Source organism: Lampetra fluviatilis, chromosome 57 (genome assembly GCF_964198595.1).
Source record: "Lampetra fluviatilis chromosome 57, kcLamFluv1.1, whole genome shotgun sequence".
NCBI classification, from domain to species: domain Eukaryota; kingdom Metazoa; phylum Chordata; class Hyperoartia; order Petromyzontiformes; family Petromyzontidae; genus Lampetra; species Lampetra fluviatilis.
In genome coordinates, this window is record NC_136331.1 from 1,790,759 (window position 1) to 1,934,937 (window position 144,179).

General features: G+C 56.2%; 3 protein-coding genes across 4 annotated transcripts in view; 2 read left to right on the forward strand and 1 right to left on the reverse strand.

Annotated features, from left to right (window-relative positions):
- Window positions 1-904: 904 nt before the first annotated feature.
- On the forward strand, window positions 905-77,669 carry XPO4 (exportin 4). Its single transcript, XM_078880309.1, has 23 exons — window positions 905-985; window positions 13,289-13,394; window positions 16,195-16,336; window positions 21,043-21,187; window positions 23,862-23,978; window positions 34,264-34,416; window positions 35,378-35,491; window positions 45,478-45,635; window positions 46,094-46,268; window positions 47,004-47,180; window positions 48,982-49,124; window positions 50,271-50,431; window positions 50,999-51,176; window positions 52,424-52,583; window positions 52,905-53,074; window positions 59,241-59,415; window positions 67,170-67,616; window positions 67,876-68,056; window positions 69,325-69,443; window positions 70,986-71,116; window positions 72,202-72,319; window positions 76,082-76,174; window positions 77,129-77,669. The coding sequence occupies exons 1-23, from the start codon at window positions 923-925 to the stop codon at window positions 77,324-77,326; spliced, it is 3,624 nt and encodes a 1,207-aa protein (XP_078736435.1). The 5' UTR covers window positions 905-922; the 3' UTR covers window positions 77,327-77,669.
- An 11,359-nt stretch (window positions 77,670-89,028) lies between these two features.
- Window positions 89,029-95,509, reverse strand: LOC144950250 (uncharacterized). Of its 2 annotated transcripts, none has more exons than XM_078880310.1 (2): window positions 93,701-95,509; window positions 89,029-89,246 (listed from the first exon to the last, which is right to left on the reverse strand). In XM_078880310.1, the coding sequence occupies exons 1-2, from the start codon at window positions 95,351-95,353 to the stop codon at window positions 89,235-89,237; spliced, it is 1,665 nt and encodes a 554-aa protein (XP_078736436.1). In that variant the 5' UTR covers window positions 95,354-95,509; the 3' UTR covers window positions 89,029-89,234. The 2 variants fall into 2 exon arrangements, with proteins under 2 accessions (XP_078736436.1, XP_078736437.1); XM_078880311.1 differs by having other exon boundaries at window positions 94,082-95,507.
- A 12,776-nt stretch (window positions 95,510-108,285) lies between these two features.
- Window positions 108,286-144,179, forward strand: part of LOC144950343 (uncharacterized) — a 43,701-nt gene continuing 7,807 nt past the window's right edge. The window contains exons 1-5 of the mRNA XM_078880461.1: window positions 108,286-108,437; window positions 125,731-125,935; window positions 139,158-139,536; window positions 140,690-140,834; window positions 141,991-142,130. Of these exons, the coding sequence (XP_078736587.1) occupies window positions 125,762-125,935; window positions 139,158-139,536; window positions 140,690-140,834; window positions 141,991-142,130 (838 nt within the window). The 5' untranslated portion in view covers window positions 108,286-108,437; window positions 125,731-125,761. The remainder of the gene's footprint in view (window positions 108,438-125,730; window positions 125,936-139,157; window positions 139,537-140,689; window positions 140,835-141,990; window positions 142,131-144,179) is intronic.

The following is a 144,179-nucleotide window of genomic DNA, read 5'->3' on the forward strand; positions in this document are numbered from 1 at the left end:
CCCTCTACCCCCCCCCACCCGAATCCCCCATCCGCCCCTCCCCCTCTACCCCCCCCCACCCGAATCCCCCATCCGCCCCGCCCCCTCCAACCCGCCCCGCCCCCTCTAACCCCCCCCACCTGAATCCCCCATCCGCCCCGCCCCCTCTAAGCCCCACCACCCGAATCTCCCATCCGCCCCGCCCCCTCCAACCCGCCCCGCCCCCTCTAACCCCCCCCACCTGAATCCCCCATCCGCCCCGTCCCCTCTAAGCCCCCCCACCCTCCCCCTCTACCCCCCCACCCGAATCTCCCATCCGCCCCGCCCCCTCTAACCCCCCCACCCTCCCCCTCTACCCCCCCCACCCGAATCTCCCATCCGCCCCGCCCCCTCTAACCCCCCCACCCTCCCCCTCTACCCCCCCCACCCGAATCTCCCATCCGCCCCGCCCCCTCCAACCCGCCCCGCCCCCTCTAACCCCCCCCACCTGAATCCCCCATCCGCCCCGCCCCCTCTAAGCCCCACCACCCGAATCTCCCATCCGCCCCGCCCCCTCCAACCCGCCCCGCCCCCTCTAACCCCCCCCACCTGAATCCCCCATCCGCCCCGTCCCCTCTAAGCCCCCCCCACCCTCCCCCTCTACCCCCCCACCCGAATCTCCCATCCGCCCCGCCCCCTCTAACCCCCCCACCCTCCCCCTCTACCCCCCCCACCCGAATCTCCCATCCGCCCCGCCCCCTCTAACCCCCCCACCCTCCCCCTCTACCCCCCCCACCCGAATCTCCCATCCGCCCCGCCCCCTCCAACCCGCCCCGCCCCCTCTAACCCCCCCACCTGAATCCCCCATCCGCCCCGTCCCCTCTAAGCCCCCCCACCCGAATCTCCCATCCGCCCCGCCCCCTCTACCCCCCCCACCCTCCCCCCGGCAACCAGGCGGCCCAAGATGGCGGCGCCCAGCGCGCATGAGACCATCGGGCAACTGGAGTGTGCGGCCAAGGCGCTGATGGTGAGAAACTCCCGGGCCGCGGTGGGGAGGAGGCCCCGTCGCCTCGTCGCCTCCCCACCTCCTCCACGGCCACGGCTCTCCGCCTCGTCGCCTCGCTCCTGCGGCGAGGCCCGCGAGCCGATGGCGGAGAGCGAGAGAGCGAGCGCCGTGCGGGACGCGCCGTGCGGGGGGAACGCGCGGAGAGGCGGGCGCCTCGCGGGGTCTCGTGCGGTGTTTACCTCGCACTCACCCACGTGGTGTTCACCTCACAGTCACCCACGTAGTGTTCACCTGACAGTCACCCACGTGGTGTTCACCTCACAGTCACCCACGTAGTGTTCACCTGACAGTCACCCACGTGGTGTTCACCTCACACTCACCCACGTGGTGTTCACCTCACAGTCACCCACGTGGTGTTCACCTCACAGTCACCCACGTGGTGTTCACCTCACACTCACCCACGTGGTGTTCACCTCACAGGCTCCGTGTGGTGTTGACCTCACGGCGTACGCGGCGTCCTGCCCTCCTACCTACCCGGGGGACACCGTGAACTACCGGGGGGCTCCTGCCCCCGCTGCTGGCTACCCGCTGCCGGCTCCCGCTCGCTCCTGGGTAGTTGCTGCCGGCTCCCGCTCGCTCCTGGGTAGTTGCTGCCGGCTCCCGCTGCTGCTGTTCCTCCCGCTCGCTGCTCGCTGGGGGTGGCTCCTGGTGGCTCCTGGTGGCTCCGAGTTGCCGCGAGGTTCCTCCGGGCGGCTGCTGGTTTCTCTCGAGTCGATTCTGGTTTTCTCCTCGTAACTCACCACGAGTCACTTCCGATGGGTCCGAGTATAGCCCCCTGTAAAGTCACGTGGGAGGGAACGTCTTATTTATTGTTTTATATTTTTATTATTTTATTATTTTCCTTCTACGTGACTTTACCGAAATAATCAAGAATATGAATCCCTGCAGTCACGAAAGCTTTAAATCAAAATGTATAGCCCCCTGGTTCCTCTACCGTCCCCACTCTAGTTGCTGCTGGTGGCTCCTGGTCACTGCCAGTTGCTTCTGCCCCCCCCACCCCCCGCGAGTTGCTTCTGAAAGTCGATGGTTGCTCCTGCTGGTCCCGTGTGACTTCTGGGGACTCGTGGTTGATTCTGGTCGCTCTGAGCCCCTCCTCTTGCACGCCGATAGTCCCCGAGTCGCATCCACGTGGTTGATGGTTGCCCCGAGTGGGGCTCGCCGTTGCTGTTGTTTGCTCCGAGTCACTGTCGATGCGAGTGGAGGCGGCGGTGCTGGACCACGAATGGTTGCTCCGGGAAGTTGCTCATCCCGCTGGTGGCTTGCTCCCGAGTCACTCTCGACGACTCCGCGAAATCACCTTCACTGCTTGCTGTGTGGCTGGTTCCCAGTTGCTACTGGTTGCCCCTAGTGGCTGGCGGTTTCGGTCGATCCTGGTCATTCGGGGTTGCTTTGAATGTCCCCCTCGCATCGTTTCTCCCGTCCGTGTGAATCCCCAGCGTCGGTTGGGTACGGTGCCTCCCCGTTGCCCCACCTGGTGGTCCACTCCATGGTTCCTCGTGGGTCTCGCTGACGCTTCCCTCCGTGTGTTTCGCATACCTGTCAACCCCTTATCAGTGCCTGCCTTATCACAGATCAAGTCAGACCTCATTGGTCACCCCGTGCCACTTATAAATCTCAACGTTCATCATTCAAAGTCTCATCACAAGGAGAGAAACACAGACACATTTTTCCCGTATTGAAACGGGGTAAACCGTATTGGTTTAACAGGTATGCTGCTATACACTACATTACGATACACTACACTACGATATACTACACTATACACTACACTACGATACACTACACTACTACGTACCTTTACTCTTGTTTTTTTCGGTAAAGTCACGTAGGTAAAGAAAATAAAGAGCAAATAAAAACTTTATTTTTATTTTGTGTCCTTCCACCGCCAAGCGACAATGTTGTTTTCCCGTTGACCCCCGTGTTAGCCCCCTTGCCTTCTTGGCTGTGCGCTAGAGGTCGCAACCAGGTACCCGATACCCGTACCCTACCCGATACCCGGCTACCCGTACCTGGCCGGGTACGGGTACCCGTTTGCGACCCTGGTGCGGCCGGGTACGGGTAGGCCGTGAGTCACTGGTGAGTAACTGTTTGTCACTCATTTCCAAACGTCTTGTCTCTTCTCACAATTCAAGTTCCTAGAATCAACCCACCCGCGCCTGCAACATGGCTTCATCCCAGAGGTTGCAATCAGGTACCCGATACCCGTACCCGGCCGGGTACGGGGGTAGGGTACGGGTACGGCCGGGTACAAGTACGGGTACCCGTTTGTGACCCTGGTTGTGCGCGGTAGCGGGCCCACTGGGGTGGCTTCTTCGCTCACCGCTGCTGGCTCTTGGGGTTTTGTTGCTCACGGCGGTTGCTTGCGGTTGTTGGTGACGTCAGTTGCCCGTAAGGCTTTGGCCTGCGAACCAAATCGCTGTGGATGCGGAGGTGCTGAAGCGCACGTTAGCCGGCGTATCACAGCGGGGCACGTTACCTGTGTGGGTCATCTACTACAGAGACTTTTGCTGAACACGGCGTGAAGCTGAATACACGGTGGCTAGGAGATGTCAACTACCTCGCCATGTATACAGGAGGTCGTGGGTTTGATCCCGACCCTGACGCCTGCTGTTGTATATTTGAAGTTTGTGTGTCTCTCTCTCTCATCATCATCATCACGGTGGCTAGGAGATGTCAACTACCTCGCCATGTATACAGGAGGTCGTGGGTTTGATCCCGACCCTGACGCCTGCTGCTGTATATTTGAAGTTTGCGTGTCTCTCTCATCATCATCTTCATCACGGTGGCAAGGAGATGTCAACTGCCTCGCCATGTATGCAGGAGGTCGTGGGTTCGATCCCGACCCTGACGCCTGTTGTTGTAGAGTTGGAGTTTGCATCTCTCTTATCACGGTGGCTAGGAGATGTTAACTACCTTGCCTGGTATACAGGAGGTCATGGGTTCGATCCCGACCCTGACGCCTGTTGCTGTATAGTTGGAGTTTGCATCTCTCTTATCATCACGGTGGCTAGGAGATGTCAACTACCTCGCCTGGTATGCAGGAGGTCGTAGGTTCGATCCCGACCCCGATGTCTGCTGCTGTATAGTTGGAGTTTGCATCTCTCTCTCTTATCACGGTGGCTAGGAGATGTTAACTACCTCGCCAGGTATGCAGGAGGTCGTAGGTTCGATCCCGACCCCGACGCCTGCTGCTGTACATTTGGAGGTCGCATCTCTGTCTCTCCCCGTGGTCGTGTGGAATTTTCTCCGGGTCTTCCGCGTGATAAGCCACTTCGTTGAGCTATCATTTGTGACCAGGTCGCTTCTAAAAAAGAGCTGTATAACTCGGTGGGCCTTTTATCTCATAAAATAAAAATAGTTAATAGTGTTTTAGTTTATAGTTTTAAGTAGTTTTTTACCTGGCATGCAGTCACCCACGTCAATCCCGTCAGACCTCAGAAGCAAAGCTAGGGTTGAGCCGCCATGTTTGTTTGTATGGATGTTGAACTTCTTTCACCCGTTACATAGCCACCCGTGCTAATTAGAGGTACGGGGGAAGGACAACAGACTAAACACAATAAAAGCAGTTGTAAAGAATGTAGTGTATAGAAGTGTTTACTGTAGTGTATAGAGTAGTGTATAGCAGTGTATAGTCTAGTACATAGTGTAGTGTATAGTGTAGTGTATAAAAGTCTACAGAAGTGTATATTGTAGTGTATAGTGTAGTGTATAGTGTACTGTAGTGTATAGTGTAGTGTAGTCTAGTGCATAGTGTAGTGTATAGTGTAGTGTAGTCTAGTGTAGTCTAGTGTATAGTCTAGTGTGTAGTGTATAGTGTAGTTTATAGTGTAGTGTAGTATAGTGTATAGTGTAGTGCATAGTGTAGTGTATAGTGCAGTGCATATAGCATCTGAGAGAGTGCAATACGGTGACTGCCTTTGTTCGATGGCCAGCAAAAAGCTGCCGCTGCGAGGATAACGACCGGGAATTGGCGTCAAGTTGTTTCATGCTCCTTGACGCGATCAGCGAAGTATTGTGGTTCTTTTGCGGCAAGCCCTTTATGTGTAATGAGCGCTACCTTGTGACGAATTCGTTCGGCAACCGGAAGCCAATGCAGCTCTGCGAGCAGCGGACGGACGCGGTCGGAACTTGCAGTCAGAGGTCGCAAACGGGTTATGATTCCTTACCCGTACCCGGCCGCACCAGGGTCGCAAACGGCGACCCGTATCCGGCCGTACCCGTACCCGGCCGTACCCGTACCCTACCCGTACCCGGCCGGGTATCGGGTAGGGTTCGGGTACGGGTACCCGATTGCGACCTCTGGGATGAAGCCATGTTGCAGGCGCGGGTGGGTTGATTCTAGGAACTTGAATTGTGAGAAGAGACAAGACGTTGGGAAATGAGTGACATACAGTTACTCACCAGTGACTCACGGCCTACCTGTACCCGGCCGCACCAGTGTCGCAAACGGGTACCCGTACCCGGCCAGGTACGGGTAGCCAGGTATCGGGTAGGGTACGGTTATCGGGTACCCGGTTGCGACCTCTGCTTGCAGTACAACGTCGCGACACCACGCGCTGTGGTGCTTGCAATGGGTGTCCGCCACCATGCACGAACGACAGGCGCCTTGAGCAACATTGAGAGCGCTACAGCAAACAATCCGCCCCCACCCCCCCCCCCCCACGTTCAACAACCCACGCGGGACCGGCGTGGTGAAGTATAGTCGAAATGACCCTCACCGCCTGCACGGCCCTCATCCGGCGGCGGTAGGTTGACACAGGGACCGTACGTCTACGTGTTCGTAGGACTCACCAATGATTTAATCGATTAAAATCTTTTCGCCTGGAACATCACTGGAGATTGAACATCTTGATGGTGTCGAGTGTCTCTTGACACGTACACACACACAGCAGACCGCGCTGGGCGACGTCGCGTAAACACGCATGTTCAGCCTCTGTCTCCCGCATTATGCTTCTACCGTATACAGTGATTAGCAAACCCAGTCAAACAGATGAAGCATAAATACACAATGAATTAAATGGGTTTGCGAGCAACTGCTCCCAGCTACTGGTCTCTCCGGGCGGTTCCTCGTAACTTCTGGTTGCATGATGTCACTGGTGGTGGTTTGTGGTCAGGGATGTCCATAGGGGGGGTTGTGGAGCCTGGGACAAATCGCTCTATAAACTATAAAACTATTAACTATTTTTATTTGACTAGGTAAGGCCCGCTGAGCTATGTAAAGCTTCCTGGCTATCACAAATGATAGCCCAACGAAGTGGCTTATCGTCATGTGGAAGTTTATATCGGCCAAATACTCTCTAAAAGTGTGATGTTGATTTTAAATGTGGAGGGAAAAACCGGAGGACCCGGGGAAAAATCCACACGACCACAGGGAGAGAGACACGCAAACTCCAAATATGCAGCAGGTGTCAGGGTCGGGATCAAACCCATGACTTCCTGTATGCAAGGCAAGGTAGTTAACATCTCCTAGCCACCATGATGATGATGAGAGAAAGAGACACGCAAACTCCAGATATACAACAAGCGTCGGGAATCAAACCTACGACTTCCTGTATACCAGGCGAGGTAGTTAACATCTAGCCACCGTGATGATGATGATGATGAGAGAGAGACATGCAAACTCCAGATATACAACAAGCGTCGGCAATCAAACCCACGACTTCCTGTGTACCAGGCGAGGTAGTTAACATCTCCCAGCCACCTGGGTGCCTACTCCGTGTGGGGCCCCCCGACCCCTTCAAACTGAACCGGCATTATTACATCCGACACCGTGACATCGAATCGCGAGGGCCCCCCAAAGCGCGGGGCCCAGGGGGGGGGGGGGTCTCGCCGATTTTCCATGTACCCCCGAGGGGACATCTCTGTGTGTGACCACCCCCGCTGCTTGCTAGCATCTGGTATAACCTGGGAAATCCTGGATAAACCCTGGGAATTCCTTGCGGCTTCTGGCTGCAGCTTCTTGGTTCCTGGCTCATTCCTGTGGTCTGTGTGAAACCTTTTGGGTTTGCTCCGCCGATCAGGGCCAAGCGACGTCCAGACGAGTTCCACCTGGTACCCTTGGCACTTTGGATTCAGAGTTCGCGTGGCACGGGTGGGGTGGGGGACGTGGAATCAGCCGGTGGATTCAGAGCTCGCGTGGCACAGGCGGGGTGGGGGGACGTGGAAACAGCCGGTGGCAAATGTTTATTGTCCAAATCTTTTTTGTTTGTATGGTCCAAAAGGGCCGAAACGTCAAGCGGTCAGTGACGAACGGCACCCGCTAAGTTGTTGTGAAATGTAAAGAAGTTCACGCGGTTTGTTCAATTGGGTCACGTTGTAAACAAACTTTGGTGGGAGGGAGAGGGAAAGAGGACGATGGCGGTCGGGCATTTCAAAGTGGAGCGGTGCGAGGGACGGAGCGGATTGAGAAGCGTTGTGAGCTGCAGTGTGGTGAGTGGGTGAGTGGGTGGGTGAGTGGGTGAGTGGGTGGGTAAGTGAGTGTGAGCTGCAGTGTGGTGAGTGGGTGAGTGGGTGAGGTGGGTGGGTGGGTAAGTGAGTGTGAGCTGCAGTGTGGTGAGTGGGTGAGTGGGTGAGTGGGTGAGGTGGGTGGGTGGGTAAGTGAGTGTGAGCTGCAGTGTGGTGAGTGGGTGAGTGGGTGAGGTGGGTGGGTGGGTAAGTGAGTGTGAGCTGCAGTGTGGTGAGTGGGTGAGTGGGTGAGTGGGTGAGGTGGGTGGGTGGGTAAGTGAGTGTGAGCTGCAGTGTGGTGAGTGGGTGAGTGGGTGAGTGGGTGAGGTGGGTGGGTGGGTAAGTGAGTGTGAGCTGCAGTGTGGTGAGTGGGTGAGTGGGTGAGGTGGGTGGGTGGGTAAGTGAGTGTGAGCTGCAGTGTGGTGAGTGGGTGAGTGGGTGAGTCGGTGAGGTGGGTGGGTGGGTAAGTGAGTGTGAGCTGCAGTGTGGTGAGTGGGTGAGTGGGTGAGTGGGTGAGTGGGTGAGGTGGGTGGGTAAGTGAGTGTGAGCTGCAGTGTGGTGAGTGGGTGAGTGGGTGAGGTGGGTGGGTGGGTAAGTGAGTGTGAGCTGCAGTGTGGTGAGTGGGTGAGTGGGTGAGGTGGATGGGTGGGTAAGTGAGTGTGAGCTGCAGTGTGGTGAGTGGGTGAGTGGGTGAGGTGGGTGGGTGGGTAAGTGAGTGTGAGCTGCAGTGTGGTGAGTGGGTGAGTGGGTGAGGTGGGTGGGTGGGTAAGTGAGTGTGAGCTGCAGTGTGGTGAGTGAGGTGGGTGAGTGAGGTGGGTGAGTGAGGTGGGTGAGTGAGGTGGGTGAGTGAGGTGGGTGAGTGAGGTGGGTGAGTGAGGTGGGTGAGTGAGGTGGGTGAGTGAGGTGGGTGAGTGAGGTGGGTGAGTGAGGTGGGTGGGTGAGTGAGGTGGGTGAGTTAGTGAGTGCTGTTGTGAGCTGCAGTGTGGTGAGTGAGTGGGTGAGGTGGGTGAGTGAGTGAGGTGGGTGAGTGAGTGGGTGCTGTTGTGACTTGCAGTGTGGTGAGTGGGGGTGAGTGAGGCGGGTCGAGTGAGTGTGAGCTGCAGTGTGGTGAGTGGGTGAGTGGGTGGGTGAGTGGGTGAGTGGGTGGGTAAGTGAGTGTGAGCTGCAGTGTGGTGAGTGGGTGAGTGGGTGAGGTGGGTGGGTGGGTAAGTGAGTGTGAGCTGCAGTGTGGTGAGTGGGTGAGTGGGTGAGGTGGGTGGGTGGGTAAGTGAGTGTGAGCTGCAGTGTGGTGAGTGGGTGAGTGGGTGAGGTGGGTGGGTGGGTAAGTGAGTGTGAGCTGCAGTGTGGTGAGTGGGTGAGTGGGTGAGGTGGGTGGGTGGGTAAGTGAGTGTGAGCTGCAGTGTGGTGAGTGGGTGAGTGGGTGAGTGGGTGAGGTGGGTGGGTGGGTAAGTGAGTGTGAGCTGCAGTGTGGTGAGTGGGTGAGTGGGTGAGGTGGGTGGGTGGGTAAGTGAGTGTGAGCTGCAGTGTGGTGAGTGGGTGAGTGGGTGAGTCGGTGAGGTGGGTGGGTGGGTAAGTGAGTGTGAGCTGCAGTGTGGTGAGTGGGTGAGTGGGTGAGTGGGTGAGTGGGTGGGTAAGTGAGTGTGAGCTGCAGTGTGGTGAGTGGGTGAGTGGGTGAGGTGGGTGGGTGGGTAAGTGAGTGTGAGCTGCAGTGTGGTGAGTGGGTGAGTGGGTGAGGTGGATGGGTGGGTAAGTGAGTGTGAGCTGCAGTGTGGTGAGTGGGTGAGTGGGTGAGGTGGGTGGGTGGGTAAGTGAGTGTGAGCTGCAGTGTGGTGAGTGGGTGAGTGGGTGAGGTGGGTGGGTGGGTAAGTGAGTGTGAGCTGCAGTGTGGTGAGTGAGGTGGGTGAGTGAGGTGGGTGAGTGAGGTGGGTGAGTGAGGTGGGTGAGTGAGGTGGGTGAGTGAGGTGGGTGAGTGAGGTGGGTGAGTGAGGTGGGTGAGTGAGGTGGGTGAGTGAGGTGGGTGAGTGAGGTGGGTGAGTGAGGTGGGTGGGTGAGTGAGGTGGGTGAGTTAGTGAGTGCTGTTGTGAGCTGCAGTGTGGTGAGTGAGTGGGTGAGGTGGGTGAGTGAGTGAGGTGGGTGAGTGAGTGGGTGCTGTTGTGACTTGCAGTGTGGTGAGTGGGGGTGAGTGAGGCGGGTCGAGTGAGTGTGAGCTGCAGTGTGGTGAGTGGGTGGGTGAGGTGAGTGAGTGGGTGCTGCTGTGACCTGCAGTGTGGTGAGTGGGTGAGGTGGGTGAGTGAGGTGGGTGAGTGAGTGGGTGTTGTTGTGAGCTGCAGTGTGGTGAGTGGGTGAGGTGGGTGAGTGAGGTGGGTGAGTGAGGTGGGTGAGTGAGTGGGTGTTGTTGTGAGCTGCAGTGTGGTGAGTGGGTGAGGTGGGTGAGTGAGGTGGGTGAGTGAGTGGGTGTTGTTGTGACCTGCAGTGTGGTGAGTGAGTGAGGTGGGTGAGTGAGGTGAGTGAGTGAGTGGGTGTTGTTGTGAGCTGCAGTGTGGTGAGTGGGTGGGTGGGTGAGGTGGGGACCCCACAAAACCTCTGTTATGGGTCATAGTCGTGGGTGGCACAGTTTGGTGCCGGCTTTCGTAGAGCGTGGCGGTCGTGTCGCTACGGTTCTCTGCGGTGAGTAACGATGTCTTTTAAAAGAACGGCGCTGCTGCTGATACTGCTGCTGCTACTGCTGCTGCTACTACTGCTGCTGCTGCTACTACTGCTGCTACTACTGCTGCTACTACTGCTAATGCTGCTACTACTACTATTCCTACTACTACTGCTGCTACTGCTACTACGACTGCTACTACAATTCCTACTGCTGCTAATACTACTGCTGCTGTTCCTACTGATACTAATGCTGATTTTACTGCTGCTGCTTCTACTGCTGCTACTACTGCTGCTACTGCTGCTGCTACTCCTGCTGCTTCTAATGCTGCTTCTACTGCTGCTACTACTGCTGCTACTGCTGATGCTACTACTATTCCTACTGCTGCTACTACTACTGCTGCTGCTGCTCCTACTGATACGACTGCTGCTTCTACTGCTGCTGCTTCTACTACTGCTGCTGCTGCTACTACTACTGTTGCTGCTACTACTGCTACTACTACTACGCCTCTAAATAAAGTTAACGTTGAGCCGCTCACGCGTTCCGAGATTTGGTGGCGAACGGAGACCGCCCCCCTCCACCGCCCCCCTCCACCGCCCCCCTCCCCAGCCCCCCTCCACCCCCCCTCCACCCCCCCTCCACCCCCCCTCCACCGCCCCCCTCCACCCCCCCCTCCACCGCCCCTCCACCCCCCCTCCACCGCCCCCCTCCACCCCCCCTCCACCGCCCCCCTCCCCCGCCCCCCTCCACCGCCCCCTCCACCGCCCCCCTGCAGCGTGCCAGGGAAAGGGTTAATATGGCCCTGGGGGTCACAGGACATGTGGACCGCCCCGTATAGTCAACGAAAGAGCCGACGCACGCTCATTCCGCGCGCCGTGTCACCGCGTGTTTGGCTTTGACGTCGTCGTCGTCGTCATCGCGCGCCGCGGCCGCTTCAGATCTGGGCTCCGAGATTGGGGCAACCGGGCTTGGCCTGTTTTAATGCCTAAAAACAAACAACAGAAGGGAAGAAAAATAACAAACCGCGCGTTTTCCAAATGCCTGCGAGATGAACTGGAGAGTGGAAATCGTACGCCACCCCTCGTCAGCTTTGTTATCATCACCAGCAGCATCAGCATCATCATCATCACCAGCAGCAGCAGCATCATCATCATCACCAGCAGCATCAGCATCATCATCATCACCAGCATCATCATCTCCAGCACCATCATCATCACTAGCATCATCATCGGCAGCAGCATCATCATCGGCAGCATCATCATCACCAGCATCACCAGCAGCAGCAGCAGCATCATCATCACTAGCATCATCACCAGCAGTAGCATCATCATCGGCATCATCATCAGCATCATCATCACCAGCATCATCAGCAGCAGCATCAGCAGCAGCCGTGGGCTGTCCACGTTCACAGCAAAGTGGCGCAGGAAAAGACAAGCTATCCCAAACTATGGAGACCCTGCAGTGAACCCATAGAGACCCTTAGAGATACACAGAGACTCGTAGAGACCCATAGAGAACATGAATGACAAGCCACAGTGGTGTGGCCACGCATCCCAGACTAAGGACCTCGTAGTGAACCCATGGAGACCCTGGACATCTGTGAAAAAGAGCTTCATGGCTCATCGGATTTCTCCAGGATAAATAATGGTTCTGATTCTGAGATACACAGAGACTCGTAGAGACCCATAGCGATACATTAAAGACAAGCCACAGACAGTCGTGTGATTGTGGCCACGCAGCCCAAACTATGGAGCATGTAGTGAACCCAGAGAGACCCTTAGAGATACACAGAGACTCGTAGAGACCCATAACGATACATTAATGACAAGCCACAGTAGTGGCGATTGTAGCCACGTAACCCAAACGTCGGACCACGTAGTAAACCCACTGGAGGAGGAGTGATACGACACGAACACTTCCTCTCCCTGTCTGAAGCCCTCTCATCGTGGCCAGCAGCAGCAGCCGTCAACTTTTTTGCATCCAGCTACTGAACTTGTGTGTCAAAGAGCTTTATAGCTCATCGGATTCCTCCTGCGATTCACGTAAATATTCGGATCGAGCTATCGCTGTCGGACGCATTAATCGAATGTACGAACGTGCGTTGAACTTCTTTCGCACCGTACGTAGCCAACCGTGCTCACCAGAGGTGCGCGGGGCAAGGACAACAGACTAAACACAACTACCAGTTCGAAATTAATGTTTTCAAAAAAAAAATGCATAGCTCCAGTGACTTTATAATATTGGAAGGGAGAAATTCATAGAGACCCACAGAAATCCAGACACTCATATAGAACCATGGAGACCCATAGAGACCCATAGAGATCCACGGAAATCCAGAGACTCATATAGAACCATGGAGACCCATAGAGACCCATAGAGACCCACAGAAATCCATAGACTCATAGAGACCCATAGAGACCCACGGAAATCCAGAGACTCATATAGAACCATGGAGACCCATTGAGACCCATACTGATGGATATGTTGAACTTCTTTCGCACCGTACGTATTCAACCGTGCTCATCCGAGGTACGGGGGGGGGGGATTGTACAACAAACTAAACTCAACAACAAGCAGTTCTCCACGAGTGTGTTCTCCAGATTTTTAAGTGATGAGCTCCAGTGATTTCCTGACATTGGAAGGGAGAAACGGTGCCAGGCTCCGCGCCAGCGAGCACACGACCCCCGTGCGCCAACACCGACCTTCGTCGGTGCTCGCCAATACCACTTGCCCCGACGGGCTCGAGGCTACATGGGGCATCTTTGTCTGCCTGTGCGCAGGCTCCACCATCGGTGGGCAGCGGGAGTGTCATGGTCACGAACCCGAGGTCACAAACGGGTTTTGATTCCTTACCCGTACCCGTCTGCACCAGGGTCGCAAACGGCTACCCGTACCCGGCCAGGTACGGGTTCCCGTTCCCTACCCGTACCCTACCCGAAATGAGTGACAAACGGTGACTCACCAGTGACTCACGGCCTACCCGTACCCGTACCCGGCCGCACCAGGGTCGCAAACGGCTACCCGTACCCGTACCCGGCCGGGTAGCCGGGTATCGGGTAGGGTACGGGTATCGGGTACCCGGTTGCGACCTCTGTCACGAACCCGGCCACCCGAGTTTGATTCCCCGCTCGCGGTCAAATAACGGACGGCGGCGGCGTTCTCCGTCTTGTCTGCAGGCCCCGCCGTCGCTGGTGACGCACGAGCAGAGGCAGCACGCCGAGCACATCTTCCTGGCCTTCCGCAAATCCAAGTCGCCCTACGCAGTGTGCCGGCACATCCTGGGTGAGCTACCGCTGGCTGCTCACTCGCGCGTGTGAGGAGTGGGTGGGTGGGTGAGTGAGTGGGTGAGTGAGCGAGCGAGTGGTTGTTAGCGCGTGTGACCGCGTGCGCGTCTGCGCGTGTGTGTGTGCGTGCCGACACATCCTGGGTGAGCTACCACTGGCTCACGCACGCACTCGATCACTCACCACGCACTCAATCACTCTCGCACTCACTCATGCACTCACTCATGCACGCGCGCACTCACCACGCACTCACCACGCACTCACCACGCACTCAATCACTCACTCGCCACGCATTCAATCACTCACTCTCGCACTCACTCATGCACTCACTCATGCACGCGCGCACTCACCACGCACTCAATCACTCACTCGTGCAGTCACTCATGCACGCGCGCACTCACGCCTTCACTCGCACACGCACTCACATGCTTGCTCGTGCACTCACTAAAGCACTCGCGTACTAACGCACTCACACATGCACACTCACTCATGCACTCACTCACTCAAGCACTCACTCACGCACTCACTCACGCACTCTCAAGCACTCACGCACTCACTCACGCGCTCACGCACGCACTCACATCGAGCACTCGCTCAATCACTCACTCAATCACTCACGCACTCACTTACGCACTGACTCACCACGCACTCACTCAAGCACTCACTCACGCACTCACTTACCACGCACTCACTCTCTCACTCGCGCACTCACTCACTCATGCACTCACGCACTCACTCACTCGCGCACTTACTCACGCACGCACTCACGCACGCACTTAATCAAGTACTCACGCATGCACTCACGCACGCACTCACGCACGCACTCACGCACTCACTCACTCGCGCACTTACTCAATCAAGTACTCACGCACGCACTCACACACTCAATCACGCACTCACGTACTCAAGCACACACGCACTCACTCAATCACTCACCACGCACTTACTCACGCACTCACTCACGCACTCACACACTCACTCACTCACGCACTCACTCACGCACTCACTCACGCACTCACGCACTCACTCACGCACTCACTCACGCACTCACTGACTCACTCAAGCACGCACTCACTCACGCACGCACACTCACGCATTCACTCACTCACGCATTCACTCACTCGCACACTCACGCACTCACGCATTCACTCACTCACACATTCACTCACGCACTCACTCAATCACTCACCACGCACTTACCCTCGCACTCACGCACTCAAGCACTCACTAACGCACTCACTAACGCACTCACTAACGCACTCACTCATGCACGCACACTCACGCACTCACACTCACGCATTCACTCACTCACTCACTTTAAGCACGCACTCACCCACTCACTCACGCACGCACACTCACACACTCACACTCACGCATTCACTCACTCACGCACTCACTCACACACTCACTCACACACTCACGCACTATTGCACTCATGCACGCACACTCACTCATGCTCTAACTCACGCATTCACTCACTCACGCATTCACTCACACACTCACGCACTCACACACTCACTCACGCACTATCGCACTCATGCTCTCACGCACGCATTCACTCACTCACGCATTCACTCACTCACACACTCACGCACTCACTCGCGCACTCACTCACGCACTCACTCACGCACTATCGCACTCATTCACTCACGCTCTCATGCACTCACTCATGCACTCACTCATGCACTCACCACGCACTCACTCGCGCACTCACTCGCGCACTCACTCGCGCACTCACTCGCGCACTCACTCGCGCACTCACTCACGCACTCACGCACTCACTCATGCACTCACCACACACTCAACACTCACTCACGCACTCGTTGACGGACTCACTCACACGCACGCACACGCGAGTGAGTGTGAGGTGTGGATGAGTGAGCTAACCAGCCAAAGAGGGAGTGCACGCAAATTGTTGAGCGAGGTGAGTGATTGAATATGTGAGTGCTTGTCTGAGCATCTCATCAGGGTAGGGATCGAATCAACGACCTCCTGTATGTCAGGCGAGGGAGTTAGCGTCTCGCCACCAAGATCCCCTGTATAGCTTCTTAACAGACTTTTGGGGTCATTGCCGTTCGCGTGTAGCACCTATGAAGGCCGGCACGGTACACGAGGGGGTGGGTGGCCAGCACCACGCCCAGCCGCCTTTGTCTCCCTAGTGGCGATGATTTTACACTCCTCACCAGGTACTCATTTTAGGCCGAGTCAACCTCGGGGAGACCCAGGACCGGTTTGGATAATCGTCACTGATGTTGATCATAAGCGGGTATCAAACTCGGGTTGCTGGGTTCGTAGCACAGCGGGCTAACCACTGCACTACCGCTCCCCACACGCACACGTAGGTGAGTGAGTGAGTGCGCAAATTGGTGAGCGAGTGAGTAAGCAAATCTGTGAGTGGTTGTCTGAGCGAGAGTGTTGGCGTGTGCTCGTTTGACCGTGTGCATGTCCGCGTGTGTGTGTGCGGGACTGCATGTCCGCGTGTGTGTGCGGGGCTGCATGCCCGCGCGTGCCTGCGATAATGTAGCGGTTAGCGCAGTGCACTACAAACTCAGTGACCCGAGTTCAATTCCCACTCATGGCCAACATCCGTGACGATGAACTAAACCGTTCCTGGGCCTCACTTAGATCGACTTGGCCTCAAAGGAGTACCTGGCGCGGTCTGCGTGCGCGCGTGTGAACGTGCGCGTCTGTGTGTTCGTGCGTGCGCGCGTGTGACCACGTGCGCATCTGTGCGCGTGTGACTGCCTGCGCGTGCATCCGTGTGACGGTGCGCGTCTGCGTGTTGCGTGCGCGAGCAGAGACGAGCCGCGTGGACTACGTCCTCTTCCAAGCCGTCACCACCATCATGGAGGCGGCCATGCGGGAGTGGGTGCTGCTGGATCACAGCACCGTCGAATCGCTGCGCTCCTTCCTGCTCAACTACGTGCTGCAGAGGCCCGGGTGAGCGCCCCCCTCTCTCTTGATTTGAAGCTTTCGTGACTGCCAACCATGGCAATCGGAGGTGTGGGAGAAGCAGGCGGCGTTGTCCTGACCTGATTCGTAGAGGAGGGGGTGCCGGGTCGCGGCCTCGTAGCGATGCGGCCCGAAAGTTTACGAATCGCACCGTCGGCTCGGCAACAAACTTCCCGCGTGCCGATTGGGCGGCAGGGCAGCGGCGGCTCATGGTGACGCTCGGCGCCTCGCGGCAACGAAGCGGACCGAGGTTCGATTGCGCCGGGTGTGTACGTTAATGTCCCTGTGTTCCGCAGGCTGTGTATGTGTAAACACGATCTGTGTGTATGTACACGTGTGTGAAGGCAAAGTCGAGTCCTTTGTTCTTTTGCTTCGGTCGACGACGTGGAGCGGCACTTTCCCGGTGGCAAATCTTGCCGTGTGCGGCGTGTGCGGCGTGTGCGGCGTGTGCGGCGTGTGCGGCGTGTGCGGCGTGTGCGGCGTGTGCGGCGTGTGCGGCGTGTGCGGCGTGTGCGGCGTGTGCGGCGTGTCTTTGCCTTGGGGGAGCGGCGGCGCAGCGGTTGGCGCGCTCGCACTGCGGACCCGGCGAGCCCGAGCTCGATTCCCGCTCACGACCAATAACCGCGGCTCGTATCTGAACCGGTCCTGGGCCTCCCCCGAGGTCGACTCGGCCTTCACAACGAGCGCCTGCCGCGGCGTGTGCTAAACGTCGGCACCGCGGAGACAAAGGCGGCCGGGCGTGGTGCTGGCAATACCGTACGCTCGTCGGTGTGCCGTGCCGTGCCTAGAGCCCTTCCTAAGGGGGAAGACAGCGGGTCGGGGTGACAGTCCCGGGCCCCGCGCTTTGGGGGGCACCCCCCATGCTTCGACGTCACCGTGCCGGATATCGTAGGGTGCCACGGTGGCGAGATGTTTGCCTGGTCGTGGGGATCCCGACCCTGATGAGATGTTAACTACCTCGCCTGGTATACAGGAGGTCGTGGGTTAGACCCCGACCCTGATGAGATGTTAACTACCTCGCCTGGTATACAGGTGGTCGTGGGGATCCCGACCCTGATGAGATGTTAACTACCTCGCCTGGTATACAGGAGGTCGTGGGTTAGACCCCGACCCTGATGAGATGTTAACTACCTCGCCCTGGTATACAGGAGGTCGTGGGTTAGACCCCGACCCTGATGAGATGTTAACTACCTCGCCTGGTATACAGGAGGTCGTGGGTTAGACCCCGACCCTGATGAGATGTTAACTACCTCGCCTGGTATACAGGAGGTCGTGGGTTAGACCCCGACCCTGATGAGATATTAACTACCTCGCCTGGTATACAAGAGGTCGTGGGTTCGATTCCGACCCTGATGAGATGTTAACTACCTCGCCTGGTATACAGGTGGTCATGGGTTCGATTCCGACCCTGATGAGATGTTAACTACCTCGCCTGGTATACAGGTGGTCGTGGGTTCGATCTGACACTGATGAGATGTTAACTACCTCGCCTGGTATACAGGAGGTCGTGGGTTAGACCCCGACCCTGATGAGATGTTAACTACCTCGCCTGGTATACAGGAGGTCGTGGGTTAGACCCCGACCCTGATGAGATGTTAACTACCTCGCCTGGTATACAGGAGGTCGTGGGTTAGACCCCCCGACCCTGATGAGATATTAACTACCTCGCCTGGTATACAAGAGGTCGTGGGTTCGATTCCGACCCTGATGAGATGTTAACTACCTCGCCTGGTATACAGGTGGTCATGGGTTCGATTCTGACCCTGATGAGATATTAACTACCTTGCCTGGTATACAGGTGGTCGTGGGTTCGATCTGACCCTGATGAGATGTTAACTCCCTCGCCTTGTATACAGGAGGTCGTGGGTTCGATCCCGACCCTGATGAGATGTTAACTACCTCGCCTGGTATACAGGAGGTCGTGGGTTTGATCCCAACCCTGACAGCTGTATATTTGGAATTTGCATGTCTCTCCCCGTGATCGCGTGGATTTTTCTCCGGGTTCTCCACTTTTCCTCTCCACATTTAGAATCAACGTCACCATGCGTTTAGAGTATTTAGCTGCTGCTATACATTTCCACGTGATGTTGATGATTGAAATCCCACTTCGTTGGACTATCATTTGTGATGGCCAGGTCGCTTGTGAAAAAGAGCTACAGAGAATTTTACTGGTAGGAACGAAGTGGACCAGCCTACAATAGATTATATCGTCCGTCCGTCCGATGTCCGATTACGTGTAGCAACATCGCCCCCTACTGAAAACACTTGGCATGACCCTACAAAAACCTTTAGACTCTGTGAGGCTTTCCTGGCTAAACAAGTGTAACATTCCCTTATAATTCCCTCAGATAGCTTTTAATTTAAACATTTAAATTAATAAGGCTTTCCTGGCTAAACACGTGTAAGCTTCCCTTATAATTCCCTGAGATAGCTTTTAATTAAAACTTTGAAATTAAATAAAAAACTCACAGCGCCCTAAAGCCTACAGCTAGGCCTAAAGCCTAGAACTAGGCCTCAAAGTCTCCCTTCGTATCGTACCCCCGCGTGTGTGAAAGGGAGTTAATGTTTAACAATGTTACATTCCCTGATATTTTAAAATAGAAACATTTACATTTAAAGCTTTTACATTAATAATTATAACATTTAAATTATACATTAATAATTAAAACATTTAAATTAAAAATTAACTCGCAGCGCCCTAAAGCCTACAGCTAGGCTTAAGCCTAGAACTAGGCCTCAATCTCTCCCTTCGTATCGTCCGATTAGGTGTAGCAACATCGCCCCCTACTGCAAACACTTGGCAGGACCCTACAAAAACCTTTACACTCAGTGGGGCTTTCCTGGCTAAACAAGTGTAATAATACATTATGTTTATATTCTTTGATTATTCGTTCCTACCAGCCCACCCCGCAGGGTCCTGTTATTGTTTTGTTTTATTATTTTATTATTTCCCTTCGTGATTTTACCGAAAGAACCAATAATATGAATCCCTGCAGTTATGAAAGCTTTAAATCAAAAAATAAACAAGAGTTTATCTTCTTGGTTCTTTCAGTAAAGTCACGTAGAAGGGAAATAATAAAATAATAAAAATTAAACATAATAAAATACAATTCTCACGACGTTTCAGCCACAACGCAAGCAGCCGTCCTCAGGTGAAGAACAGGGCTGTCGGGAAGACAGCGTCTGAATGACGCTGTCTTTCCGACAGACCTGTTCTTCGTCTGAATGACGCTGTCTCTCCGACAGACCTGTTCTTCACCTGAGGACGGCTGCTTGCGTTGTGGCCGAAACGTCGTGAGAATTGTATTTTATTATGTTTAATTTTTATTATTTTATTATTTCCCTTCTACGTGACTTTACCGAAAGAACCAAGAAGATGAATCCCTGCAGTCACGAAAGCTTTAAATCGAAACAAAAGTTTATTGTTTTCTTTAGTTTATATTTTTTTATTATTTTTTTCCTGGAATGCGGTCAACTCGAGGCATCTCGTCAGACCCCAGAAGCAAATCTCGGGTTGAACCGACATGTATGAACGTAGGGACGTTGAACTTCTTTCGCACCGTACGTAGCCAACCGTGCTGATCGGAGGTGCGGGGGGAAGGACAACAAACTAAACACAACAACAACAAGCAGTTAAAAAAGATGAGTTTGTCAACTTCGATGATGATTTAAAAGCGGCAGAGCTCCCATTGGCTTAAGAACATCGGACGGAAGAGCGTTCCAGACTGCCGCAGAAGTTTTAGTTTGACGGCGTCGCTGGCGGTGGGGGGGGGGCCCACACTGGTGGCGGTTTGTCCCGGGCCCCGCAGAAGCTACTCGCGAAGCGTCGCCTTGCCCCTGCGGCCTCTTTAAGACCTCATCGTAGGAGCTACTCACGAAGCGTCGCCTTGCCCCTGCGGCCTCTTTAAGACCTCATCGTAGGATCTACTCACGAAATGTCGCCTTGCCCCTGCGGCCTTTTTAAGACCTCATCGTAGGAGCTACTCACGAAGCGTCGCCTTGCCCCTGCGGCCTCTTTAAGACCTCATCGTAGGAGCTACTCGCGAAACGTCGCCTTGCCCCGACGGCCTCTTTAAGACCTCATCGTAGGAGCTACTCGCGAAACGTGGCCTTGCTCCGACGGCCTCTTTAAGACCTCATCGTAGGAGCTTCTCGCGAAACGTGGCCTTGCCCCGACAGCCTCTTTAAGACTTCATCGTAGGAGCTACTCGCGAAACGTCGCCTTGCTCCGACGGCCTCTTTAAGACCTCATTTTAGGAGCTACTCGCGAAACGTGGCCTGGCCCCGGCGGCCTCTTTAAGACTTCATCGTAGAGGTCGCAAACGGGTTTTGATTCCTTACCCGTACCCGGCCGCACCAGGGTCGCAACTGGGTACCCATACCCGGCCGGGTACGGGTACCCGTTCCCTACCCGTACCCGTACCCTACCCGAAATGAGTGACAAACGGTTACTCACCAGTGACTCACGGCCTACCCGTACCCGGCCGCACCAGGGTCACAAACGGGTACCTGTACCCGGCCGGGTACGGGTAGCCGAGTATCGGGTAGGGTACGGGTATCGGGTACCCTGTTGCGACCTTTGCTTCATTGTAGGAGCTACTCGCGAAACGTGGCCTTGCCCCCACAGCCTCTTTAAGACTTGTCGCGGGGTGGGGGGGGCGGGATGTTTGTCGTTGCCCGTGGGCTCCGCGCAGGCTGCAGAAGTTTGTGAGGGAGCAGATCCTGCAGGCGGTGGCGGTGATCATCAAGCGCGGCTCGGCCGACCGGGAGCAGTCGCTCTGCTGCCAGAGCATCCTGGGGGAGGTCAGCCACCTGGTCAGCAGTGGCAACCCCGCCATGGTGAGTCCACCACCACCACCACCATGGTGAGTCCACCACCACCACCACCATGGTGAGTCCACCACCACCACCATGGTGAGTCCACCACCATGGTGAGTCCACCACCACCACCTTGGTGAGTCCACCACCACCACCATGGTGAGTCCACCACCACCACCACCATGGTGAGTCCACCACCACCACCACCATGGTGAGTCCACCACCACCACCACCATGGTGAGTCCACCACCACCACCACCACCATGGTGAGTCCACCACCACCACCTTGGTGAGTCCACCACCACCACCATGGTGAGTCCACCACCACCACCATGGTGAGTCCACCACCACCACCACCATGGTGAGTTCACCACCACCACCATGGTGAGTCCACCACCACCACCATGGTGAGTCCACCACCACCACCATGGTGAGTCCACCACCACCACCACCATGGTGAGTTCACCACCACCACCATGGTGAGTCCACCACCACCACCATGGTGAGTCCACCACCACCACCATGGTGAGTCCACCACCACCACCACCATGGTGAGTCCACCACCACCACCATGGTGAGTCCACCACCACCTTGGTGAGTCCACCACCACCACCATGGTGAGTCCACCACCACCACCATGGTGAGTCCACCAGCACCATCTTGGTGAGTCCACCACCACCTTGGTGAGTCCACCACCACCACCATGGTGAGTCCACCACCACCACCAACATGGTGAGTCCACCACCACCCCCGCCATGGTGAGTCCACCACCACCACCACCATGGTGAGTCCACCACCACCACCATGGTGAGTCCACCACCACCTTGGTGAGTCCACCACCACCACCATGGTGAGTGACTTAACCCAGCAAAGCCTCGCCGAGTCGCAGGCCTCTTTCAGGAGGGGGGGGCGGCCATGTTGTCGTCACTGCGTGTGACACACCCCAAGTGAGTCGTGCCGTGTCATCACCATGGGGGGGGGGGGGGGTCTTGACAGACGACCCGTTACGTTGCCCGTCTGTGGGGTTTAGCTCTGGGCTACGGGGGGAGCGGTGGCACAGCGGTTAGCGCTACGCTGCGCTATAAACCCGACGACCCGGGTTCGATTCCTGCTCACGGCCAACACCCGTGACGATTATCTGAACCGGTTCCGGGCCTCCCCTAGGTCGACTCAGCCTCAAACGAGTGCCCGGTGCGGTGTGTAAACATCGCCACTGGAGAGACAAAGGCGGTCGGGCGTGGTGCTGGCCACCCACCCCCTCGTGTGCTGTTCCGGCCTTCATAGGTGCACGCCAGAGGTCGCAAACGGGTTTTGATTCCTTACCCGCACCCGGCCGCACCAGGGTCGCAAACTGGTACCCGTACCCGGCCATACCCGTACCCTACCCGTACCCGGCCGGGTACGGGTAGGGTACGGGTATCGGGTACCTGATTGCGACCTCTGGGATGAAGCCATGTTGCAGGCGCGGATGGGTTGATTCTAGGAACTTGAATTGTGAGAAGAGACAAGACGTTGGGAAATAATTAACAAACACGGTGATTCACCAGTGACTCACGGCCTACCCGTACCCGGCCGCACCAGGGTCGCAAACGGGTACCCGTACCCGTACCCGGCCGGGTACGGGTAGCCGGGTATCGGGTAGGGTATCGGGTACCCGGTTGCGACCTCTGGTGCACGCCAACAGTCTGTTAAGGCTACACGGGGGATCTTTGTGTTTTTGCGATGGGGAGGAAAGCGGAAAAACCCGGAGGAAGCCCATTCGGAGTGGCGGGAGGACATCACGCAGGAAAGGCCACGCCCGAGTTGGTGGGGGGGGGAGTCGAACCCAGGCGATTCTTGCTGCGCGGCCACACGAGTTGTTCCCGCTGTGCGCCCCTCGCCACGCGAGTTCTAGAATGCTGAAGCTCTCGTTGCAGAGGGCAGCGTGGGCCACTGGGGGGCGACTGTGTGACATGTTTCCGGCCATGACCATGGCACAGTCAAAGTTATTGCTGGAAAATAAAAAAAATACGTAGTTATTTTTCAGAAGCTAGCTGGCCATCACGAACGATAGCTCAGCCAAGCGGCTCATCGTTCTGTGGGAATGTATAGCAGCCAAAATATTTTAAAAAACGCGTGATGTTGAGTTTTTAATGTGGAAGGGAAAAAACCGGAGGGAGGACCCGGAGAAAAATCCACGCGACCACGGGGAGAGAGAGAGACATAAAGTCCAAATATACAGCAGCAAGCATCATGATCGGGATCAAACCCACGACCTCCCGTATACCAGGCGAGGTAGTGAACATCTCCTGGCCACCGTGATGATGATGAGAGAGAGACACGCAAACTCCAAATATACAGCAGCAGGCGTCAGGGTCGGGATCAAACCCACGATGAGATGAAGTGATGAGAGAGAATGTGCTGCTAGAAAGGGATGAGGTAAATTGATGAGATCAGGTGGTGAGATAAAGAGATGAGATAAAGAGATGTGTCATGATCATTTAGTAGCACAGCAACAACAGTGGCGAATATCCAAACCAGTGTTGGGCCTCCCCTAGGTTGACTCGGCCTCAAACGAGCGCATCAGCATTGGGGAGACTAAGGCACTGGCCACACCACCCCTCTCGTCGGCACGCCGTGCCAGCCTTCGTAGGTGTGTCTGCTCGCGACATGCGCTTGACGGGTACGTGGGGGGCGGCACCTCTGTCTCTCGCAGCAAACGCTGGCCTGCTGCATCCTCACGGCGCTGCTGCACGAGTTCGCCAGCTCCAGCAAGACCAGCAGCATCGGCCTCAGCATGGAGCGGCACGCGGCCTGCAAGCGGGCCTTCCAGGTGCGTGCGGCCTTCCTCGTCGTGCCACGTGCCACGTGCCACAGTCGTGCCGCCGCCGCCGTGGTGGTGGCGACATCACAGTGGCACGACCGGGCGCTCGGGCGCCTTAGCTTGCACCGGGATGGATGGTGAAGATTGCTGCTATTTTGGGCTTTTGTACCGAGATAAGCTTGCCGAGGTGCATCTTGTGTTCCTTCCCTTCTAGCCCCGCCCACTTCCCCCCCCCACCCTCCCAGTCCCTGATTGCCACATTTAGATAAGCCCCTCCTCCTCCCCTGAACCAGTATATATATAAGATCTTGTATTTTGGATTTCTTTTCACTTGATACGGTAAATTTAGCTGTGACGGTCCCACCTGAAGACGGAGACTTGTGTTGCCTCCGAAACGTCGTGATTTATTATATTTTAATTTTTTACCTCCGTGACTTTACCGAAAAACCCAAGAGTATGAATCCTTGCAGTCACGAAAGCTTCAAATCTAGAATGGATGGTGAAGTCGGTTAATTGAGGAAGGGAGGGGTGGAGAGGGTGTGGCGTTCACGCGGCTGAAGCGTGAGCGCCGTTTGATGCGTAGGGGTATTGTGGTTCGAGGCCGGCGGCCGTCCTGGTTAATACTGCGGTGACATCATCGTTGTCATCACCGCCACACGCGGCGTCATCACACACAGCGGCCGCCCTGGTTAATACTGCGTGTGACATCATCGTCGTCATCACCGGGACACGCGGCGTCATCACACACAGCGGCCGCCCTGGTTAATACTGCGTGTGACATCATCGTCGTCATCACCGCCACACGCGGCGTCATCACACACAGCGGCCACCCTGGTTAATACTGCGGTGACATCATCGCCGTCATCACCGGGACACGCGGCGTCATCACACACAGCGGCCGTCCTGGTTAGTACTGCGGTGACATCATCGTCGTCATCACCAGCATACGCGACGTCATCACACACAGCGGTCACCCTGGTTAATACTGCGTGTGACATCATCGTCGTCATCACCAGCATACGCGACGTCATCACACACAGCGGTCACCCTGGTTAATACTGCGTGTGACATCATCGTCATCACACACAGCGGTCACCCTGGTTAATACTGCGTGTGACATCATCGTCGTCACACACAGCGGCCGCCCTGGTTAGTACTGCGGTGACATCATCGTCGTCATCACCGCCACACGTGGCGTTATCACACACAGCGGCCGCCCTGGTTAGTACTGCGGTGCGTGTGTGACCCATGACGCACTCCGAGTCATTTGCTTCGCTCGCTGAACGTTATTGAAGACGCCCGGTCGCGTTATTCCCGTGCCGGCATCGCTGTCCGAACCTGCCAAATGTGAATGAACGACTCGCGAAATTGCCCAATTGGGAATAACCAATCGCAGCCTCGCCCTCCCGCGCTGGCCGACTAATAGCCACTTGCAGGCCGGTGCCTCTGTGTGTGTGTGCCCCTTGTGCCGCACAGGGGCAGATTCCCCTGGGGGTTCCCCTTTGAACGTTTCGTGACACTGCGGGTGCGGTGTAGTGCGGTGTTACCTGTTTATTTTGCGATGATGCCAATCATCCTGCCTCCTCCCGAAGGCGGAAACCCCCTCAAGCCACCCCCCCCCTCCCCCCACCAGCACGACGCAGCTGATGCTGACTGTGTCACCAAGCCCCGCCCCTCACTGCCCGTCCAGCGGCACACGCGGGAATAGAAGCACACGGTGCACAGTTCAGATAATCGCCACGGATGGCAGCCATGGCCGAGAATCGAACTTGGGATGGCAGGGTTCATAGCACGCGGTGCATGAACCACCACCGCACGCACAACAACAGCAACAGCTGCTGCCTTCACCACCTCGTGGGCGGCGGCGTCACCACAGCGCTTGTGCCAGGCTAGGTACACTTTGAGGACATCGCGTGAAGTGTCGGAGGCTGCTGCTGGCAGGCACGCGCAGGAACACAATCAAAGACAAAGATCCCCCGTATAGCATGAACTGTTGGGGCAAGTGCTGTTAGCGAGCACCTGTGAAGGCCGGCACGGCACACGAGGGAGTGGGTGGCCAGTACCACGCCCGGCCGCCTTTGTCTCCCCAGTGGCGATGTTAACACTCCGCACCAGGTACTCATTTGAGGTTGAGTCGACCTAGGGGAGGCCCAGGACCGGTTCAGATAATCGTCACTGGTGTTGGCCGTGAGCAGGAATGGTTCATAGCGCAGCGCACTAACCGCTACACTGCTCATGCACACGCGTGCACACACACACACGCGCGTGCACACACACACGCGCGCGTGCACACACACACGCGTGCACACACACACGCGTGCACACACACACGCGTGCACACACGCACACGTGCACACACACACACACGCGTGCACACACACACACACACGCGTGCACACACACACACACACGCGTGCACACACACACACGCGTGCACACACACACACACACGCGTGCACACACACACGCGTGCACACACACACATGCGTGCACACACACACGCTTGCACACACACACGCGTGCACACACACACGCGTGCACACACACACGCGTGCGCACACACACACTCGGCACTTGGCAATTGTGTAACAACAGGTGTCAAAGCTCCCTCCCCTCCCTCCCTCCCTCTCCTCCCTCCCTCCCCTCCCTCCCTCCCCTGTCACTACGACTCCCTACGGCCAAAGTGTCACCGCTCCCACTTGACTCTGGACCCCGGTTCTCTCGTTGAGTACCAGCGCTCGTTCATGCATTGTGCACGGCTACCGCAGCACTACCACAGCACTACCACAGCACTACCACAGCACTACCGCAGCACTACCACAGCACTACCGCAGCACTACCACAGCACTACCACAGCACTACCGCAGCACTACCGCAGCGCTACCGCAGCGCTACCGCAGCACTACCGCAGCACTACCGCAGCACTACCGCAGCGCTACCGCAGCACTACCGCAGCACTACCACAGCACTACCACAGCACTACCGCAGCGCTACCACAGCACTACCGCAGCACTACCGCAGCACTACCGCAGCGCTACCACAGCACTACCGCAGCACTACCGCAGCACTACCACAGCACTACCGCAGCGCTACCACAGCACTACCGCAGCACTACCACAGCACTACCACAGCACTACCGCAGCACTACCGCAGCACTACCGCAGCGCTACCGCAGCGCTACCGCAGCGCTACCACAGCGCTACCACAGCGCTACCACAGCGCTACCACAGCACTACCACAGCACTACCGCAGCACTACCGCAGCACTACCGCAGCGCTACCGCAGCGCTACCGCAGCGCTACCACAGCGCTACCACAGCGCTACCACAGCGCTACCACAGCGCTACCGCAGCACTACCGCAGCACTACCACAGCGCTACCGCAGCGCTACCACAGCACTACCACAGCACTACCACAGCACTACCACAGCGCTACCACAGCACTACCGCAGCACTACCGCAGCGCTACCGCAGCACTACCGCAGCACTACCACAGCACTACCACAGCGCTACCACAGCACTACCACAGCGCTACCACAGCACTACCGCAGCACTACCGCAGCGCTACCACACACTACCGCAGCACTACCACAGCGCTACCGCAGCACTACCACAGCGCTACCGCAGCACTACCACAGCGCTACCGCACGGCTCCCACTGCGGCGGTGTAACAGTCAGCGGCGCACTGCACTTTCCACCCAGCAGTCGCCGGGTTCGACTCCCTGTCTCCCGGCACCGGCGGTTGAAACGCCGCCCGATCGGCGGGGTTTGCGTGCGCGTGGTGGTGGGGTAAGGAGCGGGTGACTGTCGCGTATTCCAAGGCGTCTGCGCCGGCGTGGAAGAGTAGGCCAAGTACTCTCCACCAGGTCTTCCCCTAGAACTACCTCTCGTGCAGGAGGACTTGCGCCAGCGGCGTCGCAGGCGAGCACTTGCGGGGCCGCGCCTTTAGCTTCCAACGCGCACAGCCCTTTAGTCAATCCACTGCTGGAGGAGGGCCTCCCCCACGCCACGTGGGTCATGGGAGGGCGGTGGGGGGGTTGATGGCAGAGCCGATGTATTGATGACCACTGATGTTGGCCGCGTGATCGAACTCTGATCACCACCGCCCCCCACTGCCACCCCCCACCCACTGCCCCCCCCCTCCACCGCCCCCCACCGCCTGCCCGCCCCCCACCCATCCACCGCCCCCCCTTCACCGCCCCCCCTAACACCACCACCACCTCCGCTTACATAAGTGCCCCCCAGCAGCACCCTGACCCCCCCCCCCCCACCGTCTGTCTCCCGTTGTGCCGCCCGCTCGGCTTGAACACTCAGACAATATGAAGAAGATGTGGGGGGGTGGGCGGGTGGTTGGGGGGGGACATGGTGGGTGGTGGTGGGGGGGACATGGTGGGTGGTGGTGGGGGGGGGATATGGTGGGTGGTGGTGGTGGTGGGGGGCCCTCTGCCATCTGTGGCTGAGAGCTGAATTACCGTCACCACCCAAATATAGACGGCGTGCACCATTGTCCTTGAGGGCTCGGGAGAGTTGGGTCGCGGTGCGCGCGCGTGTGTGTGTGTGAACGTGTGTGTGTATGTGTGAACGTGTGTGTACGCGTGTATGTACGCGTATGTGTGTGTACGCGTATGTGTGTGTGCGCGTGTGTACGCGTGTGCGTGTGTGCGCGCGTGTGTGTGAACGTGTGTGTGTGAACGTGTGTGTGCGTACGTGTGCGTGTGTGTGCGTACGTGTGCGTGTACGTGTGTGTGTGCGCGTGTTCGTACGTGTGTGTGTACATATGTGTGAGTTAGGGTGGAGCGGTAGTGTAGCGGTTAGCACGCTGCGCTATGAACCCGGCGACCCGGGTTCGATTCCCACTCACGGCCAACACCAGTGATGATAATCTGAACCGGTCTCTGGGCCTCCCCGAGGTCGACTCAGCCTCAAAGAATACCTGGTGTAGTGTGCAAACATCGCCACTGGGGAGACAAAGGCGGCCGGCCGTGGTGCTGGCCACCCCACCCCCCTCCTGCAGCGTGCTGGCCTTCATAGGTGCTCGCTTAACAGCACTTGCCCCAAAAGTATGCGGGTGATCTTTGTATGGCAGGTGCTCTCTAACAGCACTTGCTCCTTCAGTCCGTTGAGGCTATACGGGTGATCTTGGTCTCTATGTATGGCTGGGGAGCAGTAGTCTAGCGGTTACCGCCTCGCTCTGAACCCGGCCGCCCGAGTTCGATTCCCGCTCACGGTGACGATTATGTGAACCGGTTCCTGGCTCTTCCCGAGGTCGACTGGTGCGGTGTGTCAGCATCAGCACTGGGGGAAACTGCGGGCGGTTATTCAAACGGCGTCTCAGCCCTTTCACCTCCTCCACTCCACCCAGCACCGTACACAAAACACTCAGACAACAACAACAACAACCACCGCCATACGCCACTGAGTGGCGGTGACATCACCACGGCGCCTGTGCACGTTGAGACGACGTGAGTGTGGTCGGCTCCCTGCTGCAGGAGGTCACGGGACAGACCCAGGTGCCATGAGTTGACTAACTCAGATGAGTGGCCGATGCACCACGATATATAAATATACAACTAGCAATACTCACACGCACAAGGACATAGATTCCCCGCATAGCCTTGACAGACATTTGGTGCTGTTAGTGAGTAGTGCCGATGCAGGCCGGCTCGGTACACAACGGAGTGGGTGGCAAGCCCACACCGCACCAGGCACACATTTGATGCTGAGTCGAGCCACCGGAGGTCCGGGACCGGTTCAGATAATTGTCACCGCTGTTGGTGGCCGTGAGCGGGAATCGAACTTGGGTCACGGGGTTGGTAGCGCAGTGCACCATCTGTTACACTCCCGCTCCCCACACTCACACACACACGGTCACTCAAAGATCCCCCGTATAGCCTCAAGAGACTGCTAGGGGCAAGTATACTGCTAGTGAGTAGCACCTACGAAGGACAGCACGGCACACTCTTGAGGGGGCGACTGGTGGCCAACACCACGCCCGGCGATGTTTAACCACCACACCAGGCAGGGGCAAGTGCTGTTAGTAGTGAGTAGCAGCGCCTATGAAGGCACACGCACGTACACACGCACACACGCACGTACACACGCACGTACACACGCACGTACACACACACGCACGTACACACGCACGTACACACGCACGTACACACGCACGCACACACGCACGCACACACGCACGTACACACGCACGTACACACGCACGTACACACGCACGTACACACGCACGTACACACGCACGCGCACACGCACGTACACACGCACGTACACACGCACGTACACACGCACGTACACACGCACGCACACACGCACGTACACACGCACGTGCACACGCACGCACACACGCACGTACACACGCACGTACACACGCACGTACACACGCACGTACACACGTACACACGCACGTACACACGCACGTACACACGCACGTACACACGTACACACGCACGTACACACGCACGTACACACGCACGTACACACGCACGTACACACGCACGTACACACGCACGTACACACGCACGTACACACGCACGTACACACGCACGTACACACGCACGTACACACGCACGTACACACGCACGTACACACGCACGCACACACGCACGTACACACGCACGCACACACGCACGTACACACGCACGCGCACACGCACGTACACACGCACGCACACACGCACGTACACACGCACGTACACACGCACGCACACACGCACGTACACACGCACGTACACACGCACGCACACACGCACGTACACACGCACGCACACACGCACGTACACACGCACGTACACACGCACGTACACACGCACGTACACACGTACACACGCACGTACACACGCACGTACACACGTACACACGCACGCGCACAGACACGCGCGCGGGCAGTGTGGCCCTGGTGCCCATGTCGCGCGCATTGTTAGAAGTCCGCACATGATCACTTGGGCACATTCTGTCGCGTGGCACTTCCCAATATAGCGCCACGCCGATGACAATGGCCGTTTGTGGCTCGGGTGGCCCCAGCCCAGCCCTCGTCGCGTCTCCCTCCCCGCTCCCTGCCGCCCGCGCCCGGCGCTCCTTCACCTCCGGCCCGTGACACTCGCTCGCTCGCGCCCCCGGCACGAGTCTGCGCGCCCGAGGGTGCCAGCGCGTCCGCGAGAATAACTTCCGAGAAGAACTTTGGGGGAGAAGAGGTTGCGCTGGTAGCGCGCGAGCGCGAGCACCTCCGTACGTTGCGCCGAGACCCGCGGCGCGAGACGCAGGAGCGAGCTGCGGCGCTTGCGTGCGTACACGTGTCTACGTACGTGCGCGTGTCTACGTACGCGTGTCTACGTACGCGTGTCTACGTACGCGTACGTGCGCGCCGGGTGCCGCCAGCCGCCCCGGATGGCGCTCATCCCTGCTCCCCCGGTCTCTCAGCTGCTCCGCGTTTTGTCGCTGGTACCGGCCACGCACCTACGGGACACCCAACATCCACCACCATCGCCACCACCGGCGTCATCGTCATCATCTGCGTCGTTATCGTGTGCGAGTTAGGACGTGGGAGCGTGGCACGGTGCTAATGCTCGTACCTCGCAGTAGTAACGGCCCGGGTTCGATTCCCTGGCTCGGGCGCGTCTCGCTGTGCGGTCTGAATGTCGTCTCTCTCTCCCCCTCTTATGCTTGGGCTTCCTCTGGGGCTCGCTGCTTTACCCCTCTCATAGGTAAAATAAATCACTGAGCTGTTGGCTCAAAACATCCCATTGCTGTGAACGTTATCTGCGGATCAGAATCATGAGAATCTTTTATTTACCCCAGAGATATCCGATGAGCTTTGAAGCGCTCTCTGTTTTTCACAGATGTCCAGTTGAGGCTGGGGAAGAAGTTACAATGGGCAGCGTGCCATCGACATTCACAAATCCTGGGCATTCCCAGTATATTCATTTTTAAAAATAATATTAATTGAATTAACTGTCGCTTGTACAATTAGGTATGCGACTCATTCGTTGTTACTTCACGAACACGGTTCCAGTAATTTTTCGATTTAAAGCTTTCGTGACTGCAGGGATTCATCTTCTCGGTTCTTTCGGTAAAGTCACGTAGAAGGGAAATAATAAAATAAAAAAAATAAAACAATAAAATACAATTCTCACGACGCTTCGGCCACAACGCAAGCAGCCGTCCTCAGGTGAAGAACAGGTCTGTCGGAAAGACAGCATCTGAATGTCTTTCCGACAGACCTGTTCTTCACCTGAGGACGGCTGCTTGCGTTGTGGCCGAAATGTCGTGAGAATTGTATTTTATTATGTTTTATTTTTATTATTTTATTATTTCCCTTCTACGTGACTTTACCGAAAGAACCAAGAAGAGGTTCCAGTAATGACGAGGTAAACCTAAATTATGAAAAATAATAATGGGTTTTACCCTTTCTGGCATACTTTGATACTGGAACAGAAAGGTCCCATGTTTAAAAAATATGCCACGGTTGGCTACGTACGCTGCGAAAGAAAAAATAATAATTAAAAGCCACTGCAACTATGTTTAGAACTAATAACTATTATATTACTGGGATCACACACACAGCAGCAGCAGCAGGGACATTGTCTCGCACCCCCACCCACCCATCTACTAGAACAAATAACCTGGCAGGACCCTCGTGAAAGAGTTGTTGTGATCTAGACTTGAAGTTTTCGTGACTGCAGCAATCCATAGTCTTTGGTTCTTTCGGTAAAGTCGCGTAGAAGGGAAATAATAAAATAATATAAATATAAAACAATTAAAATTATCACGACGTTTCGACTGCAACACAAGCTGTGGATTTCACACCTGATGATGATTGCTTGCGTTGCAGTCGAAACGTCGTGAGAATTTTTATTGTTTTATATTTATATAATTTTATTATTTCCCTTCTACGTGACTTTACCAAAAGAACCAAAGATTACACTGGTCAACACACTTTTTCTGGCATAAGGTATCCAACGGTTTTAAGGATATTTTGGGGTGCTGATTCCAAATGTGGCATCAGTTTTTGTCCATCGCATCAGGTTTTTGAGATATCAAATATTGCATTTTCAATAAAAACTGCAGAAGAAAAATATTAAATAAATGTGGATATCTACATAAAATGATATTATAAACACACTCGCAACAACTTGCAATCATAAGTGACAGAGTTAATTTCGGGTAAAATCAATGAAAATGGGGTATGCCGATAGCATAAAAATGAGATGTGATAGAGCAAATCAGATTTGGAATCGGCACCCTGAAATTAGTCTAAAACCGCTGCAAAAGTCCAGGCCAGAAAAAAATGTGTTTTTTTTGTTGACCAGTGTTACGGTTGTTGTGATTTGGGAGAGCGGAGGCGGCGTGGTTTGCGCTACGCTGCGCTACGAGCCCGGCGACCCGAGTTCCATTCCCCAACACCACAGTGACGATTGTCTGAACCGGTCCTGAGCCTCCCCTAGGTCGGCTCGGCCTCAAATGAGTACCTGGTGTAGCGGTGTGTAATGAACATCGCTTCTGGGGCGTGGTGCTGGCCACCCACCCCCTCGTGTGACATGCCGGCCTTCATAGGTGCTCGCTAACAGCACTTGGCCCGACAGTCTGTTAAAGGCTATACGGGGGATCTTTGGAATGTTTTTAGGTGTAGCCATGTGCGGGTGTGTGTGTGTGTGTGCATAAGTGCACACACACTCACTCACTCACACTCACACACACACTCACTCACACTCACACACACTCGCACACTCACACACACACTCACTCACACACACGCTCACACACACGCTCACATACTCGCACACACACTCGCACACTCGCACACACTCACACACACACTCACACACACACTCGCACACAAACACACTCGCACACACTCGCACACACTCACTCACACACACACTCACACACACTCGCACACACACTCACACACTCACACACACTCACACACTTACACACACACTCACACACTCACACACACTCACACTCACACACAAAGGCGGCTGTGGTATAGTCAGTACACTGCGCGTGACCCGAGTTCGATTCCCGCTCACGGCCGACATCGGTGGCGGTCATCTGAACCGGTCCTGGGACCTGCCCGGCGCCGTGTGTGGTAACCATCGCCACTGGGGAGACGAGAGGCGGTGGCGCGCGGTGTCGCTGGCCACCCACCCACCCACCCACCCACCCCCGTCTCGCGCGCCGTGCCCACCTTCCCTGGCGCCGCTCGTTGGAAACGGCGCTTGGCCCAAAGGTCCGTCGCGCTTGACGGTGACACGGGGTGGGGATCTTTGTCTTTGCCCGTGTCCAGGAGTCGGAGCTGCAGCAGGTGTTCGTGCTCACCGTGGAGATGCTGCAGGAGTTCTGCAAGTGTCCCAACCTCACGGCGCACATGTCCTCCGTGTTCCACCGTTTCCTGGCGCTCGCCAACCAGGTGCTCAGCTGGAACTTCCTCCCGCCCAACCATATCCTCGCTCGCCGCTGCGACGCGTGTTCAGCCATTCTCGACCCTAGAGCGTCCCCCGCAGGGGTTCCACTGGGGTTCCACAGGGGTTCCGTAGGGGTTCCACGGGTTTTGAAGGGGTTCTGTAGGGCTTCCACAGGGGTTCCGTAGTGGTTCTGTAGGAGTTATGTAGGGGTTCTGTAGGGGTTCTGTAGGGGTTCTGTAGGGGATCTGTAGGGGTTCTCTAGGGGTTCTCTAGGGGTTCTGTAGGGGTTCTGTAGAGGTTCTGTAAGAGTTATGTAGGGGTTCTGTAGGAGTTCTGTAGGGGTTCTGTAGGGGATCTGTAGGGGATCTGTAGGGGATCTGTAGGGGATCTGTAGGGGTTCTGTAGGGGATCTGTAGGGGTTCTGTAGGGAATCTGTAGGGGATCTGTAGGGGTTCTGTAGGGGATCTGTAAGGGTTCTGTAGGGAATCTGTAGGGGTTCTGTAGGGGATCTGTAGGGGATCTGTAGGGGTTCTGTAGGGGTTCTGTAGGGGATCTGTAGGGGATCTGTAGGGGTTCTGTAGGGGGTTCTGTAGGGGATCTGTAGGGGATCCGTAGGGGATCCGTAGGGGTTCTGTGGGGGTTCCACAGGGGTTCCACAGGGGTTCCAAAGGGGTTCATACTCTGAACCACGCTGGGTCAGCGTCGGGGAGGGGGCCGGGGGTGACTCGGCTGTAACAAAACTGAACAAGGAGTGGGGATAGACAAGTAGCCAACTCGAGGTTGAGAACGACCGCCCTATAGACCCCTCATAGGGAGAGGGGGGGGGGACCCCCTTGGTAACCCCCTTGGTGTACCCCCTTGGTATACCTTCTCGGTGTACCCCCTTGGTGTACCCCCTTGGTGTACCCCCTTGGTGTACCCCCTCGGTGTACCCCCTTGGTGTACCCCCTTGGTGTACCCCCTTGTGGTGGAGTTCCCTTGACTGCCGCGTCAGCACTGGGCCGGCACTACATGGCGCTGTTGGAGGCGTCACAGAACGTGATGCTCAAGCCGACGGCGAGCTGGAGAGACTCGCTGCTCAACGCTCGCGTGCTGGAGCTCTTCTTCCAGGTTCGTGACTCACGCGGTCACTCACTCACTCATTCACTCACACACTCACGCTTACTCACTCACACTCTCACTCACACTCACTCACACACTCACACTCTTACTCATTCACTCACTCACTCACTCTCTCTCTCATACTCTCACTCACTCAATCACACACTCACTCATTCACTCACTCACTCATTCACTCACGCATACTCTCACTCACACTCTTACTCACACACTCACTCACACACACACTCACTCACTCATTCACTCACACACTCACGCTTACTCACTCACACTCTCACTCACACTCACTCACACACACACTCACACACTCATTCACTCACTCACACTCTTACTCACACACTCACACTCACTCACACACTCACTCATTCACTCACTCACTCACACTCACACACTCACACACACACTCACTCACTCACACTCACTCACTCTCTCACTCACACACTCACTCACTCACGCTCTCACACACTCACTCACTCATTCACTCACACACTCACGCTTACTCACTCACACTCTCACTCACACTCACTCACTCACACACACACTCACACACTCATTCACTCACTCACACTCTTACTCACACACTCACACTCACTCACACACTCACTCATTCACTCACTCACTCACACTCACTCACACACACACACACTCACTCACTCACTCACACACTCACTCACTCACTCTCTCACACACTCACTCACTCATTCACTCACTCATTCTCACACTCACTCACTCACACTCACTCACACTCTCACACTCACACACTCACTCACACTCTCACACTCACTCTCACACTCAATCACACTGTCACTCACTCACACCCTCACTCTCACTCACTCGGCCACTCACACTCTCACTACACTCTCACACTCTCACTCACTCACACTTTCACTCACACTCTCTCACTCACATTTTTATTCACTCACTCACACTGACGCTCACTGTCACCAGTTGTGATGAGTATGGGCTACCCCTAGTCAACCTAGGGGTAGCCCAGAATCTGCTAATATATCTGCCACTGTTACTGGTGGTGAGCGGGAATCGAACTCGAGTGGCCGGGTCTGTCGCCACCGCTCCTGTGCCCTCCCTTGTTGCTGGAGGGCGGCTGCCTCCCGACTTGCCCAGTGGCGTCCTTCACGAGTCTCCTCCGCAGAGGCCGATGTGATACCCGCACTGACACCGCACACACGGACACACGGATACCGCACACACGGACACTGCACACACGGACACCCGCACACACAGACGCGCACACAGACGACACACAGACGCGCACGCAGATACAGAAGACGCACACACACAGACACGCACACACAGACACGCACGCACACACACACAGACACGCACGCACACAGACACGCACGCACACAGACACGCACGCACACAGACACGCAGGCACACAGACACGCACGCACACAGACGCACCCACACAGACGCACGCACACAGACGCACGCACACTGACACATGCACACTGACACATGCACACGCACGAACACGAAAGCCCTCATGCAGACACACACACACTGACACCACATGCAGACGTGCGCACACAGACGCACACACACATAGACACCACACACTGACACCGCACGCACACACACACACAGACACGCACACACAGACACGCATACACAGACACGCACGCACACAGACGCATGCACACTGACGCATGCACACCGACACGCACACACACACAGACACCACACACACAGACGCACAGACAGACGACGCACAGACGCGCACGCAGATACAGAAGACGCACACACACAGGCACGCACACACACAGACACGCACACACACAGACACGCACGCACACACACACACACAGACGCACGCACACAGACGCATGCACACAGATGCATGCACACTGACGCATGCACACAGACACCGCACGCAGACGCTCACTCAGACGTGCGCACACAGAAGCGCACACACATGGACGCACGCACACAGACGCGGCACACACAGACGAACACGGCACACGCAGACACGGCACACACACAGACGCACGCACACAGACACGGCACACACAGACGAACACAGACACGGCACACACACAGACACGGCACACACAGACGAACACAGACACGGCGCACACAGACACGGCACACACACAGACGCACGCACACAGACACGGCACACGCAGACGAACACAGACACGGCACACACACAGACGAACACAGACACGGCGCACACAGACACGGCACACACACAGACGAACACACAAACACAGACACGGCTCACACAGACACGGCTCGCACAGACACGGCTCGCGCAGACACGGCTCGCGCAGACACGGCACACGCAGACACGGCACACGCAGACACGGCACACGCAGACACGGCACACGCAGACACGGCACGCGCAGACACGGCACGCGCAGACACGGCTCGCGCAGACACGGCTCGCGCAGACACGGCTCGCGCAGACACGGCACACGCAGACACGGCACACGCAGACACGGCACACGCAGACACGGCACACGCAGACACGGCACACGCAGACACGGCACACGCAGACACGGCACACACAAACGAACACAGACACGGCACACGCAGACACGGCACACGCAGACACGGCACACACAGACACGGCACACGCAGACACGGCTCACGCAGACACGGCTCACGCAGACACGCCACACACAGACGAACACACACACAGACGAACACGCACACAGACACGGCACACACAGACACGGCACACACAGACGAACACACACACAGATGAACACGCACACAGACACGGCGCACACAGACGAACACACACACAGACGAACACGCACACAGACACGCCACACGGCACACACAGACACGGCACACACAGACGAACACACACACAGACGAACACGCACACAGACACGGCTCACACAGACACGGACACACAGACACGGACACACAGACACGGCACACACAGACGGACACAGACGAACACGCACACAGACACGGCACACACAGACGGACACAGACACAGACGAACACAGACACGCGCGCACACAGACACGGCACACACAGACACGGACACGCACACAGACACGGACACACAGACGAACACACGCACACAGACAGACGCAGGCGGCGCTGGTCAGAATGTCTCGGCCGGTGTCTGGTTTCGCATCGAGGGCCTCCGGTGCCGACTCCGTCTCAGGGGGCGCTCATTCCGCCCCCCGCGCCGGGAAACGCGGCTTAGGCCGCTAAGTCGGCGCGTTGTTAAGGGATCAGCGGACATGGCGGTGGAGAGGGGGCGGGGGGGCGAGCCGGTGGAGCTGGTGGTGGTGGCGGGGGTGGTGGTGGGGGTGATGGTGGTGGTGGCGGGGATGGTGGTGGTGGTGGCGGGGGTGATGGTGGTGGCTTGGGTGGTGGCGGGGGTGGTGGTGGCGGGGGTGATGGTGGTGGTGGTGGCAGGGGTGATGGTGGTGGCTGGGGGGGTGGTGGTGGTGGTGGTGGCTTGGGTGGTGGTGGTGGCGGGGGTGGTGGTGGGGGTGATGATGGTGGTGGCGGGGGTGGTGGTGGGGGTGATGGTGGTGGTGGCGGGGGGGATGGTGGTGGTGGCGGGGGTGATTGGTGGTGGTGGGGGTGATGGTGGGGGTGATGGTGGTGGTGGCGGTGGTGATTGGTGGTGGTGGTGGTGAGGGTGTTGGCGGGGATGATGGTGGTGGCTGGGGTGATTGGTGGTGGTGGCTGGAATGGTGGTGGTGGCGGGAGTGGTGGTGGTGGCTGGTGTGATTGCTGGTGGCGCAGAGTTATTTGGTGGTGGTGGTGGTGTCGGCGTGGGTTGTGGTGGTGTCGGTGAGGTGGTGGTGGTGGTGTCGGGGTGGTACAGCGTTTAGCGCGTTGCGCTTCGAACCTGTCGACCGCCACCAGTGACAGGAATCTGAACTTGTCCCAGGCCACCCTTAAGTCGACTTGAGCCTCAAATGAGTCCCCGGTGCGATGTGCAAACATCGCCATTGTGGAGAGCGAGGTGTCTGGACGTGGTGTTGCTGCCCACCCACCCCCTCGTGTGCCACAGTGCCGGTCTTCACCGATGCTATTCGCTAACAGCACTTGCCCCAACAGCCTGTTTTTCCCTTTCTCTCTGCATGGGTTTCCAGCCGGGTTCTTCGGTTTCCTCCTCCTCCTGCTCCTCCCCATAACTGAAGAAAAACCGCACGCAGTGTCACCGGTATTCGAGGGGCAGATAGGGAGAAAGAGCTGGGGAGGGGGGGGGAGATAGTGGGACAGAAAGAGGGGGGAGATAGCGGGAGAGTGGGAGAGACTAGGAGGGCGGGAGAGAGGTGAGAGCGTGGGAGAGAGGGGGGAGAGGCCAGGAGGGTGGGAGATAGAGGAGAGAGAGCGAGTGGCAGAGAGTGGGAGGGAGCGAGAGAGATGGAGGAAGAGCAGGGGAGACGGTGGGGGGGGGAGTTGGAGAGAGGGGAGATGGTGAGGCAGAGCGGGAGATAGTGGCAGGGTGGGAGAGACCTGGAAGGTGGGAGAGAGGCAGAGGGGAGAGCAGGGGGGGTAGTGGGAGAGTGCGGGAGGAGGAGGGGGAGAGGGGCCAGCAGAGCAGGAGACAGAGGAGAGCGAGAGGGAGAGTGGTGGGGGGGGTAGGTTACCTGTGGCCGCGATGGCTGGGGGGGGTCCGTGCTGGGGTCTGACCCTGTGGTGCGCCGGGGGTGGCGGTGCCGTGGGACGGCCACTCCGCCGCTGTGTTTGTGTGTTGGTGTGAGAGGCTTGCTGAGTGAGTGAATCGGCGCGCGTGTCTGCGCGCGTGTATTTTGACACACGCACACAGACGCAAGTATATTATGGCGGGAGACGCGCACACACAGACGCACGCACGCAGCCGCACGCAGACGCACGTACACAGACGCACGCACACAGACGCGGCACGAGTGGTGGCTCGGTGGTTAGCGCTCTGCGCTAACGGGGCGACGACGACCCAGTTTGATTCCCGGCCGCGGGTAATAGTCGGTGTGATTATCCAAAGCGGTCCTGGGCCTCCCTTAGGTCGACTTAGTCTGAAATGAGTACCTGTTGCGGTGTCTGTACTGGGGAGACAAAGGCGGCCAGGCGTGGTGCTGGCCAACCATCCCCTCGTGTGCCGTGCCGGCCTTGATAGGCGCTGCTCGCTAACAGCACTGTCAAGGATAGATGGGGAATATTTGTGTCCGTGTGTGTGTGTGTGTTCGCGAGTGAGTGATGTTAGCGATTGTGTTACCGAGTGAGTGTGTGTGACCCCAAAGTGCACCTAGGCTGGCACGCGGGGGGTGGTGTGGGGTGGTTTGGAATCTCAGTCTTTGTTGTCTTTGTCGCTGAGTGGAATTCCATCGAATGACTCCGTGGGGGGGGAGGGAGGGGAGTGGTTTGCAATCATAACTCCACGGCCGCCGCGGTCGTGCACCCAACACCCCGCACGCGCACGCCACCCCCACGCTCCCCCAAATACCCCGCACGCGCACGCCACCCCCACGCCACCCCCACGCTCGCGCGCGGCGCACTCGGCCACTCGTGCCACGTGCCACGAGCCACGTGCCACGTGCCCCCCGCGATTGAAGGCGTGCCAGCGGCGTCCCAGGAATGACGGCAAGTGGCTACGGCCCGCGGCTTTGAACCCCGGGGTCGCGCCGCTCGGCCCGGGTGTGTTGCGACACACGGAAATTGCCTGTGTGTGTGTGTGTGCGTGAGTGCGTGTGCGCACGTGGGTGCGCGCGTGTCCGTGCGTGTGTGTGTGCATGTGTGTGTGTGCGTGCGCGCACGTGTGCGTGCGTATGTGTGTGCGTGCGTGCGTACGTTTGTGTATTTATCTCTGTGTGTATTTGTCAAAGGTTTTCGTGAGTGGTGCTGGCCTTCATAGGTGGTACTCGCTAACAGCACTTGCCCCAAAAGCCCGTTAAAGCCACATCGGGATCTTAGTCCATCTGTGTGTGTGAGTGAGAGTGCATGTGTGAGTGAGAGTGTGTGTGTGTGAGAGTGAGTGTGTGTGTGTGTGTGTGAGTGCGTGTGTGCGTGAGTGCATTTGTGTGAGTGAGTGAAAGAGTGAGTGTGTGTGAGAGAGAGTGCATGTGTGTTTGAGTTTGAGTGCGTGTGTGTGTGAGTGCGTGTGTGCGTGAGTGAAAGAGTGTGTGTGTGAGTGAGAGTGCATGTGTGTGAGTGCGTGTGTGTGAGTGAGTGAAAGAGTGAGTGTATGAGTGAAAGTGAGTGTGTGAGTGAAAGTGAGTGTGTGAGTGAAAGTGAGTGTGTGAGTGAAAGTGAGTGTGTGAGTGAAAGTGAGTGTGTGAGAGAGAGTGTGTGTGTGCGTGAGTGAGTGAAAGAGTGTGTGTATGAGTGAGAGTGCATGTGTGTTTGAGTGCGTGCGTGTTTGAGTGCGAGTGTGTGTGTGTTTGTTTTGATGACCCAGGTCACTCGCTCTTGCAAAGCACAACGTGCAAAGCCACTTGTCCCCAGTCGCCTGTACAGCCCCAGCAGTCTGAGTGAGCGAGGAGAGCGAGAGAGCGAGCTGGTGAGGACAGAGGGAGCGGGCGAGCGACAGGGCGAGAGAGTGAGTGAGCGACAGGGCGAGAGAGCGAGCAGACGAGAGAGCGAGTGAGCGAGAGAGCAGGCGGGCGACAGGACGAGAGAGCGAGCGGAAGAGAGGGCGAGCGGGCGACAGGGCGGGCGACAGAGCGGGCGAGCAAGCTAGTGGGCGAGTGAGCGCGAGTGCTCGTGAGCGAGTGACAGGCGGCCGCACTTTGAACTCTCCCGCCGCCCTCTCGCAGAGTTTTCCGACAGATTGTGCCTCCCTCACCCCCCCCCCACCTCGTTTGTCGGTGCAAAATGTCTGCAGTCGGCAGCTGTGGCCTGACTGGTGGCATGTGACACGCGGCGCGATGGGGAAGGGTGGCGGCTGGTGGTGGGGGGGGGGCGTGTTCGCGCGCGTGAATATACACGCAGGGACACACGCAGGGACACGCAGGGACACACGCACGGACACACACGCACGGACACACACGCACGGACACACGCACGGACACACTTTTAAACATAGCGCTGATGGCACCTGCCCCGGCAGTTCGCGCGATCTGTTCCTTGCGTGCGCATCGCTCCTGGCTTCGCGCGAGAGGCTCCCACTCTCCCCTTCCTCACCGTTCCCGTGTCTCGACGAGCCGGGGATTGTTATTAGTTTAATCTGTCCTTGTCCTCGCCGTCTCTTGTCCACGCTGACGAAAGGTAAAACTGTGAAGATGTGAGATGTGAGTGATGGGGTCGGTGAGGTGAGTGATGGGTCGGTGAGGTGAGTGATGGGTCGGTGAGGTGAGTGATGGGTCGGGGAGGTGAGTGATGGGTCGGAGAGGTGAGTGATGGAGTCCGTGAGGTGAGTGATGGAGTCCGTGAGGTGAGTGATGGGTCGGTGAGGTGAGTGATGGAGTCCGTGAGGTGAGTGATGGAGTCCGTGAGGTGAGTGATGGAGTCCGTGAGGTGAGTGATGGGTCGGTGAGGTGAGTGATGGGGCGGTGAGGTGAGTGATGGGGCGGTGAGGTGAGTGATGGGGCGGTGAGTGATGGGGCAGTGAGGTGAGTGATGGGGTCGGTGAGGTGAGTGATGGGTCCGTGAGGTGAGTGATGGGGTCGGTGAGGTGAGTGATGGGTCGGTGAGGTGAGTGATGGGGTCGGTGAGGTGAGTGATGGGGTCGGTGAGGTGAGTGATGGGGTCGGTGAGGTGAGTGATGGGGGCGGTGAGGTGAGTGATGGGGGCGGTGAGGTGAGTGATGGTGGGGTGAGTGATGGGGGCGGTGAGGTGAGTGATGGGGTGGGTGAGGTGAGTGATGGGGGCGGTGAGGTGAGTGATGGTGAGGTGAGTGATGGGGTGGGTGAGGTGAGTGATGGGGGCGGTGAGGTGAGTGATGGTGAGGTGAGTGATGGGGTGGGTGAGGTGAGTGATGGGGCGGTGAGGTGAGTGATGGTGAGGTGAGTGATGGGTTCGGTGAGGTGAGTGATGGGTCGGTGAGGTGAGTGATGGTGAGGTGAGTGATGGGGTCGGTGAGGTGAGTGATGGGGGTGGTGAGGTGAGTGATGGGGTGGGTGAGGTGAGTGATGGGGGCGGTGAGGTAAGTGATGGGGTCGGTGAGGTGAGTGATGGTGAGGTGAGTGATGGGGTGGGTGAGGTGAGTGATGGGGCGATGAGGTGAGTGATGGGGGCGGTGAGGTGAGTGATGGGGCGGTGAGGTGAGTGATGGGTCGGTGAGGTGAGTGATGGGTCGGTGAGGTGAGTGATGGGTCGGTGAGGTGAGTGATGGGGTCGGTGAGGTGAGTGATGGGGTCGGTGAGATGAGTGATGGGGTCGGTGAGGTGAGTGATGGGGTCGGTGAGGTGAGTGATGGGGTCGGTGAGGTGAGTGATGGGGCGGTGAGGTGAGTGATGGGGCGGTAAGGTGAGTGATGGGGTCGGTGAGGTGAGTGATGGGGTCGGTGAGGTGAGTGATGGGGTCGGTGAGGTGAGTGATGGGGGCGGTGAGGTGAGTGATGGGGGCGGTGAGGTGAGTGATGGTGGGGTGAGTGATGGGGGCGGTGAGGTGAGTGATGGGGTGGGTGAGGTGAGTGATGGGGGCGGTGAGGTGAGTGATGGTGAGGTGAGTGATGGGGTGGGTGAGGTGAGTGATGGGGGCGGTGAGGTGAGTGATGGTGAGGTGAGTGATGGGGTGGGTGAGGTGAGTGATGGGGCGGTGAGGTGAGTGATGGTGAGGTGAGTGATGGGTTCGGTGAGGTGAGTGATGGGTCGGTGAGGTGAGTGATGGTGAGGTGAGTGATGGGGTCGGTGAGGTGAGTGATGGGGGTGGTGAGGTGAGTGATGGGGTGGGTGAGGTGAGTGATGGGGGCGGTGAGGTAAGTGATGGGGTCGGTGAGGTGAGTGATGGTGAGGTGAGTGATGGGGTGGGTGAGGTGAGTGATGGGGCGGTGAGGTGAGTGATGGGGGCGGTGAGGTGAGTGATGGGGCGGTGAGGTGAGTGATGGGTCGGTGAGGTGAGTGATGGGTCGGTGAGGTGAGTGATGGGTCGGTGAGGTGAGTGATGGGGTCGGTGAGGTGAGTGATGGGGTCGGTGAGATGAGTGATGGGGTCGGTGAGGTGAGTGATGGGGTCGGTGAGGTGAGTGATGGGGTCGGTGAGGTGAGTGATGGGGCGGTGAGGTGAGTGATGGGGCGGTAAGGTGAGTGATGGGGCGGTGAGGTGAGTGATGGGTCGGTGAGGTGAGTGATGGTCGGTGAGGTGAGTGATGGGGGCGGTGAGGTGAGTGATGGGGTCGGTGAGGTGAGTGATGGAGTCGGTGAGGTGAGTGATGGGGGCGGTGAGGTGAGTGATGGGGGCGGTGAGGTGAGTGATGGGTCGGTGAGGTGAGTGATGGGGCGGTGAGGTGAGTGATGGTGAGGTGAGTGATGGGATCGTGAGGTGAGTGATGGGTCCGTGAGGATTCGAGGGATGCTTTTCGGTGATTCCTGTGAATATGAAATTTTGCGGTGATATCTTTTTAATGAATGACCTTAAACTACGTAAACTATTCAATCCATGAACATTATCTTACCACTTTATCTCTCATCGCCTGATCTCTCTCTCGATGCGGCCGTCGTAGCGCAGCGCACTAACCCCTACACATACACCAAAGACAAAGAACCCCCGTATAGCCTCAGCCGACTTTTGGGGCAAGTGATGTTAGCAAGCACCTGTGAAGGCCAGAACGGCACACGAGGGGGTGGGTGGCCAGCACCACGCCCGACCGCCTTTGCCTCCCCAGTGGCGATGTTTTACACACCACACCAGTTTCTCATTTGAGGCCGAGTCGACCTAGGGGAGGCCCATTACCGGTTCGGACAATCGTCACCGAAGTTGGCCACGAGCGGGAATACGAACCCGGCCTCGCCTGGTTTCGTATCACGGCGCGATAACAGCTGCGCCACTGCTCCCCGGCGGCCGCTGCCGACGCTGCGTCGGGCTGATGCGCGGGGACCATCTGTCTGTGCGTCCGCGCAGGTGCACGTGAAGGTGCGGGAGGACTCGGACATGGCGCAGGACTCCCTGCAGTGCCTGGCGCAGCTCGCCTCGCTGCACGGGCCCGTGCTGCCCGAGGCGGACTCCCAGCAGGAGTACCTGACGCACTACATCGAGGGCCTGCTGTCCATCATCGACGGGTGGGTTCGGCGTCGCTGGCGCCCACCGCGTCGGCACGGACTGACGAAACTTCCATTTCTTCAGAGCTGCTTTGTTACATGTTTAAGTTTGTTGTGTGTCCCCCACCCGCCCCCCGCGCCTCCGTTTAGCGCGGTCGGCTACGTGCCGTGCGAAAGGAGTTGGACGCACGTGAGCGTAGCGCCGCCGCTGTGACGTCGGCGCATTCGCCGTTCATCCAATTTCAGCTACGCTGGCGGCGTGTATCATCGCGAGCGACGATGGCCGCGGAGATTGGCTTGGGGCGGCGGCGTTTTGCCTGCGCCGCCGGCGGGACGAGCGGAAGCATCGGCGACCCCGCGGTGAAGACTCGCTCGTCTGCCGCCCTTGGCAGGCGCCGCCGCTTGCCAACGGCACTTTGCCCCGACAGTCTGTCAACGCTCGACGGGGTGGGGGACCTTTGTCTTTGTGCGCGCCGCAGGGTGGAGCTGGAGGACCACGAAGCGATCGGCATCTCCAACGTCGTCTACAACCTGATGAGCGCCTTCCCCCGCTCGGCGCTCACCGCGCTGCCCTCCGCCACCTTCTCCTCCTTCATCAGCTGCCTCACGCTCGTCACCGGCTCCTTCGGACGCTCCGCCGCTCTGGAGGAGGCCGTGAGTCCTCGCACGCTTTCAAAACTGTCGCTCGCGACTCGTCGCTATGATGACAACAAATGCCGACAGACGCGCGTGTATCTAAGGACAATCCAGGGAGGCAGGGGGACTTTAAAGAGCTTCCACAGCTCGTCGGATTTCGTGTTTTTAGAACAGCGTTGCCCTCAGTCTTACGTTGCCCGTAGACAGACAATGCCCATAGACTGTTGCCCATAGACTAGTGTTGCCCGTAGACTGAAGTTGCCCTCAGTCTTATGTTGCCCATAGACTGATGCCCGTAGACTGACGATGCCCGTAGACTAATGTTGCCCCTGGACTGACATTGCCTTCAGTCTTATGTTGCCCGTAGACTGACGATGCCCGTAGAAACGTTTTATTTTAGCTCTTTAGACGTCACGGGAAGACAAGCATGTGAATGTTTTCGCTCTCTCCCTCCCTCTCTCTTTCTCTCCCCCCGTCCCCCCATGCCGTGCGTGCGTACCTGTGCGTGCGTGCGTACCCGCGCGTGCGTACCCGCGCGTGCGTACCCGGGCGTTGCGTACCTGTGCGTGCGTGCGTACCTGTGCGTGCGTGCGTACCTGTGCGTACATGTGCCTGCGTACCTGTGCGTGCGTACCTGCGCGTGCGTACCTGTGCGTACCTGTGCGTGCATGCCTGTGCGTGCGTGCCTGTGCGTACCTGTGCCTGCGTACCCGTGCGTGCGTACCCGTGCGTGCGTACCTGTGCGTGCCGCAGCTGGACAAGGACGACCGCGTGTACACGGAGGCGTACGACCGCCTGCTGGAGTCGTGGCTGAACCTGGTGCAGGACCACCGCCACTTCCCCAAGGGTTTCTTCACGCAGCCGGCCATCCAGATCTTCAACTCCTACATCCAGTGCCACCTGTCGGCGCCGGAGGGCACCAGGAACCTGGTGGGCAAACGCGGCGGGACGTCGGCTCGCGGCCGGGCTCGTGTTGGTTTTTGCCGTCGTGATTTTCTGAGCCGCCCGCCCCCTACGATTAGCGCGGTTGCCTACGCACGGTGCGAAGAAAGTTCAACATCCGTACAAACAAAGATCCCCCCCCGTGTAGCCTTAACAGACTGTCGGGGCAAGTGCTGTTAGCGAGCTCCTGTGAAAGCCGTCAGGGCACACGAGGGGGTGGGTGGGTGGCCAGCACCACGCACGGCCGCCTTTGTTTTCCCAGTGCCGATGTTTACACATCACACCAGGTACTCATTTGAGGCTAAGTCGACCTCGGGGAGAAACAGGACCGGTTCAGACAACCGTCAATGGTTGTCTGAACCATAGACTCAACACTGCCCATAGACTCAACACTGTCCATAGACTCAAAACTGCCCATAGACTCAACACTGTCCATAGACTCAACACTGTCCATAGACTCAACACTGCACATAGACTCAACACTGCACATAGACTCAACACTGCCCATAGACTCAACACTGTCCATAGACTCAACACTGCACATAGACTCAACACTGCACATAGACTCAACACTGTCCATAGACTCAACACTGTCCATAGACTCAACACTGCCCATAGACTCAACACTGTCCATAGACTCAAAACTGCCCATAGACTCAACACTGTCCATAGACTCAACACTGTCCATAGACTCAACACTGCACATAGACTCAACACTGCCCATAGACTCAACACTGCACACAGACTAACATTGCCCATAGACTCAACACTGTCCATAGACTCAACACTGTCCATAGACTCAACACTGCACACAGACTAACATTGCCCATAGACTCAACACTGCACGTAGACTAACATTGCCCATAGACTCAACACTGCACGTAGACTCAACACTGCCCATAGACTCAACACTGCACACAGACTAACATTGCCCATAGACTCAACACTGTCCATAGACTCAACACTGTCCATAGACTCAACACTGCACACAGACTCAACACTGCACATAGACTCAACACTGCACATAGACTCAACACTGCCCATAGACTCAACACTGCACACAGACTAACATTGCCCATAGACTCAACACTGCACGTAGACTAACATTGCCCATAGACTCAACACTGCACGTAGACTAACATTGCCCATAGACTCAACACTGCACATAGACTAACATTGCCCATAGACTCAACACTGCACGTAGACTAACATTGCCCATAGACTCAACACTGCACCATAGACTCAACACTGCACCATAGACTCAACACTGCACCATAGACTCAACACTGCACCATAGACTAACATTGCCCATAGACTCAACACTGCACGTAGACTAACATTGCCCATAGACTCAACACTGCACCATAGACTCAACACTGCACCACAGACTCAACACTGCACCACAGACTCAACACTGCACATAGACCAACACTGCCCATGGAGTCGTTGTTGGTGTTGTTGGGTACTGCGTCGATGGGCCAGGCTGGACCAGGGTTGGGCGATGGCTCGGACTCACCTCCAACCACAGATCCCTTGCCGAGATATTCCTTGACTCGTCGCTCTGACAACAACAACAAATAACGAAAGATAGGGTGACAATCCAGGCAGCCAGGGTGACAATCCAGGCAGCCGGGGTGACAATCCAGGCAGCCAGGGTGACAATCCAGGCAGCCGGGGTGACAGTCCAGGCAGCCAGGGTGACAATCCAGATTCGCCATGCAGGCCTCCAGGGTGACCGCATCCCCCGCCCCGCGTGTGACTTCTGCCGTCGCCTGCCTCCCCGCGCCAGACGAGCAACGGGGTGAGTGGCCCTGACGAGGAGGAGGTGAACGAGGTGCAGGAGGACGACCGCGACCTCTTCGCCGACCAGCTGGCCAGCGTCGGGATGCTGGGCCGCACCGCCGCCGAGCACTGCGTCCCGCTGCTCACCCGGTGAGTGCACGGGGGGGGGGGGGGGGGGGTGAGCACACACGCGCTCACTCACTCACACGCGCTCACTCACTCACACGCGCTCACTCACACACGCTCACTCACTCACTCGCGCTCACTCACTCACTCACACGCGCTCACTCACACGCGCTCACTCACTCGCACGCACTCACTCACTTACACGCGCTCACTCACTCACTCACACGCGCTCACTCACTCACTCACACGCGCTCACTCACTCACACGCGCTCACTCACTCATACGCGCTCACTCGCTCACACGCGCTCACTCACACGCGCTCACTCACTCACTCACACGCGCTCACTCACACGCCCTCACTCACTCACACGCGCTCACTCACTCGCATGCGCTCACTCACTCACACGCGCTCACTCACTCACACGCCCTCACTCACTCACACGCGCTCACTCACTCACACGCGCTCACTCACTCACACGCGCTCACTCACTCACACGCGCTCACTCACTCACACGCGCTCACTCACTCACACGCCCTCACTCACTCACACGCGCTCACTCACTCACACGCGCTCACTCACTCACACGCGCTCACTCACACGCCCTCACTCACTCACACGCACTCACTCACACGCGCTCACTCACTCACACGCCCTCACTCACTCACACGCGCTCACTCACACGCGCTCACTCACTCACACGCGCTCACTCACTCACTCGCACGCGCTCACCGCACAGACGAAGACAAATATCCCCCGTGTAGCCTTAACAGACTGTAGGGGCAAGTGCGAGCACCTATGAAGGCCGGCACGGCACAGGAGGGGGTGGGTGGCCGGCACCACGCCCGGCCGCCTTTGTCTCCCCAGTGGCGATGTTTACACACCGCACCGGGTACTCATTTCAGGCTGAGTCGACCTAGGGGAGGCCCGGGACCGGTTCAGATAATCGTCACCGGTGTTGGCCGTGAGCGGGAATCGAACCCGGGTCGCCAGGTTCGTAGCGCACCGCGCTAACCGCTCCACTACCCTCACTCACATACACAGACACTCGCTCACATACACACATGCTGAGTTGGTGCCCCTCCCCATCTGTGATCACCCCCCTGACCTGCACCTCCCCTGACCCCCACCCCTGCCCCCCCCCCCTGCCCCCCCCCCCCCACCCCCCGCAGGCTGCTGGAGGAGCGCGTGTCGCGGCTGCATGGGGAGCTGCAGCGCCACCACCAGGCCCTGCTGGGCTCGCAGGCCGGGCCGGGCCTGGCGCCACACGAGGCGCCCGCCGTGCCGCTGGACGACCTCTACGAGGACATCCACTGGCTCATCCTCGTCGCCGGTACGGGTGCCGCCAACGCCACCGGGAGGGGGGGCCGCCACAACCACCGCCACAATCACAGCCACAGCCACAATCACAGCCACCACAACCTCCACCGCCACAGCTACTGCCACAGCGACCGCCAGAGTTGCCACACCCAATACCTACAGCCACCGCCACCACCACAGCCATTGCCACAGCCACCGCCACAGCCACCGGCGCCCATCGGGTATCGCGCTTGCGAAAAGAGCGTGAGAGGGCGAGCGAGAGGGAGAGAGAGGAGAGAGAGAAATGGAGAGCGATGGAGAGGGAGCGAGAGCCGGAGGGTGCACGAGAGAAAGATAATTTTTACATTTCCATTATGATTTTCTATCAATTTATTTATCTGTCATTGTTTTACTATTTATTTATTTCACTGTGACTTGTTGCATTTGTCGTAGAAGCGGCGGTGTTGTTGTTGTTTTTGTTGATGAGACCAGATTTAAGAGCTTCTTGGCCCACGGGGTTTTCAAAATGAACTGAACTGAGCGGGGGGGTGGGATCTTTGTGTCTGTGCGCCTCTGCGCGTGTCGCCGTCGTCGCCCGCAGGCTACGTGCTCGCCGACGACACTCAGGGGGAGACTCCGCTGGTGCCCGCCGAGATCATGGAGTTGTCCATCCGCCAGTCTGAGGAGGTGGACATGAACGCCACGCTCAGGGTGCTCGGGTCGCCGGGCGACAAGGCCTGCAGCGTGCCGGGCTGCGACAACACAGACTACGTCATCAGGTGAGGCCCACGCAAGTGCCGCCCCCACCCCACCTCACGTCGCTCGCACGCTACGGTGGTAGATATCGTTATTTTTTTAGTGTTTGTGCAGTGTTGAGTCAGGGACAGTGAGTCTGTGGGCAGTGTTGAGTTAATAGGCAGTGTTGAGTCTGGGCAGTGTTGAGTCTGGGCAGTGTTGAGTCAGGGACAGTGTTGAGTCTATGGGTAGTGTTGAGTCTATGGGAAGTGTTGAGTCTATGGGTAGTGTTGAGACTATGGGTAGTGTTGAGTCTATGGGCAATGTTGAGTCTATGGGCAGTGGACAGTGAGTCTATGGGCAGTGTTGAGTCTGGGCAGTGTTGAGTCAGTGGATAGTGAGTCTGTGGGCAGTATTGAGTCTGGGCAGTGTTGAGTCAGTGGATAGTGTTGAGTCTATGGGCAGTGTTGAGTCTATGGGTAGTGTTGAGTCTATGGGTAGTGTTGAGTCTATGTGCAGTGTTGAGTCTGTGGGCAGCGTTGAGTCTATGGTGCAGTGTTGAGTCCATGGGCAGTGTTGAGTTTATGGTGCAGTGTTGAGTACATATGTTGAACTTCTTTCGCTCCGTATGTAGCCAACCGTACTAATCGGAGGTGCCAGGTGTAAAATACACTCCTCTTTCTGACTTCTGATATCTGTGTGTGTATCTCTGTGTGTCTCTATGTATCTGTGTATGTGTCTCTAGGTATGTATCTCTTTGTATGTATATGTATGCATGTCTGTGTATGTATGTCTGTGTATGGATTTCTTTATCTCTGTGTATCTGCGTATGTCTATGTATCTCTGTGTATCTGTGTATCTCTGTGTATGTATCTCTGTGTATGTATGTCTGTGTATGTCAATGTACATCTGTGTGTGCAGGCTGGTGTCGGGCGTGCTGCGGGTCTCCGAGGTCTCGTGTCATCAACGTGGATCTCACGTTGCTGTGTGTGTATCTCTGTGTATCTCTGTGTATCTATGTGTATGTATCTCTATGTATCTCTATGTATGTGTATCTCTATGTATCTCTGTGTGTATATGTATGTGTATGTATGTGTATGTACGTGTGTGTGTGCAGGCTGGTGTTGGGCGTGCTGCGGGTCTCCGAGGTCTCGTGTCATCAGCGTGGATCTCACGTTGCTGTGTGTGTATCTCTGTGTATCTATGTGTGTGTATCTATGTGTATGTATATCTATGTATCTCTGTGTATCTCTATGTATCTCTATGTATCTCTGTGTATGTCTGTATGTAGGCTGGTGTCGGGCGTGCTGCGGGTGTCCGAGGTGGAGTCTCGCGCCGTCCGGGCTGAGCTCACGTCGCTGCTCAGCCCCCAGATGGGCAAGGACGTCGTGTGGTTCCTGCAGCGCTGGGTCCAGGCCTACCTGCTGCCCGACGAGAAGCACTATGCACAGGTGAGCGAGTGTGTGTGTGCGTGTATGTGTGTGTGCCGGTGAGTGAGTGTGTGTGTGCAGGTGAGTGGGTGTGAGTGTGTGTGTGTAGGTGAGTGTGTGTAGGTGAGTGGGCAGGTGAGTGTGAGAGTGAGTGTGTGTAGGTGTGTGCAGGTGAGGGGGTGAGTGAGAGTGAGTGTGTGTAGGTGAGTGTGTGTGTGTGTATGTGAGTGTGTGTGTGTGTAGGTGAGTGAGTGTGTGTGTGCGTATGCAGGTGAGTGAGTGAGTGTGTGTAAGTGAGTGAGTGTGTGTGTGTGTGTCCGCCCCCCTCCCCCGTGTGTGCAGCTGAGCCTTCCGTTCACGGCCGCCTTCGGGCAGGACACGGAGGGCGCGCAGTGGATTGTGGGATACCTCCTGGAGAAGGTGGCGAGCAACCTCTCCGTGTGGAGCTCCGAGCTGGAGCTGGCCAGCGACTCGGTGCAGCTGCTCATCACCATGGTGGAGCGCAAGGACAGGTGCGTCCGTGCGTCTGTGCGTGCGTGCATACGTGCGTGCGTGCGTGCGTCTGTGCATGCTTCCGTGCATGTGTAATGTAGTAACTCGGCGGGAGACGACTTCACGGGTAACACACTCTTTATTTTATCAAACTCGTTCACAGGGGACTAACACCTACTTTGTATCTCGGGTGACAAACACCCACTTAGTATCTCGGGTGACAAACACCCACTTAGTATCTCGGGTGACAACCACCCACTTAGCTACTTGGCGACTAACGCCCACTGAGCTACTCGGATGACCAACATCCACTTAGTATCTCGGGTGACAAACACCCACTTAGCTACTCGGCGACTAACGCCCACTGAGCTACTCGGATGACCAACATCCACTTAGCTACTCGGCGACTAACGCCACTGAGCTACTCGGGACACTCCCTGTCCGGGGTATCCGTCTCGACTGTGGGTCCCCAGCCCGACCCACGGGGGCGTCGGACCCCGGGTCCTACAGCCTCGCCTCCGAGCCACACAGGGCCCCGGTCCCCACAAGGACGGCGGGACTAGGGGTCTCGGGGCACTAGGTCTTCAGCTCCGTCTTCGGGTCTTCAACTGGGTAACTCTCCCCGAGTGCTCTCGCGCGTCCCCCTTTATACCCCACCTGCGGACGTCGCTGCGAGCACCCACTTATTCGACCAATCGCTGGGCGCTGGCTACGATCCTCTTTTCCCACATCTCATCGTGCCTCACCACCCACGCCGCGCCGCCCCGTCATCCGTCACTCCCGGCGCGCGCGTCCACACCACGCCCACAACGCGTGCCCAACCCCGCACCCCGCGCCGCCCCGTGATCCATCACTGTCACAGTCGGCGCACGTCAATACCACCACTACATCACCCCCTACCACATAGCTCGCAGCCGACCCGGCTGCTATAAAAATATACAAACCGCCCTGTGTGCCCCGTAACACAACACAACAACAAGAACAACAACTAACTTAACAACACAACACGACGCGAACACTACCATCCGCAACCCTCAACCAATGCCACCGCGACAATAGAACAATATATACAAACCGGCGAGTGACAATAGCAATGTGTATGCAAAAAGGAAAATAAATGGAAAAATCTTCTTTTTTTTTTTCTTTCGACTCGTGCAGTGTCCCCTTCTTTTTCCGAGCGTCCCTACAACGGGACATTACCCCGGCAGAGGGGAACACCGGGCGAGCTCGGTGTAGAGAAAAAAAAAAGTCTTCATGAAAATTGTTGAGCCCTAGCCCGAGTCCGCCTTTCCGGTCCGTCGTACGGCACCAGACGCGGTTGAACGTCCGGTGGTGCCGGCGGTTCAGGAAGACATCGGCCAGGCATCGAGGACCCGTGCGTGCCGCGGGGTTCAGGCTCCCGACGGTTAGCAGCCGTCAAGCCCGAGGCACCTGGGGGTGGGTCAGGTGGAAACACGTGAGGAGCAGCCTGCGACACCTCCCTCCCCGAGTCGACGGTCACATCACACGCCCGGTCGTTACGGCACAGAACGGGGTCACACGGTGCCGTATAGGGCTTCAGTCGGGAGGGGTGCACGTACCAACGGCGTTTTTCCCATTTAATCTGTATACTCTGGGGTCGTGCAACCCGCACAATTTCCACCGGTCCCCTCCAAGGTCTCAACAACTTGGGGGACGTAGCCAACGGTGCATGTGGACAATGCAGCCAGGCCTTATCGCCTGGTTTCCAATCATGCGTATGCACCCTCCGCTCATGCAATCTCTCGTTCGCAATTTGCCGCGACCGCGAATTCAACCTCGCCGCCTCCCGTGCTTCAGTCAATTTTGCGATATTAAATTTGATGTGGTCTGCCAATTTAGATTTTGCACGTGGCTGGGAAATCCCCAGTTGGACGTCCATGGCCGGATCGGCCTCCCGCCCATACATAAGAAAAAATGGGGAAAACCCCGTCGCCGCATGAGGGGCCATTCGATAGGCCGCGAGTACCCCCGGCACCTGTAAGTCCCAATCAACCTGATCGTCGCAGACCTGTTGGCACAACATAGACGTAATCGTCCTGTTCAGACGCTCAACCATCCCGTCAGTCTGCGGGTGGTAGGGGGAAGTACGCACTTTCATTGTACCCAACAGGTCGCACACCTCGCGCAACAAACCGCTCAAAAAATTATTTCCTTGATCCGTCAGCAAGCGTTCGGGGGCGCCCTTGTCCAAAACATAACCCTGGACGAAGGCGTCCGCCACCGCTGCAGCCGACTGGTTGGCGAGTGGCCATGCCATGGGCCATCGGGTGAAGTATTCTACGCCAACCAGCAGGAACCCATTTCCCCTCGGTGTAGCAGGAAAGGGCCCCAAGATGTCCAACGCAACCAATTCGTTTGTGCGCGAAACTTGAATGGATTGCAGCGGTGGATTAGCTGCCAATGGTGGCGGTTTTCTTTCGGCGCACCCTACGCATCCCTTAAGAATGTTCGCCACGTCGTTACCCATCCCCGGCCAATAATAGTCTCGCTGGATTAGGGCGAGCGTTTTTTGAAAACCCAGATGCATGAGCCGTTCATGAGCTGCCAGAACGACCTTACCCCGCATAGCAACAGGCACAACGAGCACGTGACCCCGGGACATGTTGTCCCACTTCATCAAAAGGCCCTGTCTGCACACCCAGGAACCGACCCGCGCATCCCCTACCTCGGGAGCGCCAACTTTTCGACGTAGCGTAAGTAGGGAGCTGTCGGACATTTGGAGACGGCCCCACTCAATGAGGGGCAATGACAACAGCGAATCCCTCCCCGTGGGAGCGTCGACTCCCAATTGCACTTTGGACAAGTTAGCAGAACCGGCACACAACGAGTCCAACCACTCTGTCCCCTCATCACTTGGAGGATGCGACTCGACAGTGAAATCCGCTTGAGACACGAGCCGTTCCTCAACGGGTAGCGGCGCGGCGTGAGCCAGCACCGTTCCCTGCGCAATTTCGGCCGGCCGCGCCCCCGTATTCAGGACCCTTACGAACGGCTCACTGTCCCCTCTCACCATGGTTTGAGCAACCGCTAAGTCGAGGCCCCTTCTGGCCCTGTTAGACGGCCCCAACGGCACCCCCTGTGCCACCGCGCCCACCTCGAGTGGCTTCCTCAACCGACGGGGTACCAACATTTTCGATCCCGGGGGCACCCTTACAGTCTGAGTTGCCAGCGCCTGCACCGTCGCACAAACCGTGCGTATTTTGGTAGGGCTCGTCAAGAACGCAAGCCGCCGACCTGACGGAAGCTCAATGCAGGCCTGATCTATGAGAATTTTGATGGGCATTTTGGACAAAAAGTCCGTACCTAGCAAACAGGGAACGGCCAGCGATGATGATACAAAAATAGGGCCCGCCAATTTGATGTCACCAATGCAAATAGTCGCCCGAATCTGGCCGATGATCCCCAGGGATCCCCCATTCGCCGCATTAAATGGCACGTCTACTGGCAGAAGGGGTCTACTTTGGACGGGAAGAATGTTATAAATAAGGTCCGAGATGATGGTGGCCGACGCACCCGTGTCAACAAGCACCCGGACCTCAACCCCGTCAATGAAGCCCGTTACCACGGACGACCCGGCCGACGCAGCCACGATCCTGTGGGCCAATTCGGACCACTCGACTGCTTGCGGGCCGCGTACGGACCCCCCTCGCCGAAATGAACCCCCGGCACCCAGCCGCGAACCCCCCACCGCCAAGCGGCGACCCGAATGTGCCGTGTTTGTGGACCGAACGTGTGAGGTGCCGCGACTTGCCGGGTTTTGTTGGGATGACTTGTGGGCCTGGTCGTCGTCCCGACGTGGTCCTGTGGCGCGCTGACGCGGGGCCCGGCACCCGGCTGCGACGTGACCCCGAAGGCCGCAGTTGTAGCAGACGACGGACGTCGTTGGTTTCGGTTGCTCCAGCTTGCGGGGTGAACGTGTGGGCGAACGACCTCCCGTTCTCCACTCCCCCGGACGCGATGCAGCGAAGGCCTGCTCCTGATCCGCAGCTGGCTGAGGTTCGGCGATCGTGGCTGCCAGTACCGCGTTCCCCGCCAAATTGCAGACGACCCCCGGCCTGCGTTTGAGGACCTCGTACGCGTGAATGCTCGTGGCGATCGCCAGGGAGCAGATATCCATCTCGTCCGCCACGTTGATGGGGACCCCCAACTCGTGGGCCAACACCAGCAGCTGCTCCGTCACCATGGCGTCCTTCCCCTCCTTATCCATGCGGGGAAAAGCTGCGTCCGCCAAGGCGAGTAGTGCCGTGCGATAGGCGAGCGTCGTTTCTCCAGCCACCTTCCGCCGATCGTAGAACTGGTGGCGACACGTGGAGGGCGGCCCGAACACCTTCGCCATCAGGTGTAGTGCGGCCTGGAGCGTAGAGCGGGACGACCTTGCAGCAGATGTGAAGGCTGCAAGCGCGTCGTCGTCAAGCATCGCTGGCAACGCACGCAGGGCAGTGGTGTCGGACCACCCCGACATCTCCTGATGAGCGAGGAACCTTCGTTGGAAGGCTCCCCAGTCGCCCCCATCCGCCTTGAACGCCGACAGCGCGGGCAATCTTTGCTGGAGGACCCGATCGTCGTCGACGTCGGAGAGATTTTCCCGCGCTCCGCTGTAGTTGTGTAAAATGTCGGCTCGGTTGTCAGGCGCAAAATGGAGGGCTCCGGCGCGCGCTGATGACGTGGGCTGCGCTGCGCGGAGGTGTCCGGCCACGTGGCGTCCGTCTTTCCCGCCAATCGGTGGCGGCCCCCCAAAAACGGCGGCAACTTCCAGACTTTTGGCGCGAAGCGCCTTTTGGCGGGAATCCTCCACCGTCGCTTCCTCCACGACCCCCGCAGCCGTTTTTCCGCTCGCCGGAACGGAGATGTCGGCCAAGACAGCGGCGGCGGCGAGTAGCAACTCCGCCAACCGGGCGTGCGCGTCCTGGAGGCTGGTGTCGGAGGCAAGCGGAGCGTCGGCCATCACCGCGAAGTGCTGCATCGGCGGCAACTCCTCGTCCTCTACTCCCGAGGTCGGTGTCCCCGGTACGCCGTCGTCGTCCCGACCTCGCTCGTGGGTACGGGTAGTCTTCCTCGTGTCCATACTCCTTGAAGACAGGTTTACTTCTGACGCCAGTTGTAATGTAGTAACTCGGCGGGAGACGACTTCACGGGTAACACACTCTTTATTTTATCAAACTCGTTCACAGGGGACTAACACCTACTTTGTATCTCGGGTGACAAACACCCACTTAGTATCTCGGGTGACAAACACCCACTTAGTATCTCGGGTGACAACCACCCACTTAGCTACTTGGCGACTAACGCCCACTGAGCTACTCGGATGACCAACATCCACTTAGTATCTCGGGTGACAAACACCCACTTAGCTACTCGGCGACTAACGCCCACTGAGCTACTCGGATGACCAACATCCACTTAGCTACTCGGCGACTAACGCCACTGAGCTACTCGGGACACTCCCTGTCCGGGGTATCCGTCTCGACTGTGGGTCCCCAGCCCGACCCACGGGGGCGTCGGACCCCGGGTCCCACAGCCTCGCCTCCGAGCCACACAGGGCCCCGGTCCCCACAAGGACGGCGGGACTAGGGGTCTCGGGGCACTAGGTCTTCAGCTCCGTCTTCGGGTCTTCAACTGGGTAACTCTCCCCGAGTGCTCTCGCGCGTCCCCCTTTATACCCCACCTGCGGACGTCGCTGCGAGCACCCACTTATTCGACCAATCGCTGGGCGCTGGCTACGATCCTCTTTTCCCACATCTCATCGTGCCTCACCACCCACGCCGCGCCGCCCCGTCATCCGTCACTCCCGGCGCGCGCGTCCACACCACGCCCACAACGCGTGCCCAACCCCGCACCCCGCGCCGCCCCGTGATCCATCACTGTCACAGTCGGCGCACGTCAATACCACCACTACACATGCGTATGTATGTGCGTCCGCACCGCCGATTAGCACGGTTGGCTATGTACGGTACAAAAGAAGTTCAACATACGTACGTGTGTATGCGCTCGTGTGCGTGCGTACGTACGTGCATGCCCGTGCAGCGAGCCTTTGACACTTTCATGTGGCCTCAGAGTCGCACCCGGCGGCCTGGCGCAGGAGGATTGCGGTGAGGTCACCGCTGCTGCTGCTGTTGTTTGTTGTTGTTGCTGTTTGTTGTTGTTGACGCTCGCCGTGTCGCTCAGGGCGAACATGGTGATGAAGTGCGAGACGCTGTGGGGGCTGGCCAAGCGCTACGCGGCGCAGGCTCCGCCGCTGGCCACGCTGCCGGGGCCCGTGCAGCGCAAGCTGGTGCGCGCACTCGTGCTCGCCGGCTCCGCCAGCCTGGACGACGACAGCTCCAGCCGCTACTGGGCCGAGGTGAGCTTTGCCATGGGGGAGCGGTGAGGTACGTGCGGTGTGGTGCGTGCGGTGTGGTGTGCGGTGTGGGTGAGTGTGGTGTGGTGTGTGTGGGTGAGTGTGTGGTGAGGTACGTGCGGTGTGGTGCGTGCGGTGTGGTGTGTGGGTGAATGTGTGGTGAGGTGTGTGTGGGTGAGTGTGTGGTGAGGTGTGTGTGGGTGAGTGTGTGGTGAGGTGCGTGCGGTGTGGCGTGCGGTGTGGTGTGGGTGAATGTGTGGTGTGGTGTGTGCGGTGTGTTGGTGAGTGTGTGGTGTAGTTGAGTGTGTGGGTGAGTGTGCGGTGTGGTGTGTGCGGTGCAGTGTGGTGTGTGTGGGTGAGTGTGTGGTGTGGTGTGTGCGGTGCGGTGTGTGGGTGAATGTGTGGATTGGGTGAATGTGTGGTGTGTGGGTGAGTGTGCGAGTGGTGTGTGTGGGTGAGTGTGGTGTGTGAGTGTGCGAGTGTGGGTGTGGTGTGTGTGGGTTGGTGTGTGGTGTGCGGTGTGGTGTGTGGGTGAATGTGTGGTGTTGTGTGTGTGGGTGAGTGTGTGCGGTGTGGTGTGCGAGTGGAGTGGTGTGTGTGGGGGAGTGTGTGGTGTGTGCGGTGTGGTGTGCGAGTGGAGTGGTGTGTGTGGGGGAGTGTGTGGTGTGTGCGGAGAGATTTGCGGTGCCTGGGCGAGCAGTGGGTGGGTTGACGGCGAGCGGTGAGGTGCGTAGGAGTGGATTTGGGGGATGTGTGCTTTGAGATGTGCTGCTGCCTGCACTGTGTGTGATTAGCACGCACGGTTTGCTACGAACGGTGTACATATGTAATGCGGGCGAAAGCGACCTTCCGGATGTGACGTCACGAGGAGGCGGAGCCAGGTGACGTGGGTGAAAGGTAGGGGGTCCTTAAGCGGGTAAACCGGAAGGAGAAGGGAGTCGGGGTGTGAATGGAAAGGTGTGGGGCCACGCGGGCGTACGAGCCGAGGGGGCACCGTCAGAAGCGGGAGCCAACCCTGGGAACAGTAGGGAGCTACTGGGAGGTGTAAAGCTGCAGATAGAGATAGGCAGTAAGGTTGTGTGTGAGGAGCAGCGGAGTGGCTGCCAGGAGTCGCAGGAGCGACGAGAAGGCGAGACAGCACGAGGCCGTGAGAGCTGCAGCAGGAACAGCCAAGGGAGCTGTGTGAGAGTACAGCAGCGGAGCTGCTGTGGGGCTGCAAGAGCGACAAGAACAGCAGCGGGGCTGCTGATGTGGACTGGAGTGACATCGGAACCAGCACAGAGAGAATAAGAGAGACAGCCGTGTGGGGACGCAGTACGGACCGAATAAAGGACACTGAGCCAGATATCGTGGTCAAGTCTTTTATTACACTGGGGTCAGAAGTGAAACGGCATGTCTAAGCAAGAAAGGAAGAAAATTCCCCCGGCGCCAGCATCGGCTTCTTCGTCCGACGACGACGAATTCCCTCCGACCACGGATTTTGCTGGGGTGGTGGAGGAGAGCCCTGCTGAGGCGAGCACGGGGACGGGCGTGGAAGATGTCGGCGCGATGGCGGGTCCGTCAACAACATCGGACGCTGAGCAAAGATGGCAACAGGTGGCAGAACAACTGGAGACACTCAAGGACGTCCTGGCGCATCTGTGTCATCTCGTTACGCCAAGGACGACGATGGAACGAGAAGGTGCTCCACGGGCCGCCACGTTGCCTGCCCTGCCGCCGCCATTGGCCACGCGGCAAGAAGACGCCATCTTGCGCGCTCCGCGGCGCCAAACCGCCATCTTGGCCACGCCGCGGGCCGACGCCATTTTGAATTTACCTCCACAACAACCATCATTGGAAGACGGCGTGAAAAGGAGTCGGAGTCGCCACCTTACTACGGTTAAGGAATTCTCTATCGGGGGCGATTGTAGCGCTTTCGCCTGCCGATTTTTGGCGGCGGTTCGTTCAGCAAGATGGACCGATGCGGAGGCCTTGGAAGTGTTGCCGACTCTACTGGACGACGAATCTGTGCGATTTTTCCGTTCCATAACGGCCGATAAGAAGAAGACGTTATGTGGAGTTTTTGAGGAAATGGCCGACGCCTATGAGCCACCTGACGACGCGCATCGGCGATTCGCTCAACGACAACGAGCACCCGAAGAATCGCCCGTGGCGTTCAGGGGTGCGGTGTTGGAGCTGGCCATGGCGGCATATCCTGACACGCCACAGGATCTGCTCGAGCCCCTCATATTGGGAAAAATGCTGGAGCTGTCTCGGGATCTGGGGATCCCCATGCCTGTGTGTGGGCATGAGAAGCTCACGTCCCGGGCGGCAGCAAAGTGTCTGGACGCGCAGTTTAATCTCCGTCGCTGGAAGCAAGTGGCGGCATGGACGGGTGGGCCCGTCAAGGAAGGAGGCGCGATGGGGTGGGACCCCACAAAGGCGATCTATGTGCCGGATGAGCGGGGTCCACAGGAGCTGACGGCTGCCTCCTCTCCATGGCCGGGGCCGCGCGCTACGCCATCGGGACGGGGCCGCCGGGACGCAGGACCTGCGCTTCGGCGCAACGAGGCCGATTGCTTCCGCTGGGGCCGTAGGGGCCATTACGCCAGAGATTGCTGGGCCCGCTTCCCGGGTCCGCCGCAGCAGGAGCCCACAACACCGGACAAGCCGACCAAGGAACCCCCGAAACAGGCATGTCGGCACGCACCAGACACTCGGCAAGGCTTTACACCTCACCCACCACCTGTGTTGCGCGATCCTATTGTTGTTGTTAAAGAAAGGCCATCGACGGGGCCTTGTCATTCAGTTACACAGTGGCGCAAATTGGCACGGAGAGTTGTCGCGGCCGCTACGGGTTCGTCCACTGTACCGGGGTCCATACAAGGTGTGGACGTGCGCATTTTGGTCGACTCGGGAGCGTCTGCGACTATTATATCGGATGTCATTTTCCATCTGTTGGGCATTCCGCCGGGGGCTGTGCGTCCTGTTTATGGGTCTTGCGTCGCTGCAAACGGGGGTAGTATGGGGATTGTGGGCCAGGTGGATGCTAAGATATCTATAGGGGATGTGTCGGCTTCGGGCGTTGTGTTAATATCGAGATCTTTGGCGGTTCCTTGCTTACTAGGCACGGATTTTTTGGCTAAGATGCCCATTTTGATTAAAATCAATGAGAATTGTATTGAATTGCCGGGGGGCCGTCGAATCTCGTTTCTGCCGTCGCCCTGGGGGCGACCTGCTTCGGCCGTACAGGTGCAGGCGCTGTCCGTCGCATCTGTGGACATCCCACCTGGTTCACAGATGCTTATACCCTTGCGGTATCGGAAGCCCCTGCCCGATCGGCTAGGAGCATTAGGGGTCTTGTTGTCACCATCCGCCACGATAACAACGGGATTGGCGTTAGTTGGGGCACAGACCATCGTCCGGCCGGATCAATTACCGGTTTTACAGGTGCTTAATGCGGGGGTGGAAAACATCCGTGTTCCGGCCGGTACGGTTGTGGCACATGCCACTACGACGTTTGCGACGCACGATTGTCCGCGTCGCCGAGGAGTGGTCGCTGGTGTTTCCGAGCCAAGGAGTTCGGACAATCGTTGGATCGCTACCTTATGTGACGAAAATTCTTCCCTGTCCGTGGGGCAACGTGATGCGCTGCGTAAATTGTTGCTGACGTATTCGGATGTATTCAGCTCCGACGATTTGGATTTGGGCCGCACTTCGTTGCTTTCCCATCACATTGAGACGGGCGACGCTGCCCCTATTCGGTTAAATTCGCATCGGATGAGTCCAGCGGAGCGAGAACACGTTCGGGGGGCGGTGGAAGACATGTTGGCTGCGGACATTATATCGCCATCTAACAGCCCTTGGGGCGCTCCTGTGGTCTTGGTTAAGAAAAAGGATGGCAATTTGAGATTTTGTGTCGATTTCCGGAAATTGAATAAGATATCGGTGGCAGATGCGTACCCCCTGCCGCGTATGGACGACTCCCTTGACGCATTGTCGGGGGCTAAGTTCTTTTCCACACTGGACCTCTCTTCGGGATTTTGGCAGCTTCCCCTTGACGAGTCCTCACGGGAGAAAACCGCATTCCGTACGCCGCAGGGGTTATTTCAATTCAACTGCCTCCCGATGGGATTGAATGCGGCCCCTGCTACGTTTCAAAGATTGATGGAGCTCGTTTTGACGGGGTTGCAGTGGGAGACGTGTCTTATATATTTGGACGATATTATTGTGTTCAGCCGCACATTTGAGGAACATTTAACGCGGCTGGAGACAGTGTTCACGAGGATGCGCTCTGCCAATTTGAAATTCAAACCAAAGAAATGCCACCTACTGCAACGGTCCGTCCGTTATTTGGGGCACATTGTGAGTGCCGAGGGGGTGTCCACGGATCCGGAAAAGACGGCGTGTGTCCGGGATTGGCCGACTCCGGCCTCTGTGGGGGATGTTCGACGGTTTTTGGGATTTGCCTCGTATTACCGAAGATTTGTGCCGGGGTTTGCGACGATTGCGAGGCCCTTGCATCTCCTTACGGGTAAAGGACGGAAATTTGTTTGGGGAGAGCCGGAAGAGGCGGCCTTTCGGAGTCTGCGCGATCTATTGGCTACGGCCCCGACATTGGATTATCCCGATTTTGATCGCCCTTTCATTCTAGATACGGACGCGAGTGACACAGGTATTGGGGCGGTATTATCACAGTCTAAAGGGGGCGTAGAGCGCGTCGTGGCGTATGGTAGCCGAGTCTTGTCGCCTGCGGAAACACGCTACTGTGTCACTCGTAGAGAACTTTTGGCGGTTGTTTTTTTCCTACGGCAATTTCGACCGTACCTTTACGGTCGTTCTTTTATTGTGCGTACGGATCATGCGGCCTTGCAATATGCACTTAAAATGGACCAGCCATCGGGACAGTGGGCACGTTGGTTGGACACGCTGCAGGAGTTTTCCTTCCAAATTCAACATCGGAAGGGAGTGCGCCATGCGAACGCTGACGCACTTTCCAGATTACCAGGGTGCGCCCCTTGTAAATGTGCGTCGGGGACGCATAGGTGTTCGCCGATTCTCAACCCCTCTCAGCCGCTCACGTTGGCCGTCGAGAAGTCGGATACTCCGATGGAACCGGGACCGACTGATGGGGTTTTGAATCTGCCGCGGTCTGTCTGGATTCGGGAACAGATGATGGACGAGTCGTTGTTGTCCATGCGGAAGCGGTCTATGAGGGACAAGGGGAGTCCGAGTTCGGCTGTGGGGCCGCGAACCGCTCTCCGAGATGGTCTGCTTATGTGGCAAGAAAGGTTCCAGGAAAGCTGGCGTGTGGTGGTACCAACGTCCTTGCGATTTGAGTTGATTAGAACTCTCCATTGTGACACACTATTGCATTTAGGGGTGCAGAAGACCTTGTTGACGTTACAACGTCATTATTTTTGGCACGGCATGGCGACAGATGTCGTAGGGCACGTGCGCGCGTGCCCTGAATGCGCCCGGCGTAAGCCGTCTAAACATCCTTACGTGCCGCCTCTCCAGTCGATTCAGGTGTCTCGAGTCAATGAATTGGTGGCACTGGACATATTGGGACCCTTCCCACCATCGGCGAGGGGAAATAAATATTTGCTGGTAGGGGTCGAGTATCTCTCCCGTTGGCCGATGGCCTGGCCGTTGCCCGATCAGTCGGCCGCGGCCATCACCGACGCCTTTTTGTTGGGTACATTATGGACAAGGGGGCGCCGGAGAGACTCCTCACGGACCAGGGCCGAAATTTCTCTTCTAAATTGTTGGCTGAAGTGTGCGCAGGCCTTGGGACTAAGAAGATACGGACATCTCCATACCATCCGCAGACGGATGGTATGGTTGAGCGGCTGAACAGGACATTGTCTGCCATGCTTTGCCATACTGTGAGTGAGCAGCAATCGGATTGGGATCTGCACATCCCCGGAGTGCTTTCGGCGTACAGGATGACGCCCCATGCGGCTACAGGGTATTCGCCGTTTTACCTTATGTATGGTCGGGAAAACGTGCCTCCGGTGGATGTGCAATTGGGTACTGGGGTGAAGGGACCTCGTAAACCACTCCCTGAATACATTCAGGACACGGTTCGCCGGGTTACGGAGGCGCGGGAAAACGCCCGCGTGGCTACGGCCAAAGCCCAGGCCCGGAACGAGCGGTATGCTCGGCGGTCTGAGGGGGAGTGCCCCTGGAAGGTGGGAGACCTGGCCTGGCTCCATTGCCCGCAGGTGCGGCCGGGGACCTCTCCTAAATTGCACAAACCTTGGCATGGTCCTGTGCGCCTCATTGAGGTTCCCAATCCACAGTCAGCGCGTGTTCAGTTTGGTTCTCGCCGTTGGTTTGTTCATACGTCGCGGTTGAAACCATATGTTGCTCCCCTACGTGATGCGTCATCTCCCAATGTTGCCTTGCCGGGGTCTGTTGCTGCTGACTCTGACTCTTCCCCGCCTGCGTCCATTGATCTTGCTAGAGCGCCTGTCGTACCTGTTCCAGACAGGCCGACCGTGACACCGCGGGGGAGGAGTGGGCCTGCTCGGAGGGCGCCTGCCAAGGCTGCGGGACCTTCAAGTCCGGCGACCCTTCCGACCCCGCTGCAGGCGCATTCGCCGAATATGACCAAGACTGATTCGTCAGGGACACGAGATGTCGGTGGACTTCCAATCGCAGCAGGGGAATTACCCCCTGTCATTTCTCGTGTTCCATCGCGTCCCCGTTCTACAAGTGGGCCGCCGACCGTCCGGGACGGGCCGGCGACCCGCACTCGTTCCAAATCGCTTACGTTTCGTTGATTGTATGTTGTTATTGTTCTTGTTCTTGCCGTCGTATTTATCGCATGCTTTCGTACGTTCGTCGATGTTACTTGTGTGTTGTTCTTGTTGTTATATTGCATGCTTAGTGTCCTTTAAGGGGGAAGGTCGGTTCACCGCATTACGCTTTGGTGTTGTTCAGCCGAGGTCGGCTGGGTTTTTTCTATGGGGGAGGGTGGTGTAATGCGGGCGAAAGCGACCTTCCGGATGTGACGTCACGAGGAGGCGGAGCCAGGTGACGTGGGTGAAAGGTAGGGGGTCCTTAAGCGGGTAAACCGGAAGGAGAAGGGAGTCGGGGTGTGAATGGAAAGGTGTGGGGCCACGCGGGCGTACGAGCCGAGGGGGCACCGTCAGAAGCGGGAGCCAACCCTGGGAACAGTAGGGAGCTACTGGGAGGTGTAAAGCTGCAGATAGAGATAGGCAGTAAGGTTGTGTGTGAGGAGCAGCGGAGTGGCTGCCAGGAGTCGCAGGAGCGACGAGAAGGCGAGACAGCACGAGGCCGTGAGAGCTGCAGCAGGAACAGCCAAGGGAGCTGTGTGAGAGTACAGCAGCGGAGCTGCTGTGGGGCTGCAAGAGCGACAAGAACAGCAGCGGGGCTGCTGATGTGGACTGGAGTGACATCGGAACCAGCACAGAGAGAATAAGAGAGACAGCCGTGTGGGGACGCAGTACGGACCGAATAAAGGACACTGAGCCAGATATCGTGGTCAAGTCTTTTATTACACATACGTGTGGTGCCGGGTGTACAGCACTGTGCTGCACTCCAAAGCCCCGCACCGCTCAGCCACCGACTCCAGCTTCTCATCGCTCTGCACCGTCATAACAACCACCGCCATCATCACCGCCATCATCACCATTATCACCATCATCACCGCCATCATCACCACCACCATCATCACCGCCATCATCACCACCACCATCATCATCCTCGATGTGCACAAGCCGTAATCCACGATCGAACTCCACCACCAGATCCTGCACCCGCTGGAGAACCGCTTCGCCAGCGCCCTGGCTCACCTCGACCCGCGCCGGCTCGCCACCGCAACCGCCGCCGCCACGAGCGCCGGCGGCATCGGCGGCTCCGCCCGCGCGGCGGCCGACGGCTCCGGAGACGGGGGCGGCGGCGGCGACGTCCCCGTCACCGGCGCGGCGTCCCGTGGCGGCGGCGTGGACGGAGACGCGGCGCTGGCGGCGCTGGCGGCGCAGCGCGAGCTCTGCGCCGTCCTGGAGGGCCTGTGCGGCGTGGCGGAGGCGGCGCGCGCCGACAACGCGCCGCGCCTCTTCGGCTTCACGCTGCCCTTCCTGCAGCGCGGCGCCGGCCTCGTGACCGCGTGCGCCACCACGGCGCCCGACGTCGCCAACCTCGTGCTGGAGCTCTTCGTCGAGGTGGCGCACCGACAGATCTGCTACCTCTCCGAGGTGAGAGGGCGCCGCGCCGGACTGCGAGCCGTGGACGGCAATCGCCGTTTGCTGCTGCCCCCCCCCCCCCCTCGGTTTTTGCGCGTTGCCCCCTTTCGTCAGTCTGGGGGGCGCGGGACGCTGTTTAAAAAAAGGCGTGGCGCTGGCTACCGCCCCCCTGTCGCGCGTCCATTCCATCGGTGCTGCCGCTCGCCAACAGCACTTGCCCCAACGGTCTGTTGAGGCTATACGGGGTGGTGGGGGACCTTTGTCTCTGCAGTCCAAGGCTCTGAAGCTGTACGAGACGTGCCTGGAGCTTCTGCGCGCTTACTCGAAGCACGCGCTGGGCTGGACGCGCGTGGAGGTGTGCGCCGAGGAGGAACAGTACCAGGACCTGCTGCTCATCATGGAGCTGCTCACCAACCTGCTCTCCAAGGAGTTCATCGACTTCAGCGACGCGGGTGAGCGCCACCTGTTGCGTCGTTTTCACAGGGCTGTCAGGGCAAGCGCTGGTGCGTTCACCACACTCCCTGCTTGCCGACTCGCTCGCTGAACTAAACTATACTCTTTGGTTCTTTCGGTAAAGTCATGTAGGTGAAGAAATAAAGATAAAATAAATAAAAAGAAAAGAAAAAGAAAAGAAAAATTAAAAATAAAATAAAAAAAATATTTAATTAAATAAAAATTTAATTTAATTAAAATTTTAAATAAACTCGCGACGTTTCGGGCGCATCACAAGCGCCGGTAATCAGGTGGGGCACAACAGTCAGGAACAACTGCTGAACTGGGCAAGACATCTGCAGTGAAACCAGACGCTGTATACATCAGAGAGGGGTGGGAGGAGCCAAGGAGGAGATACAGAGTGGGGGGGGGGGGCGTGGGGGGCAGGGCAGAGTTGTTTCTAACAACACCTGATGACTGGCGCTTGTGTTGCGCCCGAAACGTCGTGAGTTTATTTATTATTTATTATTATTTTCACCTACGTGACTTTACCGAACGAACCAAAGAGTATGGATTCTTGCAGTCACGAAAGCTTCGAATCTAGAATAAACGAAACTATGTTTTGTTTTGCCAGGTAAGGGCCCCCGCTTAGCGAAAGTACAGCTCTTTCTCAGATGCGACCGTGGATATTGTAAATGATAGCTGCAACGTTTGTGGCTTATCATCGTGTGGAAATTTACAGCGGCTCATTCTCAAAAATGCGTGGAGTTGATTCTAAATCCACGCGACCACAGAGAGAGGCACGCAAACTCCAAATATACAACAGCAGGCATCAGTGACGGGATCGAACCCGGGATCGAACCCACGACCTCCTGTATACCAGGCGAGGTAGTTAACATCTCCTAGCCACCGTGATGATGATGATGAGAGAGACACGCAAACTCCAAATATACAGCAGCAGGCATCAGTGACGGGATCAAACCCACGACCTCCTGCAGACCAGGCGAGGTAGTTAACATCTCGCCACTCTGGCACAGGTTAAAGTCCCCCGTGTAGCCCCCACAGAGCTGACGGGGCAAGTGCTGTTAACGAGTAGCACCTATGAAGGCCGGCACGGCGCACCAGGGGGTTGGTGGCCAGCACCACGCCCGGCCGCCTTTGTCTCCCCATCCTGCACCAGGTGGCCGGCTGAATAAAAAAGCAAAGCGGCTCCATCTTGGCAGAGCGCCCCCCCCCCCTCCCCCCCGAGCGATCAGTTGCAGGGCTGCGCCTCTATCTCTCTTGACAGACGAGGGCTTCCACGCGGAGGTGCAGGTGCGGGGCGAGGGCACGCAGGTGTCGGCGTCCGACGTGGTGCTCTACGGCCTCGACATCGTGCTGCCCCTCATGAGCCACGACCTGCTCAAGGTCAGGGGCACAAGCACACACACACACGCACTGGTCGCTCGTGGTACCGGAGCGTGTGTGTGTGTGAGAACGTGTGAGAGCGTGTGTGTGTGCGAGAGCGTGTGTGTGTGTGAGAGCGTGTGTGAGTGTGTGTGTGTGCGAGAGCGTGTGTGTGTGTGAGAACGTGTGAGAGCGTGTGTGTGTGCGAGAGCGTGTGTGAGTGTGAGAGCGTGTGAGAGTGTGTGTGTGTGAGAGTGTGTGTGTGTGAGAGTTTGTGTGTGTGTGAGAGCGTGCGTTTGTGTGCGTGAGAGTGTGTGTGTGAGAGTGCGTTTGTGTGTGTGTGTGGCTATACGGGATATCTTTATCTTTGCTGTGTATTTCTGTGAGCACCTGCCGCTACGTTGTGACGCGCACGCTGGCGGCTGCGTTGTGACGCGTGCACTCACGGCTGCGTTGTGACGCGTGCACTCACGGCTGCGTTGTGACGCGCACACTCACGGCTGCGTTGTGACGTGCACACTCACGGCTGCGTTGTGACGCGCGCACTCACGGCTGCGTTGTGACGCGCACACTCACGGCTGCGTTGTGACGCGCACACTCACGGCTGCGTTGTGACGCGCACACTCACGGCTGCGTTGTGACGCGCGCACTCACGGCTGCGTTGTGACGCGCACACTCACGGCTGCGTTGTGACGCGCACACTCACGGCTGCGTTGTGACGCGCACACTCACGGCTGCGTTGTGACGCGCACACTCACGGCTGCGTTGTGACGCGCACACTCACGGCTGCGTTGTGACGCGCACACTCACGGCTGCGTTGTGACGTGCACACTCACGGCTGCGTTGTGACGCGCACACTCACGGCTGCGTTGTGACGCGCGCACTCACGGCTGCGTTGTGACGCGCACACTCACGGCTGCGTTGTGACGCGCACACTCACGGCTGCGTTGTGACGCGCACACTCACGGCTGCGTTGTGACGCGCACACTCACGGCTGCGTTGTGACGCGCACACTCACGGCTGCGTTGTGACGCGCACACTCACGGCTGCGTTGTGACGCGCGCACTCACGGCTGCGTTGTGACGCGCACACTCACGGCTGCGTTGTGACGCGCACACTCACGGCTGCGTTGTGACGCGCACACTCACGGCTGCGTTGTGACGCGCACACTCACGGCTGCGTTGTGACGCGCGCACTCACGGCTGCGTTGTGACGCGCGCACTCACGGCTGCGTTGTGACGCGCGCACTCACGGCTGCGTTGTGACGCGCACACTCACGGCTGCGTTGTGACGCGCACACTCACGGCTGCGTTGTGACGCGCACACTCACGGCTGCGTTGTGACGCGCGCACTCACGGCTGCGTTGTGACGCGCGCACTCACGGCTGCGTTGTGACGCGCGCACTCACGGCTGCGTTGTGACGCGCGCACTCACGGCTGCGTTGTGACGCGCACACTCACGGCTGCGTTGTGACGCGCACACTCACGGCTGCGTTGTGACGCGCACACTCACGGCTGCGTTGTGACGCGCGCGGTTGTTGTTCCTCCCGCCGTGCCGCCACAGTTCCCTTCGCTGTGCAACCACTACTTCAAGCTGATCACCTTCATCTGCGAGCTCTTCCCGGAGAAGATCGCCGCTCTCCCCGAGGAGCTCTTCAAGAGCTTCATGCTCTCCCTGGAGCTCGGCATCACCGCGTATCCTCGATCGCTCGCTCGCTCACACACAAAGATAACAAAGATCCCCCGTATAGCCTCAGCAGACTGTAGGGGCAAGTGCTGTTAGCGAGCACCTATAAAGGCCGGCACGGCACACGAGGGGGTGGGTGGCCAACACCACGCCTGACCGCCTTTGTCTCCAGTGGCGATGTTTACACACCGCACCAGGTACTCATTTGAGGCTGAGTCGACCTAGGGGAGGCCCAGGACCGGTTAAGATAATCGCCATCGGTGTTGGCCGTGAGGTTCGTAGCGCAGTGCGCTAACCGCTCCACCACCGCTTCCCACACACACACTCACCCACCCGCCCGCTCGCTCACACACAACCCACTCGCTCACTCACTCACTCACCCGCTCACTCGCTGCCTCGCTCGCTCACTCGCTCACCCGCTCACTCGCTCGCTCATTCGATAACGTAACACGCTTGCCCGCACACACACTCAGCAGCCCACCACCCGTTCGCTCATTCACCCGCCCGCCCGCCGGCTCGTTCGCTCACTCGGATCCCTCCTGCGGCAACGCGTGCCGGCACTGCGGCGTTGGTAACGGTAAAGGGGCGGCCCCCGTGCAGTTTCTCGGCCTCGCCGACTGCCGGCGGAAGGTGCCCCCCTAGAGAGGGGGGGGGTAGCTCTGGAGAGAGCCCCCCCCCCCCAGAGGCTATTGTGGCCTCCGGTAAGTGGCGGCGGAGAGAGAATTTCAATTTAAAGCTTTCGTGACTGCAGGGATTGATATTCTTGGTTCTTTCGGTAAAGTCACGTGGAAGGGAAGTAATAAAATAATAAAAATAAAACATTATAAAATTATATAATATAATTATAACTTTTTTTTTTCATTTTATTAATTCCCTTCTACGTGATGACTTTACCGAAAGAACCAAGAAGATGAATCCCTGCAGTCACGAAAGCTTTAAATCGAAAAAAAAAAGAGAGAGAGTTGTTGGGTAGGGGGGGAGGCGGGAGGGGGATACGGCATGGCACCACCCCCCCCCCCCAGTGGTGACGTGGTGAAGGTCCCCGTCTCCCCGGTGGCGCTGGCCCCTTGACCGTCGCCCGCCCGGCGCTCAGCTTCAGCAGCGACGTGGCCCAGCTGTGCCTGGAGGCGCTGTCACCCCTCGTGGAGCAGTGCGTCAAGTGCCAGCAGAGCGACACGCCGCTCCACCTCGCCACGCGCCACTTCCTCAAGGTGCCGCACACGCACACCACCACGCTCACCACGCCCGCCGCGCTCACCACCACCACGCTCACCACGCTCACCACGCTCACCACGCTCACCACCACTACGCTCACCACGCTCACCACGCTCACCACACGCCACCTCCTCAAGGTGCCGCTCACCGCCATGCTCACCACGCTCACCACCACGCTCACCACGCTCACCACCACCACGCTCACCACGCTCGCCACGCTCACCATCACAACCACGCTCACCACGCCCACCACGCTCACCACGCCCGCCACGCTCGCCACGCTCGCCACGCTCACCATGCTCACCACCACCACGCTCACCACCACGCTCACCACGCCCACCACGCTCACCACGCTCACCACTCTCACCACGCCCACCACGCTCACCACACTAACCACGCTCGCCACGTTCACCACACTCACCACGCTCGCCACGCTCGCCACGCTCGCCACGTTCACCACGCTCACCACGCTCACCACGCCCGCCACGCCCGCCACGCTCGCCACGCTCGCCACGCTCACCACGCCCACCACGCTCACCACGCTCACCACCCCCACCACGCTAGCCACGCTCACCACGCTCACCAGGCTCACCACCACCACCACGCTCACCACGCTCACCACGCTCACCACGCTCACCACGCTCACCACCACGCCCACCACGCTCACCACGCCCACCACTCTCACCACGCCCACCACGCTCACCACGCTCGCCATGCTCACCACGCTCGCCACGCTCACCACCACGCTCACCACGTTCACCACACTCACCACGATCACCACGCCCACCACGCTCGCCACGCTCACCACGCCCGCCACGCTCACCACGCTCACCACGCTCACCACGCTCACCACCAAGCTCACCACGCTCACCACCACGCTCACCACCATGCTCACCACGCTCACCACGCTCACCACGCTCACCACACTCACCACGCTCACCACCCCCACCACGCTCACCACCCCCGCCACGCTCGCCACGCTCACCGCGTTCACGACGCTCACCACCCCCACCACGCTCACCACGCTCGCCACGCTCACCACGCTCACCACGCTCACCACGCTCACCACCACTACCACGCCCACCACGCTCACCACCCCCACCACGCTCACCACGCCCACCACGCTCACCACCCCCACCACGCTCACCACGCTCACCACGCTCACCACGCCCACCACGCTCACCACGCTCACCACGCTCACCACGCCCACCCCGCTCGCCACACTCACCACGCTCACCACCACGCTCACCACGTTCACCACACTCGCCACGATCACCACGCCCGCCACGCTCACCACGCTCACCACGCTCACCACGATCACCACGCTCACCACGCTCACCACACTCACCACGCCCACCACGCTCACCACCACGCTCACCACCACGCCCACCACGCTCACCACCACCACGCTCACCACGCTCACCACGCTCACCACACTCACCACCATCACGCTCACCACGCTCACCACGCCCACCACGCTCACCACGCTCACCACGCCCACCACTCTCACCACGCTCACCACGCCTACCACGCTCACCACGCCCGCCACGCTCACCACGCTCACCACGCTCACCACGCTCACCACCACTACCACGCCCACCACGCTCACCACCCCCACCACGCTCACCACGCCCACCACGCTCACCACCCCCACCACGCTCACCACGCTCACCACGCTCACCACGCCCACCACGCTCACCACGCTCACCACGCCCACCCCGCTCGCCACGCTCACCACGCTCACCACGATCACCACGCTCACCACGCTCACCACGCTCACCACGCCCACCACGCTCACCACCACGCTCACCACCACGCCCACCACGCTCACCACCACCACGCTCACCACGCTCACCACGCTCACCACACTCACCACCATCACGCTCACCACGCTCACCACGCCCACCACGCTCACCACGCTCACCACGCTCACCACGCCTACCACGCTCACCACGCTCACCACGCCCACCACGCTCACCACTCTCACCACGCCCACCACGCCCACCACGCCCACCACGCTCACCACGCTCACCACGCTCACCACGCCCACCACGCTCACCACGCTCACCACGCTCACCACGCTCACCACGCTCACCACGCCCACCACGCTCACCACGCCCACCACGCCCACCACGCTCACCACGCCCACCACGCTCACCACGCTCACCACGCTCACCACCACCACGCCCACCACGCCCACCACGCTCACCACGCTCACCACGCCCACCACGCTCACCACGCCCACCACGCTCACCACGCTCACCACGCCCACCACGCTCACCACGCTCACCACGCTCACCACCACCACCACGCCCACCACGCTCGCCACGCCCGCCACGCTCGCCACGCCCGCCACGCCCGCCACGCCCCCCACGCTCACCACGCTCACCACCACCACCACGCCCGCCACGCTCGCCACGCTCGCCACGCTCGCCACGCTCGCCACGCCCGCCACGCCCCCCACGCTCACCACGCCCACCACGCTCACCACGCTCACCACGCTCACCACGCCCACCACGCCCACCACGCCCACCATGCTCACCACGCTCACCACGCCCACCACGCTCACCACGCCCACCACGCCCACCACGCTCACCACGCCCACCACGCCCACCACGCTCACCACGCCCACCACGCTCACCACGCACACCACGCCCACCACGCCCACCACGCTCACCACGCTCACCACGCCCACCACCCCCACCACGCTCACCACGCTCACCACGCCCACCACGCTCACCACCCCCACCACGCTCACCACGCTCGCCACGCTCACCACGCTCACCACGCTCACCACGCCCACCACGCTCACCACGCTCACCACGCTCGCCACGCTCGCCACGCTCACCACGCTCACCACGCCCACCACGCCCACCACGCCCACCACGCTCCCCACGCTCACCACGCCCACCACGCTCACCACGCCCATCACGCTCACCACGCTCACCACGCTCACCACGCCCACCACGCTCACCACGCTCACCACGCTCACCACGCTCACCACGCCCACCACGCCCACCACGCCCACCACGCTCACCACGCTCACCACGCTCGCCACGCTCGCCCCGCTCGCCACGCTCACCACGCCCACCACGCCCACCACGCCCACCACGCTCCCCACGCTCACGACGCCCACCACGCTCGCCACGCCCGCCACGCTCGCCACGCCCGCCACGCTCGCCACGCCCGCCACGCTCGCCACGCTCGCCACGCTCACCATGCTCACCCCACCCCCTGACAAGGGTGGGGAGGGGAGTTCGGTGCCCCCTCCACCCCACACCCCACCCACCCCCAAAGACAGACAAAGATCCTCGGTATAGCCGTAGACTGTTGGGGCAAGTGCTGTTAGCGAGCAGCAGCATCTATGAATGCCTCCACCACCCCCTTCCACCCCCTCCCACCCACCACCCCACCTTCCCACACCCCCACCTACCCAGCAAAACATCCCCACCCACCCACACCCACCCACCACCCCACCTTCCCACACCCCCACCTGCCCAGCAAAACATCCCCACCCACCCACTCCCACCCACCACCCCACCTTCCCACACCCCCACCTACCCACCTACCCAGCAAAACATCCCCACCCACACCCACCCACCCATCGCTCGCCCCACAGGTCTGCATTGTTTACCATCGTCGCGGTCTGTTGTCGTCCGTTATCGTTGTTTATTTGCCTGCTGCGTTTATTGTTGCCGCCTCTCCTGCGTTGCCTCGTCGTCGTCGTCGCCGTCGTCGTAACCGTTGACGACGTGCAGGTGGTGGTGGACGTGGTGCTCCTGAAGAAGTTCGACACGGACCTCATCACGTCGGCCGGAGAGGCACTCTACTGCCTCATCTGCCTGCACCAGGTGCCGCCCCCCCCCACCTCGCCGCCCCAGTACACAAAGACAAAGGTCACCCGCACTGCCTTGAGCAGAATGTTGGGGCAAGTGCTCTTCGCGAGCAGCGCCTATGAAGGCCGGTACGGTACGCAGGCTGCATGAATACAAAGACAAAGCTCTCCCGTACAGCCTATATCAGACTGTTGGGGAAAGTGCTTTTCGCGAGTAGAATCTATGAAGGCCGGAATGTTACGAAGTGCATGAATACAAAGACAAAGATCCCTCGTACAGCCTTTAGCCGACTGTTGGGGCAAGTACTTTTACACCTACGAAGGCTGGCATGATACGCACAGTGCAGCAATACAAAGACAAAGATCCCTCACATAGCCTTGAGCAGACTGTTGGAGCAAGTACTTTTACGCCTAAGAAGGCCGACACGGTATGCAGAGTGCACGAATACACAGATCCCCTGTACAGCTGTCAGCAGATTGTAGGGGCAAGTTCTGTTCGCGAGTAGCACCTCTGTGAATGCCGGCACGGACACGAGAGGGTGGGTGGCCAGCAGCACCACGCCCGGCCGCCTTTGTCTCCCCACGGTTTATGTTTACACAAACCGCTACCAGAGACGTCCCAGGACCGGTTGCGATCACCGTCCACTCACGTCGGTCGTGAGCGGGAATTTAACTCGAGCGGCGACTTTCTCGATCGACAACTCACTTGTTTAGAACTGCTTCTTGTTGTTGTTGTGTTTAGTTTGTTGTCTCCCCTCCCGCACCTCCGATGGTTGCCTACATGCGGTGCGTAAGAAGTTCATCGTACACACGTGCGTACGATGTGTACACACAGGACAGGTTCAGATTTCAGACGGTGGCCGTGAGCGGGAATCGAACTCGGCTCACCGGGTTTGTACTGCGGTGCACTAACCTCCCCCCACCACCCTCCCCCCCCCCCCCGCTTACCCCCCCCCCCACCACACGCCAGGCCGAGTACTCGGAGCTGGTGGAGGTGCTGCTGTCACGTCAGACGGACCCCTTGGCCTACCAGAGGCTCGCCGACGCCTTCAACAAGCTGACGCCGGGCCAGCTGGCGCTGTCGCTGGAGCGCAAGCACAAGACGCAGTTCCTCAAGAACCTGGAGGAGTTCCTCTCCAACGTCCGCGGCTTCCTCTGCGTCAAGTGAACACGGCGGCGAGCGGGCGGGCGTGGTTCACGCGCGCCGGGGTTCACTCGCTCGCACGACCCGGCTTGCACAGGACACGGCTAGGGATGGCACAAAGGATTTTTTTTTGTTTCTAAATTTTTTTTCTCCTCTCCTCCTACTACGAAGTTGGCACCGCCGCTGCTACTGCCGGTGCCACCGTGACACTGCCGGCGGCTGCGATGGGCGGGTGGGTGGGCGGGCGTCCCCGTCTCTCCCGCGCGCCGCGCTAGCGGGCTCGTGCCGCCCCGCCCGTGTCCGACGTTTCGTGGTTGCGACCGCCGCGTCCCAACGTTTCAACTCCGCGTCGATGGGGGCAGCTTGGTTTCGGTGAGGGGGGGGAGAGGGGGGAGGGGGGAGGCGGGCAGCTGCTATGTCCGACGTTTCGTGTCCACGCGTGCCGGGAGCCTTTTTACAAATCGAGCAGCTCCCGGAAGCGTCGTGATTTTGTGCGCTTCGTGCGTGTCCGTGGGGCCTACGAGCCCAGGCCCGGAACGTCGGACATAGACGCCGAAAAACAACAACAACAACGCGCGGCACAACGGGAACGCCCGTGGGAGAGCTGCGAAGGGCGACTCTTTAATTGTTCAATTAACGCCATGACACCCTCTCACCCTCCTCCCGCCTGTCCCCTCCCCCACCACTGTAGCTGCCTTCAGAAGGATCCCCACTCTGTTCTCGGTCGATCGATCGTGGGAAACACGATCGAGTGTACCTCTGTGCGCGCGTTTGTAATACTTAAACCTGTGCGCGTGCGATTCCTCGAAGCGGAGGCGAGTGAGGTGTGTGTGAGACTGAGTGTTTGTATTACAGTGGGCAGCGGCGGTTAGCGCACTCATCCGCTATTAATCCACCGCCGCCGACCCCGAGGTTCGATCCCCGCTCGCAGGCCCCCGACGTCTTTGATGGCTATCGGAGCTCTCCGCTTCTCACCCCTCGGGTCGACTCAGCCTTAAATGAGCGTCGAGTGCAGTGTGATACAACGTCGGCGCTGGGGGAGGAGACAAAGGGGGCCGGGCGTGGTGGTGGTGTCGTCGGCCACCCCGTCCCCTCTGTGTAGGCCAGTGCCGGCCTTCGTAGGTGCTGCTACTCGCTACTAACAGCACTTGCCCCTGCCTGGTGTGGTGGCTAAACATCGTCACTGGGGAGACAAAGGCGGCCGGGCGTGGTGTTGGCCACCAGTTGCCCCCTCAAGAGTGTGCCGTGCTGTCCTTCGTAGGTGCTACTCACTAGCAGTATACTTGCCCCTAACAGTCTCTTGAGGCTATACGGGGGATCTTTGTGTGACTGTGTGTGTGCGTGGGGAGCGGGAGTGGAACGGACGGTGCACTGCGCTACTAACCCCGCGACCCGAGTTCGATTCCCGCTCACGGCCGCCAACACCGGTAACGATTATTTGAACCGGTCCTGGGCTTACCCCTAGGTCGACTCAGCCTCAAAATGAGTAGCTGGTATGCAGTGTGAGCGCGTGTGTGTGTGAGCGAGTGTGTGTGTCTACGATTCCTGGAAGCAAGAGAGGTATGGCTGAGTGAGTGAGCGAGCGAGCGAGTGTGACAGTCTTTTTAAACTTTTCTACGAACTGGAGGGAGTTTGGCCGTGTGGGCTGCGATCGTAACGGTCGTTACGTGAGTGTGGCTTTGTGGCTTTTTTTGTCCGCGACAGCGTTGAGTCGTCGTTTCTTGTGCGTGTTGCCATCTTGCGTACGGAACCGCGGGTGACGCGCGTGCCGACTCGGCAAATTCGTGTCCGCGGGGTGTGCGTGTGTGTGGCAGCGTGCGTGTGTGACAACGTGCGTGTGTGTGGCAGCGTGCGTGTGTGGCAGCGTGCGTGTGTGTGGTGGTGTGTGTGTGTGTGGTGGTGTGTGTGTGTGGCGGTGCGTGTGTGACAACGTGTGTGTGGTGGTGTGTGTGTGTGTGGCAGTGTGCGTGTATGCGGCAGCGTATGGGGAGCGGGAGTGTAGCGGTTAGCGCGCTGCGAACCCAATGACCGGAGTTCGATTCCGGCTCATGGCCAACACCGGTGACGATTATCTGAACCGGTCTTAGGCTTCCCTAAGGTCGACTCGGCCTCAAATGAGTACCTGGTGCGGTGTGTAGTAAACATCGGCACTAGGAAGACAAAAGCAGCCGGGCGTGGTGTTGGCCACTGACCCCCTCGTGTGCCGTGCCGGCCTTCAGAGGCGCTCGCTAACAGCGCTTGCCCCAACAGTCTGTCAAGGCTACACGGGGGGGGGGGGTGGTCTTTGTCTCTGTTTGTCTTTGTGTGTGGCAGTGTAGTGTGTCTCTGTGGTGCCATGTGTGTACCCTGTAACATATTCACAGGTCAGGTGATACCAATTCCAACAACAGTAACTGTCAACGTCACCGTGTCCCGTGCATGATGAGTAGGGATGCGATGATTCTTATCCGCCAACGTTCCGTTACCCACGAGTCTATTGTTATTATCGTTGCGTAGCCCTTATGGTGCTTGTAGGATCCATGGCGGTATGGATCTATAGGAGTCTATAGTTATGACGTAATAATAATGGTAATTTACCGCCCCTTTGCCAATCCACTGCCGGATGAAGGCCTCTCTTCCCCACGCCGTGCCGGTTCGCGGGGCTTGTTTGACCAGTCTTCAACACGCCCGTCAGCGTGGCGGCGGGGACTGTGTTGGGTGGGCGAGTGGGTTGGTGGACCAGGACCAGTTCAGATCCCACCGATGTTAGCCGTGGGCCCAGGGTTGAAACGTAGATCGCGGGGTTCGTAGCAAACCACTGCGCCTCCACCCCCCCCCTACCCCCCCATAGGACCAATTTCTGAGACCGGATCACGAGTTGCCGTACAGTTGGCGGAGGGCGCTCTTGAGGCTGGGCTCGGGCAGGGAGTCGACAGCACGGGTGACTGGGGGGGGGGAGTTCCAGACAGTGGGGGCAGCAGAGGAGAATGAGCGACCTCCCACAGCAAGCCTTGGCCGCCCGAGTGGAGAGTGCGTGGAGGGGAGTGGAGGCCCAACAGAGCTACCACATCGCTCTCTTTGAGACGCGGCCCCGCGATCACGAGCGATATCGCTCGATGAATTGGGCTGATCATCATCATCACGTGGAAATTTATAGCAGTATCTTTTTTATAAAGGAGTGCCGTCAATTTTAAATTTAGAGGAGAAAACCTGGAGGACCCGGAGCAAAATCCACGCGACCGCGGGGAGAGAGACACGCAGACTCCAACTATACAGCAGGCGTCAGGGTCGGGATGGAACCCACGACCTCCTGTATACCAGGCGAGGTAGTTAACATCTAGCCACCGTGATGATGATGAGAGAGAGACACGCAAATTCCAAATACACAGCAGCAGGCGTCAGGGTCGGGATGGAACCCACGACCTCCTGTAGACCAGGCGAGGTAGTTAACATCTCCTAGCCACCGTGATGATGATGAGAGAGAGACAAGCAAACTCCAAATATACAGCAGCAGACGTCAGGGTCGGGATCGAACCCACGACCTCCTGCACACCAGGCGAGGTAGTCAACATCTCATCAGGGTCGGGATCGAACCCACGACCTCCTGCACACCAGGCGAGGTAGTCAACATCTCATCAGGGTCGGGATCGAACCCACGACCTCCTGCACACCAGGCGAGGTAGTCAACATCTCATCAGGGTCGGGATCGAACCCACGACCTCCTGCACACCAGGCGAGGTAGTCAACATCTCATCAGGGTCGGGATCGAACCCACGACCTCCTGCACACCAGGCGAGGTAGTCAACATCTCATCAGGGTCGGGATCGAACCCACGACCTCCTGCACACCAGGCGAGGTAGTCAACATCTCCTAGCCACCGTGGCCCTAACTCGTGAGTAGAAGAAGCGAGCGCGCTTTGCGTGGTGAGTATTTTTGTACGTTTATACGCTCCGTACCCCCCCCCCCTCTCCCCCCACCGCTGTCGTGACGCCGCGAGGAGCGTTAGTGAAAGGCGGCTTCGGTCATCCGACGGCGACACAAACGAGACCAGCAGCGAGCGAGTTCCAACTCCCGGTCTGGGGGGCGAGGGGGGAGACATCGTCGCGTCCACTTGCAGGACAAATCGCATCGTCGGTGTTACGTAACAGCAGCACATTTGTCAGTCCACTCCACTGCTCCTCACGCCGCGTCAGTCGTGACACTGTGGGGGTGGACGAGGTTGTTTGACCATACCTCACCATGCTGGTCATTGTTGGTTGGTGAAGGCTGTCCGGGTGTTCGCACACACACGAGTTGTGAACTCGAGGGGGGAGTTCGTCCCTGGACGATTTGACCCTCTGGCTTCATGCTCGGTGATGCGGACACGCGGGGGGCGCGGAGAGGGTGGGGCGGTGGGGGCTACCTGAGGAGTGGGCGTGGTTAGCGGAGAGTGGGCGTGGTGTAGTAATCGTGGGCAAGGGTTAGCCGAAAAGTGGGGCGGTGACTACCTGAGTCGTGGACGGTGACTAGCTGAGTAGTGGGCGGTGACTACCTGAGTCGTGGGCGGGACTATCCAAACAGTGGGCGGGGCTGACTTGGGGCATGGGGGAGGGGCTTACGATAGAGTGGGCGGGGACTGAGGGAGGGTGGGCGGAGCTTGGCTGCCAGTTGACAACCACGTGGTGGACATGTGGCCCGCTTGTTGGTGAAGGGCATTCGATTGCTCACCGTCTTAAGTTGGCCTGACGGCACGCATCGCTCGATGTGACGTGACGGAGGGGGGTGACTGGGTGGGGGGCGGTGTTTGCCCCGTAGTGGGGAAGTATGGCGAAGCGTTGAAGGAGAATAAGAATCGTTCAGATTGTGCGTGCATGGCACCAAAGTTGGACGCGATGACTTGTTGTGAGTCCATTTGTTATTAATAAAAACCGCGTGGGAAAATCTGAAGACGACTCCACTCTCGTCCATTGCAATTACATCTGACGTGTGAATGTTTCAAACGGTAAGGGAAAGGCGCAGCCGTGTAAATGTGTCGTTAAACCCACCGCCACCCAACACAGCCAATTAGTACAGTTGCATAACGTAAACAGAACGTGCCAATTCGTGACGAGTACAGCACTAACCCGGGTGTGTTGTTGGAGAGCAAATCCACACCATTTACAATCCGAGTCCGACGTTTCGCCAGTAATTACAACCGGCATCATCAGGCGGCGGCCAGATCTGTCGGGCTTTACGACGCACATTTACGCCATCTTACCCAAACAAAACCTGCGTTCTGGATGACATTGGTCACGAAATCCTACTGCGTATTCCAACTGAAAGGGGCAGCCTTGATGACAATATGCTAACGCCACTGTTGGCAGAAGGGCCTCCAACTAGACAGAGCTCTTCCTCTGCAAGGTATTTGGCGTACTCTTCCACGCTGTCCAGATGTCTTGGAAGGGGCGGTGGGTACCCACGTTTTACCCCATCAGCACACACGACCTGCCAATCGTAGATGACCCCGTGGTGAACCCATTTACAATGCTGAGTGGAGGAGGGGGGGTTAAGAAACTCCCCATTGTTTCAACTGCCGTGCCGGGACATTGAACCGGTGGCCACCTCTGGGTGGCAAGTCCGGTGCGATCCTGGCTTTTACGTTTGCCAAACGAATGGTGATCAGAATCGTTAGACTGCGGGAGGAATCCGATGAGCTTTAAAGATCTTTTTTTCACAGATGTCCAGTAGGAGCACGGGGTAAGAACGTTACAACAACAAACACGATAGGAGTGCAAAGTAGAATAGAGGTAAACAAATCACCCAACACATTCAAATACAACACTCAACCATCCCCAAGCAAAGCCCACTGAAGGTGTAGTGAGTTCAACCGAGTCGCAGACGTACTCTTTGGAGGCAACACATTTACTGATACCAACACAAAGGGGTAACTGCCCCTTAACAAGATAGCAACCTATGGTGGTGGCCACCAGGCTAACTACACAAATTACACTGGGAGTAGCTACAACGGACCGCACCATAGCTTGGGTCCCGGTCCACGTGTTGGTGACTTCTGCTAGACGTAGAACATAGATTGTTCAGGATGAACAACAGTAGCCAGTCTCTCTCGGGGACCCGGCTTATATCCTCTGCGGCGTGGCTGGCCCTGCCCTTGGCCACAACCACCTTTCAGAATCCTCGAGCAGGATCTCGACCCTGACCACGTGACCACCCCTAGCTCCCACTTGGGGGGGGGGGGGGGGCCTGTGTAGACTTAACCGGTCACGTGTCCTTCGGGGTCAACCACAGTGCCACGGCCTCTAGTAACCCCACTCTCACACCCTATCCTGTAGGGGTCGGCACTGCACGCAGAGCGTGGTGCCATCCAACAGTGTCAGTCAGCGCTCACCGAGCCCCTCCAGGGTCGGTACTGCACCCACATGTACGTGGTGTCCGCGATGTCGCTACATCACACGCCGTGCCTCTCTAGGGCCGGCATTACACAGTGACATCCGCAATGTCACTAGAAAGTTATTAAATTAGTAACTTATTGTCCAGAGGCAACCTGGCCACCACAAGATGATAGTTCGACAAAGTGGCTCCGTCACTTGGACATTGATTGCAGCCAGAATAATCGAAATAGTCTCGATGCAATTGTAATGACGACACACTTCTCTTGAGATGGCACTTTATTGAAGACACGTTCACTTGACGTCAGGCAGAGACCCCACTGCAACAGCCCCGAGTCTCGCCCGCATCTCCCTCTTATATACCAACACGAGACCACACCCAGCTTCCTGAACCTTCGACTCTGGACGCGCTCTACCGTCCTCTTCCGTCACCTGACGACGCTCCCTTCTCGATCATTCCCGAAGTCACCAGTCCCTTCGCACTCACAGCTGACTCCCCTATCATTACCTCCCGTAGCCACCAGTCCCTTCGCACTCACAACTGATACCCCTGGCATTACCTCCCGTAGCCACCAGTCCCTTCGCACTCACAACTGACTCCCCTGTCATTACCTCCCGTAGTCACCAGTCCCTTCACACTCACAACTGACTCCCCTGTCATTACCTCCCCTGGCCACCAGTCCCTTCGCACTCACAACTGACTCCCCTATCATTACCTCCCGTAGCCACCAGTCCCTTCGCACTCACAACTGACTCTCCTGTCATTACCTCCCATAGCCACCAGTCCCTTCACACTCACAACTGACTCCCCTATCATTACCTCCCGTAGCCACCAGTCCCTTCACACTCACAACTGACTCTCCTGTCATTACCTCCCATAGCCACCAGTCCCTTCGCACTCACAACTGACTCCCCTATCATTACCTCCCGTAGCCACCAGTCCCTTCACACTCACAACTGACTCCCCTATCATTACCTCCCATAGCCACCAGTCCCTTCGCACTCACAACTGATTCCCTTGTCATTACCTCCCGTAGCCACCAGTCCCTTCACACTCACAACTGACTCCCCTATCATTACCTCCCGTAGCCACCAGTCCCTTCACACTCACAACTGACTCATTCCCTTGTCATTACATCCCATAGCCACCAGTCCCTTCGCACTCACAACTGACTCATTCCCTTGTCATTACCTCCCGTGGCCACCAGTCCCTTCGCACTCACAACTGACTCCCCTGTCATTACCTCCCGTAGCCACCAGTCCATTTACACTCACAACTGATACCCCTGTCATTACCTCCCGTAGCCACCAGTCCATTTGCACTCACAACTGATACCCCTGCCATTACCTCCCGTGGCCACCAGTCCCTTCGCACTCACAACTGATTCCCCTGTCATTACCTCCCGTGGCCACCAGTCCCTTCGCACTCACAACTGACTCCCCTATCATTACCTCCCGTGGCCACCAGTCCCTTCGCACTCACAACTGACTCCCCTGTCATTACCTCCTGTGGCCACCAGTCCCTTCGCACTCATAACTGACTCCCCTGTCATTACCTCCCGTGGCCACCAGTCCCTTCACATTCACAACTGACTCCCCTGTCATTACCTCCCATAGCCACCAGTCCCTTCACACTCACAACTGACTCCCCTATCATTACCTCCCGTAGCCACCAGTCCCTTCACATTCACAACTGACTCCCCTGTCATTACCTCCCATAGCCACCAGTCCCTTCGCACTCACAACTGACTCCCCTGTCATTACCTCCCGTGGCCACCAGTCCCTTCACACTCACAACTGACTCCCCTATCATTACCTCCCGTAGCCACCAGTCCCTTCAAACTCACAACTGACTCCCCTGTCATTACCTCCCATAGCCACCAGTCCCTTTGCACTCACAACTTACTCCCCTGTCATTACCTCCCGTGGCCACCAGTCCCTTTGCACTCACAACTGATACCCCTGTCATTACCTCCCGTAGCCACCAGTCCCTTCACACTCACAACAGACTCCCCTGTCATTACTTTCCATAGCCACCAGTCCCTTCGCACTCACAACTGACTCCCCTGTCATTACCTCCCGTGGCCACCAGTCCCTTCGCACTCATAACTGACTCCCCTATCATTACCTCCCATAGCCACCAGTCCCTTCAAACTCACAACTGACTCCCCTGTCATTACCTCCCATAGCCACCAGTCCCTTTGCACTCACAACTTACTCCCCTGTCATTACCTCCCGTGGCCACCAGTCCCTTTGCACTCACAACTGATACCCCTGTCATTACCTCCTGTGGCCACCAGTCCCTTTGCACTCACAACTGACTCCCCTGTCATTACCTCCCGTGGCCACCAGTCCCTTCATACTCACAACTGACTCCCCTATCATTACCTCCCGTAGCCACCAGTCCCTTCACACTCACAACTGACTCCCCGTGTCATTACCTTCCATAGCCACCAGTCCCTTCGCACTCACAACTCCCGTGGCCACTAATGCATTTGCACTGTAGGCTGACTCCCCTGTCGTTACCTCCCATGGCCACTAGTCTACTCACACCGCATGCAGGCTCTATTGTCATTACACATGTGTAAGGAAAGTATGGGGCCTAGTGGCCATAAATAATAATTGCAGCGATGAGGACAGGCAGGGTGAAGTGAGGTAACTGGGTGAGGAGTTAACACGGGGGTCGAGGTGGAACCCCTGAGGTGTTAGTGAGGCAAAGGAAATCTCCGACAGGAGAGAGTTCGGGAAAAGGGGCGTGGCAGAGCCGAGGGGGAACAAAAGGCAGTGCGGAGCAGGGCTCGAGGCTGCCGTGGGGGAGTCGGAGTCCGGATCGTCGTAATCGTCGGGGAAGGCTAGCGAAGGAAGTTATATCTTTAGACCGTAGCTGCTACATTGACGGCTCCTTTATAGTCAGCCAGCTGTGTAGGGAACGTTGTGTAGCCGCTACATAGTCACCCAGTGTAATATAGTCAACCTGTGTCCATCTGTTAAACCTAATCAAGTCGGGTGGACAGCATTGTATAATAAATATGTAAATAACTTAACAAGACGGCGTCTCTGAGTGCTGCATTACACATGTAACACCAGTTTTCTCCAATCGTTTTCAAGAGGGGGGGGACCACTTTCGCCGATAAGACATCGCCAGCGTGGTTGAGTGGCCACCACAACTTTTGAAACCATTGGGAGTTTGGACAGCGCAATGACGATGATGGTGGGTGGGGGGGGGTGTTTTCACTCTTTATGTACTGTCCAGCGGCCTCACTAAAGGCCCGCGAGGCCTTGTAACGAAGGGGCTATAAGGGTCGCGCTCGTTACACACTAAGTGCTCGCCACAAATGAACCACAACATCTCGCTGATCTCGTCAAGGAGCATCGACCATCGTCACGTGAACTCCGGTCGTCATCCTCGCCGGCGGCAGCGGCAGCAGCGGCTTTTGGCGAAGCCGTTGGACAAAAACGGTCACTGCATCGCGCTCTTTCAGATGCTATATACACTACACTATACACTATACTATACACTACACTATACACTACACTATACACTATACATTACACTACACACTGCTATACACTACACTATACACTACACTATACACTACACTACACTATACATTACACTACACACTGCTATACACTACACTATACACTACACTATACACTACACTACTACACTATACACTACACTATACACTATACTATACACTACACTATACACTACACTATACACTATACTATACACTACACTATACACTATACATTACACTACACACTGCTATACACTACACTATACACTACACTATACACTACACTATACACTACACTACTACACTATACACTACGTTATACACTACACTGCACTATACATTACATTATACACTATGCTATCCACTACACTACACACTGCTATACACTACACTATACACTACACTGTACGCTACAATACTATACACAACACTATACATTACACTATACACTACACTACACACTGCTATACACTACACTATACACTACACTATACACTACATATTACGCTATACACTACGCTATACACTGCTACACACTACGCTATACACTTCTTTGTACGCTACACTACTATACACTACATTACACTATACACTACACAATACATTGTACACTAGACACTACACTATACACTTCACGACTATACACTACGCGATAAACTATACACTGCTAGACACTACACTATACGCTACACTACTATACACAACACTATACACGACTATACACTATGCTATACACTGCTATACATAACACTATTCACTATACTATACACGACATGACAGAGAGAAACACCGCGAGAGAGACATGGGGGAAGAGAGAGTCACTGGGAGAGAGGCAGACTTATACTGGTAGGAACCTCCTGGTTACACCAGCCCACAGGGGATTATTGTGTCCGTCCGTCCGTCGCGCAGGGAGGGGCTGGGTGGGGAGGGGCTGGGTGGGGAGGGTGGGGAGGGGCTGGGTGGGGAGGGTTAGGCTGGGTGGGGGGTGGGGCTGGGTGGGGAGGGGCTGGTCACCCAGTGGTGCCCTTATAAAACTCAACGTTTAACCTACTCACGCTGGCTTGTGCCCGCCCTCACAGTCGGCCATATTTGCGGAATACACCACGCCGCCGTTGACCCTGGCCATTGACCGAACAACCCAACGTTCCTACCAACTCCCTCCGCAGGAATGTGTTTTTGTTGAACCCGGTGAGAAATGAAGAGGCCAGGCAGGATAGGAGTCAGCCAGCAGTGGCCTGGTGCGTTCGTCTGCTGTCATTAGGGGGCGGTGACTGCCGCTGCTGCTGCTGTGTTTGTGTGAAATCCTCAGCCTCAAATGAGTACTTGGTCGAGCGGTGTGTAGTAAACATCGCCACCGGGGAGACAAAGGCGGCCGGACGTGGTGCTGGCCACCTATGGACTTCGTGTGCCGTGCCGGCCTTCGTAGCTTCTACTCGCTCTCATCACTTGCCCCAAAAGGTCCGCTTAGACTCGAGTGGGATTCCCAACCGAGGAGTGATTTGTTTGCGCTGTGATGTTTACATATGTAGAGAGGAGCCGACACGAGATTGCAGGGGTCTCGTCCTTTATTCCTTTCCTTCCATTCACACCTGTCGCCAGCCGTCCCAATCCCGTTCCCGCAAAAGGCCCCCCTTTCCCGCCCGTTCTCTCCTTATATCACCTCGATCACCCCTCCCCCTAACCCATCTATTGGTGGGAATCCTTCCCCTGACACCCCTACATCACCCCCCCCCCCCCCGGAGAAAAAATAACCGTCCTCGGTTCTGCCTCCCCCATGGACCATTTAAGTCTCCCCATGCCTCCCACCACTGACAGTGACGACAGCCCTTACCCCCCCCCACAACCATACAATGCAATATAACACAACAAATCAATTGCGCGGCCTGCCCAGGTCTCCAGCCAGCATCCCGTAACAGCCCGGACATCCACAGGCAGCAGATGACCGTGGCGGCCCCCTCCTTCGAAGGCCCTCTCGTCGCGGTCCCTGGTTCGGTGGTGCCGGTGTCGCCTTGCCTGGCGCCGCTGTCTCTCCGGCCCCCGCTCGTGCCGCCGCTCCGTCAGGCCTCACATGGGGTGCTGTAGGTGACAAGGGAACACAGGGCACCGAACCCCCTGCCGGTCGGCGCGTGGTGGTCGGCGACCTTGGCCTGGGTAGGGATGATGATGATGTTGGCAGTGATGTTGGTGGTGATGTTGGTGAAGATGACGGTGGAGAGATGTATGGCTTAAGGCGGGTGGGGTGTACAAACCATCGTCGCTTACCCAGTTGGACCTGGACGCACTGCGGTCGGAGTGCTTTGATGACCTCGACCGGCCCTTTCCAGGGTCGGTGCAGCTTTGGTGAGAGGCCAACCGGCACCTGAGGACAGTGTAGCCATGCCTGGTCCCCGACTTTAAAGGGCTTGGCTGTCACTGTCCTCTCCCGTATCCGTACATTACTCTCTTGGCTCGCGGCCGATGCGGCCTCGGCTGCTTGGCGGGCCTCTCTCAAATAAATGAGGGAGGTCTTTAGTGCCTTCGGCCATGCGTCGGCTCTTGCCGGAATGTCCGTCAGCTGCACCTCAATAGGCGGAACGGGATCCCGTCCGTACATCAGGAAAAACGGCGAGAACCCCGTCGCCGCGTGTGGGGCCACCCTGTACGCCGCTAAGACCGATGGAATGTGGAGGTCCCAGTCGGAATGGTTTTCGTCCACCACTTGGGACAGCATGGCCGCTATGGTGCGGTTAAGCCGCTCTACCATCCCATCGGTCTGGGGATGATATGGAGATGTTCGGACCTTTTTAGTGCCCAGGATAGAGCAGACGTCCTTCAATAGCTGTGAGGAGAAATTCCTGCCCTGATCCGTGAGCAACCGCTCCGGTGCCCCCTTATCAAGGACATAGCCTCCCACGAAGGCATCGGCGATGGTCTGTGCCGTTTGGTCCGGGAGGGCCCACGCCATCGGCCACCTCGTGCAGTACTCGACTCCGACCAACAGGTATTTATTTCCCCGTGGCGTGACCGGCAGCGGTCCCAAGATGTCCAACGCAACCAATTCGTTGACCCTGGTCACCGTGATGGGCTGTAGGGGCGCCCGGCTTACCCGGGGTGGCGGCTTTCGCCGCGCACATTCGACGCAGGTAGCGACCCATCGATGCACGTCAGCGGTCATACCTGGCCAAAAGTACCGACCCTGTAATGTGTGCAGTGTCTTCCGCCCTGCCAGGTGCAGCAGCTGGCGGCCGTGTACGTCCATAACCAATTGTTGACGCAGCGACTCCGGAACTACCAGGCATCGCCGGCGCCCTGTCGGGTCCCATCGCATGAGGAGATCCTCCCATACGATGTACTCCTCCCCCCCTGCCTCTGCTGAGGCGCGTAGTGTTCGCAGTGGGGCTTCCTCCAGCTGTAGCCGTCTCCAATCGTCCAAGGTCAGCCCCAGGTCGTGGTCGGTCAGCTGGACCTCACCCTGTGCGCCCTCCGCCGTGCGTACGGGAGCGATGACCGTCCCCTCCGGCCTCGCCTCCTTGCAGCGTGCCCCGCCTGTGGTGCATGCACAAGGGCCCTGGGGCACCAGTCGGGACAATGCGTCTGCGTTGGCATGTCTGGTCCCTTTGCGATGCACTACTTGGTACCTGTACTCCTGCAGGCGTTCTATCCATCTGGCCAGCTGGCCCGAAGGCTGGTCGATGCGGAGCGAATACTGCAAGGCCGCGTGGTCAGTGCGGACCGTAAATTTGCGACCATACAGGTAGGGTCGGAATTGCTGCACAAAGTGAACGACTGCCAGGAGTTCCCTACGTGTGACGCAGTAGCGCTGCTCCGCTGATGAAAGCACGCGACTACCATAGGCGATAACCACCTCCCGACCCTGCTGGACTTGCGACAAAACACTGCCGATGCCCACATCGCTGGCGTCCGTGTCCAGGATAAAGGGGAGGCCAAAATCCGGAAAGGCCAATGGTGGTGCATCTGTCAGACGTGAGCGCAGCTGCTGGAATGCCTCTTCCTCCAGAGGGCCCCAATAAAACCTCTGGTTCTTCGCCGTCAACACGTGCAAGGGCTTGGCAATGGTTGCGAAGTTGGGCACAAACCGGCGGTAGTAAGAAACGAAACCCACAAACCGGCGTACCTCCGGAACCGTTGTGGGAACAGCCCAGGCCCTCACGCAGGCCGTCTTTTCCGGGTCTGTAGCCACTCCCGACTCACTGACGACGTGGCCCAAGTAGCGTACCGACGACTGCATAAGGTGGCACTTCGACGGCTTGAGCTTCAAGTTCGCGTTCCGGAACCGCAGGAACACCTGACGCAATCGGTCAATGTGTTCCTCGAATGATCGGCTGAAAACAATGACGTCGTCCAGGTAGATGAGGCACGTTTCCCATTGGAGGCCTGCCAAGGCCAACTCCATTATGCGTTGGAACGTTGCCGGCGCCGTCTGGAGGCCCATAGGCAGGCAGTTGAACTCGAACAGGCCCTGTGGTGTCCGGAATGCTGTTTTAGGCCGGGAGTCCGCGTCTAGTGGGACCTGCCAGAACCCGGACAACAAATCCAGCGTACTGAAAAATTTTGCTCCCGCCAGTGCATCCAATGAGTCGTCGATACGTGGTAGGGGATATGCGTCGGCCAGCGTGACGGCATTGAGGCGTCGGAAGTCCACACAGAATCTCAGTGACCCATCTGACTTCTTGACTAGGACCACCGGTGCCCCCCAGGGACTCGAGGATGGAGAAATTATGTCGGCCTGCAGCATCTCCTGCACCGCTTGTTGAATGTGCCCTTTTTCCATTGGGCTCATTCTATATGTGTTTTGGCGCAGGGGTGCGGCATCTCCCGTGTTGATGTGGTGCTGTGACAGATTTGTGCGCCCTAGGTCGAACGGTCCCCGGCTGAACACGTCCGAGAACTCCTGCAATAACGAGTGCAGCTGCTGTTTCTGGTCGGGCGGCAATCCCGGCTCAGGCCCCGCCAGCTGGTCCATCCACGATTTGGCCCCTCTGTCCTCGGACTGGCTGATGCTGCCTACAAGCTCGGGCTCTGTCCCTGGGGCTCCTAGTGACAAGGGACTAACGTGGGCCAGAACTGTTCCCTCCTGCACCGTCGCTGTTCTATCGGAGGTGTTCAGCACCTGAATGAACAGATGCTGGTTCCTCTGTACAATAGTTTCGGCCCCCACCAGCGCATGACGATCCATGGCCGCTGACGCCGGAGACACCAGGATGGGTGAGTCTGGTCGGGCTGTCACGAGGGGGGACCGATATTGCAGCGGAACCAGCATCTGGGCTGCCGGGGGAATGGAGACAGACTTACTGACCAGAGCCTGCACGTAGGGTACACCCCGGCTGGCCCCCTCCGCCTTTAGGAAATGGAGATGCGTTCCCTGGACTTCCACCCGCCCATTGGCCAGATCGATTTTCATTGGCATCCGCCTCAGAAAGTCCGTCCCCAACAGGCAGGGTACGGGCAACGTTGCGGAGACAAGGATGGGTCCTGCTACCGAAAGCTGCCCAATCTGTATCGGGGCTTCAACCTGGCCCAGGAAGCCCATGCTGCCTCCATTTGCTGCAATGAACGTTGTCTTGACGGGGACTAAAGGTCGGATTTTATCCGGCAGCATTTCATGCATGGTGCTCGAGATGATCGTGGCTGATGCCCCCGTATCGACCAAGATACGTGCCGACACTCCCGCGATTTCACCGACCAGGACCGAGGTTCCTGACGTGGCCGCTACCACCCGCCTTGCCAGCTTCCTCCATTGTGTGGCTGAGTCCGGCCACTGACCAGGCGGCGTCTCGTTATCCTGTGGTGCATGGTGAAATGATGGGGGATGGGTGTGGATGGACTGAAGATGGGGTTCCTCCCTTTGGAGTGCGTCACAGCAGGGTGAACGCGCCCTTGTTACATAGTGTGGGCTTACCCCTGGGTTGCGGGCTGGGCTCTCTATGTAGTGCAAATTGCCCCCCCTAGGTGACGTAGGATGGGCCCCCCTTGTGGTGTGGGGGGGCCCCCCCCCCCATTGTAGGGGGCGGTGGGGACTGGGGGGTGGGCCTTCCCGTGAGCCCCTCCCTTTCCTTTGTCACGGGGGCGTGGTCCCCCTGGTTCCGTCTCGCTCTGTCGCAAAGCGGTGGTGAGGCGGGTCGTGGAATTGCTCCAGGGCGCAATGTCAATCGTGTGGGCTGCCTCCGCCCCCGGGCCGTTGCCCCTGGCAACTCGCCGGCGTTGCAGGTAACTGGTGACGTCACGCCCGCCGGCGACGTCACGCCCGCCGGTGACGTCACGCCCGCCCGCGAACCCACGCCCGCCCGCGAAACCACGCCCACCCGCGACGTCACGCCCGCCCGCGAAACCCCGCCCGCCCGCGAAACCACGCCCACCCGCGACGTCACGCCCGCCCGCGAACCCACGCCCGCCCGCGAAACCACGCCCGCCCGCGACGTCACGCCCGCCCGCGAAACCCCGCCCGCGCGCGACGTCACGCCCGGCATCGACGTCGCTGCCGGCCGCGACGTCACTTCCGCCCGCGACGTCACCTCCGCCCGCGACGTCACCTCCGTCCGCGACGTCCCTCCCGGCGTCGGCGCGACTCCCGGCGCGGTCCCCGGCCTCGGCGCGATCCCCGACGCGGTCCCTGGCCCCGGCGCGATTCCAGGCGCGGTCCACGGCCCCGGCGCAATTCCCGGCGCGATCCGCGACACCACTTCCGGCCGCGACGTCACTTCCGGACGCAACGTCACGTCCGTTCGCGACGCCACTCCGGGTCGCGATGCGACCACAGGCCCCGGCGCTATCCCCTTCCCCCGACCAGAACAGCGGGGACCGGGAAACGACACCACCGGCGCCCACCCCGAGGAGACTCCCGGTGAGTTCGCGGCGTCGGAATTGTAATTACCCGGCCCGCCCGAGAGGCCGGGTGGGACGGCGTCACTCGCCTGGCTCCTGTCGGCGTTCGGCCCCGGCAGGTTCCAGGTGACGTTGGCGGCCTCCGGCTCCGTGCGGCACCCCCTCGCCACATGCCCCTCGCGACCACAACGGTGGCAGACCCACGGGGCGTTGCGTCGGGGGGGCTCGGCGCGATGTTGTAGAGGCGGCTGCCAGCGACGCGGCGGCTGGTCCCTCTGCTCCGCCAGTCCCCGGATCGCCGCGTACACCTCCCGCAGCGATGGCTCCGTCTCAGACGTCGGCGGTCCGTCCCCAGATGCCCCACCGGCAGCCTGTGGTGACGGTGCAGGTTCGGCGGTTAGTGTCGCTGGACCAAGTAGCGCCGCGGCAACGGCTCGGCTGTTCCCCCCCGCCGCGCCAGCCACCGGGCCCACGGGTGGCGCCCGGCCCATGACCTGCTCGTGGGCTTGGATGGTCCGGGCAGCCCACAGCGAGGTGCGTTCTTCCGGCGTCACTACGGGCATTACAACGCCGGCGCGGCAAGCGTAGGCGATGAGGTGCTCGACCACGAGGTCCTCGAGCGCTTCTTCAGCCAGGCGAGGGAACGCTCTCCTCGCCAACACGAGCAGCGCCCCCCTGTAGGCTAAAGGGGATTCTTTAGCCCCTCGCTGGCGATCCTGGAACCGTTTAAAGGCTCCTTCCGCCGGGCAATAGATCTCCCCCAAAGCCTCGTAGGCCGCCTGTAGCGTGGACTTGCTGTGCGAGGGAAGGGAGGTGTAAGAGGAGAGTGCTTCTTTGCCCAGAACAGATGGCAGCGCTCGTAGGGCCTCTTCGTCTGTCCACTCGAGAGCGTGGAAGGCAGCCTCGAATCGGCGGACAAACTCCTCCCAATCTTCTTCCTCAGCCACAAACTTGTCGACGGGCCCCAGCCGACGCGGCCGTCCGGCCACCTGCTCTCCGTGTTGGGTGTTTAGCCCTGGGGGTTTTGGCGGGAGCGGCGGCGGCTGGCGAGACGAGGTTGGTTGCGGCTCCTGCCCGGCCGGCTGGTCGGCGTCCGGTTCCCGTGGCCTCTCCTCCCGTAGTACGCGTGGGGGTGGGGGTCCCGGTGCCGGCGGGCCCCCCATAGGGAGCCTCTGCAAGAGCTCCTGGAGCGCCCTCTCCACGCGGGCCATGCGGTCCTCCATGCGATCCTCCAGGCGATCCGGGCCCCCTTCTGCTGCTTCTGACAGCAGGCCCCCTTGTTGCCCAGGATGTGAAGGATCCCCGGCCCCTGCTTCCTCCTCCCTCGGCTCCCTCCCGCGAGGATTCTTCTTTGTAGCCATTAGGATCCCACCGCTGCCACCAAATGTAGAGAGGAGCCGACACGAGATTGCAGGGGTCTCGTCCTTTATTCCTTTCCTTCCATTCACACCTGTCGCCAGCCGTCCCAATCCCGTTCCCGCAAAAGGCCCCCCTTTCCCGCCCGTTCTCTCCTTATATCACCTCGATCACCCCTCCCCCTAACCCATCTATTGGTGGGAATCCTTCCCCTGACACCCCTACACATATTTGGCACAAATTTGGATCGTGATCTCCCCCCACCGCCCCCCCCCCCCCGGCACACAATCCCGCCCCCCACCCACACAATGGCCTCGTCTGGCGAATGACGTCACGCGGGGTCTTTAACGTGCGAGGTGACGGCAGCCGGTCTCGCGCGCGCTGGCGGTGGTGACCACCCTCAAGCACCACGTGTGTGCGCGTGCACCACCACGTGTACCACCACGTGTGTGCGCGTGCACCACCACCACGTGTGTGTGCCGTGTCGCGGTCGTCATCAACAGAGCAAAGTGCTCGCTTAACGACACTTTCCCCAACAGCCTGCGTAGGCTATCTTTTGGGGTGGGGGGGGGACTTTGTCTTTGTTCTGATAAGTCACCGATATTTGCCTAAGAATGCGTGACCGGAGGCGCTGTGGAGTGCGTGGCGGGGGGGGTGTCAGGGTTAAAGAAAACAGCAAAAAAACACCCAGCCACGCAATGCGAATGAAAAAGATCAAGACGAGTGAGGTACCAGAGGTCTGGTTCTTCACGTTCTGTAGATGCCACTGGTTCTTCACATTCTACAGATGCCACTCATTCTTTACGTTCTGTAGATGCCACTGGTTCTTCATGTTCTGTAGATGCCACTGGTTCTTCACGTTCTGTAGATGCCACTGGTTCTTCATGTTCTACAAAAGTGGATGCCACTGGTACTTCATGTTCTGCAGATGCCACTGGTTCTTTATGTTCTACAGATGTAGATGCCATTGGTTCTTCTACAGATGTAGATGCCACTGGTTCTTCATGTTCTACAGATCTAGATGCCACAGGTTCTTCACGTTCTGTAGATGCCACTGGTTCTTCACGTTCTGCAGATGCCACTGATTCTTCACGTTCTGTAGATGCCACTAGTTCTTCATGTTCTATAGCTGTATATGCCACTGGTTATTCACATTCTGCAGATGTAGATGCCACTGGTTCTTCAGTTCTTGAGATGTAGATGCTATTGGTTCTTCAGGTTCATCAGATGTAGATGCCACTGGTTCTTCAGTTCTTGAGATGTAGATGCCATTGGTTCTTCAGGTTCATCATATGTAGATGCCCCCACCGCCATCTATTACGACTCTCGGTCCGAACGGCCAACTGGACATATGGATAAGGTTTGATCGTATCTCTGAAAGTTCGTAAATCGAATGTTCGTAAGTAGAAGATTGCCTTCATAATCAACGATTTTTGGGTTTAGATCGCGTTATTTATAAATGTGTCGTAACCCTCCACCACCCGACACGGCCAATCAGTAAAAAAAGTGTCACGTTGACAAAAGACAAATAGTTCACTGCTTTAGCCCACCGGTGTGTTGAAGCGTGAAACCACAACATTTACAATTTGAGTACGACGTTTCGCTGGTAATTGCATCCAGCATCATCGGGCAATTCGCCAGAATGGTGAGGCTCTGCTGTGTCTCCCGTTCTTATATAGAGCAGCAGCAGGGTGACGTCATCATTAACTCATTAACTCATCAGGTGCAAAGATTTGAGGGGGGGGGGGGTAAAGCAGTGAACTATTTGTCTTTTGTCAACGTGACACTTTTTTTACTGATTGGCCGTGTCGGGTGGTGGAGGGTTACGACACATTTATAAATAACGCGATCTAAACCCAAAAATCGTTCATTATGAACAATATTGGTCGCGAAAGCCTACGTGTTAAACAGAAGATTGCCTGTTCACCTTAACATTTATATGTAATGACGACTTGACACACTTCTCTTGAGATGGCACTTTATTGAAGACACGTTCACTTGACGTCAGGCAGAGACCCTACTGCAACAGCCCCAAGTCTCCTGAGCATCTCCCTTTTATACCAACACGAGGCCACGCCCCCCTTCTCGATCCGTCTCTTTGACTCTGGTCGCTCGCTCCACCGGCAGACTCCACCGTCCTCTTCCGTCACCTGACCTCGCTCCCTTCTCAATAATTGCTGTAGCCACAAGTCCCTTCGCACTCACAACTGATACCCCTGTCATTACTTCCTGTGGCCACTAGTGCATTCGCACTGTAGGCTGACTTTCCTATCATTACCTCCCGTGGCCACTAGTCCAGCTTAACACACCACATGTAGGCTCTACTGTCATTACATCACGCCCCCCCCCCTTCTTAAAAATATAGCCTTCCCAGCTAATACCAAGACTTTTAAAAAAGACTAAAAATTCAACAATTATGGCAGAATGACAAGCGACATCTGCATCAAAAAGAATCCATCGCTCAACTATAGAAACCAACAACAACACAAGATGACGAGTGAGTGGTGGAAGCAACCTCCCACAAACAACAACAACTGCACCGGGGTACACACACAAATAATGTTTGGCCTTGGGAATCGAAAATCCACTTCGTGGTTTGGAGAGCCGCAATCGCAGCCGTAAAACTGTCGACCGGGTCCTTCACGCCGGTCCAGCGCACGTGGCAGTCTTGTGGGCCTCTGAGAATCAAAGGGTCGCATTCTGTCGGCGGCACAACACATATCCCAGGTTGCATAATAATCCCGGACGAATACCCTGGCACGTCGGACACACCAGACCCCGGCCACACAGGATATGGAGATGGGCGGGGATGGATGTATGGTTTGAGACGCGATGGTGGACAAACCAATGGTGACGCCCCGCCTGTACTCGCACGCACTGAGGCCGATGCACTTCCACAATCTCGACCAGTCCCCGCCACGGGCGGTGCAACTTAGGCGATGTCTGCAGTGGCACATGCGGACAATGCAGCCATGCTCTGTCACCGACAGCCCAAGGAAGCACGTGCTTGATCCGCTCTACACTCTTCTCATTAGGGGCCTGTGTCGGGGCAGTATTTTCCATTGCCGCAGCACGTGCCTCCGACACTCGCCCGAGCGCAACCTGCCGTGGCACGGTTACGTCCCGCTTTTGTTTCCTTGAAGCCGCACCCAGTTGAATGCTATGGCGGCCCCGTGCTCCCGCCCACACATCAGAGAAAAAATAAACTGGCACTCAACAACGCGTCCAGCAAATCGTCCACACACGGAAGCGGCATGCACCAGCCACTGCTACCATGTTCAGTTTACGGAAGTCAACACAGAACCTCAGACTACCGTCTGACTTTTCCATCAGCACCACAGGGGCACCACAAGGACTGGTCGACGCCGATATTATATCCGCCGCCAACATTTCTTCCACCACTTGTTCACACGTTTCTTCTCCATCGGACACATCCGATATGATTTCTGGCGAACAGAGCTGCGTCTCCCGTATAAATATGGTGCTGCAATAGAGAAGTACGACCGATGTCGAACTTGCTTTTACAGAAAATATCTGAAACTGCAGCAACGACTTCAATTCGCCCCATTGTGCCTTAGACAAATCAGGATTCTCGTTACAAAGGGCTTCTGTCCACGTTTCATCTGACCCGGCTCTCTCCTCCATCGCTCCCGCGATCTGTCACCAGGTCTCCCGCCTCGCAACACGTGGGCATCACGTGGGTCAATACGGTACCTGCTTGGACCACAGCCGTCCTTCTACCTACATTCAACACTTGCAGGAACGGCTATTGGTCCGCTCTTCAGGTCGTCTGTGTACCCGCCAGCGTAAGCTCACGGGCCCCACTGTTGGACGGCGTCAGGAGAACCGCCGCATCTGGGTCGGCCGAATGCAACCGCTTGCGGTACCGCAAGGGACCCAACATCTGTATGCTCAGCGGGATCTCTACCAACTTCCTCATCAAGGCCTGAATCGCAACGTTTGTACCCGCCTCCCTTCCAATAGGATCCAATAAAGACAACCGCTGACCCAACGGCATCTCTATACACTTCTGATCCGTCATATTTTTGAGGGGCATTCTATTTGAAAAGTTGGTGTCCCACAGATAGCCCGCGTTTTTGAAATCACAACGGGCCCTGACACGGCAATCCCCCCCAATCCTTACACACACTTCAACCTGGCCCATGATCTCCATGCTTGCTCCATTGAATGCCCGACTTGGGCCATCCGCCCAGAGTCGAATCCCGCCATTCACCCACGACCAACGCAACCGACGCAACCAACGCAACCGACGAAGGATGCAAGGTGACCATGGAGCCCAGGGGATGCGACTGCCTAGATGTGTGAGGTGACGTTTCGGGTCGGGTGTCTGTGGTGTCGCGACTTGCCTTCCGTAGTTATGGAGTAGCCGCCGGCGAGAAGACGGACGCCGATGACGTCGTTGTCCGAGCGTCGCTCCGACATCCCTGCGCGATGTGCCTCGGTTGACCGCACCTGAACCAGGCGATGCTGGGCCCTCATTGCGGAGCAGTCACCTCCCCCCTTGGTCCACATCCTTGAGGCCGTCGCAAAGTCTCCCCCCGGCGTCGAGCCCACCCGTGTACCGCCGCCGTCACCTCCTCCCACAGCTCCGGATCCTCCTCCGTTGATGTCCCCGCAGTCCCTGCTGACCGGACTGTCGAGGCCTCACCCAACATCGGGTCACCCAACCATGCCACCACACGAGGTCGCCGGTTCACCCCCTCGTGCGCCTGCAGGCATCGGGCCACCCATAGGAAAGTCTGCGCAACCTCGTCCACAATTGGCAGCACGACTGCCATCTCCTGCACCAGCACCAGCATTTTCTCCATCGCCAGATAATCCAGCGCCATCTCGTTCAGCCACGAGTATGCTACCTGGCTCAGCGCTATCAATGTGCTGTGATAACCGAAGGGCATCTCGGCCTCCCCTCACCTCCGCTGCAGGAACTTTTTCCGTGCATTTGACGGGGAATCGAACACAGCCGCCATTTCAGGAGAAAGGGGGTTTTTTCCGTAGCCCTTCGCTCCTCCGGCACAACAAGGAACACCGCGAGGGCGTCGTCGTCAAGGGCGGTAGGCAGGGCTCCCAGCGCTTCCCTTTTCGACCATCCAATGGCTTGATAGGCTTCTGGTGAAGGTGCCCCAGTCGCCTTCCACTACTACGAATTATTTTACAGGCATCATCCGCCGTGGGTGGTCAGTTGTTCTTTCCCACGCCGCTGGAGCTGTAGTTTCTTCGGCGGCCATTTGGTTAACTCGCGAAATGGCGGCTTTTGGTTGAGCAGTTTCCACCGTGGCGACTCCCACCGTGCTCTCCGCTGTTCCTCCTCTTGCCGCAGCCACGGCAAGCTGCACGGTGAGCTGCGAGACCCCTGCTAACAGCCAGTCCAGCCATCCCGTTACCTCGTCCCACTTTTCGTGTATTTGTTTCTGTCGGCCGGCCCCCTCTCTCCTCGTTACCGCCGCCGCTCCCTTTTATACCAACACGAGGCCACGCCCCCCTTCCCGAACCTTCTCGCTGACTCTGGACGCTCGCTCCACCGGCAAACTCCACGGCCTCTTCCATCACCTGACCACACTCCCTTCTCGATCATTCCCGTAGCCACCAGTCTCTCCGCACTCACAACTGACTCCCCTGTCATTACCTCCCGTAGCCACCAGTCCCTTCGCACTCACAACTGACTCCCCTGTCATTACCTCCCGTAGCCACCAGTCCCTTCGCACTCACAACTGATACCCCTGTCATTACCTCCCATGGCCACCAGTCCCTTCGCACTCACAACTGACTCCCCTGTCATTACCTCCCGTGGCCACCAGTCCCTTCGCACTCACAACTGACTCCCCTGTCATTACCTCCCGTAGCCACCAGTCCCTTCTCACAACTGACTCCCCTTTCTTTACCTCCCGTGGCCACCAGTCCCTTCGCACTCACAACTGACTCCCCTGTCATTACCTCCCATAGCCACCAGTCCCTTCGCACTCACAGCTGACTCCCCTGTCATTACCTCCCGTAGCCACCAGTCCCTTCTCACAACTGACTCCCCTTTCTTTACCTCCCGTGGCCACCAGTCCCTTCGCACTCACAACTGACTCCCCTGTCATTACCTCCCATAGCCACCAGTCTCTTCGCACTCACAACTGACTCCCCTGTCATTACCTCCCGTAGCCACCAGTCCCTCCGCACTCACAACTGACTCCCCTGTCATTACCTCCCGTGGCCACCAGTCCCTTCGCACTCACAACTGACTCCCCTGTCATTACCTCCCATAGCCACCAGTCCCTTCGCACTCACAGCTGACTCCCCTGTCATTACCTTTCGTAGCCACCAGTCCCTTCTCACAACTGACTCCCCTTTCTTTACCTCCCGTGGCCACCAGTCCCTTCGCACTCACAACTGACTCCCCTGTCATTACCTCCCGTAGCCACCAGTCCCTTCCTTCTCACAACTGACTCCCCTTTCTTTACCGACCGTAGCCACCAGTCCCTTCGCACTCACAACTGACTCCCCTGTCATTACCTCCCGTAGCCACCAGTCCCTCCGCACTCACTTCGGATACCCCTGTCATTACCTCCCGTGGCCACTAGTTCACTCACACCGCATGTAGGCTCTACTGTCATTACATATACACACGGAATACTTGATGTCTCGGACAATGGGCCGTCTTCATATTACCATGCAGTACGAGCAAATGTTTTCAATGTATTGTAACCGGTATTGGCCAAATCAACTTACCTAATGCTAAACTAATAACAATGTACATTTATAAAGCGCTCTTAAGCGATCGTTCTCAGGACGCGATGCATGGGAAGGTGTAAATCGTTCAACATCACGCAAGGTAAGAAGAAGTGAGAGAGACGGTTTGAACATAACTAAAGAGAAAGAAAGAGAAAGCCATTTTAAACAAAGACGTTTTTCGTGGAGATTTGAAGATGTGTCAGAGACTTGGAAGTCCCCTGACCTCGAAGGGGCAGCGAGCTCCAGAGTTGAGGTGCCGCACTTGCCAAGGCGCCTTGACCACCCACAGGTGCGCACCTGCAATTCATTGAATTGGGATCAAAAGTCAAATGTCCCGCATACTGAACAGCCTTGACGGACTGTTGGGGCAAGTGCTGTTAGCGAGTAGCAGCGCCTTATGGAGGCCGGCACCGTGGCTCACAAGTGTGGCAATTAGTTACTAATTCTAGATTTGAAGCTTTCGTGACTGCAAGGATTCATATTCTTAGGTTTTTTTCGGTAAAGTCACGTAGGTAAAAAAATAAAATTAATAAAAGTAAAATAAAAATAAAATAAAAATCACGACGTTTCGGAGGCAACACAAGCTTCCGTCTTCAAGTGGAACCGTCACAGCACGATAGCTCACTTGATACAGCTATCACTTGATACAGCTATCACTTGATACAGCTATCGTGCTGTGACGGTTCTACCTGAAGACGGAAGCTTGTGTTGCCTCCGAAACGTCGTGATTTTTATTTTATTTTTATTTTACTTTTATAAATTTTTTACCTACGTGACTTTACCGAAAAAACCTAAGAATTAGTTACTGGTCCAGCGCTAATCGGTGTGTTTGGAGAGCAAATCCACGCTGTTTACAATTCGCTTACCGTGACGTTTCTGGCCAATCGCCTGATGAAGCTGGGTGTCATAAGGGGCCGTCCATAAATTACGTCACGCACCTAGGGGGGGTGAGACATTTGTGACGATGTGTGACGAGGGGGGGGAGGGTTTGAGAAATGTGACGTCACATCAAAATGCGCAACTTTAAATAAATATAGACAACACGTTCTACTTAATTAAATATACTTTTTTTTATAAATGTTTTCTCCTACAACATCAGAGTGCAGCGCCACATTAAATATGCACTACAATGACAATAGTTTAAAGCGATTTGAAGCATGTTTTATTTTTTTTGGGGGGGGGGGCAGAGCTTTGTGACGTCATATTTAAAGGGGGGGGTCTGACTTTTTGTGACGCCGTGTGACGATGGGGGGGGGGTCAAAAATCGTCCAAAATCGCGTGACGTCATTTATGGACGGCCCCTAACTAGCGAAACGCTCTTACGCACTCACTCACACTCTTACTCACAAAGATCCCCCGTATAGCCTGTAACCGACTGTAGGGGCAAGTGCTGTTAGCGAGCACCTGTGAAGGCCGGCACTGTGGCACACGGGGGGGTGGGTGGCCAGCGCCACGCCCAGCCGCCTTTGTCTCCCTCGTGGAGATGTTTACACAGGACCGGTTCAGATGATCGTCACCGGTGTTGGTGACCGTGAGCTGGAATCGAACTCGGGTCGTCAGGTTCCGGCCAGCACTCCCCAGCACTCTTCACGCGACAAGAGGTCAAGAAACAGCATCAGCTGTTCGGAACGCAAAGCAGGAAAAGCGCACCACAACTGGAATGTCCACATGCCAAGGTGACATCGAACATTCCGATTCTCGTTAGAATTCAGCATCACAGGAAACTGAACTGTGTAACTTTTTTCTTTCATTGCTACCAGATGTAATGGCCCCACTTTGCCGCTTATTTAGCTCTTTTTCCAGAAGCCACGTTTTTATCACAAATGATGGGGCTCCAACGAAGTGGGGCTTCATTGCGGGGACATTTAACGCAGCGGCCAAATAACTCTGAACGCGTGATGTCGACCACGTGGGGAGAGAAAGAGACGCGCCAGCTCCGAATTTTGAACAGGCCTTCGGTCGGGATCGAAGCCACGACCTTCCTGTATACCAGGCGAGGGAGTTAACATCTCATAGCCACCGTGATGATGATGAGAGAGAGAGAGACACGCAAACTCCAAATATACAGCAGCAGGCGTCAGGGTCGGGATCGAACCCACGACCTCCTGTACACCAGGCAAGGGAGTTAACATCTCCTAGCCACCGTGCGAGAAGGAGCCGCAAACGAAGGTGGCAGCAGCAACCACGTGGCAAGGAGCCGGCGCAAACCAACAATTTCCCAAGCTCTGCGATCCTCTTTATATGATTATTATTACGAAGGTGTCATCGGACATTTAGTGCTGCCCTTTGTGTTCAGTTTGTTGTACTTCCACAACCCCCGCACCTCCGATTAGCACGGTTGGCTACGTACGATGTGAAACAAGTTCAACATGCATACACACTACACTATTATACACTACTATACACTACACTATACACTACACTATACACTACACTACTATACACTACAATATATACTACACTATTATACACTACACTATACACTACACTATTATACACTACTATACACTACACTATACACTACACTATACACTACACTACTATACACTACAATATATACTACACTATTATACACTATACACTACACTATTATACACTACTATACACTACACTATACACTACACTATACACTACACTACTATACACTACACTATATACTACACTATTATATACTACACTACACACTACACTATTATACACTACTATACACTACACTACTATACACTACACTATACACTACAATATACACTACACTACTATACACTACAATATACACTACACTATTATTACCCCGAGCTCTCAATACTCTGATAGTGCGCTGTCTTTGAGTTGTACGCCTTTTGGCGTCATCTGGTCCAACACCAATGGAGACTAGGCTCTAAGAAAAGCTGTCTCGGGTGTGGACCAATCAACTTCAAGGACAGTGCATATCATTATCAGAGTTGTTTCTTTTTGTTTGCATTTTGACTGCTTGTGTTGTGGTTATTGCAAACATGATCCTTTGTATAAAGGTGTCAGTTTTTGTACCAGTTGAAAGGGTAAAAACCTATTACTACTATTATACACTATACACTACTATACACTACACTATACACTACACTACTATACACTACACTATACACTACACTACTATACACTACACTATACACTACACTATACACCACACTATACTATACACTACACTACTATACACTACACTATTATACACTACTATACACTACACTATACACTACACTACTATACACTACACTATACACTACACTACTATACACTACACTATACACTACACTATACACCACACTATACTATACACTACACTACTATACACTACACTATTATACACTACTATACAATACACTATACACTACACTACTATACACTACACTATTATACACTACTATACACTACACTATCATACACTACTATACACTACACTATACACTACATCACTATACCACATTGAAAACTCATTTCTTTACAAATGCTTCTCGTTGTTGTGTTAAGTTTGTTCCCCCCCTCCCGCACCTCCAATTAGCACGGTGGGCTACGTACGGTGCGAAAGAAGTTCAACGTACATACACACTACACTATTATACACTACACTATACACTACTATACACTACACTATACACTACACTATACACTACATCACGGTGGGCTACGTACGGTGCGAAAGAAGTTCAACGTACAGCGCCGAGAAAACGTTTGTGAACTTTTTTTTTACAAAATTCAAACCAAAAACGTTATTAGATATTGATCAAAGTCCTAAAAATAGACAGAGATAATCTGATTAAACAAATCACGCGACCACGTGATGCTCTTTTAACATTTATTCATCCTCAAATGATTGAAAATTCAATGTCCGTGAACTTTGAGATTCTTGAGAAGCATTGACTCCAGCTCGACGTTTCCTGTAACCGTTGGGGGGCCGTCCATAAATGACGTCACGCACCTATGGGGGGGGGGGGGGGTGAGACATTTGTGACGATGTGTGACGAGGGGGGGGGGGGTGAGAAATGTGACGTCACATCAAAATGCGCAACTTTAAATAAATGTAGACACCACGTTCTACCTAAGTAAATATACTTTTTAATAAATGTTTTCTCCTACAACATCAGAGTGCAGCGCCACATTAAATATGCACTACAATGACAATAGTTTAAAGCGATTTGAAGCATGTTTTATATTTTTGTGGGGGGGGGGCAGAGCTTTGTGACGTCATATTTGAGGGGGGGGGGTCTGACTTTTAGTGACGCTGTGTGACGAGGGCGGGGGGGGGTCAGAAATCGTCCAAAATCGCGTGACGTCATTTATGGACGGCCCCTCAGGACCTCCTCCCACCATTAACCGGCGTGGTGAAGTATGGTCACACAACCCCGCATGGATAAAGTCCTCTGAATTCCTGAGCGAGCTGTCAATCACGCTTACAAGCCCCTCCCCAACTACCCCCCCCCACACCCCTCCCCCCCTCCCAATTCATTTGCATAAAAAGCCACCGCCCCCCTTATTTGCATAATTCCGCCTGGGGAAACACCCGCACGTGGCCTGCTGGTGACGTCACCGGCGGTCTCGCGCCGGGTGGGGGTGGAAAGGATTGGGGGGGGGTGGAGTCAGACGGGGCGGGGGGCGGAAAAGGGCGTGGCCTGTACCCACACTCGGGAGTTGATTGGCTGGTGGGAAAACAGGGCGGGGCAATTTGCATGTGAGGGGTGTAGGAGTGGTGGTGCAGCGGTTAGCGCCAGCTGCCTTCGCCGCGTTAGAAGCCGTCCCCACCCGAGTTCGATTCCCGCTCGCGTCCACCAACTCGGCCTGCGACGATGATCTTGAACCGGGTCCTGGGCCTCCCCTAGGTCGACTCAGCCTTCGAACGGGTAACCCGCTGCCGATGCGTGAACATCGCCACTCGGGATAACAAAGACGCCCCCCCCCCAACGGGGCGTGGCGTCCTCGTGTGCCCGTGGGGGTTGCCCGCATTCTTTCTGTTGCCCGCCTTCGCTAGCGTTGCTCGCCTACAAACAGCCCTTTCCAGAGGCTACTTTTGCCTTGTGTAAAGGGGGCGGTGGCCTCTAGCGCAGGCTGCGTGTTGATTGGGCAGGTGGTGGTCAGCTGGGGTGGAGGGGGTGGGGCCATCGGAGGTAATTTGCATGCGGCGGTTGGGTGGGGGGCGTGGCCTCAGCAGCAGCAGCTGGGCCGGAGAGTCGAGGAAGCATTGAGGAAGGGGCTGTCTGGGTGAGCGGCTGGGTGAGCGAGTCGGTGAGTGGCTGGGTGAGCGAGTCGGTGAGTGGCTGGGTGAGCGAGTCGGTGAGTGGCTGGGTGAGCGAGTCGGTGAGTGGCTGGGTGAGCGGCTGGGCGAGCGAGTCGGTGAGTGGCTGGGTGAGCGAGTCGGTGAGTGGCTGGGTGTGCGAGTCGGTGAGTGGCTGGGTGAGCGAGTCGGTGAGTGGCTGGGTGAGCGGCTGGGCGAGCGGCTGGGCGAGCGAGTCGGTGAGTGGCTGGGTGAGCGGCTGGGCGAGCGAGTCGGTGAGTGGCTGGGTGAGTGAGTGGCTGGGTGTGCGAGTCGGTGAGTGGCTGGGTGAGCGAGTCGGTGAGTGGCTGGGTGAGCGGCTGGGCGAGCGGCTGGGCGAGCGAGTCGGTGAGTGGCTGGGTGAGCGGCTGGGCGAGCGAGTCGGTGAGTGGCTGGGTGAGTGAGTGGCTGGGTGTGCGAGTCGGTGAGTGGCTGGGTGAGCGAGTCGGTGAGTGGCTGTCTGGGTGAGTGAGTGGGTGGGTGAGTGGCTGGGTAAGTGGCTGGGTGAGCGAGTTGATGAGTGAGTGGGTGAGTGGCTGCCTGGGTGAGCGAGTCGGTGAGTGAGTCGGTGAGTGGCTTGCTGGGTGAGTGAGTGGCTGGGTGAGCGAGTTGGTGAGTGAGTGGGTGACTGGCTTGCTGGGTGAGTGAGTGGCTGGGGGAGCGAGTTTGTGAGTGAGTCGGTGAGTGGCTGTCTGGGTGAGTGGCTGGGTGAGCGAGTTGGTGGGTGAGTGGCTGTCTGGGTGAGTGGCTGGGTGAGTGGCTGGGTGAGTGGCTGGGTGAGTGAGTGGCTTGGTGAGTGGCTGGCTGGGTGAGTGGCTGGCTGGGTGAGTGAGTGGCTGGGTGAGCGAGTGGGTGAGCGAGTTGGTGAGTGGCTGGGTGGGCGAGTGGGTGAGCAAGTGGCTGGTTTACTCGACAGAGACGGAGCTCTCGGAGGGTGGAGGAAGAAGAAGAGGAGGAGGGGGGGAGACTGAAGTGGTTGCAGGAGACGGGGGCGAGGAACTGAGAGGCAACACGAAAGCGGCTGCGGCTGCGTGAAGACGCCAAGTTGAAGGGGAGCTGATTCCAGCCTCGTGGTGAGTAACAGGACAATACGCGACCCGCGCCGAGACTAACACCACCACCATCACCACCGTCACCACCAACTCCTGGTGCTGTCACTCTGCTGCCTCACTGTGAGTCGGAATCAGCATCAGCACTGTCGACACCACCACAATCCCTCTGTAACGTGGCAATGTACCGCCGCAACCATTCCTGTGTCATTGTGGTCGTCCCATCGTCGTCGTCATCTACAGGACACTTCGCACACCACTCACCGACCCACTCACTCACCTACCCACTCACTCACCTACCCACTCATCCACTCACTCAGCTACCCACTCACTCACCTACCCACTCACTCACCTACCCACACACTCACCTACCCACACACTCACCTACCCACACACTCACCTACTCACTCACCTACCCACTCACCTAGCCACTCACCTACGCACTCACCTAGCCACTCACTCACCTACCCACTCACCTACCCACTCACTCACCTACCCACTCACCTACCCACCCTCTCACCCACTCACTCACCTACCCACTCACCTACCCACTCACTACCCACCCACTCACCTACCCACTCATCTACCCACTCACCTACCAACTCACCTACCCACTCACCCACCCTCTCACCCACCCTCTCACTCATTTACCCACTCACCTACCCACCCACTCACCTACCCACCCACTCACCTACCCAGTCACTGGGCCACTTCAGAGTATAATTGTCTGAGTGTTGAACTTTACGCTCACACTCCGGGAGCCGCCCTGAGAACTTGTGTACAGTGCCAAGGGCTAAACACAAACCACCAAACGGACAGCAACAAAGAGCAGGTTACTCGAGTGGAGCAATGTTTGTTTAGTTGAAGAGCTTTGGGAAACCAGAGACGATTAACTAATCAGAGAAGTATTGTTATCTGCAGTGATGCGAGTGATTGGGCGAGTGGCTGGGTGAGTGAATGAGTAGATGAGTGAGTGGGTGGGTAGGTGAGTGGGTAGGTAGGTGAGTGGGTAGGTGATTGAGTGGGTGAGTGGATAGGTGAGTGAGTAGATGAGTGAGTGGGTGGGTATGTGAGTGGGTAGGTGAGTGGGTAGGTGAGTGGGTGGGTGAGTGGGTGAGTGAGTGAGTAGATGAGTGAGTGGGTAGGTGGGTAAGTGGGTGGGTAGGTGAGTGGGTAGGTGAGTGAGTGGGTAGGTGAGTGAGTGGGTAGATGAGTGAGTGGGTAGATGAGTGAGTGGGTAGATGAGTGAGTAGATGAGTGAGTGGGTAGGTGAGTATGTGAATGGGTAGATGAGTGAGTGGGTAGATGAGTGGGTAGGTGAGTGAATGGGTGAGTGGGTAAGAGGAGTGAGTGGGTAGGTGAGTGAGTAGGTGAGTATGTGAATGGGTAGATGAGTGAGTGGGTAGATGGGTGAGTGGGTAGATGAGTGGGTAGGTGAGTGAATGGGTGAGTGGGTAAGAGGAGTGAGTGGGTAGGTGAGTGAGTAGGTGAGTATGTGAATGGGTAGATGAGTGAGTGGGTAGATGGGTGAGTGGGTAGATGAGTGGGTAGGTGAGTGAATGGGTGAGTGGGTAAGAGGAGTGAGTGGGTAGGTGAGTGAGTAGGTGAGTATGTGAATGGGTAGATGAGTGAGTGAGTAGATGAGTGAGTGGGTAGGTGGGTGAGTGGGTGGGTAGGTGAGTGGGTAGGTGAGTGAGTGGGTAGGTGAGTGAGTGGGTAGATGAGTGAGTGGGTAGATGAGTGAGTGGGTAGATGAGTGAGTAGATGAGTGAGTGGGTAGGTGAGTATGTGAATGGGTAGATGAGTGAGTGGGTAGATGGGTGAGTGGGTAGATGAGTGGGTAGGTGAGTGAATGGGTGAGTGGGTAAGAGGAGTGAGTGGGTAGGTGAGTGAGTAGGTGAGTGTGAATGGGTAGATGAGTGAGTGGGTAGATGGGTGAGTGGGTAGATGAGTGGGTAGGTGAGTGAATGGGTGAGTGGGTAAGAGGAGTGAGTGGGTAGGTGAGTGAGTAGGTGAGTATGTGAATGGGTAGATGAGTGAGTGGGTAGGTGGGTAAGTGGGTGGGTAGGTGAGTGGGTAGGTGAGTGAGTGGGTAGGTGAGTGAGTGGGTAGATGAGTGAGTGGGTAGATGAGTGAGTGGGTAGATGAGTGAGTGGGTAGATGAGTGAGTAGATGAGTGAGTGGGTAGGTGAGTATGTGAATGGGTAGATGAGTGAGTGGGTAGATGGGTGAGTGGGTAGATGGGTGAGTGGGTAGATGGGTGAGTGGGTAGATGAGTGGGTAGGTGAGTGAATGGGTGAGTGGGTAAGAGGATTGAGTGGGTAGGTGAGTGAGTAGGTGAGTATGTGAATGGGTAGGTGAGTGAGTGGGTAGATGAGTGAGTGGGTAGGTGAGTGAGTAGGTGAGTATGTGAATGGGTAGATGGGTGAGTGGGTAGATGAGTGAGTGAGTAGGTGAGTATGTGAATGGTGAGGTCCGCTGGTTCGGTTATCGTGAGTGACGTCAATCTATTATCAGCATCATGCTGACTTCGCAGTATCATCTTGAACATCATCATCACAGTTCCTAAATCACAATCACCAACATCAACCACCATTGCTATCAGTGGCGGCTCCTGCAAAATCTCTCAGGGGGGGCAATTGATAAGGATAAGGTCCACCCATGCAAAGGATAAATTAACAGCTTAAGCATGTAAAGGCAACTTCACTTCTTTAATATTAATGAAAAATAAAGTGACTCTTACAATACATCTTGTTTGTTTCTATACTCACTATTAATACAATCTACTCATGTTTCTTTTATTAAAGATTCCACTAAGTGGCGACAAATAATTTTGTTGGATGAAACGTGCTTACGTATGATGACGTAAGCACGTTAGTGCGAGCCCTCCCGGAAGCCATAGAGAATGCATTGCAGCGCCCCCCGTTCGAAAAAAAACATCTTTGAATGTAAGTCTATGGGACCACTCGGGGCGATTCTCAGCCGGAGGGAAATCGCCCAAAAAGAGGCGGTACTCCACAGAACGTAGCATGACGCTGATTGGACTATATCCAGAGGCACAGTGACGGCTAGCGTGACTCTGTGGTTGAATGACATTGGTGGTGCGTTGCCCAATCGCCCTAATGAAGAAACCGCCCCTGATTGCTATGATCATCCCTTTTACGTCACAATTATTCCTGTGACGTCATCATTAGTACTGCCTCTGCTGTCTGTAGTTTGCTGTCTTGTGAGTACTCTGCTCTTGTGTACTGTCCTCTTGTGCCTCGTCTGTGATCTTGACGTATCTGTGCTGTCTTGTCTGCGCCGGATTATCTGTTTCATAGTTATCTCGTTTGTACTGCATCGTTCGACTTCCTCGACTGGTTCGTCTAGTTTGTACTGCCTTGTCTCTTGTGTCTGCCGACTTTGTACTGCCTCGACTGTATGTTGGCAGTTTAGTTTGCACTGCCTTGTTCTGTCTAGCTTGTACTGCCTTGTTCTGTCTAGTTTGTACTGCCTTGTTCTGTCTAGCTTGTACTGCCTTATCTCTGTACAATGTGTACTGCCTTGTTCTGCCTAGTTTGTACTGCCTTGTCTCTTTGTATAATGTGTACTGCCTTGTTCTGTCTAGCTTGTACTGCCTTGTTCTGTCTAGCTTGTACTGCCTTATCTCTGTACAATGTGTACTGCCTTGTACTGTCTAGTTTGTACTGCCTTGTCTCTATGTGTACTGCCTTGTTATGTCTAGTTTGTACTGCCTTATCTCTCTATAATGTGTACTGCCTTGTTCTGTCTAGCTTGTACTGCCTTATCTCTCTGTACAATGTGTACTGCCTTGTACTGTCTAGTTTGTACTGCCTTGTCTCTATGTGTACTGCCTTGTTATGTCTAGTTTGTACTGCCTTATCTCTCTATAATGTGTACTGCCTTGTTCTGTCTAGCTTGTACTGCCTTATCTCTCTGTACAATGTGTACTGCCTTGTACTGTCTAGTTTGTACTGCCTTGTCTCTATGTGTACTGCCTTGTTATGTCTAGTTTGTACTGCCTTGTCTGTCTCTCTGTATAATGTGTATTGCCTTGTTCTGTCTAGCTTGTACTGCCTTATCTCTATAATGTGTACTGCCTTGTTCTGCCTAGCTTGTACTGCCTTGTTATGTCTAGCTTGTACTGCCTTATCTCTTTGTATAATGTGTACTGCCTTGTTCTGTCTTGCTTGTACTGCCTTGTCTCTCTGTACAATGTGTACTGCCTTGTTATGTCTAGCTTGTACTGCCTTATCTTTCTGTATGTGTACTGCCTTGTTATGTCTAGCTTGTACTGCCTTATCTCTCTGTACAATGTGTACTGCCTTGTTATGTCTAGTTTGTACTGCCTTGTCTCTCTGTATAATGTGTATTGCCTTGTTCTGTCTAGCTTGTACTGCCTTATCTCTATAATGTGTACTGCCTTGTTCTGCCTAGCTTGTACTGCCTTGTTATGTCTAGCTTGTACTGCCTTATCTCTTTGTATAATGTGTACTGCCTTGTTCTGTCTTGCTTGTACTGCCTTGTCTCTCTGTACAATGTGTACTGCCTTGTTATGTCTAGCTTGTACTGCCTTATCTTTCTGTATGTGTACTGCCTTGTTATGTCTAGCTTGTACTGCCTTATCTCTCTGTACAATGTGTACTGCCTTGTTATGTCTAGTTTGTACTGCCTTGTCTCTCTGTATAATGTGTACTGCCTTGTACTGTCTAGTTTGTACTGCCTTATCTCTGTCTAGTTTGTACTGCCTTGTTATGTCTAGTTTGTACTGCCTTGTCTCTCTGTATAATGTGTACTGCCTTGTACTGTCTAGTTTGTACTGCCTTGTCTCTCTGTATAATGTGTACTGCCTTGTTCTGTCTAGCTTGTACTGCCTTATCTCTCTGTATAATGTGTACTGCCTTGTTCTGTCTAGCTTGTACTGCCTTATCTCTGTCTAGTTTGTACTGCCTTGTCTCTCTGTATAATGTGTACTGCCTTGTACTGTCTAGTTTGTACTGCCTTGTCTCTCTGTATAATGTGTACTGCCTTGTTCTGCCTAGTTTGTACTGCCTTGTCTCTCTGTACAATGTGTACTGCCTTGTTCTGTCTAGCTTGTACTGCCTTATCTCTCTGTACAATGTGTACTGCCTTGTACTGTCTAGTTTGTACTGCCTTGTCTCTCTGTACAATGTGTACTGCCTTGTTCTGTCTAGCTTGTACTGCCTTATCTCTCTGTACAATGTGTACTGCCTTGTACTGTCTAGTTTGTACTGCCTTGTCTTTCTGTATGTGTACTGCCTTGTTCTGTCTAGCTTGTACTGCCTTATCTCTCTGTACAATGTGTACTGCCTTGTTCTGTCTAGCTTGTACTGCCTTATCTCTCTGTACAATGTGTACTGCCTTGTACTGTCTAGTTTGTACTGCCTTGTCTCTCTGTATAATGTGTACTGCCTTGTACTGTCTAGTTTGTACTGCCTTGTTCTGTCTAGTTTGTACTGCCTTGTTATGTCTAGTTTGTACTGCCTTGTCTCTCTGTACAATGTGTACTGCCTTGTTCTGTCTAGTTTGTACTGCCTTGTTCTGTCTAGCTTGTACTGCCTTATCTCTCTGTACAATGTGTACTGCCTTGTTATGTCTAGTTTGTACTGCCTTGTCTCTCTGTATAATGTGTACTGCCTTGTACTGTCTAGTTTGTACTGCCTTATCTGTCTAGTTTGTACTGCCTTGTTCTGTCTAGCTTGTACTGCCTTATCTCTCTGTATAATGTGTACTGCCTTGTTATGTCTAGTTTGTACTGCCTTGTCTCTCTGTATAATGTGTACTGCCTTGTACTGTCTAGTTTGTACTGCCTTGTTCTGTCTAGCTTGTACTGCCTTATCTCTCTGTATAATGTGTACTGCCTTGTACTGTCTAGTTTGTACTGCCTTGTTCTGTCTAGCTTGTACTGCCTTATCTCTCTGTATAATGTGTACTGCCTTGTTCTGTCTAGCTTGTACTGGCTTGTTCTGTCTAGCTTGTACTGCCTTATCTCTCTGTATAATGTGTACTGCCTTGTCTGCCTCGTGGTACTGCCTCGTGTACTTTGACGCCAAGTCCATCTCAGCCACCGTCACCCCGAGCGGACCAAAACAAACATCGCGAAGATTTTGCATAAATAAAATTTGCATGAATCGATTTCCCCCCAAAAAACATCCTACCACGGAACTGGAATCGCGATAATCGAATCGGTTGCCAAGCAAATAGATTATAACGACCCCACCCTTTCCTCACTTGACACCGGTCAAAGTTCACCCTTCAGCGTCATCATCACTATCACCACCATCATCAACACCACCACCATCATCACCATCATCACCATCATCACCACCACCATCATCACCTACACGTTTACTTCAATTATGTTGGTTTTAGTTTATTTGGCATGCAGTAACGGTGCTTATTCGACTTGTGATGTCTATGCGTGGCTGTCGTGTAGCTAAGACCCATGGTTTAGGTGAGGCTTCAGTCTTGAACCGCGATGTGTATCGCGGTTTTGGCTTTCGAGGCACTTTCCAGGCACTTTCCAAGGGTCTCATGTATACAAAGACAAAGATCCCCCTTATAGCCTTTACAAACTGTTTGGGGCAAGTGCTGTTAGCGAGCGCCTATGAAGGCCGGCACGGCACACAAAGGGGTGGGTGGCCAGCACCACGCCCGTCCGCCTTTGTCTCCCCAGTGGCGATGTTTCCACACCTGCACCAGGTACTCATTTGAGGCTGAGTCGACCTAGGGGAGGTCCAGGACCAGTTCAGATAATCGTCACTGGTGTTGGCCGTGAGCGGGAATCGAACTCGGGTTATGCCGGCTTCGTAGCGCCCGCTACACCACCCCTCTCCTGTATACACACGTCACACCACACACACACATTATACACACACACACCACACACACACACACATTATACACACACACACCACACACACACACACACGCATTATACACACACACTACATACATCACACACATTATACACACACACTACATACATCACACACATTATACACACACACACCACACACACACACCCACACACACACACACGCATTATACACACACACTACATACATCACACGCATTATACACACACACTACATACATCACACACCACACACACACACATTACACACACACACTACATACACACACACACGCATTATACACACACACTACATACATCACACACCACACACACACACACGCATTATACACACACACTACATACATCACACACATTATACACACACCACACACACATTACATACATCACACACACCACACACGTCACACACCACACACACATTACACACACACATCGCACACACATTGCACACACATCACACACACACGTCACACAGACACACACCACACACATAACACACACACGTCACACAGACACACACCACACACATAACACACACACGTCACACACCACACAGACACACAGGCACACCACACACACACACATTACATACACACACCACACACATCACACACACAGACACACACCACACACATAACACACACACCACACACATAACACACACACGTCACACACACACATTACACACACACACATTACACACACACACATTACACACACACCACACACACATTACACACATATCACACACACACACATCACACACCACACACACACATTACACACTCACATAACACACACACACACACCACACACATAACACACACGTCACACACACACACCACATTACACACACACCGCACACACACATTACACACACATCACACACACAACACACCACACACATAACACACACCACACACATAACACACACGTCACACACACACACATTACACACACACATTACACACACACACATTACACACACACCACACACACACATTACACACATCACACACACACATCACACACACATTACACACACCACACACATAACACACACATCACACACACCTACGTACACCATCATTGACGCTTGCTTACCGAACGCAGTGTAATACTTCCCGGTAGCGCGAATAATTATCTCGGGGTGTTTTCCAGGGGAAAAGTTGACGGCATAATGCCTCCTCACTCAGTCCGTGGTGACAGGAGGAGGAGGAGGGTGCCTGGGTGGGGGCAGTGAGTGGTTGAGTGAGTGGATGAGTAGGTGAGTGTGTGGATGAGTGAGTGGTTGAGTAGGTGAGTGAGTGGATGAGTGAGTGGATGAGTAGGTGAGTGAGTGGATGAGTGAGTGGTTGAGTAGGTGAGTGAGTGGATGAGTGAGTGGTTGAGTAGGTGAGCAGTTGTGTGAGTGGTTGAGTAGGTGAGTGAGTGGATGAGTGAGTGGTTGAGTGAGTGGATGAGTAGGTGAGTGAGTGGATGATTGAGTGGTTGAGTAGGTGAGTGGATGAGTGAGTGGTTGAGTAGGTGAGTGCGTGGATGAGTGAGTGGATGAGTGAGTGGTTGAGTAGGTGAGTGAGTGGTTGAGTGAGTGGATGAGTGGATGAGTGAGTGGTTGAGTAGGTGAGCGGTTGTGTGAGTGGATGAGTAGGTGAGTGAGTGGTTGAGTGAGTGGATGAGTGGATGAGTGAGTGGTTGAGTAGGTGAGTGAGTGGTTGAGTGAGTGGATGAGTGGATGAGTGAGTGGTTGAGTAGGTGAGTGGATGAGTGAGTGGATGAGTAGGTGAGTGAGTGGTTGAGTGAGTGGATGAGTGGATGAGTGAGTGGTTGAGTAGGTGAGCGGTTGTGTGAGTGGATGAGTAGGTGAGTGAGTGGATGAGTGAGTGGTTGAGTAGGTGAGTGGATGAGTGAGTGGATGAGTAGGTGAGTGAGTGGATGAGTGAGTGGTTGAGTGAGTGGATGAGTAGGTGAGTGAGTGGATGATTGAGTGGTTGAGTAGGTGAGCGGTTGTGTGAGTGGTTGAGTAGGTGAGTGAGTGGATGAGTGAGTGGTTGAGTAGGTGAGTGCGTGGATGAGTGAGTGGATGAGTGAGTGGTTGAGTAGGTGAGTGGATGAGTGAGTGGATGAGTAGGTGAGTGAGTGGATGAGTGAGTGGTTGAGTGAGTGGATGAGTAGGTGAGTGAGTGGATGAGTGAGTGGTTGAGTAGGTGAGCGGTTGTGTGAGTGGTTGAGTAGGTGAGTGAGTGGATGAGTGAGTGGATGAGTGAGTGGTTGAGTGAGTGGATGAGTAGGTGAGTGAGTGGATGAGTGAGTGGTTGAGTAGGTGAGTGCGTGGATGAGTGGATGAGTGAGTGGATGAGTAGGTGCGTGAGTGGTTGAGTGAGTGGTTGAGTAGGTGAGTGCGTGGATGAGTGGATGAGTGAGTGGATGAGTAGGTGCATGAGTGGTTGAGTGAGTGGTTGAGGTAGTGCGTGGATGAGTGAGTGGATGAGTGAGTGGATGAGTAGGTGAGTGAGTGGATGATTGAGTGGTTGAGTAGGTGAGTGGATGAGTGAGTGGTTGAGTAGGTGAGTGAGTGGATGAGTGAGTGGTTGAGTAAGTGGATGAGTAGGTGAGTGAGTGGATGAGTGAGTGGTTGAGTGAGTGGATGAGTAGGTGAGTGAGTGGATGAGTGAGTGGTTGAGTAGGTGAGTGGATGAGTGAGTGGTTGAGTAGGTGAGTGCGTGGATGAGTGGATGAGTGAGTGGATGAGTAGGTGCGTGAGTGGTTGAGTGAGTGGTTGAGTAGGTAGTGCGTGGATGAGTGAGTGGATGAGTGAGTGGAAGAGTGAGTGGATGAGTGAGTGGTTCAGTAGATGAGTGAGCGGTTGTGTGAGTGGTTGAGTAGGTGAGTGAGTGGATGAGTGAGTGGTTGAGTGAGTGCATGAGTAGGTGAGTGAGTGGATGAGTGAGTGGTTGAGTAGGTGAGTGGATGAGTGAGTGGTTGAGTAGGTGAGTGGATGAGTGAGTGGTTGAGTAGGTGAGTGCGTGGATGAGTGGATGAGTGAGTGGATGAGTAGGTGCGTGAGTGGTTGAGTGAGTGGTTGAGTAGGTGAGTGCGTGGATGAGTGAGTGGATGAGTGAGTGGAAGAGTGAGTGGATGAGTGAGTGGTTCAGTAGATGAGTGAGTGGTTGAGTGAGTGGTTGAGTAGGTGAGTGTGTGGATGAGTGAGTGGTTGAGTAGGTGAGTGCGTGGATGAGTGAGTGGATGAGTGAGTGGTTGAGTAGGTGAGTGCGTGGATGAGTGAGTGGATGAGTGAGTGGTTGAGTTGGTGAGTGGTTGAGCAAGTGGTTCAGTAGGTGAGTCAGTGGTTGAGTGTGTGGGTGGTTGAGTAGGTGAGTGCATGAGTGACTGGGCGAGTGAGTGAGCGGATATCTGACGTACTGCAATGGGAATGAAAATACCTTGCCACCAGTTATGTTTAACCCCATTCCAAAGGTTTCACATTTTGTATGAGACCTCCACCCCATCCCCACCAAAAAAAATAGCCGATAGATGTTTTCCATTTTAAAATAAGCACGTCATGTTTGTATCCAGCCCACCATCCATAAGCTCCAGGTACAGCCTTGCATATGCTTCGGTTCAACAATAAATGGCTTAACACAATGAGACAATCCTCAATCAAGAGTGTCTCTCTAATTGATGTCAAAGGAACTTCTAGAGCACCTTTAGAATGTTACAGCGGTGTTGGCGGTCCAGACGTCGTGTGACCTCCCAGTTCATTGACCTATTACCATGTTTTGTTGTTCCTTTGAATGTTCATTTCTGTTTATAAATCTTGATCGTCGTCATCGTCACCACGGTCCATGCATGGGGAGACGGCGCCCGTCGCGGTGGTAGTAGCCGTGGGTGCGTCATTTGTTGTTTCCACTTTCCTCTCTCTCTCGGTCCTGTAGTGCCAATACACTCAAGTAGTGCCCACCATAGTAGTGTATAGTGTATAGTAGTGTATAGTAGTGTATAGTGTAGTGTATAGCAGTGTAGTGTGTAGTGTATAGTGTAGTCTATAGTGTCGTGTATAGTGTAGTGTATAGCAGTGTAGTGTATAGTGTATTGTATATAGTGTAGTGTATTGTAGTGTATAGCAGTGTAGTGCATAGTGTAGTGTATAGCATAGTGTATTGTAGTATATAGCGTAGTGTAGTGTATAGTGTAGTGTATAATGTATTGTAGTGTATAGCAGTGTAGTGTATTCTAGTGTATAGTGTAGTGTATAGTAGTGTATAGCATAGTATGGTGTTGTGTATAGTGTAGTGCATAGTGTAGTGTATTCTAGTGTATAGTGTAGTGTATAGTAGTGTATAGCATAGTATGGTGTAGTGTATAGTGTAGTGTATTGTAGTGTATAGCATAGTATGGTGTTGTGTATAGTGTAGTGTATAGTGTAGTGTATTCTAGTGTATAGCATAGTATGGTGTTGTGTATAGTGTAGTGTATTGTGTAGTGCATAGTGTAGTGTATTGTAGTGTATAGTGTAGTGTATAGTAGTGTATAGCATAGTATGGTGTTGTGTATAGTGTAGTGTATTGTGTAGTGCATAGTGTAGTGTATTCTAGTGTATAGTGTAGTGTATAGTAGTGTATAGCATAGTATGGTGTTGTGTATAGTGTAGTGTATAGTGTAGTGTATAGTGTAGTGTATAGTGTAGTGTATAGTGTAGTGTATAGTAGTGTATAGCATAGTATGGTGTAGTGTATAGTGTAGTGTATAGTGTAGTGTATAGTGTAGTGTATAGTGTAGTGTATAGTAGTGTATAGTGCAGTCAAGTCGCGTCGAGCTGCTGCTGCTGCTGCACGGTGGAAATCTCCCACGATGCAAGACGTGTCCCGGATATAATAAGTGAACACCTCGGTTGCGCTTTGCTGGTGTGATGGGGGTGGTCTAGTTTTATTTCTACATGTTTATGGGTGAATTGTTCAGCTAAGGCTGCGTTGGCTGGGTCATGTAGCCCGCATGCCCAGCCACCGCATGCCTAAACAGCTTCTGTTTGGCTGGCTAGAGGGGGCTAAACGGGCGCGGCACAAGCTAGAGAAGAGATGGAGTGATGTGGTACAGGAGGACGTGGAGCTGAGTGGACTTGCCGATGACTGGTACCAGCGGTGTCAAGATCGGCCTCAGTGGAGGAGGCTCGTGAAGGACGCTACTGGGCAGTTGGAGGCAGTCGCCCTCCAACAACAACGGAGGGCGTAGGAGCGACGCTCACAACAACGAGCGGAGCGCCGGGTGGCTAAAGCACAGCAAGTTGGTACAGTAGGGGGCACAGGTGGTGCATCAGCCAGTCATCTCGGTCATCTCGGTCAGTCGACCCGTGGCACCTGGGTCTGCCCCGTGACCTCCTGCCAGCGGGCGTTCGACACTTCACGTGGCCTCAACGTGCACCTAGCCTGGCACAAGCGCCGTGGTGACATCATCGCCACTTAGTGGCGAATGGCGGTTGTTGTTGTTGTTGTTTACCCTTTTCTTCTACTTCACATCCCTGTCGTGTCTTTGTATTGTTTGTTGTTGTGACGATCTTACCCCGTGCCACCGACTGAACCATCTGTGAAAAAAAGACCTTTAGAGCTCATCGGATTCGTCTCGCAGTATATAAATAAATACAGATATATAAATACTTATGTATATTTATACATATATAAATAACCCGCCTCCGGTAATGCAGGCAGCATGTTTGTGTGCACAGCTTCGATGCTTGTCAGACGTTCATTTCCGTTTGTGCAACCCCCCCCACACACACACACGCAGCTTCCACACCTCTGTTACCCCCCCCCCTCTCTCACTGAACAGAAGCTTGACGTTTGTTGTAATTGTTCCTGCTGAATGGGTGGGCGATAATCGCTTTGGAAACCTGCTGCCCCCTTCCCCCTCCTTGCGTAAGGCCGCTGAAGTCGTCGTGAGACACACAACACTTGCTATCTCTCTCTCTCTGTCTGTCCGCCGGTAAGAGTCGGTCACCTCCTGATCTCTCTTCTGTCGCTGCTACCACCACCACCACCATCACCAGCACCACCATCACCACCACCACTCTTCCTGTGAAACTCATCGAATCGTCTCCTCCACGCGTGTTGACAGCTTGGGTCCGATACCGGGACATTTGACCGTCTCGTTTGATCTGCCACAATCGCCACCGCTGCCGCCGCCGCACTGCAGGTCACCAACAAGGAGAGAGATCCCCCGTGTAGCCTCTAGCAGCGGACTGTCGGGGCAAGCGCCGTTAGCGAGTAGCAGCTACGAAGGCCGGCACGGCACAGGAGGGCGGGTGGCCAGCACCACGCCGGGGCCACCTTTGTCTGCCGAGCGGAGATGTTTGCACATCGGCACCAGGTACAACGCCGTCGCGGGAAAAAAAAAACCCCCACAAAGCCACGCTCGCGTAACGATCGTTACGATCAGCGCCCACACGGCCAAACTCCCCCGATTCGTGGAAAAGTTTAAAAACACTGTGACACTCGCCCACTCACTCAGTCAGCCATACCTCTCTCGCTTCCAGGAATCGTACACACACACACTCGCTCACACACTCGCTCACACACACTCGCTCACACACACTCGCTCACACACACGCTCGTTCACACACACACTCGCTCACACACACTCGCTCACACACACACTCACTCACACACACACTCACTCACACACACTCTCTCGCTCACGCACACTCGCTCACACACACGCACTCACTCGCTCATACACACACACTCTCGCTCACACACACTCGCTCACACACACACTCACTCGCTCACACACACACACTCACTCGCTCACACCGCACCAGTTTTGTGGCCTAGTCGACCTAGGGAAGGCCCAGCACCGTTTCCGATAATCGTCACTGGTGGTGACTGAATCGAACCTCGTCTGGGTTCGTAGCGCAACGCACAAACCGCGACGCTACCGTTCCCCACAACACACTCATCAACCCACACACACTCACCTTTAAACTCACTCGCACACTCATCCACTCACCGACTCACTCACTCACCGACTCATTCACCCACTCACTCGTTCCTGCTCTCATTCACACATCCGCTCATTCACACATCCGCTCATTCAAACACCCACTCATTCACACACTCTTTCATTCACACACCCGCTTATTCACACACTCTCTCATTCACACACCCGCTCATTCACACACTCTCTCATTCACACTCTCTCATTCACACACTCTCTCATTCACACACCGACTCACCCACTCACTCGTTCACGCACTCATTCACACACCCGCTCATTCACACACTCTCTCATTCACACACTCTCATTCAAACACTCTCATTCATACACCGACTCACCCACTCACTCATTCACGCACTCATTCACACACCCGCTCATTCAAACACCCGCTCATTCACACTCTCATTCACACACCCGCTCACTCACACACTCTCATTCATACACTCTCTCATTCACACACCGACTCACCCACTCACTCGTTCACGCACTTATTCACACACCCGCTCTTTCACACACTCTCTCATTCACACACTCTCTCATTCAAACACTCTCTCATTCACACACCGACTCACCCACTCACTCATTCACGCACTCATTCACACACCCGCTCATTCACACACCCGCTCATTCAAACACCCGCTCATTCACACTCTCTCTCATTCACACACCCGCTCACTCACACACTCTCTCATTCACGCACTCTCTCATTCACACACTCTCTCATTCACACACTCTCTCATTCACACACTCTCTCATTCACATACTCTCTCATTCAAACACTCTCTCATTCACACACCGACTCACCCACTCACTCGTTCACGCACTCATTCACACACCCGCTCATTCACACACTCTCATTCACACACTCTCTCATTCACACACTCTCTCATTCACACACTGACTCACCCATTCACTCGTTCACGCACTCATTCACACACCCGCTCATTCACACACTCTCTCATTCACACACTCTCTCATTCACACACCAACTCACCCACTCACTCGTTCACGCACTCATTCACACACTCTCTCATTCACACACCCGCTCATCCATTCACCCACTCGCCAGACTGCAGCTCACCTCACTTCTCTTTCTCCGTCTTCCCTCGCACCGCTCGCTGCCCTTTGCAGTTCCTTCCCACCATCTCTTTCCCCAACCCTCTCGTAATAACAGCCTCGCTCAATTCAAGCAACGCCTGTTGCTCGCTCATCTGTTGCGATGTCAGTGGCGCCGTCTGTCACCTATGTGTGGAGGTGATGGTGGAGGTGGTGGTGGCGGTGGTGGTGGTGGTGGAGGTGGTGGTGGTGGAGGTGGTGGTGGTGGAGGTGGTGGTGGTGGTGGAGGTGGAGGTGGTGGTGGTGGAGGTGGAGGTGGTGGTGGTGGAGGTGACGATGGTGGTGGTGGCTTTCACCGGGCCCCCACCGTCATCTCGTGCTAGGATTGCGCTCATTGCTGCACCTACTCAGAGGCGGAGCGGCGGGTGGTGGTGGAGGTGGTGCTGGAGGTGGCGATGGTGGTGGTGGTGGAGGTGGTCGTGGTGAAGAAGGAGGTGGTGGTGGAGGTGGTAGAGGTGGTGGTGGCGGTGGTGGTGAAGGTGGTGGAGGTGGTGGTGGTCACGCTCGCGCCTTGCACCAAAAGTTGGGGCCTTGGTTTGATTCCCGACTCCGGCACCTTTCTGCGTGACGTTTGTGTGTTCTCCCCTTGTTCTGCATTGTGAGTGTGACAGTGTGAGTGTGTGTGCGAGTGTGGGTGTGTGTGCGAGTGTGGGTGTGTGTGCGAGTGTGGGTGTGTGTGCGAGTGTGGGTGTGTGTGCGAGTGTGCGTGTGTGTGCGAGTGTGGGTGTGTGTGCGAGTGTGGGTGTGTGTGCGAGTGTGTGCGAGTGTGGGTGTGTGTGCGAGTGTGAGTGTGTGTGCGAGTGTGGGTGTGTGTGCGAGTGTGGGTGTGTGTGCGAGTGTGGGTGTGTGTGTGGGTGTGTGTGCGAGTGTGGGTGTGTGTGCGAGTGTGGGTGTGTGTGCGAGTGTGGGTGTGTGTGCGTGTGTGTGCGAGTGTGGGTGTGTGTGCGAGTGTGGGTGTGTGTGCGAGTGTGGGTGTGTGTGCGAGTGTGGGTGTGTGTGCGAGTGTGGGTGTGTGTGCGAGTGTGGGTGTGCGAGTGTGCGTGTGTGTGCGAGTGTGGGTGTGTGTGCGTGTGTGTGCGAGTGTGGGTGTGTGTGCGAGTGTGGGTGTGTGTGCGAGTGTGGGTGTGTGTGCGAGTGTGCGTGTGTGTGCGAGTGTGGGTGTGTGTGCGAGTGTGCGTGTGTGTGCGAGTGTGCGTGTGTGTGCGAGTGTGGGTGTGTGTGCGAGTGTGCGTGTGTGTGCGAGTGTGGGTGTGTGTGCGAGTGTGCGTGTGTGTGCGAGTGTGGGTGTGTGTGCGAGTGTGGGTGTGTGTGCGAGTGTGGGTGTGTGTGCGAGTGTGCGTGTGTGTGCGAGTGTGGGTGTGTGTGCGAGTGTGGGTGTGTGTGCGAGTGTGGGTGTGTGTGCGAGTGTGGGTGTGTGTGCGAGTGTGCGTGTGTGTGCGAGTGTGCGTGTGTGAGTAGAGCGGTAGTGTAGTGGTTACGAGCGCTGCGCTACGAACCCGGCGACGGCCACCAACACCGCCAATGACGATTGTCTGAACCGGGTCATGGGCCGCCCCTAGGTCGACTCAGCCTCAAATGAGTACCTGGTGCGGTGTGTAGTAAACATCGCCACTGGGGAGACAAAGGCGGTCGGGCGTAGTGCTGGCCACCCACCCCCTCGTGTACCGTTCCGGCCTTCAAAGGTGCTCGCTAACAGCACTTGCCCCTCCAGTCTGTTAGAGGCTATACGGGGGATCTTCGTCTTTGATCTTTGTGAGCAAGAGTGTGAGTGAGAGTGTGAGTGATTGCGTAAAGAGTGTGAGTGATTGCGTAAGAGTGTGAATGATTGCGTAAGAGTGTGAGTGATTGCGTAAGAGTGTGAGTGATTGCGTAAGAGTGTGAGTGATTGCGTAAGAGCGTTTCGCCGGCTATGACACCCAGCTTCATCAGGCGATTGGCCAGGAACGTCACGGGACGCGAATTTCAAACGGCGTTGGGTTCACCCTCCAAACACACATCGATAAGCGCTGGGCCAGTAACGAATCGTTACACTTTAGTTTCACGTGCCGGACCTTGCCGATTGTCCGTGTCGGGCGGTGGCGTGTCCAACGACGCAACATTCATCTTTGCGCGATCGGACACGCAAAAAAAACCTTTATGGTGGATAACATCGGTCGTGAAAGTCTACGTGTTAAAATCATCATAATGATCTCTCCTCTGACTGCTGCTCCCACCCTGCCCCCCGCCCTGCCCCCCACCCTCCCCCCACCCTGCCCCCCGCCCTGCCCCCCGCCCTGCCCCCACCCTGCCCCCGCCCGTGCCGCCACGCAGGAGCAGGTGATGCGCAGGGTGCCCGGGCGTCATGCCGAGTGAGTTTGTGGTGCGGGAGGAGGCGGCGGCGCTGGTGGCGCGCCACCGCCTGCACGTGCGCCAGCGCTACGGCGTCGCCCTCGAGCTGGACGGCGCCGCGCCGCTCGGCGGCTCGCGCTGGGTCCGGCTCAGCGGCGGAGACGGCAGCCAGCGGCAGCGGGCCAAGGTAGGGTGATGGCGTCACCACCACAACGACCACCACCACCACGACCACCACCACCACGACCACCACCACCACGACCACCACCACCACGACCACCACCACGACCACGACCACGAGCACCACCACGACCACCACCACGACCACCACCACCACAACCACCACCACCACGACGACCACCACCACAACCACGACCACCACGACCACCACCACGACCACCACCACCACCACGACCACCACCACCACGAACACCACCACCACCACGACCACCACGACCACCACGACCACGACCACCACTACGACCACCACGACCACCACCACCACGCACGACCACCACTACGACCACCACGACCACCACCACCACGCACGACCACCACCACAACGACTACCACCACCACCACGACCACCACCACGACCCCCACCGCAACCCCCACCACAACTACCACCACGACTGACGCAAACACAAAGATCCCCCGTATAGCCTCAGCAGACTGTCGGGACAAGTGCCGTTAGCGAGTAGCAGCGCCTTGGAAAGCTACCGGCGCTGTGGCACACGAGGGGGGAGGGGTGGCCAGCACCACGCCCGGCCGCCTTTGTCTCCCCAGTGGCGATGTTTAGCCGTCACCACCGCACCGGGCGCTCCATTATCAGTCCCGAGTCGTGCCGTGACAGCGTGCCACTGACGCCGATTCACGGAGCCCCCCCCCCCCCCCCGGTGATGCTGAGTGAGCGATGGGGCGTGGGACGGAGCGGGGAGAGGCGAGAGAGAGGCGCGGCCAGCCCCTGCAATGGCGCGCGTCGTTGATGTTGATGTTGTAGGCGCAGGGCCAACGTGCACCTTGAACTTCTTATGCTCCGTACGTAGCCAGCCGCGCTGATCGGAGGTGCGCGGGGAAGGACAACAAAGCAGTTGTAAAGAGATTCGTTTGTCAACCTCGATGACGATGATGGTGTTGGTGATTATAAAGTGCAGCTTAGCACCCGGTGGTTTCCTAAAATCGTAAGGGAGAACGTTCCAGACGGCCGCAGAAGCGCACCCGAAAGCGCCGCCGTATATGTTTGACGGTTTCGCGTCAAGCTGCCGCTGCTGCTGCTGGCTGCTGCTGGCTGCTGCTGCTGGCTGCTGCTGCTGCGAGGATGCTGACACCCGGAGTCGTCGCGACGATCGTTCAGAGCCCCCCCCCCCACCGCCGACGAGATCGGCGAGCGAATTTTAAATTCGCGATGGCGTGCAAGCGGCCGTGCGAGGCCTCCATTACAACAATAACTATTTTTTGATTTAAAGCTTTCGCGACTGCAGGGATTCCTATTCTTGGTTCTTTCGGTAAAGTCACGTAGAAGGGAAATAATAAAATAATAAAAATAAAACAATAAAACAATAATAAAAATAAAATAATTCTCACTGTTGTTTTATTTGTATTATTTCCCTTCTACGTGACTTTACCGAAAGAACCAAGACTAACAATCACAATCGTAGTCACATTTATTTGTCCCGCTTTTCATCAAGGCTCTCAAAGCGCTGCCACAAGACGTAGCAGCAGCGGCAGACACTCGGCATACACATTTTTTGTTCAAAGAATCCATTGACTAAAACCTTGACCTTGACAATGCACGCGAACTGCTGCTGGGCGTGCCGTGGGCCTCCAGGAGGGGGGGGGGTCATGCCGTGCGGGGGGGGGGCTGCAGGCACGCGGCAACGCTGGCCGGCGGCGTTGAGGAAGCTCTCCCACCGCCCACTTTGAATATTTCTCTGCAGGTTGGCGGCGGCAGGGGGGGGGTGAGGGGGTGGGGGGGGGTGATTTGCCTACCGCGGCGTCGCGCACCGACGAGGAAGTAGAAAACCGACCCGACCCGAAGCTCCCTTCCTCGTAGCGAACATTTGCATAGACGCGCTCGCCCCTCTTGGCGAGCTGCGGCGCTTCAAGGGTTCTCTCTCGCCGATGGTGGAGCACCGATAGCGACTGCGTGCGTGCGGCTGCGCGTGTGTGTGTGTGTTTTGTTGTGTGTGGAACAAAAACATGCTCCAGGTTTTTTTGTCATTTCTCGCCGTGGTTTTTGTGACGGTGCGTAGCCAAACGTGGCGGCGGCGGCGGTGGCGGCGTTGGGAGTGAATGGTTCGCACCGTTTGGCTTGTGAGTGCCGCGGGTCCCGCCGGTTTTGATTTGATCTCAGTTGAAACGATGGCGGAAAGTTTCGCAAACCTGTCTGGCCAGCCAGCCAGCTACCCACTCAGCCACTCAGTCACTCAGTCACCCAGCCACACAGTGACCCACCCAGCCACCCAGCCACCCCGTTACCCACCCAGCCACCCAGCCACCCAGCCACCCACCCACCAAGTCACCCACCCACCAAGTCACCCACCACCCAGTCACCCACCACCCAGTCACCCACCCACCAAGTCACCCACCCACCAAGTCACCCACCCACCAAGTCACCCACCCACCAAGTCACCCACCCAGCCACCCACCCACCAAGTCACCCACCCACCAAGTCACCCAGCCACCCACCCACCCAGCCAGCCAGCAGGAGTAGTCAACGGTTCCCGACCGTGACGTCAAACCCCGTTGCCCCCTTCGTTAGTGCAAGGGTCGGCCTTTCTCCGTGTGCTCCTGTTCCCTCGCGTGGACGGTGTCGGGGCGCTCGCGAGGGCTTGGCCAAATCCCCTCCACGGGGGGAGAGCGCTCGCTCTGCGCGATGGCTTGCAGAGCTCTCGCCGCTTAGTGGGAACCGGTTACTCGTCTCTTGCGTCTCACCCACCCACCCACCCACCCACCGCCCCCCCACCAACGCAGCGAAATGTGGGACTTTGCGTAAGTGTGGCGAGGAGGTGGAGGAGGATGTGGAGGATGAGGTGGAGCTGAAGGATGTGGAGGATGATGAGGAGGATGAGGAGGATGGCGTGTGATGACTTAACGCCGTACACGTCGGAGTGCGACCGCTCTCTGCGTGGTGGGGGGGGAGGGTGGCCTGAACCTCCCTCTCTCCCCCACTCGCGGAATCCGGCAGGCCGCCCCGGTTCGAATCCGGCAGGTGGCCCCGGTTAATACCGCGGCGCGTCCGCCATCAACCGTGTTTAAGTACAAGGAGCCGGGCTGCTATTCTCACCCCGCTTCCCCGAGCTGGGCCACCGCGTGCCACCGCAGCGGGTCCACGCTTCGCCAACACTTTAAACAAAAGTTACAGATGACGACGTTTCAATCGCAACACAAGCAATCGTCATCAGGTGGGACAACCACAGCAAGAAAAAACTGCTTCAGCTTCAGCAGTTTTTTGCGATCGAAACGTCGTGATCTATTCTTATTTCTACCCACGTGACTTTACCGGAAAACCCAAAGAGTCTGGATTCCTGCAGTCATGAAAGCTTCAAATCAAGATTAAGAGTTACAGAGTTGAACAAAAAATTACAAATGTACAGGGTGGCACGCGGGGCTACTGCAACCTTCACCCCCCTCCCTGCGAACAGTCACGAGGGGCGGGACGCTCCCTGAACACGACGCCAACAGCAGCGACAGTCCTGAGGCTCGGAGAGACTTTCCTGGGTGAACAGGCAAAGCAGGTTAATATCTCGGTGGCCAGGAGATGTTAACTACCTCGCCTGGTCTACAGGAGGTCGTGGGTTCGATCCCGACCCTGACGCATGCTGCTGTATATTTGGAGTTTGCGTGTCTCTCTCATCATCATCACCACGGTGGCTAGGAGATGTTAACTACCTCGCCTGGTATACAGGAGGTCGTGGGTTTCAACCCTACCCTGACGCCTGTTGCTGTATATTTGGAGTTTGCGTGTCTCTCTCTCGTCATCATCACGGTGGCTAGGAGATGTTAACTACCTCGCCTGGTACACAGGAGGTCGTGCGTTCAACCCGACCCTGACGCCTTCTGCTGTATATTTGGAATTTGTGTGTCTCTCTCTCATCATCACGGTGGCTAGGAGATGTTAACTACCTCGCCTGGTGTACAGGAGGTCGTGGGTTTCCACCCGACCCTGACGCCTGCTGCTGTATATTTGGAGTTTGCGTGTCTCTCTCTCATCATCATCACGGTGGCTAGGAGATGTTAACTACCTCGCCTGGTACACAGGAGGTCGTGGGTTCGATTCCGACCCTGACGCCTTCTGCTGTATATTTGGAGTTTGCGTGTCTCTCTCCCCTGTGGTGGTCGCATTAATTTTTCTCCGGGTCCTCTGGTTTTTCCCTCCATAATTTAGAATCAACGTCACGTGTTCAGAGTCTTTGCTCTATGAATTCCCACGTGATGATGACGATGATGATGATGATAAGCCCACTTGGTTGAGCTATCAATTGTGATAGCCAGGTCACACCTGAAAATTAGCTACGTAGGACCCTTACCTTTCGATTTAAATCTTTCGTGACTGCAGGGATTCATCTTGTTGGTTCTTTCGGCAAAGTCACATAGAAGGGAAATAATAAAATAATAAAAATAAAACATAATAAAATACAATTCTCACGACGTTTCAGCCACAACGCAAGCAGCCGTCCTCAGGTGAAGAACAGGTCTGTGGGAAAGACAGCGTCTCATTCAGACGCTGTCTTTCCGACAGACTTGTTCTCATTCAGACGCTGTCTTTCCGACAGACCTGTTCTCATTCAGACGCTGTCTTTCCGACAGACCTGTTCTCATTTAGACGCTGTCTTTCCGACAGACCTGTTCTTCACCTGAGGACGGCTGCTTGCGTTGTGGCCGAAACGTCTATTATTTCCCTTCTACGTGACTTTACCGAAAGAACCAAGAAGATGGACCCTTAGCTTGTCAAATAAAAATTGGTAATTCGGTAGATGTAGTTTAACACCACGTAGGTTGTTGCGACCAACACACAACCGGCGTCCTGAACGAGTAACCAATTGGCACGTTCTGTTTACGTGACGAACCTTCCCATTCGCCTGGTGGCGGGTTTCACGGCGCATTTGTATTGACGCGATCTAAACCCCAAAAATAAAAATAAACAACCTCGATTACGGATAGGTAGACGTAGCCGTGGCTGCGAAGGTAACCGTACGACCACCGGATACAAACGGCGCTCGCTCGCAATCTCAACGGCGGATACCAAACCCACACGGCCTCACTACCGCAGGGCGTGCGTGTGAGTGTGTGTGAGTGTGTGTGAGTGTGTGTGCGTGTGTGTGTGTGTGCGTGCGTGTGAGTGTGTGTGAGTGTGCGTGTGTGTGTGCGTGTGAGTGTGTGTGAGTGTGTGTGCGTGTGAGTGTGTGTACGTGTGAGTGTGTGTGCGTGAGTGTGCGTGTGTGCGTGCGTGTGAGTGCGTGTGAGTGTGTGAGTGCGTGTGTGTGTGCGTGTGTGAGTGTGTGCGTGTGAGTGCGTGTGTGTGTGTGTGTGTGCGAGTGTGTATGAGTGTGTGTGCGTGTGTGAGTGTGCGTGTGTGAGTGTGTGCGTGCGTGTGCGTGCGTGTGTGTGTGTGTGTGCGCGTGTGTGCGTGCGCGTGATGTATTTGCATAGGTCCTTGCGTCACTTTCCGGATTTAAACGCGCGCGTTCTCGCTCGCCCGTTCACCCTAAGCGGCTGAATTACAGGCGACACGATTACCATCGTCACCCTCGCCTCCCCCCTGTGTGAGTGTGGGTCTCTGTGTGAGTCTGTGTGAGTTTGTGTGAGTCTGTGTGAGTTTGTGGGTCTCTGTGTGAGTCTGTGGGTCTCTGTGTGAGTCTGTGGGTCTCTGTGTGAGTATGTGGGTCTCTGTGTGAGTCTGTGTGAGTATGTGGGTATCTGTGTGAGTCTGTGGGGCTCTGTGTGAGTCTGTGGGTCTCTGTGTGAGTCTGTGGGTCTCTGTGTGAGTCTGTGTGAGTCTGTGGGTCTCTGTGTCAGTATGTGGGTCTCTGTGTGAGTCTGTGTGAGTCTGTGGGGCTCTGTGTGAGTCTGTGGGTCTCTGTGTGAGTCTGTGGGTCTCTGTGTGAGTCTGTGGATCTCTGTGTGAGTCTGTGTCTCTGCATGAATCTATGGATCTCTTTATCGGTATATATGGGTCCCTGTGTGAGTGTATGGGTCTCTACGTTATTCTGTGGGTCCCTGTGTGAATCTATAGGTCTGTGTGAGTCTATGGGTCTCTATGTGAGTCTACGGGTCTCTGTGTAAGTCTGTGGGTCTATGTGAGTCTATGGGTTTCTGTGTGAGTCTGTGTGAGTATATGGGTCTCTGCGTGAGTCTATGGGTCTGTGTGAGTCTACGGGTCTCTGTGTGAGTCTGTGTGAGTCTGTTGGTCTCTGTGTGAGTCTGTGGGTCTCTGCATGAGTCTATGGATCTCTTTATCGGTATATATGGGTCCCTGTGTGAGTGTATGGGTCTCTACGTTAGTCTGTGGGTCCCCGTGTGAATTTATGGGTCTATGTGAGTATATGGGTCTCTGCGTGAGTCTATGGGTCTGTGTGAGTCTACGGGTCTCTGTGTGAGTCTGTGTGAGTCTGTTGGTCTCTGTGTGAGTCTGTGGGTCTCTGCATGAGTCTATGGATCTTTTTATCGGTATATATGGGTCCCTGTGTGAGTATGGGTCTCTACGTTAGTCTGTGGGTCCCTGTGTGAATTTATGGGTCTATGTGAGTATATGGGTCTCTGCGTGAGTCTATGGGTCTGTGTGAGTCTACGGGTTTCTATGTGAGTCTACGGGTCTCTGTGTGAGTCTATGGGTCTGTGTGAGTCTGTGGGTCTATGTGAGTCTGTGGGTCTATGTGAGTCTGCGGGTCTCTGTGTGAGTCTATGGGTCTCTGCGTGAGTCTGTGGGTCTCTGTGCGAGCCTTCATCAGCCATTTTCAATCCGCTGCTGGATGAAGGTGCTGTCGCCGCCTCTGGCGGTCCTGCCACGTGGCAATCCACCCGGCAGCCGCACGCTTAAACGACTTCATCGCTCCGTCTCCGCAGCTGGGAGCAGCGTCCCCTTGGATTGATTCTGTCCTTTGACTGCCACTCCGTCCTTAGCCTCGACCATCGGCCATCAACGCCCCGTTGCTGTGCCGCTCCCTGCCCAAGGTCCCGCTCACTTTCCATAACAGTTTGAATGATGTCATTAACGTGCGCGCGTGTGTTCTCTAATCCTATAATCCATGTGATCCTGTTCTGCTCTGTTGTTCGGCATCGTGCGGGAGGAACCGTGATATATAAATAGTCTGGGCGCCGCGGTGGCTAGGAGATGTTAACTACCTCGCCTGGTGTACAGGAGGTCGTGGGTGCGATCCGGACAATGATGCCTGCTGCTGTATATTTGGAGTTTGCGTGTCTCTCTCTCATCATCATCATCACGGTGGCTAGGAGATGTTAACTACCTTGCCTGGTGTACAGGCGGTCGTGGGTTCGATCCCGACCCTGACGCCTGCTGCTGTATATTTGGAGTTTGCGTGTCTCTCTCTCTCATCATCATCACGGTGGCTAGGAGATGTTAACTCCCTCGCCTGGTATACAGGAGGTCGTGGGGTCGATCCCGACCCCGACGCCTGCTGCTGTATATTTGGAGTTTGCGTCTCTCTCACTCTCCCCCCGTGGTCACGTGGATTTTTTTTGGTCCGGGTCCTCCGGTTTTTCCCTCCACACTTAGAAAATCAACGTCACGCGTTAGAGTATTTGGCTGCTGCTATAAATGTCCACACGAGGATGATGATAAGCTATCATTCGTGATAGCTTATCATTAGGTCACTTCTGAAAGAGATATTTATAGCTCAGTGGGCCTTACCTGCTAAAATACTGGAGGACCACGGGGAGAGGGAGAGAGACGCAAACTCCAAATATACAGCAGCAGCAGCAGCAGGCGTCGGGGTCGGGATCGAACCCACGACCTCCTGTAGACCAGGCGAGGTAGTTAACATCTCCTAGCCACCGTGGTGCCACCCACCATGCCGCCCGGGTGGCAATTAGCGCAATCGCAGCACGAGGCCACGGTGCCAGCACGGCTAAAGCCATTGATGTCACCACCACCGCCGCCTCCGCCACTGCGGCGGTGGCGGCGGCGGCACCTCACCGACAACGCCTTCTGCCCTCCGCCAGAGACCGCAGACGCCGCACAGTCGAGATCTGCCCTGACCTCCATCTGGCCAAAGGCTCACTCACACAGAGACCCATGGACTCCACAGAGACCCATAGACTCCACACAGAGACCCATAGACTCATACAGAGACCCATAGACTCATACAGAGACCTATAGACTCACACAGAGACCCATAGACTCCACAGAGACCCATGGACTCATACAGAGACCCATAGACTGCACACAGATACCCATGGACTCCACAGAGACCCATAGACTCCACACAGAGACCCATAGACTCATACAGAGACCCATAGACTCATACAGAGACCTATAGACTCACACAGAGACCCATAGACTCCACAGAGACCCATGGACTCATACAGAGACCCATAGACTGCACACAGATACCCATGGACTCCACAGAGACCCATGGACTCCACAGAGACCCATAGACTCCACACAGAGACCCATAGACTCATACAGAGACCTATAGACTCACACAGAGACCCATGGACTCCACACAGAGACCCATAGACTCACACAGAGACCCATGGACTCTACACAGAAACCCATGGACTTCGAGCCCAGCATAATGCCATCACACACAAAGATCCCCCGTATAGCCTTGGCAGACTGTTGTGGCAAGTGCTGTTAGCAAGCACCTATGAAGGCCGGCACGGCACACAAAGGGGTGGGTGACCAACACCACGCCCGGCCGTCTTTGTCTCCCCAGTGGCGATGTTTACACATCGCACCAGGAACTCATTTGAGGCCGAGTCGACCTAGGGGAGGTCCAGGACCAGCTCAGATAATCGTCACCGGTGTTGGCCGTGAGCGGCAATCGAACTCGGGTCACCGGGTTTCGTAGCGCAGCGTAGCGCTAACCACTGCACCACCGCTCCCCTACATGCACACACGCACAGACACGCAGACAACACACGCGCCTTTTAAGCATTGCTCGGCTGCATTGCAGGCGTCACCGTTGCACGGTGTCACATTCCGCACTTCGCCGCACTCCTCCGGCGGCGGCCTGTGGGGTGTGGGGGGCCCTCCCGGCCCTCCCTGGCCCTGGCTGCGGTTGAACGCGGCTCCGAAGTCCACTGTGCGGTCTTTTTTGTGAACCCACCGCCCCGCCCCGAATTCTCAGCTGATAACACTCGCGGCGGTGCAAGGTGGGGAGGGTGGTGGTGGGGGGGGGGGATGGGGGGCTCGTCGATACATGCACCACAAAGGCAACGTGGGGTGATGGTCTCTCTCCGCTTTCTGGGTCACTACAGAGACACTCAGAGGCTCTCCGTGAGTCTCTGAGTCTCTCTACGTGTCTCTCAGTCACTGTGTGAGTCTCTGTGAGTCTCTGGGTCACTGTGTGAGTCTGCGAGTCTCTGTGAGTCTCTGGGTCTCTGTGTGAGTCTGTGAGTCTCTGGGTCACTGTGTGAGTCTGTGAGTCTCTGTGAGTCTCTGGGTCACTGTGTGAGTCTGAGTCTCTGTGAGTCTCTGTGTCTCTGGGTCACTGTGTGAGTCTGTGGCTCTCTATGAGTCTCTGGGTCGCTGTGCGGGTCTGTGAGGCTCTGTGAGTCTCTGGGTCACTGTGTGAGTCTGTGGGTCTCTGTGAGGTTCTCCGTGTCTCTGGGTCACCGTGTGAGTCTGTGGCTCTCTGTGAGCCTCTGTGAGTCTCTGGGTCACTGTGTGAGTCTGTGGGTCTCTGTGAGTCTCTGTGAGTCTCTGGGTCACTGTGTGGGTCTGTGAGGCTCTGTGAGTCTCTGGGTCACTGTGTGAGTCTGTGTCTCTGTGTGAGTCTCTGGGTCTTTATATGCGTCTATGGAACTAATTATGAATTCAATCTTGATTTGAAGCTTTCGTGACTGCACGAATCCATACTCTTTGGTTGTTTCGGTAAAGTCACGTAGGTAGAAAGATAATAGATCACGACGTTTCGATCGCAACGCAAGCAATGGTCATCAGGCGGAAGTCAGAGGAGAGAAGCTGCTGATCCAGGCTGATTTTTAAATCCTTTATATTAAGTTCACTTGCTTGCTTGCGCGCTTACGACCGTGCAAATCTTTCGGTCGTTTTTTAACCCACTTCCCGTGATCAAATCGAGCTGACATTTTGCACACAGACTCGTTGTGCGTGACAATTTATTTTCATGAATTTTTTTTCTCCAAAATTTTACACTTTTTTGCAATTTTTTTTTTTATATTTAATTACCAATTGCTTAATGGTGGCAGGCAATCATCTGACCCATAGGTGGCAGCCATCTCAAGCCAGAGGACGAGAGGACTCTAGCCGCCACGCATATAAAGGATTTATAGTGAAAAACTTAGTTTTTACGGGTTAATTTTTAAGGTTAGAGATGGGCGAGTGGGGGGGGGGGGCTTGTGATGTTAAAGTGAGAAATTTGCAAGTAAATGTACTGTGTGAATGTACTGTGTGAATGTACCGTGTGAATGTACCGTGTGAATGTACCGTGTGAATGTACCGTGTGAATGTACCGTGTGAATGTACTGTGTAAATGTACCGTGTGAATGTACCGTGTAAATGTACTGTGTGAATGCACTGTGTGAATGTACCGTGTGAATGTACCGTGTAAATGTACTGTGTGAATGCACTGTGTGAATGTACCGTGTGAATGTACTGTGTGAATGTACTGTGTGAATGTACTGTGTGAATGTACTGTGTAAATGTACTGTGCAAATGTACTGTGCGAATGTACCGTGTAAATGTACCGTGTGAATGTACCGTGTGAATGTACCGTGTAAATGTACCGTGTAAATGTACCGTGTAAATGTACCGTGTAAATGTACCGTGTAGATGTGATTGGCATGTCAATGTTAGCTCATAGCGTGCCATCACATCGAGGAATGTACATTTACATTCAAATTTCTCACTTTAACATCACTAGCCCCCCCACACTTAGTTTATCACTCTGCAGCTACGCTAATCTCTAACCTTCAAAAGCAGCCTGCATCAGCAGCTTCCCTCCTCTGTCTTCTGCCTGATGACCATTGCTTGCGTTGCGATCGAAACGTCGTGATCTATTATTTTATGTATATAAAAGGGAAATTTGTGATTGTGTGTGTCTGTTCAAAATGTTTAGCGTACTTCCCGACATGCAACAAACTTGAAATTTGCCAGGTGGGTACTTCCCAGACTGTACACCGTGAAAACATTTTAAAAATAGACTTTTGTATATTTTTTGGGGGTGGGGGGAGCTCAATAATGCATATATTTTGCACGGCAAGTGTGCTGTGACGTCACATCTCTGTCATGTGACCCGCATGCGGAAGCGTCACACCGTGTGCCTGCTGACGTCACGCGGGTAAAGTGCCATACAAATGTGTTGCAGCTCTAAGGCGTTCTTCGCGCAGCGTTGCTGCTTTATTATTTGAGTCGTTTACTGCCGTACGCAGCCTGGAAGTTGTGTGTGTCTGCAGCAAGTGCGTGTGTGTGTACCTATGGACGCGTGTGTGGGGAGCGGTGGTGTAGTGGTTAGCGCGCTGTCTGTGTGTGTCTGTGTGTCTGTCTGTGTGTGTGGGGGGAGCGGTGGTGTAGTGGTTAGCGCGCTGCGCTACGAACCCGGCGACCCGAGTTCGATTCCCGCTCACGGCCACCACCGGTGACAATTATTTGAACCGGTCCTGGGCCTCCCCTAGGTCGACTCGGCCTCAAACAAGTGTCGTGTGTGAACATCGTCACTGGGGAGACAAAGGCGGCCGGGCGTCGTGAATCCGGGCGAAGCCGGGTAGTAAAGCTAGTTATTTATAAATTAGTCCTCTTCTAAGTTGACTCGGGGTGAAATGAGTACCTGCTGCGGTGTAGAATAAGCATCGCCACTGGGGAGACAAAGGCGGCCGGGCGAGGTCCTGCCCACCCACCCCCTCGTGCGCCGTGCCGGCCTTCATAGGTGCTGGCTAACAGCACTTGCCCCAACAGTCTGTGAAGGCTACACGGGTGAACTTTGTGTGTTGTGTGGTCTTTATTAATTTATTTTTTAATTCGACAAAACTCGTTTGCCCGGGAAATTCCGGCCCGTGCTTTCCGGTCGTGAGGCCACGTGGTCATTCTTCAACGTCACCTCGTCGCGCTAAGACAAAGATCCCCCGTGTAGCCTTCAACGGACTGCCGGGTCAAGTGCTGTTGGCGAGTAGCGCGGGCACGGCACGCGAGGGGGTGGGTGGTCAGCACCACACACAAAGACAAAGATCCCCCGTATAGCCTTAATAGACTGTAGGGGCAAGTGCTGTTAGCGAGCACCTATGAAGGCCGGAACGGTACACGAGGGGGTGGGTGGTCAGCACCACACACAAAGACAAAGATCCCCCATATAGCCTTAACAGACTGTAGGGGCAAGTGCTGTTAGCGAGCACCTATGAAGGCCGGAACGGTACACGAGGGGGTGGGTGGCCAGCACCACGCCCGACCGCCTTTGTCTCCCTAGTGGCGATGTTTACACACCGCACCAGGTACTCATTTGAGGCTGAGTCGACCTAGGGGAGGCCCGGGACCGGTTCAGATAATTGTCACTGATGTTGGCAGTGAGCGGGAATCGAACCCGTGTCGCCGGGTTCATAGCGCAGCGCGCTAACTGCTACACTATCGCACCACACACGCCCACGCACACACACGTAGCTGCTTCAGTGCACGCAGCAAGGATTACCATCAGGGGTGCGTCAAAGCTCACGGAGGTCGTCACCCCCAGGGGTTTTTCCGATGGTTATGAAAAGCATCGCGATGTTGTAGCTGCTGCTGCTGCTGCTCGCCGGCTCGTTCGATGTTAAAGGTATGAAGGGTGCAGCGCCCGCGGTCACTCGCCTACGCCACCGCTGGTGGAAGTGCTTCTGCTGGTGCTGCTGGTGCTGCTGCTGCCTGTAGTGGTGGTGCTGGTACTGCTGCTGGCTGTAGTGGTGCTGCTGCTGCTGTTGCTGCTGCTGCTGCTGCCTGTAGTGGTGGTGCTGCTGTTGCTGGTGCTGCTGTTGCTGCTGCTGCTGGCTGGACGGACGGCGAGCCTCAACGTCCGCAGCGAGCGAAGCCACCGGCTCCGTCGCACTTCACAGTGACTGCCCCCCGCAGCGTTCACCGGGGCGGCCTTCCGGGCTCCGAACCGCGAACCTCTGCGCCGATCGGCGAGCCACGAGCCAATGGCAGCCCCGGTGACGATGACGATGACGATGACCACGGCGGCAGTGACGACGGTTCAACGGTCGAAACCGGCAGGACGGTAACGAATGGCGCGCCTCTTCCGCAGGACTACATCGTGGCGCTGTGCTCCCCGGACTCCGCCGCCACGGCGACCGGAGATCACCGCGACGACGCCGCCGCCGACGCCGCCGGCAACGGGAGGACGGCGGCGGCGGGCGAGGAGGAGGAGGCGGGCGACGCGGCGCAGGCGGGCGACGAGTCGAGCTACCAGCTGTGCCTGGACTTTGCGCGCAAACTCGGCTACTCCGAGTCGCAGATCCGCGATGCCATCGGCCGGCTGGGGGGCGCCCCCCTGCACAACACGCTGCTGGAGGAGCTGCTCAAGCACGGAGCGGCCGCGCCGGCGGCGGCCCTGGCCGAGGGGGCGGCCGGCGGCGGTGCCGGCAAGGCGAGGGGAGCGGCGGCGGCGTCGGCGTACGATGAAGGTGACTGACGAGGAGGATGAGGAGGATGATGATGACGAGCATCCATGTTCAGTCGTCTCGGTCGTTCGCGCAAAGGGGACCCCCCCCACTACCCCCCCCACCACCCCCCACTACCCCCCACTACCCCCTCCCCACTTCAAATGGCAGCTGTCTCTGCGTCATCGCGTAGCGACGCCCATGGACCCGCACAGAGACCCATAGACTCAAGTAGAGGGCCATGGACTCGGAGATCAGTGGGCCCATGGAGAGACTCATAGACCTGCACAGAGACCCACAGATACGATGTGGCGTGGCATGGTGGCGCTCGCTTGAATGCCGCAGCATTTAAACCGCGGCGCTTTGCGTCACCAACCGTTCCACCACCCTGCCGTAGTGGAGCCTAGAGGTGGGGGCGGGGGGGGGACCCCCAGTGGCAGCTGCCCCTGTGCACCGGCATGCAAGTGTCGAGGGCGGCGGTGGAGGTGGGGGGGGGGTTGGCGCCACGTCGCCATTCAGATGTATAAAAATGGAGTGATTTTAAACAAAAATAATAATAGTGAGCGGTGTCACTTTTTACAAACCTGGCGAATTTTGACAGTGGCCCGAGGCAGGAATCGGAGATATTGAATCTTTTGCTCGCGGACTGGAAGAATCCCATGGTGGTGCGAAGCTCTTCTCTCGCCGACGTCCAGTGTAGGGGGGCGCGGGGTCGGGGAAGTTACGACCACGGCAAGCGCAACGCAAAAAACCACAACGATCGCACAGACGTGTGGCCTCCTACTCCCCTTGCAAATGACCGTCCCCAGATCTTTGTACGTCCGTTGAAATTCTTTCGCGCCGTACGTAGCCAACCGTGCCCATCGGAGATTCCGGGAAAGACACGCAGCAAGCGGACACGATCCACCACCACCATCATCATCATTAGCAGCATCGTCAATCCACGTGTGTGTGTGCGTTGAAATTATTTCGCGCCGTACGTAGTCAACCGTGCTCATCGGACGTGCGGGGAGGGGGACCTCACCCCACGTGGCGGATGACACGTGCGTGCGTGTAGGGGGTCCTGCGTTTGAACGCGCACGCCGCACTGTTTACAGCGGGTGGCCGGTCTGCTGACGTTTGTCGTTCATTCTCGAATGCTCGCTAACTCTCCCCGTCGGTATCGATGGCGTTGCAGGAGGGCAGGAGCGGCTGCCGCGGGTGTTGGTGGCGCGCGGGGGCGGGGACCCAGAGCCGCCCGCTGACCCCGCGCCGCCCTTTGACCCCGACGACAGCTCCAACCTGCGTCACATCGTCATCGACGGCAGCAACGTGGCGATGAGGTGAGAGCCGGCAGGGCGCAGCCTTCTGATTGGGCTTCACCGGTGAGATGTTAACTACCTCGCCTGGTATACAGGAGGTCGTGGGTTCGATCCCAACGCTGACGCCTGCTGCTGTATATTTGGAGCTTGCGTCCTCTTCATTATCCCGGTGGCTATGAGATGTTAAGTACCTCGCCTGGTATACGGGTGGTTCATGGGTTCAACCTCGACCCCGACACTTGCTGCTGTATATTTGGAGCTTGCGTGTCTCTCTCCACGTGGTTTTTGTGCAGTCTAAACTAAACTAATTTTATTTTACCAGCTAAGGCCCACTGAGCTATGTAGCTCCTTTTTCAGAAGCGAGCTGGTTATCACAAATGATAGCTCAACAATGTGACTTATCACGTGGAGATTTATAGCAGCAGCCGAGTAGTCGAAACGCACGTCGATTCTAAATGTGGAGCGAAAAATTAGACGGCCCGGAGAAAAAACACAGCAGGCATCAGGTTTGGGATCGAACCCACGACCTCTTGTATACCAGGCGAGGTAGTTAACATCTCCTAACCACCGTGATGATGATGAGAGAGAGAGACACGCAAACTCCAAATATACAGCAGCTGGCGTCAGGGTCAGGATCGAACCCACGACATCCTGTATACCAGGCGAGGTAGTTAACATCTCCTAGCCACCGTGATGATGATGAGAGAGAGACACGCAGACTCAAAATATACAGCAGCAGGCGTCAGGGTTGGGATCGAACCCACGACCTCCTGTATACCAGGCGAGGTAGTTAACATCTCCTAGCCACCGTGATGATGATGATGATGAGAGAGAGAGACACGCAAACTCCAAATATACAGCAGCAGGCGTCAGGTTTGGGCTCGAACCCACAACCTCCTGTAGACCAGGCGAGGTAGTTAACATCTCTTAGCCACCGTGATGATGATGAGAGAGAGACACGCAAACTCCAAATATACAGCAGCAGGCGTCAGGGTTGGGATCAAACCCACAACCTCCTGTACACCAGGCGAGGTAGTTAACACATCGGGTGGCGGAGGGTCTTAAAACACAAATTTTGGCCAGATCGTTATTCTGCTTTAACGACGGCGCTCGGACGACGAATCGTGACGATGCACCACCCCCACCCTTGTCCCCGACCCTGGCATTCCGGCTTCAGCCACGGCAACAAAGAGGTGTTTTCCTGCCGGGGCATCGAGTTGGCGGTGAGCTGGTTCCTGCAGCGCGGCCACAAGGAGGTCACGGTGCTCGTGCCGACCTGGCGCCGGGAGCAGCCGCGAGCCGACGCTCCCATCACTGGTGAGACCTCCACCCCCCCAGCCCCCCAGCCCCCCACCCCCCCACCCCCCCAGCCCCCCAGCCCCCCAGCTCCCCACCCCCCCAGCCCCCCAGCCCCCCAGCTCCCCACCCCCCAGCCCCCCAGCTCCCCACCCCCCAGCCCCCCAGCCCTCCAGCCCCCTCCCCAATGCACCGTAGACTCAACACTGCACCATAGACTCAGCACTGCACCATAGACTCAGCACTGCACCATAGACTCAACACTGCACCATAGACTCAGCACTGCACCATAGACTCAGCACTGCACCATAGACTCAACACTGCACCATAGACTCAGCACTGCACCATAGACTCAACACTGCACCATAGACTCAGCACTGCACCATAGACTCAGCACTGCACCATAGACTCAGCACTGCACCATAGACTCAGCACTGCACCATAGACTCAGCACTGCACCATAGACTCAACACTGCACCATAGACTCAGCACTGCACCATAGACTCAACACTGCACCATAGACTCAACACTGCCCATAGACTCAACACTGCACAATAGACTCAACACTGCACCATAGACTCAACACTGCACCATAGACTCAACACTGCCCATAGACTCAACACTGCACCATAGACTCAACACTGCCCATAGACTCAACACTGCACCATAGACTCAACACTGCACCATATACTCAGCACTGCACCATAGACTCAGCACTGCACCATAGACTCAACACTGCACCATAGACTCAGCACTGCACCATAGACTCAACACTGCCCATAGACTCAGCACTGCACCATAGACTCAACACTGCCCATAGACTCAACACTGCACCATAGACTCAACACTGCACCATAGACTCAACACTGCCCATAGACTCAACACTGCACCATAGACTCAACACTGCCCATAGACTCAACACTGCCCATAGACTGAACACTGCACCATAGACTGAACACTGCACCATAGACTCAACACTGCACCATAGACTCAACACTGCCCATAGACTGAACATTGCACCATAGACTCAACACTGCCCATAGACTCAACACTGCACCATAGACTCAACACTGCACTATAGACTTAACACTGCACCATAGACTCACCACTGCACCATAGACTCAACACTGCCCATAGACTCAACACTGCCCATAGACTCAACACTGCACCATAGACTCAACACTGCCCAGAGACTCAACACTGCACTATAGACTCAACACTACCCATAGACTCAACACTACCCATAGACTCAACACTGCCCATAGACTCAACACTGCACCATAGACTCAACACTACCCATAGACTCAACACTGCCCATAGACTCATCACTGCACTATAGACTTAACACTGCACCATAGACTCATCACTGCACCATAGACTCAACACTGCACCATAGACCCAACACTGCACCATAGACTCAGCACTGCACCATAGACTCAACACTGCCCATAGACTCAACACTGCACCATAGACTCAACACTGCACCATAGACTCAACACTGCCCATAGACTCAACACTGCACCATAGACTCAACACTGCACCATAGACTCAACACTGCCCATAGACTCAACACTGCACCATAGACTCAACACTGCCCATAGACTCAACACTGCCCATAGACTGAACACTGCACCATAGACTGAACACTGCACCATAGACTCAACACTGCCCATAGACTGAACATTGCACCATAGACTCAACACTGCCCATAGACTCAACACTGCACCATAGACTCAACACTGCACTATAGACTTAACACTGCACCATAAACTCACCACTGCACCATAGACTCAACACTGCCCATAGACTCAACACTGAACCATAGACTCAACACTGCACCATAGACTCAACACTGCCCAGAGACTCAACACTGCACTATAGACTCAACACTACCCATAGACTCAACACTACCCATAGACTCAACACTGCCCATAGACTCAACACTGCACCATATACTCAACACTACCCATAGACTCAACACTGCCCATAGACTCATCACTGCACTATAGACTTAACACTGCACCATAGACTCATCACTGCACCATAGACTCAACACTGCACCATAGACCC

What these genes read in the sequence shown, in the direction of transcription:
- XPO4 (XM_078880309.1), top strand. Translation starts at nt 923, where the DNA reads ATGGCGGCGCCCAGCGCGCATGAGACCATCGGGCAACTGGAGTGTGCG. An exon ending in GTGCGGCCAAGGCGCTGATG is followed by an intron (nt 986 to 13,288) that starts GTGAGAAACTCC and finishes TCTTGTCTGCAG; the next exon opens with GCCCCGCCGTCGCTGGTGAC. An exon ending in TGAGCCACGACCTGCTCAAG is followed by an intron (nt 69,444 to 70,985) that starts GTCAGGGGCACA and finishes GTGCCGCCACAG; the next exon opens with TTCCCTTCGCTGTGCAACCA.
- LOC144950250 (XM_078880310.1), bottom strand. Translation starts at nt 95,353, where the DNA reads ATGGCTACAAAGAAGAATCCTCGCGGGAGGGAGCCGAGGGAGGAGGAA.